The 121,896-nt window shown below is 44.2% G+C and overlaps 3 protein-coding genes and 1 long non-coding RNA gene across 5 annotated transcripts; 2 read left to right on the top strand and 2 right to left on the bottom strand.

The window, feature by feature from the left end:
- Positions 1-1,334: 1,334 nt before the first annotated feature.
- Positions 1,335-4,431, top strand: LOC148685133 (uncharacterized). The gene is made up of 3 exons (XR_015951144.1): positions 1,335-1,569; positions 1,904-2,024; positions 3,513-4,431. It is a non-coding gene; the product is annotated as an uncharacterized LOC148685133 (long non-coding RNA).
- Positions 4,432-13,435: 9,004 nt separating this feature from the next.
- MANBAL (mannosidase beta like) lies at positions 13,436-22,391 on the bottom strand. Its single transcript, XM_035122281.3, has 3 exons — positions 20,909-22,391; positions 19,638-19,835; positions 13,436-14,003 (listed from the first exon to the last, which is right to left on the bottom strand). The coding sequence occupies exons 2-3, from the start codon at positions 19,785-19,787 to the stop codon at positions 13,896-13,898; spliced, it is 258 nt and encodes an 85-aa protein (XP_034978172.1). The 5' UTR covers positions 19,788-19,835; positions 20,909-22,391; the 3' UTR covers positions 13,436-13,895.
- A 1,444-nt stretch (positions 22,392-23,835) lies between these two features.
- GHRH (growth hormone releasing hormone) lies at positions 23,836-34,311 on the top strand. The gene is made up of 7 exons (XM_035122284.3): positions 23,836-25,402; positions 25,765-26,674; positions 29,121-29,221; positions 29,803-29,934; positions 30,576-30,680; positions 33,540-33,671; positions 33,993-34,311. The coding sequence occupies exons 3-7, from the start codon at positions 29,142-29,144 to the stop codon at positions 34,060-34,062; spliced, it is 519 nt and encodes a 172-aa protein (XP_034978175.1). The 5' UTR covers positions 23,836-25,402; positions 25,765-26,674; positions 29,121-29,141; the 3' UTR covers positions 34,063-34,311.
- An 856-nt stretch (positions 34,312-35,167) lies between these two features.
- On the bottom strand, positions 35,168-65,610 carry RPN2 (ribophorin II). Of its 2 annotated transcripts, XM_035122282.3 has the most exons (18): positions 65,563-65,610; positions 64,241-64,434; positions 60,197-60,292; positions 59,426-59,601; positions 57,955-58,030; positions 56,933-57,067; positions 53,228-53,404; positions 51,753-51,871; positions 50,678-50,783; positions 46,489-46,580; positions 45,439-45,553; positions 44,492-44,686; positions 43,174-43,260; positions 42,342-42,437; positions 41,600-41,675; positions 39,618-39,747; positions 38,506-38,592; positions 35,168-35,477 (listed from the first exon to the last, which is right to left on the bottom strand). In XM_035122282.3, exons 1-17 carry the CDS (start codon positions 65,573-65,575, stop codon positions 38,541-38,543), a joined length of 1,935 nt encoding a protein of 644 aa, XP_034978173.3. In that variant the 5' UTR covers positions 65,576-65,610; the 3' UTR covers positions 35,168-35,477; positions 38,506-38,540. The 2 variants fall into 2 exon arrangements, with proteins under 2 accessions (XP_034978173.3, XP_034978174.3); XM_035122283.3 differs by lacking the exon at positions 38,506-38,592.
- Positions 65,611-121,896: the final 56,286 nt, after the last annotated feature.

Here is a 121,896-nt window from a genome sequence, read left to right as displayed (position 1 = left end):
ATGAGCGTGGGGAGACCACAGCAATCCCAGGACAGTGTGTGTGGCCAGGTGAAAATGAGGCCCTAATCCTTTAATTGTTTCAAAATAAAAAAATTCCTTCAGTTGCACCTTAAAGACCAACTAAGTTTATATTTTGGTATGAGCTTTCGTGTGCATGCACACTTCTTCAGATACACTAGAAACAGAAGTGTCAGACCCTATATATATACAGAGGGTGGTGGGGGTGGGTGGGAATGGGTGATGGGCTGATGGGCTGATGGGAGTGGTAAACCTGTAGTGGTAAACCTTTAATTGTTTATTTGCTTATAGCATTTTTATCCTACCCTTCAGGGGAGAAAATGAAAACGCTTTGCGAATAGAGTCATACTTTGGAAGCCGAATGCCTTGAGATAGGAGAGGTGAACAGGTTCACCTCTCCTACCAGCCCATCACCCATTCCCACCCACCCCCACCCCCTGAATATAAATAAGGGTCTGGTTGATTCTGTTTCAGTGTATCTGACGAAGTGTGCATGCACACGAAAGCTCATACCAAAATAAAAACTTAGTTGGTCTTTAAGGTGCTACTGAAGGAATTTTTTTATTTTGCCTTGAGAGTTGAATGTTTTGGCTCCTGAATGCTGCAAACCTGGAAGTGAGTATTCTGGTTTGCAAACGTTATTTGGAAGTTGAACATCCAGCGTGGCTTCCACGGCTTCCGATTGCAATGCAGGAAGCTCCTGCAGCTAACCAGAAGCCGTGCCTTGATTGCCGAACATTTTCAGAAGTTGAACCGACTTCTGGAATGGATTCCGTTCGACAACCAAGGTTACGACTGTATTGATGAACACATCCCTGCAACAATCTACAATGCACCACAGAAAAGGAAAAGGGATTTGGAGGGAGGAGGAGGAAGGAATAACCCAACTCAAGCTCTTGTTCTTAAATTCAGAGTTCTTAGAATGATCAGCCAGAACTGCAAGATTTCAAGGAGAAAAGGGAGCCAAAAGTTTCTGGCCTTTCATCAGAGCTGACCGAGAGTCCCTGCATTGCCACTTCTCTCTCCTAACAGCCTGGTGGAATAGTTGCTGGTAGATGATAGATGAGGGAGGAGCCTGATGGGTTTGCAGTTTGTTCCGCAAGCTCAGATTCACTCTTTGACACATTAAATTTGCAGAAACCCTGCCCTCGTTTTCAACTGGCCTCCCTAATTCTGATGGCTGCTTTGAGAACCCCTCCACCCTCAAAAAAAGAAAGAAAAAAGAAAGCGGTATGAAGGGAAGAGCATTTAGAAGTAGAAGCTACTAGATCAAGAACGAATGTCTGGTTTTAGCACACAAAGGACCAGACAGTGGTGCTTAAGCCAAGCACCATAATTGCATACACCCAGGTGGAATGTGCAGTCTCACGTGGCTGAGTGTGAGGCAGCTGTAATGAGAGAGTGGCCGGACTGGTTTGTACAAGTCAACAGAGCTGTTCATTTCCTGGTATGGGGGCAGCTCTGATTGACACAACGCAATAATGTGGGTCTTTTGATAAGGTTGGTTTCATGAAGATCAAAGGAGCAGAGTTCACAAAAGAGATGCAGTGGGTAAGATGCCATTTCTTATAGGTGCCAGGAGGACTGGGCTTTGTAAGGTGGAGGTAATAGTGTTGTTGTTTCTACCTTAAAACCAAAGTTGCAATATTTTGTGCTTTCCTGAACTATGCTTTATAAAATCTTCATTTAAGCTACTTTATACTTTTTTTTCCTGCCAGTGCAGAAAAAAAGTACAAAAGCACATGAGGATTGTCACATGTCACAATCACAGAAGTGTTTACTGTATGTTACAGCTTAGAGTTGTGTGGATTTTTGTTTTTACAACCAAGCAGGAAATAAGTTTTATGGAATAAATAAATGTCTACATGGCATGCATCTACAATAGATTTTGGGAAACGGTTAATCCATTTTCTATGCTTTCAAATGCCTCTTGTGACATCGTCACCAAACTCGGCACAGAGGTTTCCTGAGGTGGAGTGGCAGGTTTCATCCATGTTTGGATCCAGGTCAAAATCAGGTGGTGGACCAAAATGTGACTTCGGTAGGACTTCACCTGTCTTTTGGCATAGGTTTGGCTGCTTTTTGAGACATCAGTATCAAACTTGGCACAAGGGTTTCCAAGGTGGGGGGGGGTCTTCATTGATGTTTGGGTACCAAGCATGGTTTTGAATCAAGATGGTGGACCCAAATGTGTCTTTGGTGTGACTTTACCCAATTTTGGGTGTAACTGGTCCAAACTCACCAATTACAGTGGTACCGCTGCTTACAAACTTAATTTGTTCCGGAGGTCTGTTCTGAAGCTGAAACCGTTCTTATCCTGAGGTGCGCTTTCACTAATGGAGACTCCTGCTGCGCATGCACCTCTGGTGTGTGATTTCCATTCGCATCCTGGGGCAAAATTCACAACCAGGAGCAGCTACTTAGCGGATCTCGTAACCTGAAATGTTTGTAACCAGAAGCATTCGTAACCAGAGGTACCACTGTACACTATCTGTTTAAAAATCACATATATATTTTTTGCTTTCTAAACATTCCCAGGCCAAGTACTCCCCAATAATATGTTATAAAGCCACATTTCCCAATCTATGTACAGTACATGTAGGAAAATATCCACTGGTTCAATAACCATGGGTAGCAATCTGTGTGGGTTTATTTAATTATTCCTTACTTTATTATTACATTTATATTTCGCCTTTTCTTCCAGGAAGTCAAGTTGGCATACACAATTCTCTTTTCCCACCTCCATTTTATCCTCACACAAACCCTTTGATACTGGCAGACCCTGGGGTCTCAAATTTCAGCGGCACCCTGTGCAACACCAAAATCCAGCAACCCCGCCCCCCAACCTCTCATGCTCCATTCTAAATAGTAGTTGCAGCGACTCCTGCAGCGCCCCTCAGGCTCCGTGTCCCATGCGACTGAACTGGTTGCGCTCCCCTAAATCCACCTCTGTCTCTGAGGTAAGGTAAGGTAAAGGGACCCCTGACCATTAGGTCCAGTCGTGACCGACTCTGGGGTTGCGTGCTCATCTCGCATTATTGGCTGAGGGAGCCAGCGTATAGCTTCCAGGTCATGTGGCCAGCATGACAAAGCCACTTCTGGCGAACCAGAGCAGCACACGGAAACGCCATTTACCTTCCCGCTGTAGCGGTTCCTATTTATCTACTAGCATTTTGACATGCTTTCGAACTGCTAGGTTGGCAGGAGCTGGGACCGAGCAATGGGAGCTCACCCCATCACAGGGATTCGAACCGCTGACCTTCTGATCAGCAAGCCCTAGGCTCAGTGGTTTAACCCAGAGCGCCACCTGGGTCTCTGAGGTAGGTTAGGGCAAAAGACAATGACTGGCCAAGGTCACTCAGTTTCATGGCGGAATGGAAATTTGAGTGCTGGTCTCCAAGCTGGTAGTCCAATAACCTTCCCTTTATGACAGTGGTTTCCATGTAGGGAGAATGTGCTGTTATGATTGAGTCCGGCTTGCTGGTTCCCCACAGGCATCTGGTTGGCCATGGTGAGAACATTGGCTTGATCCAGCAAGCTCTTCTTGTGTTCTTAACTTAACTGAACTGGTACTGTAAGTTGCAGAGGGAATAATTCCGACACTGCAGGGAGCATCAGAAAGCCATTCCACACATTTTTTAAAAGAGGCAAACAGCCTCAACTAAACACTGCAAATCCAAGATGGACAATTGCTCTTTTTCACTCGCTCACATGAAGAGGCTCATTTCACTCTTGACAGTAGCTGTGTTCTCTGAGCATGTTACTAAGGGATGTGTGCTGGTGCATAAATCAAATGTAAAACTGTCTTGGACCAGCTAGGGGAGTGGATGACCTTAAGCCACCCCTGCTCATCAGGGCTATAAATCCACTCCAGGACGAGAGATGCTTCGCTTCAGGTGTTTTCGAGGTGAAGGTTCTCAAGGTGAGACGTTTCCTTCGGTCTCTTGGCAAAGAGTCTGGACATATTTCTGCCAGTTTGACTAATCCTTCATCTCACATGGATGTCTGCGGCCAAAATCAAGACAGGTGACACTCAGGATAAAGGAAGGTGAGCTGGGGGAGTGAGGAAACTTTGGTGGGTGAGAATGATTGCATGCTCCACAGCCTGTACACAAGTGGTGAACAGTGGAAGTTGGAATGTGATCTTGTAAACACTGCAAAGGCTGAACAAAGGAAGATAATAATCAACTCTCCCAGCACACCAGGTCTGAGACAACAAGGTTTATGAAGGAGTACAGACATGAAATGGATTTTATATTTATAAGAAATAACAAAGGTGCTGCTTGTGAGGAGGAAATAATGGCTTGCTGTAAAAATGGACAACAAGAAGTAAAGGATGAAATGCATATTAAAGAAGAGATGATGTGGCTACAGGATAAATTGATGGACATATGTTTGCAACAGGAGCAGGAAATCTATTTTTTTAAAAGAAATTGTATTAAAGTAATTTAGTTTGATTTGTAACAATTTGGAAAACTAATAAAAATAATTTGAAAAAAAGATAATGATTACATGCTAAAACAGTTACATTGATGATAATAATAATACTTTGCATTTATATAGCACGGGGGTTGCGAAGCCAGTGACCATCTAGAGATTGACTACAAATTCCATCATCCCCTGTCATTGGCCATTGATGGGAGATGTAGTCCAATAGCCAATAGCCTCTGATGAGCCAAAGATATAGCACCTGGGTCCAAGTGGTGGAATGACTTTTGTGTGAATGAGATCTTTCCCCCTGAAGTCTACATGCTGTGTCTGGAGGGGGATTTTTTTTAAAAAAAAAGTGACAGGGGAGGGGGTTTTTGAGAAGGGGGGTAGCATCCCCCAGTTTGCCAGTACTTGTGTTTCACTTGTTGTTTCACCTGTCTAGAAGTCTTTGACAACTCTGGCCCCCAATTCTCTAAGGGTGCAATGATTCAATGAGGGAGGAGGAACACATTTGGCATGCCAACCTTTCTCTTGTTCCTGCCAGGTTGGGCAAGAGGACAGGAAGCCTATTTAAGTTGGCCAGAAGCCTATAGGTGACGTGAAGGACACATGCCTCTCTCTTGCTGGGGCAAATGCCATGGAAAATGGTCGATTTTCAATTAGAAAAAGGACAGAGCAACAGCATCAGATTTTCATTCTTGCGATCTCTGGGCCATCTAGCCTGGCACAGAGTGTTGTGTAAAATGCCCAGCATGTCATTCTCAAGCGAGTGAACGAGATTTAGGACAGTTAAGGAGACATGGGCATAATTACTGGAAGGAATAGGAGTGGTGGCTTTCTAAAAAGAGCTTGGCACATATTGTCTCCCTCTGCCCCCAGGGTGCATGTGGCGTGCTGTACTGTCTTTCAGACTGGCTGGTTATGTGAAAGCTCCTATCCTGTGGATGGGATATTGGACAAGGGTTTAGATAAGATTCAGATTCCAGTGGTGCTTCAGATACTCTCTGCAGAAAACTCCATGGACTTAAGACCTGTAAGAGTGGCTAAGGATTTCTGTGAATTCTCAGCAAACGAGAATCCCCAGAATTATTTCGTGAAAGCTGTGTCAATTAAAATAGTATAGGAACCTCAAAGGCTGTAGTGTAGGTGTGTCCATAATGCCAAGAATTAGGTCAGGGATGGGGAACCTGTGGCTGGCTCTTCAGATGTTCTTTTGGATTTGAAAGTAGGCTTAAAAGAAAGAGTTACAGGTAGGTAGCCGTGTTGGTCTGGATCGAAGTAAAATAAAAAAATTCCTTCAGTAGCACCTTAAAGACCAACTAAGTTTTTATTTTGGTATGAGCTTTCGTGTGCATGCACACTTCTTCAGATACAGTGAAATGGAAGTTTCCAGGCACTTATGTAGAGAAGGGGTGGGGAGGGGTGGGGATGGGGAGGGGGGATCACTCAGAAGGGTGGTGGAAATGGGTGATTGACTGACTGATAGCTGTTGATGACCGCAAACGACTGCAAATGGTTTTGCATGAAAAAGCAAGGGTTGAGATGGCTGAAGATCGCTTATCATGTATAATGAGATAAGAGATATCGGGTTCTTATCTCATTATACATGATAAGCGATCTTCAGCCATCTCAACCCTTGCTTTTTCATGCAAAACCATTTGCAGTCGTTTGCGGTCATCAACAGCTATCAGTCAGTCAATCACCCATTTCCACCACCCTTCTGAGTGATCCCCCCTCCCCATCCCCACCCCTCCCCACCCCTTCTCTACATAAGTGCCTGGAAACTTCCATTTCACTGTATCTGAAGAAGTGTGCATGCACACGAAAGCTCATACCAAAATAAAAACTTAGTTGGTCTTTAAGGTGCTACTGAAGGAATTTTTTTATTTTAAAAGAAAGAGCTTAGCCTTGCCGCCACCTTCCCAAATCCCCCTCCTGACACAGCAAGCAAGCTTCAGAAAAAAGCTTCCAATCCTGCAAAGACCACTCAGCTACTTAGACCCAAGTGCTGCATCAAGGATGTGGAACTTTTAAACCTCCAGATATTCATAGAACCATAGAGTTGTAGGGTTGGATGGGTCTCCGGGGGTCATGGACTACATCTCCCATCAGCCCCAGGCAGTGTGGTCAGTAGTCAGGGATGAAGGCGATTACAGTCCAACATTATCTACAGGAGGTGTGAGGAACGATTGGGCCCTCCAGATGTTGATGTTGCTTAACTACAATTCCCATCAGCCCTGGCCCTTGACCCTGCTTGTTAGGACTGGTGGGAGTGGGAGTTCAGCAACATCTGGAGGGCCAAAGGTTTCCCAGGTCTGATCTAGGGGCCCCCAGGTTCCCTGAACCAGGTATTTTATGTAGAGATTATCACCAGATCTTAGATTTTAGAGATTATTAGATTAAGCAGCCAATTACTTTTGTTAAATATATAACTAAATTAAATAGGTGCAATCGCTTAGATTTCTCAGATTGGAGTTTATTTGTGGGCTTGAGACGTGCACTGCCTTCCTGATTGCTTAGGGCCACACATGTGACCAGTCCAGGAATCACCACCCTTGCTCTAGTTTGGTTTTGCTTTCCCTCAGCCATGTTGTCTTCCCAACAACATGGTCTAGTTGGGGATACCCAAGGAAGGAGAAATCACAGATTGTGTGTGTGTGAGAGAGAGTGACACAGAAGCAACAGCCCATGGAAACAACGGCTGTGAAAAGTGCCACTGTTTGAGGGACTATTCCCTTCTGCTCTCTTGAAAACAGAGGTTGCTAACCTGTGGCTTCTCAGACTCAGTCAACATGGCCAATGGTCAAGTATGATTGGCGAGTTGCAGTTGAGCAGCATCTGGAGGCAGTAGAGGCTGGCGTACTGGGGAAAATGGGGCAATGCCCCACCAACCTCCATCTCTCCTCAGCCCTCACCTCCCTGCCATCTAACTTACAACCAGTGGAAAAGGTGGGACTACCTGCCAGCTTCCTTCTCCTCCTTAGTCTCAAAGTTTGCCTGGGAAGAAGATGGGGACAAAACTATAATTCCTTGGCTCTGCCTATCGCTGGCTCTGGTCCCACCTACAGTTGCCTCTGGCACTGGCTTTCTACCCTACCAATCCCTATGGGCACCAGTGCCCAGTGTCTGGAGGGCCACCCCTGCCTTGAAATACACAGGCTAGGTGCAATTGGAATTGTTTTCCAGCTTAATGCTGACTCGTATATCCAACAGCAAGTCTTTGAACCTTGCCTCCCTGCTTACCCAAACCTGAAACGACACCTCTGGAAATAGACGTGTGGCCCTTTCAGGTCCCAGGGAAGGGCTGTAGTTTAGTGGTAGAGCATCTACTTTGCATGCAGAAGGTCCCAGGTTCAAGTCCCACCATCTCCAGGTTGGGCTTTGAGGGGACCCTGTCCGACACCCTGGAGAGCTGCTGCCAGTCAGAATATTGAGCTACATAGATCAGTGTTGTGGCTCATTATAAGGCAGCTTCTGTGTTCCAATGTTCCTAAGCGACTCGTTGGGGTTGTGTCCTGGTTTGCTTTTAGAAAGCATCCAGACAGCTGCTCAGGGACCTTGGGAAGGGGTGTGGTATATAAATCGAATGAATGAAATGACACACCCAATCTCTTGCATTTGAACGTATATATGCCTGTGCCAGCAGGGCATTCTCATTTCATGTACATCTTCAGCTTCAAAGCAACCTGCTGAGAGGCAGCTTGAAGCCATCCATTTCTGATACTGAGACAAGAAGAAATCAAAGCAGGCACCTGTCTGCTTCAAAGCAGCCCAGAGGCGTCTTCCGTTCCTCTTCCACACTGCATCCGAGTGAGTGCGTTGGAATGAAAGTAAATGAGGTCTGAATAAGATTAATAGGGATTTAAATGAACTGTGCCCACCAGGATTTTTTTGGTCATGAGCTACTTATTACTGGGCCTCAGGGGATTGTTCCACCAGCACAGGAGCCCCACAAAGGCACATTGTTAACATAATCACTTTCACTCGAAGGGACAATAAATGTAGCTAGGTCATCATGAAGAGCTGCTGATTTGCAGTGATGTGTTGCAAAGGGAGGGTGGGGAAGGAGGAAAAAGAAGGTGGAAATCCCACCCCCACGCTACAATATGCAAATATGTTTTCTGTTAACACAACACAACCTACCTGTATTACTGAGAGGGAGAAAACGGGAGTCCTGGAGAGAGAATTCGCTGCACGAATCTGGGGCATTATCCTCTGGGAACCTCCAAAGTAGGCCTGGCAAAAATGAGTCGGAAGGAAAGCAGCAGCACAACTAAGCTCAAGGAGCATTTTAATTATTGCTCCCTCCTCTTGGAGAAGAATCATCCCATGAGAAAGGATTTTAATTAGGCTGTAATCCCAGCATAGCTGCCAAGTTATCCCTTTTTTAAAGGGATTTTCCCTTATGCTGAATAGGCTTCCTCGCGAGAAAAGGGAAAACTTGGCAGCTATGAATCCCAGACCCACTTACCTGAGAGTGAGCCCCATTGAACTTAATGGGACTTACTTCTGAGTAGGCATGTATATACAGTGGTGCCTCGCTTAACGAATTCCCTGCTTAACAAAATTTCCGCTTAACAAAAGGATTTTTCGAGCGGAGGTTGCCTCGCTAGACGAATTCGTTTTATGAAAAATTTGTCTAGCGAATCGCGGTTTCCCATAGGAATGCATTGAAATTCAATTAATGCGTTCCTATGGGCAAAAAAAAATAAAAAAATTCAATGCATTTCTATGGGATTCGCTAGACGAATTTTTCATTCTAAGAAAAGACCCGTGGAACGAATTAAATCCGTCTAGCGAGGCACCACTGTAGTCTTAATAGTCTCTTCAAAGATGGGAGTTAGGTACAACATGAAGATGGTAAATTCCAGCCCTCCAGCGTATTAGTGTTGGGGATTAAACTGAACCTGAGGCCCTTACCCAATACATTTTATGACGGCTCATGTATAATCATCCCAAGGAGCAGCTTTTTTACACCTCTAATTAAAATTTTGTCTTACCAGAGTCCATTGGATGTGATTTTTTTTCTTCTTTGCTGATTTGTACATGACTACATGACCTGGTATGTAGCCCTCTGGGCTATTGCCATGAAGAAAATTAAGGAGAAGGTATTTTAACAAAGATTACCAAAGATTGCTGTTAACTACACAGGACATTAGCTGACAGAACTATTTTGTTCTGGGCAGGAGTGGTGGTAATGAATGCTGGTGACATAATTAAAAAAACCTTTTCTTTTTTAAAACATTTCTACTGCTTGTATCATACATTTTGCAAAGGCCTTTTGCTAAAAAGCAATAAATATGGCTGTGTGTGCTTTGTGTGGAGAACTGGATTCAACAGAGCCTATGGGAACCTTCTACTATTGTTTCCATTATTAACTGTAGGGAGACAGAACTCCTAAAAAAAAGAAATGAAAAGAAAGAAAAGCCAATTCTAATTTCTATATAGATTATGCTAATTTTCTCAACTGTCATAGAAACTTCCAAGGGTAATGAAATGAGGAGACAATGGGGGAAATCTGCCATTCACCTGAATATTTCTTATCAGTCTTGCAGTATTTAGGCTGCAGGAGAGCTTATTATTACTAGAACATCAAAAAATATGCTGTAGTACTTATAGGCTACCAGGCATGGCCAAACTTGGCCCTCCAGCTGTTTTGGGACTACAATTCCCATCATCCCTGACCGCTGGTCCTGTTAGCTAGGGATGATGGGAGTTGTAGTCCCAAAACAGCTGGAGGGCCAAGTTTGGCCATGCCTGGGTTATTCAAAGAGAGATGGCTTTAAGGATACGTGTGATATGACCTCATTTAATAATGAAGAATGGTAAAACAGGCCACCCGCACTCATTACCCAGGAACAGCAACAGTGAGTGTTATTCACGTGAAGCTGCTACACAGGAATACTAAAAATACCAGAAAGCTACTGACCCATAACAGAGAACTGTCTTTTATAGCACCCAGGAAGGAACCTTTGGCAACTTATCTTTATGACACCAGCAGATGATCCATTTCAGTGAGACTAAAATTCTGATATTCATTTGTTACAAGTAGTCTTAGTTGCAGAACAGGTAATACTGGTGGTTCTAATATTCACAAAAACAAAGTCTTTCTGGAGAAGTTCAAGCAGGTTGTCACCCAATTCAGAAAAGCCCATACAAAAGAAAACACAGGTAGAAGAAACCAACCTTAATCTCTTTGGATGGGTAGCCAACTGAATTCTTAGTAACTCCCTACAGTGGAAGATGGAAATGGTTGTCTCTTCCCAGAGGGACGATAACTACAGAAGGTTTGTAGCCATCAAGTACATTACTGGCGAGAGAACCAAAACGTGGTCAAAAATATGAGGACAACATCTAACTGGACTTGTATCAACTGCACTTCAGAATGTTCATACAGTGGAACCTCGGTTCACGAACGTCTCCATTGATGAACAATTCGGAACCCGAACGCCGAAAATCCGGAAGTAATTGCTTCCATTTTTGAACGCACCTTGGAAGTCGAATGGCTTCCGCTGCGTGTCTTTCCATTTTCCCCCAATGGATTTTGCCGACCACCCATTGATCCTCAGTTTTCAAACGTTTCGGAAGTCGAACGGGCTTCTGGAACGGATTAGGTTCAAAACCCAAGGTTCCACTGTATGTCAATTTTGCTCTTTCAGGCTTTTCTCAGTGCTGAATCCAGAATGGAATTGACAACCACCCACATGCTCCAAGGTAGTTAGATCAGTCCCCAAGAACTTTGGTTAATACAGGATGAAAATATAATCCATGAAATGTCAGCTAAAATAATGACATTTTTAAAAGGATAAAGCAGCCCACTAGGTCTGTGTGCTCATAGACAAAGGAGGTATACAACAGTGAAGAGTACAGGGCATATTTTCTTCCAGGAGCCTATTCCCCACCTTCCTGCTCCCCCCCCCCATTCTACAGGTTGTTTGGAGGTCTGAGTCCTTTCCCCTAGAGCAGGGGTGTCAAACTCAAATTCATCGGGGGCCGCATCAGCAGTTTGGTCACCCTCAAAGGGCCGGTTGTATCTGTAGGACTATGTGTCCACTCTTTATTATCATAAATTATTGTCACTGCATTCAATTATTACTGTTTTTTATAATAATGTAAGTAATAACTAGCTCTGAAAGCAGAAACATAGTCAGAATAATGGCAAGTAGATATTCAAATGTACAATTATTGTACAATTTATTGAAAAATGATTTTTGGTAACTGCACTGGGTGGTGGAGGCTCGCTAGGGTTTCATGCAGGACCTTTGCAGAGCTACTAGTACCTGGAGATGCTGGGGTCCTTCTGCATGCAGGACAGATGTTCTGCCAGTGAGCCACCACCCTTCACCAAAGGGACTGGCTGAGGTTGACTCACTGGAGCTGCTCTCCTGGTTCCAGGGTTTAAGGGCCAGAAGTATAAAGCAGCATCCTATGTTTCTGAGGAGAGGGAGAGGGAGGGGAGGGGAGGGAGGGAGGGAGGGAGGAAGAAAAGAGGGAGTGGGAGGGAGAGAGGAAGGAAGGAAAGAGGGGAGAGAAAGAAGAGTAGGAAATAAGGAAGGGAATAAAGAAGGAAAGAAAAAGAAAGAGGGAGAGAAGATGGAAAGGGAGAAAGAAGGAAGGAAGTAGAGAGGGAAAGAAAGAATAAGAATGAGGGAGAGGAAGAAAGATGGGAAGGACGGAAGGAAGGAAGGAAGGAAGGAAGGAAGAAAAGAGGGAGCAGGAGAGGAAGGAAAGAGGGGAGAGAAGGAAAGAAAAAGAAAGAGGGAGAGAAGACAGAAAGGGATAAAGAAGGAAGGAAGTAGAGAGGGAAAGAAAGAATAAGAATGAGGGAGAGGAAGAAAGATGGGAAGGACGGAAGGAAGGAAGGAAGAAAAGAGGGAGCAGGAGGGAGAGAGGAAGGAAAGAGGGGAGAGAAAGAAGAGTAGGAAATAAGGAAGGGAATAAAGAAGGAAAGAAAAAGAAAGAGGGAGAGAAGACGGAAAGGGAGAAAGAAGGAAGGAAGTAGAGAGGGGAAGAAAGAATAAGAATGAGGGAGAGGAAGAAAGTTGGGAAGGACGGAAGGAAGAAAGGAAGAAAGGAAGGAATGAAGAAAGAAAGAAAGAAAGAAAGAAAGAAAGAAAGAAAGAAAGAAAGAAAGAAAGAAAGAAAGAAAAGAGGGAGCAGGAGGGAGAGAGGAAGGAAAGAGGTGAGAGAAAGAAGAGTAGGAAAGAAAGAATAAAGAAGGAAAGAAAAAGAAAGAGGGAGAGAAGACAGAGATAAAGAAGGAAGGAAGGAGAGGGAAAGAAAGAATAAGAACGAGAGAGAGGAAGAAAGAAAGGGAGGGGGGGTCGCCGCCTTGATTCAGCGCCAGAAAAGAGCGCGAAGTGACCCAGGGGCAAAAAGCATTTCCCCGGCCCCAGCTGTTTGTCGGCGCTTTGTTGGTGCGGCGCTTCAGCAGCAAGGTCCCACTGCTGGGTCCCGCTGGCTGGGGCACTCGGCGGGCCACATGAAGAGGTCTAGCGGGCCGGATTTGGCCCCCGGGCCTTGTGTTTGACACCCGTGCCCTAGAGTTTTTTTCCTAGGTTTGCCCAAGCAATCTTTTGTTTCTCGGTGGCTCCATTTTGGCTACACTGTCATCACAACTTGGTACGGCTATCAAAGGGAGTGACGAAGGCCATGTTACTTAACAGAACTGAAACCTGCACAATAGAGGAAATTTTAGAACTGCCCTACAGTTACCTCTACTGCGAGATTTCACTACTACTCATCATTCGTGGCATATGAGTTATAGTTCCCATTCATTCAGCCCACCTGAACCTAAAAAAGAGAGTGCTCAAATACATCTCAAAGCAGGGACGAGAGAGGTGACTTACTCATGTAATTAGGCACGAACAGTAGAGGGAAGACAGTTAATCTGGCTGTGAACAAATTATCCAAGGGAAGCTATATTCACAGGGAGATAATAGCAGCAGTCTTTTTTTAAAAAAAAGATGACATGAAAACACAACCATTAGGATATAAAATCAGGTATATTAAGCACATTAATGGCATACAAAATAATAAGCTGTAGCAGCTGATCCCTTTCATCAATGACACACAAAATGAGCTGTAGTCTTTTAGAAGTATGGAGAAAAGCATTTTGTGGGGCCAAACCCCATTTCACGGGACCTGGATTTCACATCTTGAGCATCACAAAGGAGATGAACTGCTCCCTCCAGACCCCAATAATTGCTAAGATCTTCCATGCTACGTAGATATGTCCAGTAAACCATACATGTATTTACAACAGATCAGATGAAACAATAATCTTCAAGCCATTTTATGAAATACTTCCTCTTGACCAGAAACAAGAATATGCATAGCTTCCCCAAAACTGTGTTACATTTAAGTTGTACTTCATCATTGTAGTCTTGAAGAAAGCTCAATGGTCGATAGTAACCCTGTCTTGAAAGTTTCATCATTCAGCTGTTTTACCGCTTCTTCTTGGTTTCTTTCTTAGGTTTCTTGCTCAACGATGCTGTGGCAGCTTTGGGTTTCTTTACCACTTCTGAACTTTTTGTCTCATAGTTTTCGGTGTCCTATTAAAAGTTTGTTAAGGGAAAAAAAGTCAAGAGAGATTTTGTTCATAGGGTGACAGCATAATAAAAGCGCTATGAGCCCCTCTTGTATTATTTATTGGTATATCCCAAGGCTGTCATGGTGGGAAAGAAAGTGGGAGAGAGCCGTTTTAAAAAAATCTAATATGCATTCAGTTGCTAAATCACTAGATGCTTTACTTTTACATTACTTAAGTAAGAAATGCAAAAAATTGCTTATATAGACTGATGCTATGCATATTTTTTCGGAAGCAGAATCACATACTGAGCAATTATTTCCAAGAAAGCATATGTAGGGTTGCAGGCTCAGAGAATGCAGGGTGGCAACAAGAGGGACTTCTTGGTGGTGACTCTTCAATTTATAGAACACTCTCTCTGAACAGGGTCACTTGCCTCCTATTTTACTGTCCTTTCGACTCCAGTCAAATATTTTCTTGTTCTCCCAGGTCTTTTAAGATTTTAATGTTGTTTCTACGCCTCTAATTTTAGTCTCTGTTTAATCTGATCACAATTAGTTTTAACCTACATTTGGAGTTGTTAATGTGATTGTGCTGATGCTCATACCTGTTTTTTCTCTCTTGTTGAATGGCCGCATGCTTTTGAATGTTTTGCATTTTGTATGTTTTAATATTTTATATTGAATTGCATGTCCCTTGGAGGATCATCACATGAGGCAACAGAAATATCTAACAAGCAACTACTAAATAGAGCTGTATAGAGGGGGGGAACCCCCTTTATTTTCAGAATAGGAGTGCTTGCTCCTCAGCTGTTTAAATTGAGTGAGTAGGAAAAAGAAAGAGCTGGGAAGGGTGAACTGCCAGCAGCCAGCCAAGGATGCAGAAAAAGAGAAGATAAAGACCATGCTAGCACTATAGGTTTTGAGGAAACTGGAGGAGGTGCTGCAAAAGGATGGAAATGGATGCTGCCCAGAGACAAAAAGATACACAGACACGGAGATGGGGTGCAGGGAGGCAAAAGCTATGGAAAAAAGAGGACTGCTGGTAGGCAATCTCTGGTTAAAAGTAGTATCTCAGCTAGGTGGATTTTGTTTTTTTGCACATGCCTGTAATAAACCAAAGTATCTTTTCTTTGCTATTTTGTCAATACAAGCATAACGGCACATGCCTAAAGGGCTTTCAGGTATAAATACAGGAGGGACAGCTGTGTTAGTTTATTGTAGCAAAAACTGGACTCTAGTCCGCAAACATTCATGCCATTATAAATATGTTCATATTTAAGGTGCTGCTGGACTCCATGTTGTTTATGTAAAAAAGGATCATTCCTGTATATACTGTAGATAACAGAGGGCAATAAAACATGTAGATTTGGGCTTGGCAAGTTCTTTGGCATGGTAAGTGAGCACAGATGTCCATCCTTAGGACTGCTCAATTCCGTAAGTTTCAATGCACAGGAATTTCAAAACTTTAGTAGAAAATACAAAACCTGGCTGTTCAGGTCACCAAAGCAAATAGATGCAAATGAACATTTAAATTGGAAAGGCAACTGTAGAGAGTAATTTCAGATTTATTCATCTCAAATTAAAATAAAGAACTGGAAAATTTGTTAACAACACATTTCACCCATTGATCAACTGTCTTGGTCGACTGGGAGAGACGATTGCAGAAAACATTTCTGCTGTGGGAACCAACATCTCATCCTCTTGTTAAGAAAAGAAGAAGAAAAGAATAGAGAAGAATCTCACAAACGCATGGGAACAGAGCCAGGCTCCTGGAAGAAACCACACACAGACTGCTTCCCCTCATTAACCAAGCTTTGGTTTAAATATGTTTTAGGCTTCTAGAGTGTCTCAAAATCCATGTGTGCCAACTGGGGAAAGGCCATAGAGAAATGGCACGAGAGATCTGTGGTAGCTTCCAGTTTCTAAGAAAGTGGTCCAAACAAGACAGGGGGAGGAGAACAGCTTGACAGTATCTTTATCAATGAGCTTGGCTTGAATCTTTCTCAAGTTACAGGGTTATTGCAATTCACACTCATGAGCCATTCCAAGAAAGGAGACTTGGCTTGCTTCCTAAGGGATGTGATTCACCCACAGGAAGCTGGCCAAAGGAGTTCAACCCTCTAGGGAAATGGGGAAGGAGGCATTTATTATTCAGGGACTCCCAAGTTCATTGCAACTGCAAGAAGATGACTGCTGCCTTCTAATCTTCAATCCAAAGAGTATTTTCAAAAGCTGATTCTCCTACATACGTATATGGAGGTTGCCTGGAATAGGAAACAGACTGGAGCAGGCAGAGATGGTGTCCTAAATAAGGAGCACCCTGCCTATTAGCCTGCCTATTAGCTTATTGTTCAGAATCAATATAATTTGAATCAGAAATTAATACAACAGTGTATTGCAGAGGGTACTATGTCTGGTTTTCCCCATAATGTACATTGCAATACAACCCTCATTCAAGTGATCCGATTATTCAATTCTCCAGCCATTTTAGGGAGGTACAACTCATTTATTAAATAATTTACTAACCATATTTAGGGAACGCATTGAAAACAATTGTGCAGTAAAACCAATTTTTGGAAATAATTAGGAAAACCCATTCAGCACATTCCCACTGTATAACAATCACTATACCACATTCACAGGCAAAGCCTTATGTCCGAACCCTTGATTGCATCACTAAGGCTGCAATGCTCTGGGCACTTCTCCTAAGAATGCACTCCACTGAAAATAGGGTTTAGTTCCAACAAACACAGGGAAAACTCTCAACAAGGAACCATAGCCTGGTCTCTAATGAGTGCGCTTCATCAATCCTTCTTTTTCTTTATTAAATTTATACGCTGCCTTTCCTCCCAAAGGAACCCACCTTCAGCTTTACAAACATGCTCAATGTATGTGTCAGTCATCAGGTGGTGCTGAGATTTTGCAGAATGTAAACTTCTAAGCTCTCCAAAGTGAAGAGTTTCCTCCCACGAAAGCAAGACAGAACATCAGAGTCCCCCACATAAGCCATTTAAGAAGCACAAAGAGCATGGGAAAACCCCTGCTGAATCAGACCAAAGGGCTGTAGATCAACATTTGGCTCCATAGTGGCCAATTGGAAGCCCACAAGCTGGCCATTAGCACAACAGCACCCTCTCGTGTTCCCCAGAAAATGGTATTCAAAAGTGTACTGCCTCTGATACTGGAGATATTGACTGTTGTGACACTATACACACAACTGCAGAGTTGGAAGGGACCCTGTCCTGAGGATCACCTAGTCCAGCCCCCTGCAAAGCAGGAATATGCAGCTGGCCCATACGGGGATCGAACCTGCAACCTTGGCATTATCAGCACGACACTCTAACCAACTCAGCTACCCACTGCATCTAGAAGATGTAATAGCTGGTGATCCTCAAGGCTTCCTTGTGCACCACATAAGCTCTGTTAGATGCTCCAATAATCTCAGCTTTTGTTCTCAAATCATTCCAGCCTGCACAGTTTTAGAGACTAGTTTGAATACTTGATGGCAAAAGTGTCCTTTTTCATCCTAAAATGTGTAGTATAGGAAAAAACTGCTGAATCCTTTCAGGTCAACCCACAGATTTCTCCCAACTCCAGAACATTTTGTGATGCAGACCTACAGGAGCATGTATGAATCAGTCAGGTGTTCTGCTGATGCAGCAATATATACAGGTAGCTAAACTGGAGGTGCATCATTTGGGTGTGCATGGGGTAGGCCTGGATGACAGAAAAAAAGAGGTGATTCCTGTGTGAAAGCTGTGTGGCTCGGGGCACATATTTCAATCACTTTGTAGACACTTCTCTTGCCATTTTATATGTTGTTTTGCTGTGAGGAAAGCTCTCTAGGCCAAAGACAGAGAGGATAAATGTGGGCTGATGTGTCTGTGAAGTACTGGAATGTTGATTTTTAGGCTACCTACAGAAGATGAAACAGCTCCCATCCAAGCCCTCCCCTCAAAAATAGTCCAAATGCTGCCACACATAGGGTCTACAGCTGGTTTTCTGACATATTACCCTGCAAAGCAATACTATATCTACACTTATGAAACACCAGATGAAAGGCAGAAAAGATGAGTCATGCCAAAGAGGCACCATGGAAAAGGATGACCATCAGCAGACTGGAAAAAGAGGCATAAAATCTGTTTTGGGCAAAGGTTGCCAGTGGTAACAGATGCAGCTGTCACCAGACCCACAAACTTTACGTCCAATCTGGTTAGAATAACTATATTCAAAGCCAGAATCTTCCATTTGCAGTTTTATCTATTAATTGAGTAGATCAGAGAATGATCAAGTAGTCACAATTACAGGACACCTGTTGGAGCTGCTGCTGCTGGATATTGCCCAGCTAGCACTTACCCACAATAGAGCCTTCTTGGCGATGGTTCCGTTTATAGAATTCCTTCCCTGGTAAGGTGTCTCTCTCTCTCTCTCTCTCTCTCTCTCTCTCTCTCTCTCTCTCTCTCTCTCTCTCTCTCTCACACACACACACACACACACACACATTAACATTCAGGAGGAGTTTTAAAATGTTCCTATTTACCTAGGCATTTGGTGGCTGAAAGATACAGTTCCTGGCAACCTTGAAATTATCAGATGTGAGAGTATGTGGTTGTTTTAAAATGTTTTTGGATGGTCTTAATGTTTTAAACCTTTATAAAAAATTAATTGTACAGTACTGTTTTATTACTTTTCTGCTTGCTGTCCTGGGATCCTTTGGAAGAAAGTACAGCATAGAAATTTAGTAAATAATAATAACACTCCAGAATACCATCAACATCAGCTGTGGATTGGGTAATCATCAACCAACTCAGTCAGGAATTTGTATTAATCTTCAATCTAACCATAAACCTTGTGAGCCTTATTACTGTTACCGGTATATTAAACTAGTCTTTCAATAACCTTTTAAAATCTTTTTTTAAAACCTAAAGAAAAGACAAGAGGCAAAAGGTAGCCATTTTCAACTATTCGAAGGGATGTCACAAAGATGGTGGAGAAAATTCGTTTTCTATTGCTCAAGAGGGTGGGAACAGAACCAATGGCTTCAAATGAAAAGGAAACTGGATTTAAACTAAATGCTAGTCTGATTTGAGCTGCCTGACAGTGAGACAATGAGCCTCAGAAGGTACTGACAATCCTTAATCAGATATTTTTAATCAGAGACTGGATGGACAAATAACAGGAGGCGATCTCAAAGGCCATTTGTCCTACTCCTTGCTGGTGAAGAAAATATGTTGCTATAGCATTCCCAATAGGTGGACCTCCATCCTCTGCTTAAAAAAAAAATCTTCCAAGGTAGTCTGTTTCAGTTGAAGAGCTCACACCATCAGGAAGTTTTTCTTAATGCTAAGCAGAAATCCCGAATTGTGTAATTTTAAGGATTTTTTTGTGATCTCCTTTCCTCTGGAGCAACATAAAAACAAATTTGCTCTACCATCTTGTGCAATACCCTTTCAAATATCTGAAGATGGCTTTCCAATAGCCTTTTAAACATACCCAACTCCTTCAACCTTTCCACATATGACATGACCTCCAGGCCCTCACCATCTTTGTCACCCTCCTTTTCTGGACACCTTCCAGTTTGTCAATATCCTTCTTAAATTACCAGGCTGCAGAACGAGCAATTTCACTTTTTCGCTCTGCAGATAAGAATGCCTTACCATTTTGTGTGTCTTTGGAATGGGAAGGATAATGGCCAGTACGCAGATGAGTTGGAAAATGGCACCAAAGAAGAGGCCATAGTGCAGGATGTTCTCCATGAACGTAGGCTCTGGGATTTCAGGGGGTGAGAAGTCCAGCTCAGCAGCCATGACACAAGTCCCCAAGTCCACCCTCAACAATTTCCGTGGCTGATTTTGCTACGAAAAGAACAAACACCATTTATTGTTATTTATTGTTTGTAAGCGGCTTTTGAGATTCATTTGAATGAAAAGCAGCCTAGGAATAAAATCAATCAATTTGAGAAGCTGCCGCCAGTTGGAGTAGAATATACTAGGCATGATGGGCAAAAAGCCTGACCTGATGTAAGACAGGACCTCTATGTTCCTGCGCGTGTTTCTCTGCTAGCGGGATAGTTTCATTTCAAGTTAAGCTAGTCTCAATTTATTAGCCCCACCAAAAAGGATGATTTTCATGTTCTGAGTAGAAAAATCTGTGCAACTTCCTTCCCACCCACTTCAAACGCTACATTTGTTTGCTATCAAAACTCCCAAGCTGAAAACCCCATTTTGGAAAACGCTCCCACTGATCCCATGAAGGGCTCCAAGGGAAGTATTTCTGATGCCTTGCCTTTGCCTCCTGGTGCAGCAGCACGTTTGCTACCACTGTCCTAAGCCCATTCCCCATTTCCAGAGGGTACATTTTTAAAAAGAAAGAACCTTGAACCAATAAAATAACATTTCATGACCTAATTCCCCTCTTTCAGCCTCTGTGAAAGAGCCAAACTAATTGCTAGTTATTCTGTGGACAGGGAAAGCCGCACTTTAAAGACAGGAAAGAGATAGGGATGGAAATTAATTAATTAATTAATTAATTAATTAATAATAATAATAATAATAATAATATAGCTCAGTGGGTTAGAGCTTGGTGCTGATAACGCTAAGGGTGCAGGTTCGATCCCTGTCTGGAACAACTACAATTTCCTGCATTGCAGAGGGTTGCACTGACTAGATGATCCTCAGGGTCCCTTTCCAACTCTACAATGCTAAGACACCTGAGGGCGATTTAATGCAAACGTAGCTTTGGTCCACGGTTTGCACGGAGCGGCATGCATCGCCTAAAAAAGCTTTTTGTTTTCTCCACCATCCCCTTTCACCGCAGGCATGGAGCTGGAAACCTCCCCCGCCCCCCCAATTCCCGCACAGAATTCTCCTAGGCGCCCCCAAAGGCGCCTTGCCCCACTCCTTCTGCCCCACTAAAGCGTATCCCTCACCTGCAGCCGAGCCTCAGCCCCCGGAAGTACTTCTGATCTCGCTAGGAAGCGCTTCCTGTTCCAGCGACCCCAGCAACCGCCGCCGGCGAGGCGTTGCCAAGGAGGCCGCGCCTCCTGTTCCACGGCTCAGGCTCGCTTCTCGACTGCGGAAAATTCTAGCTCCTTAGGGCCAAGAGCTTCTGAGTGCAACTTTCGGGAACTGCAGCGCCTTGACGTAAAAATGTTTAGACGTCAAACCTTAAGGGCAGTGGTTGCCTTTACCCCGGGGGTGTACTGCCCCGAAATCTATCTAGCGATGTGGAAATGTTTTAAATCTACAAACCGATCAATTAGCGAACCTAGAAGTGCAAAGATTGGTTTTCTATTTTCTATATTTGTCAGGTGATGTTTTTGTACCTGCGACATGCCCCTATCCAGAGGTTCGAGGTTTATCACAGCTGCGTCAATGCACAAGCAGGCAGTGTGGCGTATAGACCATGTGCGAACACTTCCAAATATATATGTTTGTCGTATTGCAATATGTTAATGGTGGTGGAAGCTAGCAAGAAGTGCACCGGGCCATTTTGAAGATCGTTTGGGAGAGGGGCAGCAAGCATTGCTTGGCATCACCTTGCAGCCTGCTGCAAAAAAAACCTTCCCCGTCAGCAGCTGGAAGAAACAGGACGCCAAAGGGAAGAGGCTGGTGGCAGCAGGGATTGAAGTCTGCCGCTAGTGCTATGTGGTGTCTAATGCAAATTCCTGGGAAGGTTCAGCTATCCCACAGCCACTTTGAAATATTGCTAAAAAACAAGGTGACAACATTTGTCTCAGCCACATACGGTACTGTATTGGCAAAATGTAAAGTAATAGTGGCACAACTGGAATACTGTACCAACAAACTGTTAAACAGTGACATCTGCTGGGGAGAAGTGGTGGTCTTAATATTTCAGAAAATGCTCCCTGGGTTTTGTTTTTCCTCCCTTTTCATTTGAGAAACTGGTCTCTGGTCCATGAAGGCTTATGCTGCAACCACTTTGTTAGTCTTTAAAGTACAGTACTATAAACCTTTGTTGGTTTCGTTCAATTATATTTCCAATCCATGCCAGGAAAGAGATGTGTGGCAGGTGACAAGATTCATAACAACAATTTAATTACCCTACTAAATAAAATAGGGACGTGGGTGGTGCTGTGGTCTAAACCACAGAGCCTAGGGCTTGCTGATCGGAAGGTTGGTGGTTCGAATCCCTGCGACGGGGTGAGCTCCTTTTGTTTGGTCCCAGCTCCTGCCCACCTAGCAGTTCGAAAGCACGTCTATGTGCAAGTAGATAAATAGGTACCATTGCGACGGGAAGGTAAACGGCATTTCCATGCACTGCTCTCGTTCGCCAGAAGCAGCTTAGTCATGCTGGCCACATGACCCGGAAGCTGTCTGTGGACAAACGCCGGCTCCCTTGGCCTATAGAGCAAGATGAGCGCCGCAACGCCAGAATCGTCTGCGACTGGACCAACGGTCGGGGGTACCTTTACCCTTTACTAAATAAAATGCAAAATATTATAATGCTGAGTAAGAGTTGAGTGTGGCATCCTCATTCAGGCTAACCCAATCTGCTTCCATACTAGACATTTTATCCTGAATTGGTATCATTCGCTCTTAAAAACACCATGCAAGTGTAGCATACTAAGATACTGTATGTGTTCAAATAGTTTAAATGTGGGATTCACTGACAGTGTGTTTGAGGATCAGTGAATTCACAGCAAGCTGAAGTCTAGGATGGTTGTGATTAAGCCTAGTAATCTCTTAGACCTGTTCCATCCAGCTAATCCACTAGCCTCTTCCCTCTCCCACCTGTCAACTAGCACCATTTCCACCCCAACTGCCATTCTATGCTCACTTTAACCCACTTTGCTTCTCTTCACTTTCCATACCCCAGGCTCTCTCCACTCCACTCAAAACATAAACACCAAATTTTTTTTTTTGCAAAATGTCCTCAGCTGACCATGTTTGCATTTCCTTTTTTCCCAGCAGACCCCAATGAGCTTTGAAATGAGCAAGAGAAAGAGACTCTTAGATATTGTTTCGAACTAGAAAGCAGCTTAAGACCAGCTCTTTGTTCCACGAACCGTACTGAAATGACAACCCATATGCTGCTATTTTTTCATTAGGAGAGTCATTTTAAAATAAAAGTTCCAACTTTTTAATGCTCTACTGCACTTGTAGCTCCCCACTCCCCCACCCCCCGCCAAGAGGCAGGATGTGGGTGATGAACTTTTAAATGTTAATTGCAATTTCCTTTTGTGTGTGCAAAAGCACATGTTTACTAATGCATAGCTGCCAAGTTTTCCCTTTTCTCACGAGGAAGCCTATTCAGCATAAGGGAATTTCCCTTAAAAAAAGGGAGAACTTGGCAGCTATGACTAATGGGATTGAGAAAACTGAGGAAAAGGACAAACAGTGGAGTGTGTATAGCTATAGAGTATATAGGTTTGAGCCAAAAGCAGTTCAGGAAACATTAACGGGCCAGTTCCAGTAGTGCCAATGGCCAGGAGAAGCAGCCAGGAGCTGCTTTAAACAACATTGTTGCATGCCACCCCAGTCTCTGAGCGGTGCAAGATTCCAGGGCTTCCAGGCACTTACCCATGGTCCATGTTTCCTTTGGAATGAGGCACAGAAGAAACTTTGGTGTCTTTATGATATACAACCTGAATCTGTGATGGAGAGTTTTACAGCAATGACACCCCAAGAGGGTCTTGATTTTCCCATAGCCACAGCCTTGGATTTAAGCGGAAATCAGGCGTGTCTCTGACTACCTGGCTTTTATTAGTGCTGACAGAGGCTGGCTGCTATGACCACCAAAATTTGCAGATTATCTCCAGTGGAATCACAAGTGAAAATGGTCAGTGGGATACTCAATGACATAAGGCTAGGACAAAACACCAACAACAAAACTAAACACTCAACATTTATTGAATTTCATATCTTCAGAACAATTTCATAAACACACACAAAGAGCCAATCAGTTAGTTATTAGATGACCTAAGGATAGGAAATCAATCAAACAAACAAACAACCTTAATAACACATTCAACATTCAATGAATTTCCTATCTCATTATCATGCACAAAGGGTTGTAGAGGGTAAAATCAGGATTCAGAAATTGTTGTTGTTATATTAAATTTATATACTGCCCTTTTCCTGAAGATCTCAGAGTGGTTCACAAGATAAAAAGAAAAACAAATGCAAGTTTCTTCATTAAAATCTATTACAATAAATTGAATGTTTTGGATGCATCCTAATTCATTCTTGTAAAAATCACGAAGGTCTATATTTTAACCATGTGTACATTGTGGAGTATTTGATTTCCATTTTAATCTATTTGCCCATGCTAAGGAGGACCACAATAAATGATAAGAGTCTTTAATAGCATAAGCTAGGATACTAGACGATAATATGGAATAAATGCTGAAGATGGAGGAAACTCCAGCTGAAGAGTGATTTGGGGATTTCGTTGTAGCAGCTTCTTGGAGATAAGAAGTGAGGAGCTGAAAATATTTGCTACCCTTCTGGATTGAAGCACAGTATTATCAACCAGCATTTTATGTTCAGATTGGTTTACTGGAGTGTATAGGTGCAAAAGGAGCTCACATGAATTTTTTTTAAAAAAATATTTTTTAAAAACCCCCTCTTTAAAGCATTTTTAAAAAAAAAATGCAGGAGAATGAAGGCATAAAGTCTAAGATAAAATCAAGGTGTTTTCCTGGATTCTGTTGTGTGTTACTGGCTGGTTGATGTTTTGCTGTTTGCTTAGCCCCCTGGGTCAAATGCTGTTTGTGGTGTAAACTGAAGTAGCTCTAGCAACCAAGGTCTAACAGCCTCTCTCAATCTTGTGCATTCAGATGTTTTGGGCTACAATTCCCATCAACTCTACCCAGCATGGTCAATGGTCAAAGATGATGGGAGTTCTAGCCCAAAACATTTGGAGAGCACCAGGTTGGGGAAGGCTGGTCTAACGGGGGAGCCAGGTGCAGTTAGTAGTATAATGGAACAATTCACATGAGTTTAGGCTGCAACATAGGACAAAGAGTGAACACTGAAAGGCATGATCAGATTCTGATTGAATCACATGCTACCAACACTAAGCCATGGACTGGCTTGGGTTGATGTTAGCAGTTAGTATAAACCGAAAAAATCTCAGAGGCAGGGCTAATCTAGAGATCTGAACATCTTGCTGCAACTCAATAGTGTAAGCAATCTCATTTGTTACTATGGTGCTGCTGGGCACTGTCTGAACATGGCACAAACCAGCACATTTGATTGCAACCTCCTGAAGACACGGATTGGGTTGCCTGACAGTGTTGAAACCTTGCTGGTTCTTAAGTTTGACCTATTGAGCATGAGCTTTGTTTTGTCTGTGGGTTTGCCCCCAGTGAGGAACTTTAGATGCATTATTTGCCTGGCATACAGCTGCTGATGTTTGCAAAGGACCAAAGTGTAAAATACTCAGCTAATGCCAGCAGGTAAAGGTAAAGGTAAAGGTAAAGGGACCCCTGACCATTAGGTCCAGTCGTGACCGACTCTGGGGTTGCGCGCTCATCTCGCATTATTGGCCGAGGGAGCCGGCGTATAGCTTCCAGGTCATGTGGCCAGCATGACAAAGCTGCTTCTGGCAAACCAGGGCAGCACATGGAAACGCCGTTTACCTTCCCGCTGAAGCGGTTCCTATTTATCTACTTGCATTTTGACGTGCTTTCGAACTGCTAGGTTGGCAGGAGCTGGGACCAAGCAACGGGAGCTCACCCCGTCACAGGGATTCGAACCGCCGACCTTCTGATCAGCGAGCCCTAGGCTCAGTGGTTTAACCACAGCGCCATGCCAGCAGGTAGGAGTGACAAAAGCAACAGTAAAAATAAAATCAACAAATAAAGGAGAGCCAGTGTGGTGTAACAGGTTGAGTGTTGAACTATGACCTGGGAGACCAGGGTTCAAATTCCCACTCAGCAATTAAGCTCAGTGGGTGACCTTGGGCCAGTTACTCTCTCTCAGCCTGACCTACCTAACAGGGTTGTTGAGAGGAGAAAATGTGGAGGGGAGAACTCTGTACACCACCTTGAGATCCAGGGAGGGAAAGATGGTATATAAATGTGAAAAATGAATAAGAAGATAGCAATGCTGATAAAGAGAAGATAATAATAATATTTCATGAATCTTTTAACAAGAGAGACAGGAAGAAACATTAATGGTTACCCCTTGCTCGTTGTTGATCTTAAGGTGGCCATGTGTCCTACTTTAGAGAGGGCAGTCCTCTGTTAGAGGACAGTCCTGACAGCTCTTCAATTTGAAGTCTTTCCCACCACATTGTTTTTTCCTCTTTAAAGTACAGTAATTATTTCTGAATTTGTGCTTTTAATGCAAATCTGCACCCTCCTTTTTCCTTCTTTGGCATTCAGATTAAAATGTCAATTTTAAAGAAATGCAAAGCTTATCTAATGAAGCAAATTTGTCTTTTAGTAAGCCCAGTTATAGGATGCTAAACACAGCTTTTTGAGTGACTGGAAGGTAATTGATTCTCTGACGTTCAGGAGCTTGCAGGTTTGATGAGGGAGTGAATATATAAAAGAGAGTGTGGCAATACCCACAACAGCTAGAGATTCGCCACTCTGGTTAGAAAAAGCTGGATGGGATTTTCTCTATTTCCTGGGACACAGCAAGAATTGAAAGTATTGTCAGGCAAGCAAGAAGGCCAAGAAGAAGGTTGCAGACTTGAGAGGACCATTTTCCTGAAGCGAACTGTAAGTCAACACTTTGTTTGTTTGTTTGTTAATAAATAGATGCTTCATGGTGGAAAAGTGAATTAACTATTCCTGTCTGCAGGACGCTTTGTATATTGATTAAGATTGCAGACTTGCGCATGCATTCTTGGGAACAAATCTCACTGTACTCAACAGCATGTTTTTTTAAAGCAAACATGCATAGGATTGGGTTGTAAATTACAGAGTTAAATATTCATAACTGGACTCCAACTTAGCAAATAATTCTAGGATATTTCAGCAGATTTGCAAAAGCAATCTGGACGTATACCAGACAGGCACTTAATCTGGATATGAGTTGGAATTTATTAAGTGCTGGTAAAAAAAAGAAAAGAAACCTGCTGTTTAAAGCTGCCATTTACATTTTATTTGCAATTCTTTGTCTCTGGAAAGTAAGTAAGTGGGTAAGTAATATTGTTCTAGCTACCCATTTGCTTATGGACAAAAAGAAAAGTGAGTTGCAGAGATGTCTGGTTTATTAGAGAGAGAAGGCACAAGAGGAGATGGCATTTTACTGAAAAAAAACTGTCAATAGGGTAAACTTTTGAAATGTAGGCAAAAATCATAAAATTCAGGTGCAGCTAAACTTTTTTTTAAAAAAAATTAAACTATGCCTTTGGAATTTATTTCATTCTTAGGCAGCTATTTTGTGTATGAAGTGCTATGATGGTGTGTGCCAGGTCTTAGCCAAAGTTTACTCAGCAGCAAACACCACTGATTTCAAATAGATTTCCTGGCAAGAAAGTATGTCTAGGACTGCAGTCTTCATCTGACATGCACAGCATTTTTTTTTTAAACCCCGAAAATACTACAAGGCTTTAGCCTTACATATCTGAATCTCACAATTAAGATTTGGTAAGTTTGCATTGCTTACCAGACTGATTTAGTAAAATCCATGACATAGTCAACAGCAGTTTATCTGCTTGTCTGCCTCTGCTTACCATTTTGTCATTATCTCTACAACTAGATTCTGCTAGGGCTTACACCAATTCCAGAAGTGCTAACAAATGAACAGGAATAAATTTGTGTTTCGGGATTAAAGACTTTTGTTTTGAAAGAGGATTTAAGCAACCATAGCATCTCTCACTTAGGGAGAGAGAGATTGAAATCATTTATTTTACCTTCTGAAACATCAGGATGTTTAGACTCAAACCTTGCCCTCCAACAGATGAGTAATGGTGATGAATAAAAGTGTCGTTACTGTTTCTACTGCTATTTCTGAAAACGTAGCAGAGTTTTCATGGCACCTTATGCACAGATTGGGTCCTGCCATCTTAAGTTCACCGGTACAAAATTAGATGCTCCCAACCCATTCACAGGAAGATTAATGTGATCATAATCTCCGAACAGGGAATGTCGATGAAGGGAAATAACCGGGGCGGGAAGAAACAGAAGTCTATTAAGAGTTCAGCCGTACAGCCCTGAAAATCTAAATGCTACATCCCCTGAAATGCTCACAATGGTTTTATTGTGTGAGGCTGCTTCCCCCGAGTCACTTATCTATTGGAAGCATCTGAGCTGGATGTTTCCAGACTACACAGGGTAGTCTGGACTCTCTTGCCCTTTCTATTCCTCTCTACTATTGAAAGCTAGCTCAGTTGAAGCGATGGCTGTTCCAGAACAGTAGGCAGAGATCCAGCTTGATGCTGCACCTGTCTGCAGCTTTTCAGCTATACTGAGAAATAATAGCTTTGTATGCTTTTGTGTTTGTGTGGCAGCAACTTCCTCTATTTCTTATGTTCTGGCTGTAAGTGCTTATGTAGTCAAAACAACCACCACCACTTACAAGAAAAGAGAGGTACTGTATCAAGTTTGCAGAAGTATAAAACTTTTTTGGGGGTGGGGGGCAGTGAAACCTTGCAAAACAATTCAGGGGCACTGAGCATACTCGGTGCCCACACTGATTGTTGTAGGGTCACTCTATACAGCGGCATCCTGTTGCAGGTCCCATTTGTATCAACATATTTCTGAAAGAAGGCCTCCTTTTGGAACTTGTATCAGAGGCTACAAGAGGCTCCACAATAGGGCTTTGATTCTTCCCACTCCCTTCGTCACACAAGGGTTGGAAGACTGAATATCGGTGCTCAGCAACTGTCCTTTAGGTCATTTACTCCAAACTAAGGCTGCACACACACACACACGATAACTTTAGAGCACATTTTCCCTCTTCCCAGAATTTTGGCCACTGTCATTTGTTAAGGGCTGCTTGGAATAGTAACTCTGTGAGGGGAAAACTATGGTGCCCAGCATTCTTTGAGGGAAATAACACGCTTTAAAGATTTTGTGAGTACATAGCCTACTAATCCCACTTGATTTACCGGGGGGGGGGGGAACGACTTCATAGCGGCTATGACTAAACTTCTGCCATGAGGCTACTTATGCTACTCTAATGAAGCCATGTGTTCTCCCCCCCCCCATATCTTTGCAGATTGCCCCAGAAGAGTGAAGAATGCTGGACAGGGCTGTTCTCCTTCTCTTCCTCCATTTCATCATGTGTTCCCTCTCGTCTCCTCTCTACCCAGCACTCAGGTGCGCATCTTCTCTCTCACCTTCCTGCCTACCGAAAACACGAGGTTTGACTTGACCTTTGTCATTCACAGTTAGTGGCCCTAACTATCTAAAAGGGCAGGTGAAGAATAGTTGAAAAGCAGCTTGTAACAAATCTATTCTCCATCTTTCTCAACGATTACACGCCATCAGAATTTGGTGGTCACTGCATTTTCAGAAAAGGCATGAGTTTTCTCTCACACCACCAATATAATTCCTGAAACAGAGGTTTCAGCTGTGATTAGAGCTATACATAGGCCACCCTACAAACATTTAAGAACACAGGGAGCTAGCTGTCTTTGTTCATCTAGCTCAGCAGTCCACAATTTAACTGCTGCCTTCATTTGTATCACAAGCCTTACCAGCTTGTATATCAGGAGAAATGTTATCTGCCTGGTGCAACAAGGTGCATAGCTGTTTGTTTGTTTTTTGCTGCATGACCACCCCTCTTTTTCCACCATTGTCTGCCAATTCTCATCTCCATATACCATGCCATCAGAAACATGTGTATTGCAGTTTGGGTATTTTCGAAATTACTTCTGATTTCTCTTTATGTGTTTCAGATATAGTCCACTCCCTATTTCTGGCAAGGCAGTGAGCTTTCAACTGCAAGAAAGTGGTCCTGTGCAAAGCCACAACCTCTCAGTAGAAGAGCAGGAGGAGGAGAACTTCCTCACTGACCCTGCTGAGAAAAGGTGGGTATATCAGCACCCCACGTCCAGTAGTCAAAAGTGGCAAAATAGAATGTAAGACCCCTCCTGGAATGAAAAGGCCCATCTAGTCCAGCATCCCATTTCAGGCAGTGGCCACTCAGCTTCAGGCAAGCTCACAATACTGTTTCCGAACATGAATGCTCTACAAAATAAATTTGCCTAACCTCAGCACTCAGGAGGGTGATGTAGGTCAGCAGATGGACTGCTCAGTGAAAAGAACCTGCCCTGTGCCATGTCAAAGAATGGGTAAACTGTGTCCTCATTCATAACCTAAGGTTACCAGATTTTTTTCAATGAATCCAGGGACACTTTTCAACTTCAATGGATTTGTATGGGGACTGATTTGTAAATCTGGGGTCTGTCCTTGGGAAACAGGGACATCTGGTGCTGTTTCTCACTCTCACACACAGTACTTTGTGCTGCACCCCCAGTTCCTTCAAGCAATCTGCCAGTGCCAAGAAGCACATAGCTCCAACCGGAGTAGTTCTTAATCCACTTTAATAGTGTGGGAATCTTCCTGTTCTCAGGGAGACTGCTCTCTCCATCCAAGTAAAGGGAGGAAGCCATCATTTGCATGTTGTCCCAGGTAGGCAAGGATAAACCCAATGTCTGTGTTTTTTTAGGATGCAGCGCCATGCAGATGCAATATTTACTGATAGTTACCGCAAAGTTCGGGGTAAGATGTCAGCCCAGAAGTTATTGCAAGGCATCGTTGGGAAAAGACTTGGGTAAGTGGAACTTTATTACATATTACTTTAGTTGTAGCAGTCTGCTACATATAAGGCATAGAGTGCAAGCTCCGTGTGTTTCGATTAGGCACGGAAACTGTGACTTAAAAGCTCCTGCCTAGATATGTCCTGGGAACACAATTGGCAACAACAAGGCGGATTCATTCTTATAGTTATATGCCCATTATATTTTGAGCCACATTCAGCCCTGCACTGGAGGGAATCTCCTGTACATTTACAAAAATCTGGCAGTGTAGCCAATAGCATAAGTATAGAACTTAAGATGAAAGTCCGCCGAGTGATTTTTAACACACATAAACATTCATTGCCAATTGCTAACAGCTTTTATTCTTGATGTGCCTCCAGCAGAGATAGTAAATTCCCAATATGCCCCAAAGATATTAATTAGAAAGTACACATGGGTCCCACTAACTGAACACAATGTCTTCTCAGGAAATTGTTCATTGTGCAAGTACTTGTATAATGAGTTGGCAATTTTCATTGATTCCTATGGGAAAATTTCTAATGTGTTCTTGACAATGGAAATTTGGCCCCAAAATGATGAAAAAACCCAGGAAACCTCTCTGAAACATTCTAAAAGGCAAAGAAACAATGGGAAAAATGCTCTAATTTGTCCCATCTCTCTCCCTCCCACCCACCATGGTTTCTGTCAAAACAGCTGCTGACTACCGGTAGGTAGCAAAACACAAAAGCAAGGCTTGTTTGAGGCTGCTTATTTGTTTACAGTACTACACACAGGTCCAGCTGTTTGGATATCTTAATGTTCAGTGTGTATAGTGAGGTTTGGGTATAGAATCATAGAATCGTAGAGTTGGAAGAGACCACAAGGGCCATCCAGTCCAACCCCCTGCCAAGCAGGAAACACCATCAAAGCATTCTTGACATATGCCTGTCAAGCTTCTGCTTAAAGACCTCCAAAGAAGGAGACTCCACCCCACTCCTTGGCAGCAAATTCCACTGCCAAACAGCTCTTACTGTCAGGAAGTTCTTCCTAATGTTTAGGTGGAATCTTTTTTTCTTGTAGTTTGAATCCATTGCTCCGTGTCCGCTTCTTTGGAGCAGCAGAAAACAACCTTTCTCCCTCCTCTATATGGCATCCTTTTATATATTTGAACATGGCTATCATATCACCCCTTAACCTTCTCTTCTCCAGGCTAAACATACCCAGCTCCCTAAGCCGTTCCTCATAAGGCATCGTTTCCAGGCCTTTGACCATTTTGGTTGCCCTCTTCTGGACATGTTCCAGCTTGTCAGTATCCTTCTTGAACTGTGGTGCCCAGAACTGGACACAGTACTCCAGGTGAGGTCTGACCAGAGCAGAATACAGTGGTACTATTACTTCCCTTGATCTAGATGCTATACTCCTATTGATGCAGCCCAGAATTGCATTGGCTTTTTTAGCTGCTGCATCACACTGCTGACTCATGTCAAGTCTGTGGTCTACCAAGACTCTTAGATCCTTTTCACATGTACTGCTCTCAAACCAGGTGTCACCCATCCTGTATTCGTGCCTTTCATTTTTTCTGCCCAAGTGTAGTACTTTACATTTCTCCTTGTTAAAATTCATCTTGTTTGCTTTGGCCCAGTTGTCTAATCTGTTAAGATCATTTTGAAGTGTGATCCTGTCCTCTGGGGTATTAGCCACCCCTCCCAATTTGGTGTCATCTGCAAACTTGCTCAGGATGACCTCAAGCCCATCATCCAAGTCATTGATAAAGATGTTGAATAAGATTGGGCCCAAGACAGAACCCTGTGGCACCCCACTAGTCACTACTCTCCAGGATGAGAAGGAGCCATTGATGAGCACCCTTTGGGTTCGGTCAGTCAGCCAGTTACAAATCCACTGAATGGTAGCATTGTCTAGCCCACATTTTACCAGCTTCATTTCAAGAATATAATGGGGCACCTTGTCAAAGGCCTTGCTGAAATCAAGATAGGCTACATCCACAGGGTACTATTTCCTTTTCTTATAATGAGCATTGGCACAGTGGGACCTGAGTGTATTATTCCTTCACAAGCCAGTAGTGCAAGTGGCCTTTCAGCTGTTGCCAGAATCCAAGCCCCATCTATCCAAATAAGCAGAGCCAGCCCTAGACATTTTGGCACCTGAGGTGAACCACAAAATGGCACCCCCACCCCCACCAGGAAAGAAGGGTGGGAGGAAACCAGCAGCACCTCTGATTTACCAAGAGGCCACTGTAGAGGCAGCACTGAGATCCGGCCAAGAAGGGAGCATGCCACTGTTGTTGCTATTACAGCAGTGGCGGGCAATATATGCCTTGGAAGCTCCTGTGGATCCTGTCACCTGAGGCAGTCGCCTTTTCTTGCCTCATGGTTGGGCTGGCCCTGCAAATCAGCATGACCAGTGATCAGGGATGATGGAAGTTGCAGTTTAGCTACATCTGGAGGGCTACAAGATCCCCATTCCTGCATTCGAGGAAGATATTGCTACACTTAAAAGCAGGGGCAGAAAACCTGTGGCCTTCTAAATGTTGCTGCACTACACCTCCCATCAACCATGACCACTAGTCATGCTGACTGGAGTGGTGGGGGTTGGAATCCAACCACATGCAGATGGTCATGGGTTCCTCCTTTCTTGCTTAAAGCACTTTTAAATCATTCTAAATCACAGCCAATCTGTCAGCTGACTTTTCAGTTGTGTTCTCACCCTTTCTCTATGTCGGGTGGGTGTATACGATATGATGCAATCACATGTTACTGAAGACAGGTCAAACAACTTGTTCATGGTCCACCTGAAGTTCATAACTAAGCAGGGGCTTGAATATCACATCTCTCTGCTTCAAGTCCTTCCACTAATCTACATTGTGCTGATTACAGGGAAGGCAGCCTGGGGGATGAGGAACATGAATTCATGACCCGGAGGCAGTCGGACAGCATCCTGATGGGCAGCCGCTATCACCAGCAGATGGTACTGAGGAATTTCTTGGGAGCCATGTTGCAGAATCAAAGGTTAGTATACAGATTCCCTTGAGTTCACGAGGTTGTAGGGAGAGTTGGAGAACAAAAGCTTTGCATGCAGATCAGATAGCAAGTGATGGAAAAGACCTATGTCCAAAGACTGGAAAGACATGTCAATAATGGTCAAGATGGGCAGGGAGTCTGGGAGCTTCGTATGCTCCTATGGCGTAATCCTATAACTTGATCTTAAAGTCACTCACCAGTCTGTGCAATCAAATACCTACAGCTGGGTTATCTTTACTAATCTGTCCCACTGCAAACAAAACAGTTTACATCACACTAAGTTGCTTTATTTCTATTTTCCCACCTCAGGTCTCAAGATATCAATGATGACCACTTGGAGGATTTTGTCAGTGTCCTAACCAAGCTAATGGAACTGTAAATATGCTTTGTCCTGCTTCATTCTGGTCAGCGCCACTCTCGGAGCACCCAACTTTTCAAGAGTTCTTCCTGCTTCTGAAGCAGTATGAATAAACAGATATCTTACTATGTGCATCAATACTGTCCAGAATGCCATCAGGAAAACAAAGTGTGAGGGACTTCTGTTTCCTGTGCTTACTACAGTTCGACTGTTGAGTATGTAGCCTAACTTCAGTTTGAAAATAAATGCCTCTGATGTATAGCAATCATATATATATATCTCCAAACTCTTTTCCCCCTATACAGAATTACTGCATAAAGGCACAGAGTTTTGTAATATCAAATATTAGCCATGGGAGGGGGCAATGAATTAATTGGGAACTGACCTTGGGGTTCACTGGAAAGTAGATGAATGACTTTGGATTTCAGGACCATGGACAGCTTTTACCCTGCACTGTGTGCTGATGATGGAAATAAATGGAACATCAACCAACCAAATGACTACAGCCAAAACAATGTTGGAAGTGCAACAAAATAATTCTGAAAATGCAGAAAGCCAAACCTTGGAATATAAGGGAAATTCACTGCATCATCAGAAATGATCAGGGAGGAAAGGCTTAGGAGACCAAAGAGGAACACACATGCAAGGAAAGTAGTAAGAAGCGAAGGAGTAGAAAAAGCACTTTCATCTAGATTGCCATGACTACTGCAAAGGCCAGGGCTGCTATCCGGAGAATTCTTTCAAATATGCGCAAAAAGTGTGCCCAGGTATAATAGGGCAGGGACTGGGAAACCTTTTGAACCTGAGGGCTGTGCATCAGTGGTAGGTGGAGCAACAAATGTGTATTTTACCTTTGCGCAGAACTCTCTGTTCTCTATACTGGCAAGCAAAAGGCATTATCAGAGTTCAAAGGACACATTTCAGCCAGTGGCTTGGGGAGGGCGTGTGGGTAGGGAGAGTCCAAACAGCCAGAAAGGCTTGGAGGTCTTCTTCCTGCCCCTCACCCCCAGACTTCTGGTTCCTCAAACGGCATTGGAAACTGCTTTTGAAACACCAAGTGGCCTTTACAGACACAAGTCATAAGCCAGGCTGCACATCTGCAAACCCCTCACAAATTTACAGCTCATTTTGTCTCATCCTCTTTATTCAATAAAGGAGACAATAGGAAAACAAATTCTTGGAACCTGACAGTTTCTAAAATCCTTGGTGGCAGGCAGATGTTTATGCCATAACCCAAAGCACTTAAACAGTCAGTTAAATACAAAATGTGGGGAATTTTTCTTCTTAAAAAAACAAAAACAAAAAACCCCAACAAAATTATTTTCCTTATTACAGGCAATTCCTTTCCATATTTTAAATTCTTCTTTGGCTCCTTCCCTCTGGAGCTCAAACTGGATTTCTTTCAAGTTTTTCTTTTCTTCTTGCATCAGTGAGTTCTGGAAGGACACACAGAAAACTTGCAAAATTAAAAATGCAGATGCAGAATAACAATTCCATGTATTAATAAGTAGATGCCCTCCTTTTTTGGCACAGTGAATATATAAATTTAGCATCATAATGAAAATTATGGGATGGCCAAAAGCTTGAAGAATGCACAAAGCATGCACTAAAATGGTGCTTACGGTAAAACATGTAAATTGTTATAGCCCAGTCTATGAATGTTGATTCAGATGTCAGCTCCTACTGTATTTAATGGGTCTTCCAACTAAGTGTGCACAGAATGGCAGCCTATATTGAGTCATTAAAACTTATTAGGACAAAAAAGGCAAAAACTGGTTTTTAATGATCAATATGAACTGAACATTATCTTTCTGAGCCCCAAGCAGTATAGTATAAAGTACATAAAGAACACCTGCATCAAAAGGATGGGGGTGATGGGTTACTAAAATAACAAGGCTCTAAATCCTGAAATCCGACATGCAATGCCCCTGGACAACGGAAATAGGAATAACACACACATAGATGCATTTCTGATGCATTAAAATGTTGCTGGCAAGAAAAAATACCCATGCAAATATCTGCTTTTAGCTATAGCCCAGAGCAGGCTTCCTCAAACTCAGCCCTCCAGATGTTTTTGGCCTACAACTCCCATGATCCCTAGCTAGCAGGACCATTGGTCAGGGATGATGGGAATTGTAGTCTCAAAACATCTGGACGGCCCGAATTTGAGGAAGCCTGGCCCAGAGCATAATACTGAAAGCAACACAGTTTCTTAGATATTCAATAAGATTAGGATACTTCTCTCCTGGTAGCTTCATGTCTTTCCTTTGGCAAGTGAAGGGTGCTGCTTTCAGTATATTCAAAAGAATGGTAATAGTAACCCTAATTTTGTAATACAAGAGATTATCATCACCCCTCCCCAAAATATATACATGGAGGATTGTAGCTAGGCCACATAGCATATTTGGGCCCATAAGTGACTGCCTGTAAACTAATCTAGTGTAATACAGTACAGTGATTAAACCAGATAGTCAATCACCACTCATGTATGACGCAGACAGGTGTGCATGTTCTTGAAAATTTAAGAAGGGACAACTTCTGTGAAACAACTTCTTAAGCATCTGTGCTTTCACTATGTGGACTTAGGAGAAAAACCCAGAATTTACAAGAATGTTTGCTTACATTATAAAACAAAGGAGAATAAATGGCCTATACAGTCATACCTCGGTTTAAGTAAGCCTCGGTTTGAGTATTTTCAGTTTAAGTACTCCGCGGACCTGTCTGGAACGGATTAATCCACTTTCCATTACTTTCAATGGGAAAGTTCGCTTCAGGTTAAGTACGGACTTCTGGAACCAATTACACTCATACCTCGGGTTAAGTACGCTTCAGGCTAAGTACTCTGCGGACCCATCTGAAACAGATTAATCCACTTCCCATTACTTTCAATGGGAAAGTTCGCTTCAGGTTAAGTACAGACTTCCGGAACCAATTGTTTGTAAACTGAGGTACCACTGTACATTCCTGTGTTTTATATCCACAATCTAGACTGGCTTCAAAATATTTCATCCATGTTGGCACCCTGTGTCACCACAGAATCTGAGAAGCGGTGCTGAATTTGGCATCTTGAAAAAATCGTCTTTCATTCTCAAAGAAAAACCTTTCTAGCCCTCATTGCTATATTAAAAGAAAAACTTTGAAATATGTGGGCAGTGGGCTGGTCAAAACATGGAAACCTACAAGACAGCTTTCAGTGCTCGAAGTTTCACTGCCCTGTACAGTTCTCACACTCTGTTCTATTACCAAGTATCATTTCTATTTGATCTGCCTCCAGCCAACATACCATATTCTTTCAAAAACAAATCTGAGCAGCAAAATTATTACGGATACAACTTATTCTGATTACAGAACGAAGAGGGGTTTTTTAAAGCAAAGAGCGGGAGTATTTTGGCACCTAGCTTTCAGCTTCTAAGTGCTATTATATGCTTAGAAGGCTCTCCAAGTTCCTTTTCCCAGACCAAGCAGAGTGAATGGATAAAATATAAGAAATGAAGGTGTTACACACATGCAGAGGGGAAAAAAATCAAACAGTGTGCCAGGCAGCCCTATTTCCACATAGTATCTCAGGGCAGAGATGGGACATATCTGCCACATGAAAACAATATTGGATTTGTGAGACTTTGTGGTCAATCCTGACTCAAGCTTCCAAGTGTCTCTCAACTGTTCAAAGCCACAGGTGCGCAATCTAAATAAATATGAATATTATTTACTTCTGGCAGATGGAGCCACACCTATCCTGATGGGAGATTGCCTGGGAACCACATGTACATCCCCCTGGGCTCCAGGATGGAAGAAAATTGGAATATAAATACATGAAATTTAAATGAAATAATAAAATAAATCTGGTGCTGACTGGAAAAGTAGAAGGGGGAACAATATGTGGGATACTGGGCAGTTGTGCGGGGGGGGGGGAGTGGAATCAAGGATGACTGTTCTGCAGACCTTTGGGTGAAATCCTGTGCTTCTGGACCTAGTTACTGATGCAACACCCAGGTATGAAAATAAAAAGGGCAATTTAAACCAGATCTGCAATTCAGAAGTCCACACGAACCTCCTCAGTCCATTAATGCAAGGAAAGCAGGATATAAACAAAACATTGGATTTTGAGCAAGTATTTAATTTTTAACTGACTAATTAACAAGCAGAGGTTGAAATTAAAACTTTTAAAAAATTGGTAAAGAGCCTTACTAAGCAAGGATACTTGTGTAAGATGGCCATTAAGACATTTACGCAGGCTTGGAACATAACCAAGGTATCAAGGAGGAATCTAAATGGTGAGATGGTAACTTCAAAATGAACCTTAATTTTGTTAAAAATGTGCCCCTTGCCAGGTTTAAAGGTGTACAAGGTGGGTGCAAAGAGGTTTCAGGTGAGGTTATGTTGGCTCAGGGAGAGGCGGCTGACAAGCATGAAATGGAAGCAGCTAGTATGGCTGGGCAACAGGCAACATCCAAGGACCCTTACTTCTAGGAAGAGCTGGTCACTAGCACAACCCCCTTTTACCGCAGCGTTCTATACTTTGCCAACCTACTGCTCTGTTCTGCAGCGATCCTGCCAAAAGGAGAGATGGGGAAAAGGTTCAGAGAGGACAGTAAAGGCAAGGACAGCAACGTTGCTCAAGGAACAGACAACACAGAGAAAAGAGAAGCATGCAGGCAGCAAAACCAGGCCTTCCAGAAACTCTACTGAGATATGGGTGTGCATCTAGGATTGCCACCCTTTTGTGACATGTTCAAAGAGAATTCCTGTCACCAGACATGATGGATGGGGAGCAAATGGGCTCAGGTGACACTGGCCTGGGCAAAGCCGTGTAGATAGCAGTTTTACTACATGGACTTTTATTAGACGTTTGAGGATAAACTGATTTCTTTTATCTGTGTTGACAGCTAAATGAACTATTTTAAGTTTTTTAAAAAGAAAGGAATTGCAAACTTGATGCACCATCAATACATGCCTGAAGCATTTTGATTATCCTTTTGAGCTACTAGAAGCCCTGGAAGAAACAAAACAGAAACTTAGGCCTGCTTTTACTTTTTTACTACCTTCACCACCACAGGAAGCCAACTGAAACTACATTTGCAAGCTGTTTTGTCTGTGTCAGCTTTGCTGTGCTGATTGGACTCGACTGAATGGCTTCCCTCCGCACCATCCCTGACAACATTTGATGGCCACATGGAAGCCAAGACGGCATGTCGAAGTGGAAACACCCAAAATGGCTTACCAGGCTGAGAAGCAGTTTCTAGCCGACTCCACGCCTGCAGTGCAGAAAGGTCCCCTTCTGCATTTCTCTCAGTCTCCATAATAAATGCTTATAAGACAAGGTAGCAGTTCCTGGTTCATTTATGCAACATTACGATATCCTAAGTCAGAGGTGGCTACTCTGTGGCCCTCCAGAAGCCCTCCATTAATTACTGACATCACAAGCCAGTATGGCAAATAGGCATCTAAGAATGTCAGCTAGATGTTCAGCCCTGGACTTCTTCCTAAAACCCCACACTTAAATAATTGGTCTGCTACTCAGCCAAGCTCTCTTCAACGAGACAAGCTCTGTTGTAACCCCACCTTGGTCGCCTTACCTTTTAACTGCTTTATGAGCCAACATTCTGTTGCCTGCTAGGAAAGTGAGGCTTCCCAGGATAGCCAGATACTTCAGGGTCTGAAACATGTTGAGTTGAGTCCAGTACACGTACATGAGCCCCAACATTGCTAGGAAAAGGCAAGGCATAGTGGGCAAGATTGAATTTGAAAAGGAGGTGCATAATAAATCCATAGCAATGGGCAACATATGATAACTGCATATTAATTCCCAGTGACTGGGTATTCCTGCCAGGGTCTGGACCCTTGGAAAGGAAGACAATAATAAGCCTAAATACTGAGAAAACCAAACCAGCATCGCAAAGCTGTCTAAACAACCCTCTATGCTTCTCAGGGTAGACAGGTGACTAACATCCCTGTACAGATATGGAAGAACCCAGAACTCTAGACTAGAAAAAATGAGTCAGATGCTATAATGAAACTTGCTACAGCTGATGTGTAGACATATTGAAATTAATGGACCTAACTTAAGTCATCTTCATTAATTTCAATCAGTTTTTGTTGTTGTTTAGTCGTGTCCGACTCTTCGTGACCCCGTGGACCAGAGCACGCCAGGCACTCCTGTCTTCCACTGCCTCCCGTAGTTTGGTTAGACTCATGTTGGTGGCTTCGAGAACACTGTCCAACCATCTCATCCTCTGCCGTCCCCTTCTCCTTGTGCCCTCAATCTTTGCCAAAACCAGGGTCTTTTCCAGGGAGTCTTCTCTTCTCGTGAGGTGGCCAAAGTATCGGAGCCTCAGCTTCACGATCTGTCCTTCCAGTGAGCACTCAGGGCTGATTTCCTTCAGAATGGATCAGTTTTACTCTTGAGTAATAATTAGTTGACTAGCACTCACTGATTGACCAGGAGGAATTCAACACAGCACTATGGCAATTATTCCACGAGTGCATGTAGTTCAGCTTGCCAGACAGAACAACTCCTCTTGTGTCTTGTTCTGGAGGGTTCTTCTGACCCCACCCATGAGCCAATCGGGCGGGGGCTGGGGGAGCCCTGTTGCAGTAGCAGAAGTCCTAGCATGAGCTACCACTAACAGAATGAATCCAACCCACAATTTCTAAAATAGTGGCACTGCTTTTTCATTTCACCAGAAAAATATGAAGTGATGCAGAATGATAAAAGGAGTTTCCCCAGGATTTTAAAGGACAGTATGCCTCCCAGAAACACCAGGAATTACAAATACATATGTTTCTTTCTTTATTAATCACCCACCTTTCACCATAAGGTCTCAAGAGTGGGTTACAACAATTTTAAAATATAGTATTAAAACCAGTTTAAAACAAATTATAGTAAAGAGAAAAGGGTAGGTTCATATTTGTGTGTGTGTATATCAGGTGTCAAAGCCATGTCCTGTAAAGGCAAAGCAATATTCTCCGAAATAAGTTGCAAAGAGGCAACTGTCCTCTTTAGGCAAATGAGTGATGCTACAAATCTGCTGCAGAGAACCTAAGCCAGGCATCCCCAAACTTCGGCCCTCCATATGTTTTGGACTACAATTCCCATCATCCCTGACCACTGGTCCTCTTAGCTAGGGATCATGGGAGTTGTAGGCGAAAACATCTGGAGGGCCGCAGTTTGGGGATGCCTGACCTAAGCCTTGGCACTGAACAAGGAGCATAAAGACAACTTAATGTTTCCATTAAATAAAGGGATATAAGGAGGCATCCCTCAAGCTTCTCTTGCCAGAAGTGTGGGCGGACCAAAGGACAAACAACTGAAATGAAAACTCTGAACATGCTGTGCTATCAAATGCATCTAAATGGAAACAAGAGAAGCCCAGTCTAATGACAGCTGTTAAAAATGATGGGTGACATGTGTTTCTGAAAGATTGGAGTAAGGGGGGATGGATGCAGTGCTATTATGCCCATTATCGCTAATAGGTTGTGAGGCACTTTGTCATCAGGCTCCCACCTGCAAAGCCTACGTGGAAAAGGATAAATAGGGAGGAATTTCTCTGGCACTTACTTGCATGACCCAGGTGAAAGATAATGGTGCTTGGAGCAAAGCTGAAGTTGGAAATGTTGGCTCCGATCTTTATCCACTGAAAAGGTACAGAACATACATTAGACAAAAAGGCCTGAGGACAACCAAATCCAGATCATACTGACCTTTTCTGAAACAAAATTGACCTACAGAAATGCTTCAAATTATATAGTGTGTGTGCAAATGCTCACCCTCCAACACATGAGATTTTTCAATTTCATTCGAAAAGAGTATTTGTTTAAGATATGTGGCCCATCATTCAAATGTCTAATTGATCGCCACGTAAGTCTGGATACATCCCATATGGAGGCAGAAATTTGGGAATGTAGAGATTTAGCTAGATGATCCTCAGGGTCCCTTTCCAACACTGCAATTCTGTGATTCCAACAGAGCTATATAAGGGGGATAGATTTAGATATGTAAGGTGGGGATTTAGATATACAACCTGATGCTCTGCAGATCACTACACAGCCTGTCACTCCTGACTATTGGCCATGCTTGCTAAGTGTGATGGGAGTTGTAGCCCAAATATTCTGGAGGGCACCAGATTGGGCAAGGCTGGATTTGCATCTTTACTGGCAGCGAGCCCTAGAACACACTGCAAAAAATACTGGCACTGTCCCTTGAATATCTTGCCACAGAGTTGCACTACCTGTGTTAGAAGCTGAGAAGGTGGTATCAGTTGTCTGAAGACTATACATTGGTCTGGATATGAGAAACTTACCAGAATAAAGAGCAAAAGCAGTGGGGAGAGTATCATGGCTGTGAATGTGTTGGACACCACAGTGGGAGGCCTCTTCTCAGGTTCTCTGAACAGGTGCTATAAAGAGTTCATGGATAAAATGTGTAAGAAGGGTAACTCTGGAACCAGGATATCCACCCACATCAAAATGATACATCCTGGAATCTATACTGTTGCACATTAAAGGTGGGGCTTCTATAGTCTGCTGAGTGACACAAGAGCCTCTCTTCCTCTTGAGGTGGCTCCCTCCTCTGCGTGCCATCTTCTGACAAGGACCTACTAGACATCATCCTAAACCACTTCCCAGTGCTAATTTTGGAGGCTGTCCAGGAGATGAGTGTGCAAGACATTTTGGGCTAAAATCAGTTTTCTTTTGCCTCTGCATGGCAGAGAAGAGTGCAAGCTTAAAGAAGTGGGAAGTGCCTCAGTGGTTCAGACATGGGTTATATGGACATCTTGTTAACACCTGAGGCAGGAGGGAGGACAAGAAGACAGACAGCACAATTATGCTGACTCAGCATGTAAACCAAGTTCTATAAACACAACATTTAAAAGGGCAGATTCCTCTAAGGCCAGAGGACTTTTAAAACAACTGTTGGAATAGCTAAAAACAGAACATACAAGTAGATCAGTGATGGAGCACCTGAGACCCTCCAGATGTTGCTGGACTATAATTCCCATCATCCCTGCTCATTGGCCATACTGGCTGGGGGTGATGGGACTTGGGAGCCCAACAATATCTGAAGGGCAACAGGTTCCCCACCCTAGATAGAGAAATACAGGCAACTTATCACCTGGCTTCTAACAGCTGTACCTGTATCTCCGGCTTGGGAGTGAAAAGAGTCTTTGACTGGACTGTGGCTGGAGCATCTTCTTCTGGGAACTTGATGACAACATCAGCCTGAAGTGAATATTATATGCGCATATATAAGTGGAATTACTAGATAAAGATTTACACCGCGTGGAGAACATGTGATGCTAACGTAGCTCAATTTCCAAAAAAGAACTTTCCTTCACATTCTAAGTAGATTAAAAGAGTTCTTCCATAAACAATGAGATTGAATAATGAGTTCGCCAAACCCAACCAACCTGGTTACATTCACATACTTGTTAAAACCACACAAGTAAAAACATTCAATGTGTATTCCTTCTGTTAATAGGGAAGGGCAAATTTAAAGAGAGAAACTTCTCATACAGTCTTGGAAGTTATTCTATTTTGTGTATGCAGATAAAACCAAAGGAAACAGGAAGTTCTGTACTGTATAAAGTTAAAACATTACAGCTTTCCAGCTCACATTGAAGGTGGAAACCTCTCTCAATAGAATTTAACTTTAGAGTGTTGGATCTGGCCAGATGCAATTTCATGATGAGGATTTCCACCAGACCAACTTTCAAGACTGGAAGGAGTAACTCTTCAACAACTTCACAACAGGGTATATCATAACATTGTGATTTTAAAAAAGGGTCAGGACAGATGAGGTAACCAAGTGGTTACTGGGTACACCAGGCTTCCTCAACCTTGGCCCTCCAGATGTTTTGGGCATACAACTCTCATGATCCCTAGCTAGCAGGATGGTCAGGGATGATGGGAATTGCAGTCTCAAAACATCTGGAGGGCCGAGGTTGAGGAAGCCTGGGGTACACAGTCAAAATACATCAACATAAATAAAGTTACCTCATTGCAATATTTTTTTAAAAAAATTCTCTCTTTTGCATCCAAGCAAGGGAAAATACCTTTGTTTTTTGTGTGCAAAAGAAATAAAGTACGAGCTCAAGGCTTAGAATAGACCAGTAGTAACTTCCATTAGCAACTGTGAGCAGAGAACTGTGATTAGCTTTGGGGGACGAAATAAAACGATGCATATGGCAAAGACACCTCAAGTTTCAACACTACTATTTGGGGTAGCTCGTTCAGCACACTGCATCCCAAGAGGGGAATAATATCGATTTCTGTTTGCCCGCCCTTTATATGCAGAAAAAGCATGCAGCAATCCATTTTATTTGTGTCTGAGACAAGCTGGTTCCTTGAAATTACACCGGATATGGGGATTTATCTGCCAATCATTGCAGCTACTTCTCTCTGCATAACACTAAAACCAAAGGCAGGGCACTGTGCAAATGGAGCAACATACCACATTCCAGAGGATTGGGTTTTCCAAAGTAGCATCCCCAATGATCAAGTACAGGGTGTAGGTTCCAGAGGCTGAATCAAACTCTGTCTTTCTCTCTGAAGTGTCCAGTTCAAACTTGTAGATGTTTTTGCTGTCTGGTTCTGCAACAAACACCACCTCCTGCCCAGTCTTTTGATTGTGAAGGCGCACAAAGGTCTGAAGAGGAAGAGGCAATTTTAAACTCACGCTAGCATTCATCTCCTAACATCCATCATAAGCCTTTTGGCACCACCTCATTTCTTTCAGAGTTTGGAATGAACTTTCCCACCCCCGCAAACACCGCTAAAGAAGCCGTTGCAGATGATGCAGGGCTCAGGGAAGGAAAGTTGACCCTCTCATTCTGTTTTACATTCTGCACCTTTACTTTCATAATGTAATTAGAAGGCTGTATATTGTCACATGACACCCACTTTTCAGGAGAGGAATTTATGACCTGATTCTGGCTGGAAGCAAAGATCCTCACCACAGGATATTTCCCAGAATGTTTTTAGCGGATCTCCAGTTGTGCCACGTTTTCTACCACATGAAAGCACAGAATGACTTTCTGGAGAACTTCAATGCATTTTACTCTAGAATATGCATTTTTGCATGCAGGATATGCATTCTTTGTACACATGTTGGTACATTTTAAAGCTGAGAACTGTATCTCAAAGGATCTGGCTTGCTGACTGAATCCAACCCCCCTCTGCAGCTCTAGAATACTGCAATCTCCCCCTGACCCTAATAAATTGCATCCCCTACTTCAGAACTGTTTATGGTAAGTTTGCAGAATTCCACCTCAAACATTTCTGTCACTATCTAATTCAGAATGAACTAGCCTTGGAAAAACCCCTTCCAAAGGGCTCCCTTGCCAAAGTGATCTCTATGGGTAGCAAGCATGCACAAGATAATTGTATGGAGCAGCTAACCTGGTGGGGGATGAGTTCTGCTCCAGTGTTCACATCGACCAGCTGGAAGGACAATGCAAAATTCTGGTGGCTGTCAGCAGTGAAGGATCCTTTGGCTTTGGCTGGGTATGTGATCCTGAAAAGGAAAATAAAATAAAATAAAATAACAAAGTATCGCTGGGGAACTCTTACCAGTTGCAGCATACTGACAGGTGAGAGAGCCTGACAAGTCTCAGACCAGAACGTTGCCCTTTCAGTAAATGAGTGAGACATGACAAGAAAGCTGTTCGTTTGGAGCTGGTTATTCTGCCCCTCAATCTGCTAGAAAGGAAGATGGTGTGCCTATGTACAGGTTTCTAATTGCCCACCTCTAGACTAATAATACAGTGTCAATTTCAGGGGTATTTGCTTTTGCAAATCTTGGGAACTGACCAGATTCCAAAGAGACCAAAGAGACTCAAGCACACCGCTGAAAGATGACCATTTCCCCCAGCACATTCAGAAAGGCTGGGGTGAAGATAGATGGGTGGAGACGAATGGTTTGGGCTGGATCAGGACTGGAATGATGGAATGCAGATACGGCTTTAAATGTATCATGTGAATGTAGCTGAAGTCAGCAATGGCAATCTGACACCCCCAGATTTCAAACGACTTTCTTGGAATGTGATAAAATTCTAACCATTTTTAGTATACAGTACAGTGGTACCCCTACTTACGAATGTTTCTACTTACGAATGGAGCTCCGTCCGCCATCTTGGATGCGATTTAGATAGGATTTTTTCTACTTACGAATTTTTAGATAGGGTTGCTTCGACTTACGAATTTTTTCTCCCAATGCATTCCTATGGGATTCGACTTACAATTTTTTTCTACTTACGAATGTGCGTTCGGAACGCATTAAATTCATAAGTAGAGGTACCACTGTATAGGCATTTGTGCCTATCACAAACCCCAGCTACCTAAAAAACAAAAACAAAACAACCAACCAAAACAAACAACCCTTGCCATGACAAAAGGTTAACAAAGAGCCTGGATTCAAAGTGCTGCCCTTCTGAATTACTGATATTTTACCTGGTAGTTTTTGGTGCAATACTCTGATCTTTATCCACAGTGAAGAGATCCACATTTGAAATACCAACTTCTGTGGAGACCTTGACTTTCAGCTGCAAACGAGTAAATATAACTATAAGGTGCAGATAAAGCAAGGTGCCGAATGCTGACATTATTACCTACTTTTATCCCGCCCTTCCACCAAGGAACTCAGGGTGGTGTCCCTGCTTCCTGCATTCCCACCTCTTTTTATCTTTACAGCCACCATGCGATGTAGGTTAAGGATAGCAACCAGTCCCCCAGCAAGTTTTTTGGGGATTTGAACTGGGATTTCCTACTATCTAAAGCTCTCCAGCGCTTGAGCCACTATACCAAACTAGCTTTCTGATGACAAAATTCCATTCCAATCTGATAAAGCTGCCTGAAAAAAGTACTCTCATTTGCTGAGTCCTACCTGTACTCATTGTATACATATGACTGTATTTCATCTGATCCATCCACTGTAATTATTAAGTTTGCAGATGATACCACCATAATAGGTCTAATTACAGGTGGAGATGAATCAGCGTACGGGGGGAGGTTCAAAAAGTATCTACATGCACCTAAATATTAGCAAGACAAAGGAGATGGTGTTGGACTTTCGGAGGAAGAGAGGGGAACTAGCCCCGTTGTATATAGGTGTGTGTGTGTGTGTGTGTGTGTGTTGTGTGGAGAGTCTTGTTGTGTGGAGAGTGTGTGTGTTGTGTGGGAGTTTACCTTAGTGAAAACCTTACTTGGAAAAACAATATAACTCAGGTGGTTAGGAAGGCCCAACAGAGACTCCATTTTCTCAGTGTCTTGAGAAAGAACAATGTTAAACAACAATTGATGACCTCCTTCTACCGGTCCACAATAGAAAGTGTCCTCTTACATTGTATCACAGTGTGGTACGTTGGCGTGTGGACCAATGGAGACACCAAATCCCTCCAGGAAAAGGTACTTAATAACATTCATTGATGACTACTCCAGATACAACACCACATACTTCACAAAGCACAAGAATGAGGTGCTGGAGAAACTTGTAGTGTTGACCAGCAACAAGTTCCAGCAGAAACCAGACATAATTCGGACTGGCAATGGGGAAAGAGCACACGGGGAAAGAAATGGAAGAGTTCCTCAAGCAACAAATGGCACTGAACACCAGACCACAATACCATGTGCCCCCCCAAAGAGAACCAAGTGGCAGAAAGAAAGAGGACAACTCTGGTAGACATGGCGGGAGCCATGATGCTAGAGGACAACTTTCCCAACTCATTTTGGTGAGATACAATCATGGTGACTACTTACCTACAGGACCAACTGCCACCAAAGGCAATTGAGACGACCCCACGAGATGCGGCATGGGACAAAACCAAATTTAGGCCAAAGTGACATCAGAGCCCATGTGTATGTCCCAAGTGAAAACTGCTCAAAACAGGGAGCCTGAGTGACTGAAGATGTCTTGGTAGGGTACAGTAAAAAGCGCAAAGGGTACAGAACCCACCAGCCCAAGACGTGCAAGGTGCTAGTAAGCCAGTGTTTACTGTGATGAAAGATCCAGACCAGGCACCGTGGAACGAGCAAACACTGAATAAATCCTACCTGCAAGCAAGAGCCAACACAAGGACCCAGACCAACCAACCAACCAAGAGGCAGAAATCTCAATGAGCGGATCTGACACGAGTGTGTGTGCTGATCCTGTTCAGGAACAGGAACCAGAGTTCAGAAGGACAAGCAGAACTACGAAGAGAATACCTTCCCACACACTCTCCTATGCAGTAATAGCACATAAAGTCCTCACCTAAGAGACTTACAGGAGCAAGGGATTAGAGAGCTAATGGATGCAGGTGCATTAACCAAGTCGCAGCCAAGGGATAACTATTGCAATCTTCTTAAAGGACAGGAACTCATGGAATGACCCATCTGCTGTTGAGAAGGAGTGATGGAAGTTCGATGGCCAAGATCACCCAGTTTCTAACCTAAGGTTTAATTGTCCTGCTAATAAGACAGTTAACCAAAGTGATGGTGGACGTACTGCTTACTATTATCTTTGCAGAGGTAGGATTGGCCATGTAGTTCTGAGAGAGTTTTCATCTGTATGTTAGGTACGTCTCTCTGCTATGTACAAGGCCTGAACCTTGTAAGAAAGAAAAAACCTCTCGGTGTATTTCCCCCTCAAATTACCCTGACTCATGCTCAGGATTTCTTATCAACATCTTTCACAAGTGCAAGACACCCATTGGAGCCCGCTGGCATCCTTGTGTGTGTGTGGGGGGGTGGGGGGGTGGGGAGCGCAATCCATTTCAGAGAATAAGAAAAAAGGTGACGCTGAAAGCTCTTCTAAAACAGCTACCACCCACAACAATGAAAACGGACCAAATTGAGAGTACATAACTCCTCCAAACAACCAAAAAATGCAATCCCTCCCCAAACAAAAAAAGCACCCCCTAAACTTATTTAAATAAATAAATAAATAAATAAATAAATAAATAATAGGACATACTGGGAGCCTTGGCAAGCACCAAGGGGGAAACAGGGTTCAAGGGCGCCATAATACATGTGGACACTATTTTGGAAACTCCAGCACTAGGAGAATGGCTGTTGATACTAAGTGGGGTTGACTCATAAGAAACATAGGAAGGTAAACCTCTTCAAGCTTCAAGTGCAACGGTGTGTATGTGCACATGCATGTAGCTTCCTTTCTTCTTGTTCTGCTGTATGAACAAGTAAGAAGAGGACTCATCAGGATTCGGATTGCATAGCACCATTGGAAAAGCATGGCTGTTTGAAATGTTTGTGTGTGTGTGTGACTCATACTACACACACACACTAATGTCAGGAAATGCAGTCTCTTTCTGCTTAGCACGCTGGCCTCCAAGTTTAGATCATAATTGTCAAAAATTCTGGTGCACTAAGTAGAATTAATGCTAATGACAGCCTCTAAAAAGCAGCTCTCCCAACAGCTTTCTCCAGGAACAATGTGGCTTATTATGAGGCCGTGTTCGTACAAAGCCATCACCATTAATGCACGGTTGTTCATGCTTCCAGAGTGTTTAAGCAGCACCATCAATCCCCTTCTGATGCTTGAAGGGAGATTATTACTCCAATTACCACAGTGATTTTGATATGTATGGCAGAGGTCAGCACTTGTAAACAAGTGCTTTCTTCGAGCTGCTCCACGCTGAGTGAGCAGCAAGACTTAAATGCTAATTTTTCAATTAAACAGGCAATTGAGGGCAAAAGAGCCCCAAACCAAAACATGTAGTGTAAGCAGCATTTGAAAGAACCTACACAAACACCAGTTGCTTGCAGTTACTGTAACTGCTGTGACTTTGGAAATAACATCTTTTTAAAGGGAAAATGGAGAAAAATAAGATGCATAAAAGAGATATACATAATGCACCTCTAGTTCTTACATAAAGATAAGCAGATGCTTCTTGTTTCAACTTTATATTAAAAGCCAAATGTTAACAAGGAAAACACAGCTCCTCTCCACACCTATAGCATTAAACCTAAATGAGCAAATAGGCTCATGATTTTAAAACATGATCTTTCAGCAAATGCCACAAAAGTCAGGGGTTGAGAGGTCAGCAAGCAGTACAAAATACAGCAAGTCTTTTCAGAAGAGGGAGGTCGCTTCCTACATGAGAGAGATAGCTTGCTTGAGAGGTGCCTTTTTTTATGTTTGAACCCTTGCCTGCAGAGTTGCTGGGCAGTTTCTCTATTTGTGCCTCCAAAATAGACTCCTTAGTAGTTGGACTCCAAACTGACACCAGCATGGCTAATGGTTCCAGATGAAGAGAGTTGTCGCCCAGCAATATCTGGAAGGTCATAAGTTCCCTCCCCTCTGTACTATAATTTTGCATAGGAAGATGTGGAGTTAAGGTCAGGGGTATTGAAATAGGGTGCTAGGTGGGTCCTTCCCCCAAATGAATCATCTCAGGCTTTTAAATCCATGATGGAAATGATTGGTGTTTTTTTATTTAAAAAAATTGTCTCTGTTTATTTTTATCTTTTCCATCTTTCAATATTTTATTATTTTGATAAGTTACCCTGACAATGTTTTTAACATCGCGGGGTGTGTGTGTGTGTGTGTGTGTACAAATTAGGAAAATAAACATTTCCAGCTAATGTAAATCAACTTGGCTCCAATCAATGATTATGAATACTCCAAATGCACTCATATACCCACCTCAACTTTGTTTGCAATAAAGCGACTGTCCCCATCGACACTGATCACAAAATCATAATACCCACTGGCAGGCTTGGAACGCATGAAATTCAGCTCAAAGGCATTTCTGTTAACAGAAGAACAGTGGTAAAATTGCAGGATACTGGTAGCCACGTGTCCAACAAAAAGTCATCAGATGGTGAGATGATGCTCCTGGAACATATCGCTTCAAATAGCAAGCCAATGAAAAGAGAACCAGCTAGATAAAATTGACAGAGGAAAGCTACACCGATTCAAATATTGTTGTTGCTGGCATCTACCTGTCTCGCAAGACAATGGAGTCTCTGGGGGTGAAGCAGCACCAAAGTGACCGAAACAAACAAAGAAAGGTAGAGTCACCAACTAAGAACATAACAGCCACTGGATCAGGCCAATGGGCCATCTATTCCAGCATCCTGTTCTCATAGTGGTTGACTAGATGCCTGTGAGAAGCCTGCAAGCTGGATATGACCTCAACAGCACTCTAGCCCCTTGTGCTTCCCAGCAACTAGTATTCAGAGGTACAATGCCTCCAAAGGTGAAGGTAGAACATAGCCAACATGGCTGGCAGTCACTGACAGCCTTCTCCTCGATGCATCTGACCAATTCTCTTTTAAAGCCATCCAAGTAGGTGGCCATCACTGCCTCCTGTGGAAGTGAGCTCCATAATTTAAACTATGTGCTGCATGAAGAAATACTTTCTTTTATCGGTCCTGCATCTTCCAACATTCAGCTTCATTGGATGTTCTGGTGTTATGAGAAGGGAAAAAGAAATCACACACACAAAAAATATCACAAACCTGGTTGATGCTTTTGGAACATGGAACAAATAAACAAAGCACCTGATCATAGCCTACAGAGTTGTTCTACTCTGAATTTGGAACAAACCCCAAACAAAATACTAGTTAAGTAAGAATATGCTTGAGGAACGTGTGTATTTTCTATCTGCCCCAGTTTCTCTCATTTCTTCCTAGGGTACCAGAAATATAGACAATTCAGAACAGAGACTGTCTTCTGTACACTGAAGCCAAAATAAAACAAAAATATCTTTCCTTACCCAGACAGGGCAAAGGCAGACTGTTGAAGGACTGTGGCTTTGGTAGCAGCAGATTTTGCATGATCCAAGGTCACACTCGCCTGAGTCAGGGGCTGTGACATAACATTGGTCACTTGGAGCTAGAGAATGAGAAAGGTTTGCAAGATTAGATTATTTCCCACAACCACAGCAACTGAAGTTTATCCACTAGATAGCAGACCCATTTTGTGTGCACATCTGCCAAAGACTAACATCAACTTTTACCTAGCTTTTTTACTGAAAGCCCATTCATGCATCTAGAAGAAGGTGTGAGGATAAGGAAGCACAGTCACATCAGTTCCATGTCTAATATCCACTGGACGGAGCCGGAAGAGATGAAAGATGCTATTGAGTAGGTTTGGCTGAACAGGCCTCCTCGTGACTGGGAAGCCCACTAACTTAAGATTTCCTGATTGGGAGCAGGCTTGTTAAGTGCCCTCAGGTGATTCAAGCCTCCTCAGTCCTCCTGCTCAGTGCAGAATGGGCAACGGTGGAGCATGCATACAGACTTCCCTCCATAGCTACCATTTTGTTGTTGTTGTTGTTGTTGTTGTTGTTGTTGTTGTTGTTGTTTAGTCGTTTAGTCGTGTCCGACTCTTCGTGACCCCATGGACCATAGCACGCCAGGCACTCCTGTCTTGCACTGCCTCCCGCAGTTTGGTCAAACTCATGTTCGTAGCTTCGAGAACACTGTCCAACCATCTTGTCCTCTGACAAGATGGTTACCATTTATGTGATTTAAAACACACACACACACACAATGAGGGGCAATATTTTCATTTGCTCATTTGTAATTCTATAGTGGTACCTCGGTTTAAGGACGCAATTGGTTCCGCTCCCCGAGCAGTACTTAAACGGAGCGCCTCTTCCACGCAGGCACGAAGCGCCAATAGAGCGCTTCTGCACATCCGTGCGCTGTGGAACCCAGAAGTGCGTGGAGTACTCAAACTGCAGCGGACTTAAACCGAGGTATTTGTACAGTATGCCCCTTTTCCACAAAAAGAATCATGCTCAAGGCAGCTTGCAACAAAGAAAACAGGAATACTTCTCAAAGTGAACCATGGTAAGAACAATGTTGTAGCAACATAATAGCAAATACAACAACATACCGAAACATTTCAGTACTACAAATTAACAAGATTACATCAACAACATTACACCCTCTGGCAACTGGAAAAATAACAAGGAAGCTTTAGAGTTTCACCTGGATCCTAGAAACCCCCATTCCTATTTTTGCAAGTTCCAAATTTACACTCTGCTCTATCATGTAGGCCAGCCCTCTCTATCTGACCCCTGAAGCTCTTGAATACACTTTGGATAGCGCTTCATGACCCTGGGCATGTAGACTGCCCCTGATTTACAACACGGTTTCAGTGCTCTCTTCCCTAGGCAGCTGTTTTAGTTCTCCGACTCAGGGGAATTATAGGTCAAATTAACACAACTGATCAGAGTCTCACCTTAAAAATGGGTTGGTGGTGGGATACGGCAGCAGGCCCATCAGGGACTGCAATGACTGGCAAATGGTAACGATTCTGGGAAAGGGAAGCTGCAGCACAAGCCACACTAAAAGCTTCAGAAAGAATCTCGAAGTTCTTCTTGCTGAAAATTGCATTCACCAGCTGGATGATTTGATCCTGAAAAAGGAAAAATCATAAAACTATGATGCATGTGCAGACCAAAGGCCCTGGAAGCCATTGAGTTAGAGGAGAGGAAGAAAGAGGGAGAATCAATGTAATGTTCTCTTTTAATGGAGAGTAGGCAATAGGAATTAAGACAAGAAATGGTTTTATTATAGAAAGAAGTGCAGTACAATAGGTTATCTCTCCTTTAGCTAATTTCTCACTCTAGCCTTGCCTCCTGTTTGGGCCTAACTTCCTAAACTAGATATGGGTTGTTCCCTTAAAGTATAGTCACATTTATCCCTACAGACAACAAGGAAGAAAGTGTTTGGGGGGTGATGGGCAGAATTAGTGGGGGAAGGGCTGTAGCTCAGTGGTTGAGCACATGCCTTCTATGTACAGTACAAGGTCCCAGGTTCAATCTCCAGCTTCTCCGGGTAGGACTGAGACTCCTGCCTGAAAGGGCCACTGCCAGTAAACAATACTGAGCTAGATGGATCAATGGTGCGAATCAGTATAAGGCAGCTTCCTATGTTCCTATTACTGGTTTGTGCACCCCATTTCCTCATGTTCCTGCGGCTCAGTAAACAGTCTTCAAACCCCTAGGAAAGATCTTCTTTGGCCCAGATAATTCACCCCTGCCATCACTGTTTCAAACGGAATGGCAAATTGCCATACCCTACCATGGGTTCAAGGGACCCAGGTGGCGCTGTGGGTTAAACCACTGAGCCTAGGGCTTGCAGATCAGAAGGTCAGCGGTTCAAATCCCTGTGACGGGGTGAGCTCCCATTGCTTGGTCCCAGCTCCTGCCAACCTAGCAGTTCGAAAGCACGTCAAAAATGCAAGTAGATAAATAGGAACCGCTACAGCGGGAAGGTAAACGGCGTTTCCATGTGCTGCTCTGGTTCGCCAGAAGCGGCTTTGTCATGCTGGCCACATGACCTGGAAGCTGTACACCGGCTCCCTTGGCCAATAATGCGAGATGAGCGTGCAACCCCAGAGTCGGTCACGACTGGACCTAATGGTCAGGGGTCCCTTTACCATGGGTTCAAATATGGTAATTCCTGAAACTGGCTTGAAAACTAGCAAATCACCATGTACATGAATGGTGCAAAAGGCATTGCCTCATTCAGTTAAAATGAAGTTGTTTCCTTTTAACATTGGTTATTATTTGAAACAAAAGAAAATTTACATGCAAAACAACAACAACAACAAGCTTCTGACAACATAATTTTTAATCCATACTGAGTAATTATCTTTAATGGGGCCAATTTTGGAATTTGTTTTTTTTAATTGTTTGATGCCTAACAGGCTCTAATTTTCCACCTTAGATTTGCCTGAATGATGGTGTCAAGCACAATGGCAAAAGAGTGTTTCCACATCAAGTTTTTTTTTGCAGAAAAAAGGGTGACTGTTAGCTCCCCATTCATAACCTGGGGCATTTTCAGCCTATTATCATTTATACTATGAATTAGAGTTGCTAGACATTAATTGTATTTTCAGTTCAGAGAAAGAGCTTGATGATTAGGATCTTAACCTACCATGGGGAAAAACATGTCCCAGGGGAAAGCACATAAAAGCTCTACAAGTCTGTCTCTACTTTGTGAGGTCACCAGTTAAGGCCCTGATCAATCATATTTTTTAAAATCAGAAACTCATTACAGTACTTCCTGTTAAATTTATTAAAATGCACTATTTCCATCATGTCACTATGGCATGCCCAAGCACATGTGGCATTTTAAGAAACTATTATCTATTTGTTATTTTATGCTGTAAAAATAACTGTTTGCCACTAAAGTTCAGAAAATGGATTCGCTTTAGATTAGAAGTACTGGCTTTCTTTCTCCCTGCCCTCAAATAACCACAAAACGTTTCCTGCCCCAACTCACACGCAAACACACGTTAAAGTTAGCTTTGCATGCACTGGAATGTACAGGCGATCACATTTCCTTTGGAAAATTCTGAATATGCTCAGAGCAAATTTTTGATCTAGATTTTTCTTCTCTACTGTGTGTGTTACAGGGGTGAGGAAGGACTGAAAACAGGGACAGACACACCTAATCCAAAACTGTCATTTTTTAAAGCTCTGCATGATTGAACAGACACAACGGGTACAATCTAGGTATACCCCTGCACTGCTCAGTGGAGTCCCATCTCCTCTCCTTTCCCCTATCTCCATGCATAGGCATGAGAATATTGCACCAGGCAGAGAGAAGAGGTGGGAATGATTTTAGAAGGCAAAACTCCCTAACCTCCTATACATCATGATGCCTGTGGTAGAGGGTGGGGTGATGCATGCCACAGAGTTCTACTGAGTTACATCAGAATCTTCTGAATGTAGGAGCTGCACCCTGGTGGGAGTTGCTTGTGTCCACTGGATGCAGCCATTAGTGGGGACACTCTAACCACTCTGCTGTGCTCATCATCAGGAAAATTCATGGGTGGATATGTCATAACCTTTCCAGGCCCATCCATTAAAATACCAATGCCTTGTTTCCTTATTCCAATTATTTTTGGCCTGCGGACTGTTAAGAAGTCACTGGTACATGTGGACCAAAGCGTCATATGTGCTGCAAATGCACAGCCAATCCTTTTCAGTCAGATAAGCCCTACGCTGTTATTCTACCTCTGTGCTTTACACCCTTCCATTACTAAAGATCAATAGAGTGGTACCTTGGTTTAAGTACACAATTGGTTCAGGGGAGCCGTACGCTCCCCGAAAAGTACTTAAATGGAGCAGCGATAGCGTGTGTGCGCAAAGCGCTGATAGAGTGCTTCTGCGCTTGCGCGCACTGCGGAACCCGGAAGTAAACACTTCCAGGTCCGTGGAGTACTCAAACCGAGAGTACTCAACCACAGCAGATGTAAACCGGGGTATGGCTGTACAGCTACTCTTCTGCTACAAGGGAATATTAACATTTATTTTGATAAACCCAAGAAAAGCTGTTCTGAGGTCTAGCTAAGAGAGTGGTTAAACCAGGGGTCCCCAAACTTACCCGGCTTCGGGCTGGTTCCTCTGGTGCTGATCGCGCAGCGGGCTGGAGGGCGGGGGAACGCGCTCCCATATGCGCACGCAGTCGCTTTTTCTGGTGCGGCACGGCACCGGAAATGCCTTCTGCGCATGTGTAGGCGTCATTTCTGGTGCACTTCTGGGTCGGTGCGGCACCAGAAATAGCTTGTGCGCACGCATATGGGAGCACGTTTCTCCGCCCTCCAGCCTGCGCACAAGCTATTTCTGGCGCCTCGCCGACCCAGAGATGGCCAACCGCACTGCAGCGTGCCGATAAGAGTGGGCGGCGGGGGTTGTTGGGGCCACACAATTGGCTCACACGGGTCGCATCCGGCCCCCGGGCCTTAGTTCGGGAACCCCTGGGTTAAACGATGGCAGATATTACTTCACCCCTTCATGCAGCAGTCCAAATTCTTCTACTTCAGGTTTGCAGTTTACACCTGAATAAATAATTGTTCACACACATCCTATCCAAAACCACACACACATTACAGTACCGTAGATCAGGGAAAGCAGCAGCATCCAAAGAGTACCTCTTTCATTGCTGGCTCTGTCCCTACGTGGTCAGAGAGTTGGTATGTAGCAGCCAGAAACAATGCAGTTGCTTCAAGTCCTTCTTCAAACTGCAGATACACCCCTCCAAGGTCATCCAGTCGGGCAACAAGATCCTAGAACAAGATTATAACAAAGAACTTTGCAGCAGTTGAATGACAGCCAACAGGGCTGCATTCATACAACCATTTATTCAGTTTTCCTGACATTTCCCTGATTCTTATACATTGTATTTGAACTTTCACATGACGCAAAAGCCACTTCCAGAAATATAGCAGAATGTAGCACAAGTTTAGTGCTTATAGTGCTATGTTATTTGCAAACTGATTTTTTTCTGGAAGCAAATATGAAAACGAGCACCATGCAGTCTCTCTGCCACTACACAGGGTTGTTATTTATTGAGCAAGATTTATATACCATTTAATTACTGTCACGAGGATAAAGTTGCTTTTTAAAGGAAAGCTAGAGTGAAGTATGTGACAGTTAGGTCAAATGCACACAATATATTTAAAGCACATGGATTTTAAAGAATCCTGGGAGCTGTAGTTTCTTAATGGTGCTTGGAACTGTAGCTTTGAGGGACAAACTACAGCTCCCAGAATTTTTGGGGTGGGGGGGCAGGGAGCATGATTGTTACAGTGGTATACATGCACTTCAAATGTATGGTGTGGATGTGTCATTAACAAATTCCATCATTTGTGGAACCTTGGTTATCTTTTAACAGGAACAGGGGATTCTCTGTATTGGCCCCAAATTATAGAATACCGTTCCCTGACTGAGACGACTTGCCTGGCTGTGTTTTTGGAAAGCAGACTATTCCTTCCATCAAATATTTGAAATAGATGGAAGCTGAATCTGTTTGATCTTTCCTGTATCTTTGCATGGTTTTGTAATAAATTTAACTGTTTTACAGCATGGTTTTTAGTTGATTTTATATTTTGGGTCATGTTGGGGCTTTCTGAGCTAAAGGGTGGGTCATAAAAATAAATCCTGTAATAAATACCTCTATCTCTTCCACAATGCCTCTTAAGTCAGCCTGCTGGGACAAGTATGAAGCAGTCTGCAAAGCCTGAATTGTTCTGAAATAACAGAAACCAGAGTATGAGGAGGAGAGAAGACTAGATACAGATATAATTTTCACCAGTTTAAGAGCAGACTGCTGGCCTCATCAGAGGCGTCAAAGATATTCGCCAAGAACAGAAACATCAAATAAAAACCACGAACTATCACTGTCTGTTGAGTCAGGGAATGAAAGTGCCTTTGACAGAGGGGATGCATGGAATGGTACAGACCTTTAGCTGACATCTTATTGAATTAGAAGAAATTCAATATTATTACCTAGGCTAAAGATTTATTTATCTAACTAAGAAGATTTACACAACACTTAATAAAAAAAACTTTCCAAGCTGTTTACAATAAGTGATACAAAATAGTCATAAAAATACCAATAAAATCTGTGGACTTTAAAAACAAGTAGACATAATAAAACTACATGTCTGGATGGGATCACCTAAAGATAAGAGTTCTAATCAGGCATCAAAAACAGCACAATGAAGGAGCCTACCTAAAACTAGTATTTTTATTAATAAAAATAAAACCAAGTCAAATAATGTTCAGATTTCAATACTTTACATGTGGTCACTGAAGGAAGATTGATTTTAATTAGACACATAGCCTAAACTTCCTCTTATTGTCTCTCCCTGTACCCCACACTATTAAACCAGAGATTCTTAACATGGTGCAAATTGATGGTGGAAACCAGTCTATATGATGCAGGGCCATTCCTCTTTCTCTCCCCCACCCAATAGGCTTGCCAGAGATATGAACAGAGTGCTTTTGAAATTAGATCCTGTTTCAGTAGCCACTAAGAAAGCCAGCCCACTATTCTGAACTGGGCCATAGTCTCTACAATTAATGTGTCCTACATGTGCCCCCCTATCTATATACTACTATATTATTATTAATAAATAATTAATAAATAATTTTTATTTATACCCCGCCCACCCCAGTCAAAGCCAGGCTCAGGGTGGCTGACACCAATAAAATCACAACAGGGCGTAAAAGAAAGAAAAACAATTAAAATACGGGTTAAAATACCGTTTAAGTTTAAAATTTAAATTCTAAAAATAATAAATTACACACACACACACACACACACACACAGAGAGAGAGAGAGAGAGAGCTGAAATGTGTATAGCAAATCCTCCCTTCCTTGCTAAAGTCCAGGAACTGTTTCTTGCATTAATCCACAGTGCTGTTAAGAGCTTATGCTAAAAAAATAATGAAAACACGATAGCTGAGGCGTTCCTCCAACCCTAGTCTTTTAACCAGTGCACCAACTGGTTATTATTATATTGTACCTCCAAATATACAGATACATTTACAAATGAATTACAAATGCAAACATGCAAGTGGAATGACAGAAGGAACCCACAGGCAAGCAAGTTAACTATTTCATTTCCTAAAAGACTTACGCCAAGACGTTCTCTTCCTTGCTGAGACGAGAAGTCAGGGCAGTCAGGGCTTCTTGGGAGGCAAGAGGGAGCCCAAAGCCACTCAGGGCTCCAACAGCATGGTAGATCTGGGTGACGGAGGAATCTTCGCTGACAGCGGCAAGTAGCAGCTCCCTAGTTTCATTTGAAATGGCAATCTAAGAAAGATAAACATTGTCTCATTGTTAAACAGCCCTCTTTCCCACCGTTAGTTTTGCAGTATTCATAAGCCATGGTCAGAAATGCTCAGCAAGGGATGCAGGTGGCGCTGTGGTAAACCATTGAGCCTCTTGGGCTTGCCGATCAGAAGGTTGGCGGTTCAAATCCCCGTGACTGGGTGAGCTCCTGTGGCTCTGTCCCAGCTCCTGCCAACCTAGCAGTTCGAAAGTACGCCAGTGCAAGCAGATCAATTATTACCGCTGCAGCGGGAAGATAAACGCTCTGTGCGCTCTGGTTTCCATCACAGTGTTCCGTTGTGCCAGAAGCGGTTTAGTCATGCCGGCCATATGACTCTAAAAGCTGTCTGTGGACAAACGTCGGCTCTCTTGGCCTGAAAGTGAGATGAGTGCTGCAACCCTATAGTCACCTTAACCTGGACTTAACCATCCAGGGGTCCTTTGCCTTTACCTATTTACCTATGAATTGCAATTTGATGGTAAGGGCAAGGAGTCCTTCAGACTTGCCTGTCTCAGGAAGACAAACGTGCACAACAGGAGAATTAATACTATTTCCTCTACAAAGAATTAAACTCACCTCACATCCAGACAATGCCTGGCTGGCCTGTGCAGCATAGAAGAGGGAATCAACACTATTGGGGTCCACCTTTGATTTTATGAAGTTACAGGCAGCCTGCACATACACACAAACAAAGAAATATAAAATTAACCATCCTGACTTTACACATGCAGGTATTACATTCAATCTACAGATATCTACTGATTCAAAAGGGAACACAAGTGTCACTTAAGAATACAAAGAGAGAGAAAAAAATAGCAATGATTATTAGAAGCAATTACTGAGGAATATATTCAAGGTGACCAAATAACAAATGAAAGACTTTAGCACAGAAGAATTCACAAATACATTTCCCAAGACTATAAACACTTGTGCAAACCATCAGATGCAAACACACCATCTGATTTCCCAAAGCCACATTCAAAACACAATGGAACTTTCTACCATGCCAGTGTCCCCCGCCACCAGAGAGAGAGAGAGAGAGAGAGAGAGAGAGAGAGAGAGAGAGAGAGAGAGAGACAGACCTAAACTGGTTTGTTTTTTAAACAAATGTGGCTTCTCTAGTAAAAGCCTAGAGTGCACAGAGTGGAAGGCCAGGGGCTAAGTGGCAGAGCATCTACTTTGAAGGCAGAAGGTCCCAGTTTCAAGCACCTGGTGAGGCTGAGAACGCCCATGTCTGAAACCTTAGATAGCTACTGCTACTCATTGTAAATGTACTGAACTAGATGAGCCAATGATCTGATTCAATGTAAGGCAGCTCTCTATGTTCTTATGACAGTGTTCACAAATCTAAGTGCAAATCTAGGGCCCATCTGGTACATTTGCTGGCCTAGGGACCATACAGCTTATTAAAAGAGCACATGCTTTGTATGTGCAAGTTCCAGTTTCAGGTTTTTTTTGGTGTCTGTGGGGTGGGAGCTTGAAGAGCAGGTGATACCCCTGTTGCTTATTATCAGCTATTGCTCTTTTGCACCAGCACTGCCAAGGATGAGAATCAAGGGCCTCTACATGAGACGAGAATCCATCTTGCTCAGTGATGTCCTCACTGAGCTACCTCTCTTAGGAAGGCAGCATCATAGCAATTCCTCATGTGGCTGATGGGTCTCAAATGAAAGCAGGCATGAATATCAGGGGGTGGGCAGGTTCTCTTTTTCCTAGGATGAGGCTGCTCCCTCTTCAGGTTTGTTTGAATTTGGCAAGCAGAAAGCAACTGGGAGGAGGTATCAAATGGATGTATTTAAGTGGGGTAATTAAAGTAATTCCTATAATGTGCAAATCTGGCTACCCTACCCCCATTTGGGGAACACTAGACTACATACATAAAGACAGGACAAAAAGGAAGCAGGTTAAGCTTTGGCACCATCTACTGGTGGAACTCTGTTACAACACCCAAGAACTTCAGCACAAGATAAAATACTTTTTACAATGCAACAGAAAACAGCTACCTATTTGAAATAGCAAAAAGGAGGCAACAATTGGATTTTTAAAGTAGCCTGAAGAAGTGATAAACAAAAGTAATAAAAAAGCAGCAGGAAAGGACCTTAGTTTAGGGCACTTGCTCGGCATGCAGAAAAGTCCAGGTGCAAACCCACAGCTTAAAACCCTAAAGAGCCACTGTCAATGTACAGTGGCACCTCGGTTTACAAACACAATTGGTTCCGGAAGTCTGTACTTAACCTGAAGCGAACTTTCCCACCGAAAGTAATGGAAAGTGGTATTTTTTAAAAAAAGATTTTTATTAAAGTACAGGAGAATTTTTACATATATTATATTCTCTCCTTCCAATTTTTAATTTCCCGTACCACTTTTCCTTTCCCTTCCCACCCCAAGGGGGAGGGAAAGTGGATTAATCCGTTCCAAATGGACCGTGGAGTACTTAAACTGTAGCGTATTGTACTTAACTTGAAGCGAACTTTCCCATTGAAAGCAATGGAAAGTGGATTAATCTGTTCCAGACGGGTCCGCGGAGTACTCAACCTGAAGCGTATTTAACCCTAGGTATGAGGTGTAATTGGTTCCGGAAGTCCGTACTTAACCTGAAGCGAACTTTCCCATTGAAAGTAATGGAAAGGGGATTAATCCATTCCAGACAGGTCCGCGGAGTACTTAAACTGAAAATACAGTGGTGCCCCAACTTACGAATTTAATCTGTTCCGAAGGCACCTTCGTAAGTCGAAAAATTCGCAAGTCGAAAAACGCCATTGGAAACGCAATTTCCCATAGGAATGCATTGGAAACGGAAAAAATCGTAAGTCGAAGCAACCCCATCTAAAAATTCGTAAGTCAAAAAATCCCTATCTAAAGCCGCTGCGGGGTTTTTTTTGGATGTTGAGACATTCGTAAGTGCGCGGCCATTACCCCCATTCATAAGTCGAAAAATTCGGTTGAGTCGTTCGTAAGTCGAGGTACCTCTGTACTCAAACTGAGGCATACTTAAACCGAGGTATGACTGTCAATAGTACTTAGCTAAGTGGCTCAACAGTCTGATTCAATAAAAGGCAACTTCATTTGGAATGAATGACCAGCAGTGGGGTGAACAATGGGAGCTGCATTCTAACAACCTTGGTGGAGCCTGTCTTGGGCTCAGGATGCTGTCAAAAACAGCACATTTTCTTTCACTTATGTCCAAGGAGCTCAAGGCAGCAAACAAGACCCCAAGACAGTACACAAGATTATTCACCACATTATTCCCAAACAGATGAGACGACAGTGAGTGGCTCAAGGCCATCTGGTTATCTTCGTGACCAAGTAGGGATCTAATTTTGCATTTTCCTATTTCTAACCCAATACTCTGTTTAAAGCTGCTTCCAGTTCCTGCGTACTCTTGCCCTCGAAAGACTCATATTTAAGATCCTAGCAGTGCATATGAACAATGCTATCTCCTGATCTTTCTGTGTCATGTGGTAGTAGTATTAAAATTTCCAAGCCCTGTCCAAATATCATTAACATTTTTTGTATCGTTGAAAAAGGGATTTACAGTGAATGCATTTTATCTACTGCTGTTGGACACTGAATTACTCCCACAGACAGTATTGTTATGGCTACACTAGTAAAATTTAAACTGGTCACAAAAAAGTTACAGTATTCCTGATGAAATCTGGCTGCCTCTACAACATGTTGGCCATGTTTACTACAGTAAAATATTGTATATGCAATTCTCTCAGCATACAATACCTCCTCTGCATTTCTTGAATTATTTGCTTTTTCATCCTATGCTTTAGGCATGCACTGTGCCAATGATTTCAATAGGATTATGTGTATAAATAACCGATTGCAAGGTAGGGAAGACTTCTGAATTTTGGATGTCACTGCCTCCCATGCAACCTGTACCTAGCTCCAAAGGCTTGGATCCAAAGATCGGTAAGCAGGAGGAGAAAATGCTTATGTGCTTTTTATGAACTATTGCAGAAGCTAGCTAGCGAAAGTTTCCTCACAGTGCAGCACGACGATTGAGGGCAATGCCAGAATTTGGGAAACATGGTGAAGGCTGCAGCATACATACTTTCAAAGGCTATAGAGAGATCGTGAGAATGTTTGTTCAAAAGCTTATTCAAATGGAACAAGTTGGTGCTGCTTTTGTCAGAGAGAACTCCTCCCTCAATCTGTCTCTTTTGTGGTTATCTGCCAATCTCTGCTCTCTTCATGTCACACAAAGAGAGAGAAAATCACAACCATAGACCTGTGCTACATTTCCCATCCTTGCTTTACAAAACAGGATATGCTGCTGATATAACCACATAGCACTGTGATTCAGGAGCTGTGCAAATGCACAGGCAGCAGAGAATGCCTTTAAAAAACCAAACAACTATTACCTGCCAGAGTTAAACAACAGATTCTATCTGAAGAAGTGTGCGTGCACACGAAAGCTCATACCAATGACAAACTTAGTAGGTCTCTAAGGTGCTACTGGAAGGAATTTTTTTATTTTGTTTCGACTACGTCAGACCAACACAGCTACCTACCTGTAAACTGATTCTATGCTGGTTTACCGATGTACAGATACTTACAGCTCATTCTTCATAGCCTGATAACTTTCTGAACTCCACAATGACACATTCTTACCTTTTCATCAGGCACTTGCGCTCCTAATTTGTTCAGTCCTACAATGGAGTAATAACTTCCTTCCAGATCAGTAAAGGGACGCTCCAAGGAAGCTCGTAGCCTCTGAAGATCATGTTTTGTGAGATAATGGCTAGGAGTCAGAGCCTGTAAGCTGGCCACAAATATTAAGGCCAAGATGAAAATGGTGAGATACCCTGGAAATAAAGAAAAAAGAGGTAGGACCCTTAATAGGTGTTTCATTAATGTCTCCATGGAGAATATAGCCTTCCAAATAGCTTTCTTTACTGAAGCAGGTGATTATGCTATCTACCTAGCTATAATCAGACACCTTAGATAGAAGGTCCCACCACATGACCAGCAAACTGTGCAATCAACAAAACAATTTGATGCACATATCATGATTGCGCCTTACATTCCTTTTTATCAACTGTGACCTTTTTAATGTATAAGGGTTTATGTGTTCTCTATAACTGTATATTTGCGTATGTGTTCATGTAATGCCAGTTTCATCCTGCCATTGTTTTCTACCAGTCTGTGGCGAGGGAGGTTAAGAGAAGCAGGGTCCCTTGGTCAGCTGACCGAAATATCAGTGCCGCCACACTAAAGCCACCCAGATGCGGTGCAGTATAATGTGGCACCTGTAATAAAAGCGCCAGTTCATCTGTTTGAAGCTATTGTGAAGTGGGTGAGAGTGATCCGGTAGGCAAACTGGCCCCAAGTTGTAAAGGGCTTCATATACCCATAGCTAACACCTTGGGCTCGTCCAAGTGGCAAATGAGCCACCAGTGCAGACCTCGGAGAGCATGCATTCTATATACTGTAGTGTCAAGGCCTCACTCCTACCAGCGATCGTGCTGCAGCATAGAAATTATTCAGGGTTGGGGGAGAGGAGAGAGAGCCCCTCGCTTGCATTTCAACACGAGCTGTCTGCTTCCCTGCAAGGCTCCTTTCGTCTTGGACAGGCAGAAATCCGGCAGGGGAATATCTTATATCCTACCACCCAACCGACGCGCTGGGCGAAGACTTCACCGGCTGCATTTCTACCTGCTTACAGGAAGGCAAGGGAGCGCTGCAGTCTCCTCACCGGCCTTGCCCCCCCCCCATGTGTATGTGGGGTTGGGGGCAATGAGAGGGTCGCAAGCCTAACGGCAAAGCGCCATAGCGGCCCTTCCGACCGTGCCAAGGCCACTCCGGAGGCCTCCCTGAGAACTCTGCGCCCCTCGGTGTCCAGCCTCTCCACAAGCGAAAAGAGAAGCTGCTCTTTCGACAAGGCCGCAGCCCCTTCCCCACGCCGACGCCGCCACCTCAGCGCCGCTCCTTACCCGGGGCCGCCATTATTCCGCCGCTGCCGCCGCCGCCTTCCACACGCCAGGGTCCAAGGAGAGCCCCACTTCCGCCCGGAGCTCTGGAACGTACCATTCATCACGACAGCCGGGTGCCAGCCGTTCATGGAGCAGCCCCTGCGCCCGATTACCTCTCCCCCTCCGTGCCTAAGAAACGGTACGGCAAACCGCGGAGATGCGAACTTCGGGGGAAATAAGTGGAGCGAAAGCTCAGCTACTTTCCTCTCCTTTTTTTCTCCCCCCTTCCCATTCCATTCATGGTACGGCCCCTGCTACATTGCTTCTAACAAAAGGGAGGAGCGGCTGGGAGGATGTGTACTCCGCTGATTGGCTGATGGTTCCGTCGTTCACACCGGAGGAGGCAGATTCAAAGAGAGCAGGAGGGAGGCTTTGGAATGGCATGAGCTGGAGGGGCGGGGTTCGGGTGTAGGGGGCGGGGCGGAGAAATAGCGCGCGGTTGAGGGGAGCGGGCAGGAGAGCGCGTGTTTGTCCCGTTTTCCCGTCCCCAAAAGTTGGACGGTGGTATGTAAATATATGTAATGGAGGCAACAGGCGAGCCTCACTGGAGAGAGCATTCCACAAGCAAGGAGCCATTGCAGAAAAGGCATGTGCTCGTGTTGCCACCCTCCCCTCGGGCTTCTCCTACAAGGAATAATCAACATTAGTGCAAAATTATTTCTGCACGTGTAGGTATAAGCTCCAAGGCTCCTCCTGTTTGGCTGTGTACACACCACATATTTAAAGCACATGACTCCCTCCACAAAAAGAACAATGAGAACCGTGGTTTGTTAAAGGTGTTGGGAATTGTAGCTCTGCGAGAGGGGTCAACTACAGTTCCCAGGACTTTTGGGGGGGAGCCATGTTTGCAATGGACTTGAAATGTCTGGTGTGTACACCGCTGCAATAATGAACACAAATGCCTAAAAAAAACAAGGCCAAAAAAAGGCTTTTGGCTTGATTTTCTTTTTAAAGGCTTTCAGCATACTTGGAACTGGGAATTCAAACTGAAATTCTGGACTGAGCCGCTGATTGCTTTAATTCCTTCAGATGCAATTTCTTGGCCTTAGTTTCACTCCCCACCACAGGGGGTTGTTAAGCCTGGAACATCATGTTAGATCATCAGCCGGAATTCCAGAATTCCTTGGGAGTTACTCCATTTGTCAGTCAGTTACTGTTAGCCAAACGTTCACTGCTTGCACTTGTATCCAGTTACAATTTTATAAAGAGTTATTTTCTTTTCTTTCTTTAAAAAGCAAAGCAATAATATTGTTTGTGGCCCGTGTAACAGATTTATATGTGCCTGGGCTAGAAAAATAAATACCACACAGGCTGTGTGCCTTGGGGTGGGGTGGGGGGGCGGGGAGTTTCCTGTAACGCCAACAAACTGGGGAACATTTTCAGGACACCTGCTATTAACATCCTAACTTTATGTAAATATTCGGTGACTAATGGCAAAACTTTCTGGTTCATTCATGAGATATCATTCCTCAAGACAGCCGTAGAATCTGCTTTCCAATGTTTAATGCTCTGTAGATGGAAAGGCCAATTTCCCCCTAAAATATGGAAGAAACAACTGAATGTGATATACAGGAGGAAGGAAACTTTGGGAGCAGATTTCTGAGGCAGACAAAATCCGCTTGGTTTCCAGAAGATTCTGAAAGGTAGCAAGAACGCCTCCATTTTTAGCCAACTCTGCCTAAAAACTGTGTCTGGAGACCCCAGAGTGCAATTCTGGGGGTGAAGTCAAACCACTACATTAGCTACTGAAGTGACAGACATGGGGCGCAAGGCTGGTAAGTGAGCATGGAGGTCCCGGGCTGCCTAGATGACAAGACCCCCTTCTCAGCCTTGCTAATGTGGTTCAAAGGAAAGCAGAACAATATGTTTGGCGCCAGATTGGCCACAGGAGCTGCCAGAAGGAGGCGTACAAGGCGCCATTCAACCGTTTTAGGGACTCCAGATTTGTGTAGGGTTTACTCCTTAACCTTTCCTTCTCCAAAAGATATCCCACAAGGCAGCAGGGGTTTGGGATCAGAGTTTTCCTTCTCCTACATGGGATATCTTCCCAGGTAGATGAGCCCCACTTCCCTCTAAAGCAGGGGTCCACAACCTTTTTCAATTGTGGGCCGGTCCACCATCCCTCAGACCATGTGGTTTGCCAGACTATATTTTTTGGGGGGAAATGAACAAATTCCTATGCCTACAAATAACCCAGAGATGCATTTTAAATAACAGCATACATTCTACAGTACTCATGTGAAAACACCAGGCAGGCCCCACAAATAACCCAGAGATGCATTTTAAATAAAAGGACACATTCTACTCATGTAAAAACACGCCGATTCCCGGACCGTCTGTGGGCCAGATTGAGAAGGTGAATGGGCCGCATCCTGCCCACAGACCTTAGGTTGCCTACCCCTGCTCTAAAGCACATGCAGAAACTGCCTTCTTGACAGTTGGACCCACTGTTGGTCTTGTCTGCTCAATATTCCAGAGCCTGTCTTTGCCTGTAGGGGAACTCTCTCACTTAGGGTTTTGAACCCATTGGCTTCCATTGGCTTCCCTCAGTCTGATAAATTCAGCACCCTCCTCTAGTAGATTCTAAGAATCTAACCCCCAACTTGGCACAGGATCCCAAGAATTGGAAGGGGCTCAGGGCGCCATCCAGATTGACACCCCACCAACCCACAACAGTGTTGTTGTTGTTTAGTCGTTTAGTCGTGTCCGACTCTTCGTGACCCCATGGACCATAGCACGCCAGGCACTCCTGTCTTGCACTGCCTCCCGCAGTTTGGTCAAACTCATGTTCGTAGCTTCGAGAACACTGTCCAACCATCTTGTCCTCTGTCGTCCCCTTCTCCTAGTGCCCTCAATCTTTCCCAACATCAGGGTCTTTTCCAAGGATTCTTCTCTTCTCATGAGGTGGCCAAAGTATTGGAGCCTCAGCTTCACGATCTGTCCTTCCAGGGAGCACTCAGGGCTGATTTCCTTAAGAATGGATAGGTTTGATCTTCTTGCAGTCCATGGGACTCTCAAGAGTCTCCTCCAGCACCATAATTCAAAAGCATCAATTCTTCGGCGATCAGCCTTCTTTATGGTCCAGCTCTCACTTCCATACATCACTACTGGGAAAACCATAGCTTTAACTATACGGACCTTTGTCGGCAAGGTGATGTCTCTGCTTTTTAAGATGCTGTCTAGGTTTGTCACTGCTTTTCTCCCAAGAAGCAGGCGTCTGTCCCACAACAGTATAGATGTAAAAAATAAATATGTATCATGTTTCTCCTGTTCAGTTTTTTCTGAGTTACTGTAGTTAGGCTAGCAGGCTTAGATTTTTAGCTCAGCACATTTCGACATCTTAGGATATCTTACATCTTACATCTTACAGCTACAATCCTATGCATTCACTCAGATGTTTACTCCATTATGTTCAATGCAGTTTACTCCATAGTAATTGTGTTTAGGATTGCAGCTTTAAAAATGGATAATATTATCATATATAACTATATAAGACATTCCAGCAATAAACAAAGTTTTGAAATTCTCATCTGCCCTGCCAAACTTTAAACACTCATGCCCCACAAATCAGCAGGGGAATGAAATTCTTGATCTGTCCTGAAGAGGGTGCTGCAATTACATGCTCCTTGTTTTACCTGCAACAATTTAAAAGAAGAGGAAAGTACCAGCTCTGTAAATATGTTTAGAAGGGCTGCTACCACAGCAGCCATCTACAACAAATATACCGTAGGTCACACTTGGCATATTTTCTTATCTGCAAAATAAAAAAACTACTTGCAATTGGTTTTAGAGTATGCAAATAATGCAATCCCTAAGAAGAAGAAGAAGAAGAAGAAGAAGAAGAAGAAGAAGAAGAAGAAGAAGAAGAAGAAGAAGAGGAAGAAGAAGAGGAAGAAGAAGAAGGGCAAAGAGGAACACCAGGAAATTATTTTTAAAGGAAGATCTTAGTGTTGGAAGGGACCCTGAGGACCATCTAGTCCAACCCCCTGCAATGCAGGAATGGGGATTGAACCTGCAACCTTGGCATTATCATCACCCTTGGGGTTCTAGTGAAAAACAAAGTTGATCTTGCAATACTAAAGTTTGCTGATAGTACACAAACGTGGTACCGTCTGGGAAGAAAAAAATGTCACCCTATAATGCACATACACTTATCAGTTACTGAAACCCAAATGCCAAATGAGTGAGTACCATGCACACATGCTTCCTTTCCTGGCCTTAAATGCCAGGAGATGCAGCACATGTGTGTATGGTAGTGCTGCTTTTCTCTTCCCGCAGGTTGAAAAGAAAGTTGTGTAGGACGTTCCAGCAGCCTGTCATGGATTTACAGAATCAAGAACTGCAAGGCCCTTACCCCATGGTACCCATTCTGATGCAGGGAGGGAGGGAAAGGTTGCAGTGAGAAGACAGAATGACAGCTGCCACCACTCATCTGCTCACCTGGAAGACAATGTCCATTCATCCCAGATGTGCTGAGGAGGCTGCTGGTCAATCAATCACCCTTTTCCCAATGCACCCAGCCCAAGCTGGCTGAGGGAGTCTCTGGTGTTGTGTTGGAGGATCTCAAGGTGAAACGGCTGGGTGACTTCCATATCCACTCGCAAGATGCCATTGACATCAGGCAGGCTCCTTTGCTGTATTCGTTTTGGTGCCTGCTTAAAACATTTTTCTTGGTTTGTTTATTGTATTTGTTAGTTACTTTTGTTTAGGCGAGCCGTGGGGCTGTGGTCTAAACCACAGAGCCTAGGGCTTGCTGATCAGAAGGTCAGCGGTTCAAATCCCCACAACGGGGTGAGCTCCTGTTGTTCAGTCCCAGCTCCTGCCCCCCTAGGTACCACTCTGGCAGGAAGGTAAACAGCGTTTCCGTGCGCTGCTCTGGTTCGCCAGAAGCGGCTTATTCATGCTGGCCACATGACCCAGAAGCTGTCTGCGGACAAACGCCGGCTCCCTTGGCCTATACAGCGAGATGAGCGCCGCAACCCCAGAGTTGTCCGTGACTGGACCTAACGGTCAGGGTTACCCTTACCTTTACCTATCCAGACGTTGCATGGGTTTTTATCTCTCTTTGGTTACTATTGATTTAAATAATCTTTTGAGCGTTTTCAAACAGTTGTTTGTAACTTTTTAAAATCAATAATGATAATGTTTTGTTTTTGTTTTTGTCATCCACTTAGAAGTGTGTATGTGTTATTTTTTATTTAAAAATATCAAGTGGTATATAAATTTGTTAAATAAAAACAAACAAACAGCACGACAGAGTTGTGAGCTTGGTTTTTCTTCTCCCTCTGGAAATGAGGAGCTATGATTGTTCTTCCAGTAAGGCATGGCTTGGAGTCAACTAACCCTACTGCTTCAGAGCCCAAAAGAATGCCAAAGATGGATGTTGAGGGGGAAAATATATTGGCAGACATCCAGCACAGGCATCTTACTGCATGCTGTGCTCAGTTGCCATGGTAACATGTGGCTGACAGATGTTTTGTGAGTAAATACGGAATGCCATCCTCAGGGGATGGTGGAGAATTTCAGTTCAGTTCACAGTTTAATGCAGGCCTACCTAATTCACACTTTCTGGAAGTATACAGTGGAACCTCAATTTACGCCTACCTCCATTTACGAAAACCTCCGTTTATGAACGTCGTGGACCTGGAAGTGTTTACATCCGGGTTCCGCAGCATTGGATGCGCAGATGCGATTTGCGCAGCTCGCGCATGCGCAGAAGTGTGCCTTCGGCGAACGAAAACCTCGGCGAATGAACGCCTCCGTGGAACGGATTGCGTTCGCAAACCAAGGTACCACTGTATACAAACCAAAAGGAAGTTATCCTTCAAAACTTTTTGTGTACAACAAAAGGTGTATATTAGAGGGTAGTGCATATGAATTGCAAGCATCAATGAAAATAGCACACACAAGGCATTGTATCGAGGGGAAATGCATGCAAAGATGTGTATTTAAGGAAAATGCACCGTAAAATGCTGACAAAGTTTCATGAGCACTTTGAAAACAATAACTCACAAACTCCTGTGGAAATGTGGCGATCCGAATTTAAGATTGGAAAAATGAGAAAGTGAGAGAAACCTGAAATGGATAGATTTGCCCATCTCAAGCCTTCAGCATCATTTTGGCCCTACCGTAAGGAGATGCAGAAGTATCCTTGATGGTTAGTCGGTTGGATAACAACAACATGGTAGAGAGAGCAGAGGAAAGATAAGCAGCAGTGTAGGCTGATAAGAGAGCATCAATAGCCAGATGTGGTCTATGAGCTGCCTACTGGGGAACAGGGAGAGACCAATACCGGTAGTTTTGGAGCCAAAACTATAGGTAGAGAGGGTAGCATCTCACGGCCCCTCTTTTGAAGTGCTAGTGTACATTTTAGGTAACGAAACACTGTCATACCAGATGCAAGATGGAGCATCTAACATACGGACATCTGCCTAGAAATGAAAAAATAAATAAATCCACAAACATTAGCCCTCCCTCAGCTGATAATCAGAATCCATCATTTTCCCTCAAGTTGAGCTTAGCTCTTTTTGATGACACATGCAGGGGGTAGGGAGCAGCAGAGGAAGGTTAACCCCAGGGTTGTTGTTTTTTGAGCTGGAACTCAAAAAAACTTTAATAAAAACTAACAAAAACAAACAAGGGAGACTTTCATGGTGAGTTCCGGCATCTCTTTTTCTAGAAAAGTAGCACTGATTAACCCTGTGGTTCTGCCCTTGACTTCTGGACTTTGGGACGAAGACAAACCCTTCCATCAGCTTTCTGTGTGTGACCAATCTTGTGGGTTGTAGGGCTCCCTGTGGCAAGGAAAGAGATTATGTACAGTACTGTATATGCGTCTGGCATGTGCATTGGTTTTTATTCATAACTTTGCCTGAACGCATGGATGTCAGATGAGAAGAGGACAAGATGGCGCTGGTCTTTTTCCTTTCCATCCTTAAAGCTTCTAAGGCTTCTGCTTTTGGCCATAAATTTAAAAAGTGATCCAATTTCCCTCACCCCTACTCCCTACAACACGAAACTCTGTTTTTTCCTGCCCATTGTGACTGAAGCATATTTATTTATTTCCTTTATTATTATCAGATGAGAGAGAGCCAAAGCCAGAAAGCTGCCGGTGCCATTAAATACCCTGACTCTCGAATTTTAATTTCTTTTTAAAGGACGGCTATAGCATATAAAATAAGTGCCAGATGACTACTAAAATCTTATTTACTACACTTTGATAACTGAGTGTGCTTGATCTGTATCCTATTACCTAGCTGCTAAAACACCTTGTGAAATAGCAGGAGACGTCAAGAGCAGAGAAATTGAGTTTTTCCATTGGTTTCTAATGATGTCATATTCCTGTCAGTAACATTCAGTAAACACAAGGGGCTGGGAGGTTTAGTGTGTGTGTTGTTGTTGTTGTTTTATTAAAAAATGCTCCTAATGGCACCAACTTTTCTCCATGCAGCAGGCATGACGGGAAAGATTTGGAGTAGAGAGAGAGAGATAAAAAGCCATTTTACTTCTCACCTTTAAACTCATGCTCTCATTCTTCTAGCCAAGATGAGAGGTGGTCTAGCAGCCTGGAACTGAACTGATTAATATCCATTCCACAGTTTCATGTGATTAGGGGTAGGTACCTCTTGAAGCCTGCTTTCCATATGTAAATCAGAACTTGCAGGGGATGCCTGTGAAATCAGCCTAGATGGCCAAATCAGCTCTTAATAGGCCGTGTAACCGTGATTTGGCTGATTTGCTTACCATTAACGGGCCTATCATCTGGAAGCTAAAAGGAAGCCAGAGGCTTTAAGAAAATAACACTGCTACGGTTGCTGGCAGTTGGGAATCTCTCTCCCTTGCCTTTGGAATGTGACAGACTTCCACTAATTTGTCAGACCACAACTGATGGGAGCTAAAGTCAAAGAACATATTGGAGGGTCACATCTCTGGACCAAACAGAACCATGAGCTGGTTCAGCAAGATGTTCTTAGCTTGCTATTGTGCAGTGGTTTTTCATCTGTGGTAATATCAATGGGTAAGCTACGGTAGCTTGCCATTTAACCCACTGGGTGGTCCCATGGAGCCTCTTTCATTCCCTCTCCCCTCCCTCTCCCCCATCCCAGTTCCTCTCCCCCCATCCTCACCCTGCCAGGTGTTGCTTCTCCAGATATATCTATCCTTTATATACATATATTGTTCTAGCACCAGTGGAATACCTAACCCTAGCCCACAGTCTGGCCTCTGAGAAAGAACAGCAGGATTCATCGGAGGGACATTTTGCATCTGGTTGGTTTTTAAGACTCCCCCTCCTCGCAGTTTCTCCCCTCCTTGTTTGTGTGCGTGGTGGGTCGCACGGCTTTCCTTGTTTGGTAAAAATTCTCTTAACAATGCCCTTTTTAGGATCAATATCTCTAGTTCTACCAGGAATGTCGGCTTGCTTCCCCCTCCTCACTTGATGCCCTTCCAAGCACTAATGGGACTATGAAAACTGCAGAACACACACAGCAGGCAAACGTTCCTTGACACGGCTCCTGCAACAGCAGCAGTTAATGGGTTTCCACAAGCTGCTCTCTCTTAAACAGGCTAAAAGTACATTCTCAGGCTGTTTTGCAAATGAGTTTTCAAGATCGCCTTCTCCCCCTTCCTTCTTCCTCTATCCACTCCAACCCAACCTCCTTTTCCAGGGTGCTATCTCTTGTGGAGTTTGTAGCAACAACTATTCGCCAGCCTTCCTCGGCGTATTTTCGGTCTCCTAAGCAGCTGCCCGGAAAGCAGGGAGTGGGGTGGGGGAAGTGAAGGAAAACACACACAAAATGGTTTTCCCTGTACTGTAATGCAAGGGGTTATGAAAGACACCTTTTGTTCCAAGAGGTCTGAAGCAGTTTGTTGTTAACCCTGCCTGCCTGCTTGCCTGAGTAAGGCAATGGACCTTTTTGGCTGCCAACAGAAATGTTGTTGTTGTTGTTGTTTGTTTGTTTGTTTGTTTCTGCTTCCCTTATTATATGGGGGGGGGAGCTTGCAGTGATGAATTGCAGCTGGACTACTTTTTGTGTGTTAAATTATGTATGTGTGTGTGTGTGTACAAACACGCGCGCACACACACACACACACACACACACACACACTGTTCCTTCCCTTCCAGTTGAAAGGGGCGATTGGACTGGTGCCTGCAGAAGGCTTTGCTTGGAAAATGCTTGTACTAAGAAGGGATTACCTTACAGCCATTTCTTGGATGTTGTTTTGCATGGGTATCTGCTCACAGAAGCCACCGACCCATTGAAAGTGCTACTTTCTGCTGTAAAATATGCAGAAGTGGGGAATGGGAAAGGAACAGGGACCCTTGTCTCTGTGTATTTTGTCCTGGCACACACACACTGCCTTAAATGTGCAAGCAAGTCGTGCATAAGCTTTGTACTTGGCTATCCGTATCTGCGTGAGAAGAGGCCTTTATCAACTTGACACATTAAAGGAGAAAATGAGCCTGCCACATCTGCTACAATAACCGCTGCTGGAAAATACACAACGAGCAGTGTCTTGAGTACTGTACATGGGTTGCTGTTCATACCACAAAAGACTCACAAGTAGTAAAACAACCAAGCAAGCAAGCAAGCAAGATTTGAGTCAAGGTTTCCCAGAGCTGAAAGGAAGTGACACAAGACCCATAACTCTGCTTTTTCTGAACCGAAGCACCTCTTTTATATGTGAGTAACCATTAAGGACAGCACAACTGCCATGTTGTGAACAAAGCTCACACTAGCTTTTTGCAAGTGGACATGGCCAGGAAAATAGCTTAGCACCTAATCAATAGACTATGAGCCAGGAAGAGAAGTCCATTTATATGTTCCACATGACAGGCCAGGAAGGCCTTAGCAATGAATCAACCCACCAGCCTGGCACTGCTGTTGCTCCACTGACCATTAATGATGTATAAAGCACCCACTCTTTCAGGTTCTGCAATGCAGAACAATAGAATCATTTGCTGTATATTTTAGAAAGTTATTTGTTGGGTTGCAGTGCCAGTTTGGACACCTCTTAAGATATCGTAGCCAACTTTCCATGATGGTTCCTGAGATGAAGCTGCAGGATTTTGTCTATGTTTGGATGCAATTGGATGCCATTTTGAACCAAGATGCTGTCCGAAGCCTAGGGAGGTTAGGGCCTAAGGCATGACCCCTGTTGGTGACCCCCAGGGGAGCTCCTAGTTGATGTGCATCAGTAAGATGGTTAACTCTTCCTGGACTCCCTGCAGACGGGCTGGAGTCAGATATAGTTGGTTAGATCCAATCATTGCTGCCAAGTCTCCCGTATTCCCCGGGAAACCCCCGTTTTTCCGTTCCCAGCTGGAAAAACAGATTATTTTGTTTTCCCCCAGGTTACTAACCGGCCGGGGGAGGCTCCTTCTGCGCATGTCTGCAGTCTCCAGATTGAACACAGATTGAAGTGAAGACTGTACCTATCAACTCAGAAACAGAACAGAATTTACTAACGTCTCCTGCATCAGAGGTGTTTTAGCACGCAACAGTCAGAGGTGATTTTGATGCCTGAATTTGTTTAAAATGCAAGTAGGGAACGGTTAATTTTTTTCATATTCATGGAAATGGAGCGATGATCTTGCATGAGTTCTCTTTTCTGATGTTTCACTGCTTATGCACGTAATCCACTTGGGTGAGCGCTTCCTCGCAAGGGGAAGCCAGAGATGTCTGAACTGGCTCTTTCTTTGAGAGCTTTATATATTTTGGGCCAAAGCCTCTGCTTTGAACTTGCAGTTTGAAAGGGGAAATTTGTGCACAACAGCAAGAATTTGCCTCCTCTGTTCACATTAAATTTCTCTCCCTTCCCATTTCTTCAAAGGATTTCCCTGCTAAGAACCATCACCCCATTTATTGCACATCCCCACCGACTCTCTGATAACCTGGGAACATCTGCTGCACATCTGTATCACTGACAAATGAAATGTGGCAGAGATGAAAGTGGGGAAGGTTGGGGTTCATTGCCCTATTACATGATAATTGCATACAAGTTTCTTTTAAGCTTCTTTCCCGCAGCAGTAGGTGCTTCATGTGGCCAAATGTGCCTGGCATGCCATGTCTGCCTTAAGAGATGAAAGGGACCCTGCAAACAGGTAGAGCATCTTCGGCTAGGCTTCCTTTCTGAAGGGCTCCTGTTTTTATCCTCTTTGCCAAGACAGAGGCCCTTTGGCATCCTCTCCCCCGCATGCTTTGTGAAAGAATTTGCAAGGGGGGTGGTGGAGCGGGCAAATGGCTGGCTAGAAATAGAATTATTTATTGAATTTAGTTATTATTTATTGAATTTATAGCCCACCATTCCTCTCCAAAGAGCCCAGGGTGGCTAGCATCTATCTATCTATCTATCTATCTATCTATCTATCTATCTATCTATCTATCTATCATCTATCTATCTATCTATCTATCTATCTATCTATCTATCTATCTATCATCTATCTATCTATCTATCATCTATCTATCATCTATATCTAAGCAAAAACATTATAAAACAGATTTATACAATTTCTTTTAAAAAATCACAATTAAAGACTTCTAAAACCAGCTACTGGGAAAAAAACATTCTATTTTTTTTAACATACTTTTTATTAATTTTACAAAATACAAAAAAACAAAAAAAACGGTACATACATAAACACCTTTTCCACCTCCTTCCTACCCACCCACATGGGTCCTCCCCTGCCACAGAAGTATCCCATGTATGTGAACAGTCAGAGATGGTCCATTTTATGCTTGGATTTCTGTCCTCCCCCCCTCCCCTGACCCCAAAGCCCCCCCCCCTGCCACCAGGGAGCTCCAGCAAACCAGGGCAGTACGCAGGAGGCCATCCATCCAACCATCTATTGTCATACCAAAAAAAGAGAAAAATAGAAATAGGAAAAAAGAGAAAAAAGAAAGGGCAAAAAAAGAGAAAAAAACCATACAAAACAGAAAATTTTTTCTTACATTCATAATTGTAAAACCATATTTTGTGGGCTTCCCCTCCCCCCCCTCCCCGGTTTTCATCCCTTTTTTATCATCTGCAACAGTTTCTTACTTTATAAAAATACACCTTTGTATCTTATACAACTTATAAATCAATTGTTAACATTTTCATCTAATATTCAAATCACTGAAAAATCAAACTCCCATTTTATCTTCCCGTGCCTAATTTTTTCTCCCTCTATAAGCCTCCATATTTTCACATTTTCCAAAATCCATTCACTTTTAAAACTATAACTATTCTCAATTTAACCTTACATCCCCGATTACCGGCTCCACCCCCCCAATCCAGCAAATTCCATAATCAGCAGACCAGTTATAAACCTGTTAATCCATCCTTATAATCACAACATCACTTTCCCTTCACCCCACCCCCTGTTTACAGTCTTTTGCCATCCACGCCACCATACAGGACCCCTGAATTTCTTCTCTTCTCTGCATATTTTTTCCTTCTTCCCTGTGGGCGTTCTGGAGTTCCAATAATACCAATCGTGCCCCCCTCAAAGGCAGGGCACTCCATCCAACTTTTTGTAGAGTAAAGTCATCATTTTTTTCGTGGTGTGCTTCATTTTGTGTTGAATCATCACAGTCCTCATCTTCATCTTTTCCTTCCAAATCACAGTCACCATCATTGTCATTCTCACATTCATCTTTTTCAGTGTCAAAAGCTTCATCTTCTAAAAAATCATATTCTGCCATCACCATCTGAAATTTTTGCTGTAACTCTTGCCGTCGTGTCTCCTCTTGACATAGCTCTATTCTTGTTTCCCACATTAAGGTCAAAACAGACCGCTGGAACTCAGGGGAACACTTTTTTGTTGACATAATTCAATCCTGCCAAGGTCGAAACTTGTCACGTGGGGTGGAATATGATCACAGTTTATTTTCTCGACTCCATTTTAACAAGCTGGCTGCATTCTTCAAGTCTTATTAACAATAAAGTTCGAACTCACATTTCACAAACATTTAAACCAAAAAAGAAATTCCACAAAGTCCAGAAATACAAAGTGAAATAAAAATTGACTTATAAATCCTGATCAACTCACTGGGTTGTCTGGGCTGCCGGCTCCCGAGGAAAAGAAAGGTTTTTCTTAGTCTTTACCTCTTGCTGCAGGGCAGTCATAAACCACAATCTCTCTCCCCTTTCACCCTGCATCAAAGGGGAGATTCTCTTTGATGCCTTTGAGGGATCCTTTTAAATTGCAAATCTTCTATTTACGGCTTCGGGTTTCTATTTACTGTCTCTTTTGTTGCCGTGGGGGGGGGGTGGCTTCCTCTTTTCTCCCCTCTCTCCCAGATCCAAATTGTTTTATAATCCAAATCGTGAGGTTACTTACAGTCTTTTCCAATCGTTTTATTTTCGGAAGAATCCAGCGCTCTCCGCCTTCGGCTTGAAGCTTCTCCCTGCTAGAATAACGTTGCCGCTCAAAATGGCCCCCGCGACTTCTACCCTCCTCGCTCCGGAGCTCTTATTAGAGCTAGCCGAAGAGTTGGGGAGTCCGGATTGGGGCTGTGCCGAGCAAATTTGCCCCCGGGACGCCCTTCCCGAGGTTCTAAGGGGCGCAGCGTCGCTCTCGCTGCCCTCCCCACTCCTAGCAGGGACAGGCCGTCTCGGAGACGAGACGAAACCCCGCCGATCGGCGCTGGCGCTGAACCCGGAAGCCGGAAAAAAACATTCTAAAAGCAATTACAATTAAAACCACTCTTTCATTAACAGTATTCTTTAGCCACCAAATGACTTGGAAAGTTTTTGCTTATACTTTGTCAAACCAGTAGTCCATCTAGCTCAATTTTGTTTACACTGACTGGCAGCAGCTCCCCAGTGTTTCAGGCAGGAGTTTCTTCCAGCTCTAGCTGGAACCTGGGACCTTCTGCAAGCAAAGCAGATGCTGTGCCACTAAGTTACAGCCCTTTCTCACACAAACGTGCTTGTGGTGTCAGTTTGTGAACAAGTGGTGTCAGTTTGTGAACAAGTGATATGGATGAAAAGTGAGAATGAAGGCAAATTTACAGCAGTGTAGGGCAGTTAAAAGGTAAAGGTAAAGGGACCCCTGACCATTAGGTCCAGTCGTGACCGACTCTGGGGTTGCACACTCATCTCGCATTATTGGCCGAGGGAGCCGGCGTACAGCTTCCAGTTCATGTGGCCAGCATGACAAAGCCACTTCTGGCAAACCAGAGCAGCACATGGAAACACCATTTAGCTTCCTGCTGTAGCGGTTTCTATTTATCTACTTGCATTTTGACGTGCTTTCGAACTGCTAGGTTGGCAGGAGCTGGGACCAAGCAACGGGAGCTCATCCCGTCACAGGGATTCGAACCGCCGACCTTCTGATCAGCAAGCCCTAGGCTCAGTGGTTTAACCCACAGCGCCACCTGGGTCCCAATGTAGGGAAGTTACATCAACCTATATAACAGAGGGTGGGGAAACCTGTATAAGGTCAGATCTCCCTCCCTCCATCACCCGTGGGCAACTTTGTCAGTTGGGCAGGGTCAACTACCTGCCAGTCACCTGACATCATAATGATGCTGGGTGACTGATAGGAAGGCATTCCCACCAGGAACATACTGGCAAATTCTCTACTCATTAGCTGCTAGTTGTAGATCTCCCTGTAGGGATCTGAGCACGATGTAATTCCCTGCCCACCAGCTAACTGGTAGCAAAACAATTGATTGAAAAACTGAATAAACAGTTAACAATGGAAAAAGTCCAGTGTCACTGGCTTATTTCCACATTATTGTTCCCACTGTCATAAAAGAAACCTCCTCGAAGTAACTGAGCACATGCAGCTTAAGAGAGGAGAGATATGCATTTCATACAAGTCAGGCTTTCACAATAGACTTGTCATCAATTTCTATTTTCAGAAGGCCTTCCAGATCTCTGTCTCCAAGCCCCATGGTTTTTTCCAGTATGGATGCCAACAAACAACAACAACAACAACATAGGAAGCTGCCCTATTATACTGAGTCAAACCACTGGTCTATCTAGCACAGTACTGTCTAAATTGAATGGCAATGACTCTCTGTGGTTTCAGATAGAGATCTTTCCCAACCCAACTGAAGATACCGAGGATTAAACCTGAGACTTTCTGCATGCTGAGCAGATGCTGTACCACTAAGCTGATTTTGATCATCCAAGCATATGTTACAGTTGGAGCAAGGTATATGGGACATGTGCATTGACAGTGACCAAAAATAGATTCATAGAATTGTAGGGTTCTCTCATCTAGCCCCCACAATGCAGGAATCACAGCTGAAGATAAATTCCTATCCAACACCTGTTTTAAAAAACTCCAATGATGGAGAGTCCACAACCTTCTGGTTAGTCTGTTCCACTGGTGAACTACTCTTACTGTCAGGGATGCTCTTCATATTATTTAGTGGGAATATCCTTTCTTGTAACTCGAATCCATTTGTTCTGGTCCCTCCAGAGCAGGAGAAAACTAGCTCGGTCAATCTTCCATATGGCAGCCCTTCAGATATTTGAAGATGGCTATTATATCACCTCTCAGTCTTCCCTTCTCCAAGTTTGTGTTTAACTGACATTGCTGGATGAAAGCTATCACAATTATGAGCCTGGGCAAACATCTCCCCATCCCAGCCTAATTCAAAGCCTTTTGGGAATTATGTTTTGCCAACCCACATTTCTCTGCTCTTCTGCCAAGCACTGGGCATGCACCTCATAGCTGTCTACCTACTGGGGAAGAAAACTCCTCTGTTAGACATGATTTATCTGCATTCATCTCTGTGATCTCCAACATTTGTTCTCACAAACCATATTTTAGTTAGGCAATTTTTCAGGTGTGGGGTAAGCCAGAAGGAGATAGTGAAAGTCTGTGAAGTGGAAAGGGTGGCAGATAAAGAAGCAAAGGTAGCAAAGAAAACACCTTCAACATACAAAGTGTTCTTCTGGATCAGGCCAAGGGCCCTGCTACTCCAACGTCCTCTTGCCATGGTGGCCAATCAAATGCCTGCTGCAAATCCATAAGCAGTGGTGAAGTTGCATGCTCCGGCACCGGGGGCGGAGAGCAGGCGGGGGCGTGGCTGGCGCGCGTTCCATGGGCATGATGCACATCCTGGGGGCACGGCATGCTGCCCCATGGGGTGTGGCGTGCGTCCTGGGGGCATGACACATTGCCCGTGGGCATGGAATGCCGCCCATGGGAGAGTGGTGTGCCGCCTGCGGGGGTGTGCTCACAGGAAGGACAGATCGTGAAGCTGAGGCTCCAATACTTTGGCCACCTCATGAGAAGAGAAGAATCCTTGGAATTTATACTGAATCTTCAAATTCATTCTCTTACATGTTGTTTTTTTTAAACAAACAAACAAAGTGACAAATAATACATGCTTTAAAAACAAACAAACAAACAAAAACTTTGGCTTTTTCTCATGAAGTCTTTCTCACGAATGAGTATAACCACAAGGCAGCAGAGGTTTAGAATCACTTTTCCTTCTCTCAGATGGGCTACCTTCTTGAATGTCGGACCCACTGTTAGTTTCATCTGCTTAATCCACCAGAGCCTGTCTTTGTATGCAGGGGAAGTCCCTAACTCCCTGGGGGTTTGAGATCCATCAGCTACCCTCACCTGGCTTAGCCAGACAGTCAAAACCATTTCCTGGGCTCTGGTGCTGCTGTTGCATGCTGACGGCCTCTAGGGGCCACAGGTGATTGCTGAGTGCATGGTGGGGACCAAAGGTGGACAAACTACCCCAGAAGGAGCACAACGTGTCCCCCACCAGAGGTACTACCCCTCCCCTGTCCACCCCTTTCTTCATCTTCTTAAGTATATTTTATACTTCAGCACAGCAGCATGTAATGTTCTGAATGCTAGGTGGAGGGTAGGGAGGAAGATGAGCGATCATTTGGATGAACTTGAATTGAACAGTGGACTGAATGTAAAGAAATATGTTTGTTTTCTAAAGGGACAGATGTGAACTGGAACTAGTTCCTTTTTCGACATGTTGAACTAGTTCATTTTGAAAATGAACATTTCAAGCTCTGGTAGAATGTAGATTTGGGGATACAGTATTACTGATGGATTGATGGCTGAGGATAAGAGTACAAAACAGGTAGGAAGCTGTTACCTTTTATAGAATGTATTTGCCATTCCAGGAAGTCATGCATGTGATACAACTTGGGCTGTACACACACACACACACACACACACACACACACACACACACACACACACACACATACAGCTCCTGATCTGATCTGGGGCCTGATTCGGCAGTTCGGATTGGCTCTGACCACTTGACATTTTCAAGTGTAAACAGTTAAAACATTGATGTATATACCTAACAACTCCTTGCAGTATATGAGTCAGGTTTGTAAGATCCGGACAATAAGAGCCCGAAGGCTAGACATTGCAGTAGTCGTTAATGAAGTGTAGCTGTCCACGGACAGAGCTTTCAGCATTCCTGTAGTAGCAAAACAACCCTGAGAGCTGTAGCCAAAGGGGAATCTGTCATAAATTACTCTAGTTCTGTTTCTCTCTCAAAAAACTGTTTATTACATTTGAGCTTCTTGAGTCATTAGGGGATAGGAGGGGATTCTGATCTAGCTCAAGGTCAAAATATGCCTAGTGGCTGGTTTTCCTACTTGGGATCCCCAGGGTTTTTGGCAGGTCTGCTTAGCATTTTGTTAAAGGTGGTTCTTGACAGCCTCAGGGATGCTCGGAATTATTCTGTTGACGTTAATCAGCGTGCTGAAGGTGCTTCACTTCCCCCAACATTAACAAATTAGCAAAACAGCAGTGGCACGTCTTTACCAGATGGAAAACGGCACACAGTAGGAGCACGTTTCCATTGCCAAATGTCACGGTTCCAACCACTTTGCAGGTTCTCCTCCTTAGTCTACTCAAAACTGAGCATGGGCCAGAAGAATGAGAAGGGTCACACATGAAGCAGATCTCGCATGTGCAAAGCAAAGCTGTGGCCAAGGCCAGCTTGAGAACACAGGGTGTTGCTATTGAGCTCAGCGCCATCTACACAGGCTGGCAGAGGTTTTCCAGCTTTTCAGGCTGGAGTCTTGTTTTCCTGCTCTCCCAGAAAATGCAAAGAATTAAGCCCAGGGTAGCCAGCAAGCCAGGGCCGGCCCTACGGCCAGGCTGGGTGGCGCAGGGCACCGGCCCACCAGGAGGGCGCCGCGAGCTGCGCCCGCCCGCTGGCCAGCCGGTCCGCCGTGCAGCTGTGCCCACGGCAACCGTGCTGTGCCTGCCCGCCCACCTGCCCGCCGCACAGCAGTGCCTGTGGCAGCTGCGCTGTGTGCTGTGCCCACCCGCCCACCGCACTGGGAAACGGGGCGGGAGGGCGCCAGACAGATCCGGCGCACCACGGCGCCAGGGGAGCTTAAGACGGCCCTGCAGCAAGCTGATCATGTGATCAAAAACTGCTACGCCAAATTACATGCAACATCAAATGCACCTTTTACACTTGGCAGGCAGGTTTCCAAAAATGCAAAGAGCATCAGTGGCAGTAGGAGGGCCAAGCTTTGGAGCCACCCTCCCAACACCAGCATTGGCTATAGCAGGGCTGGACTTTGGTAATCTTTTGTAACATGGCACGCTGTGTGAGGCCAAAATTGGGTGCCCCCAAATGGACCCTCTTAATTATGGATCTTCTCAATTTTGCACCCCCTGTGCAGGGGAACTGCCTGCACCGCCCAAAATCTGGCACTGGCTGTAGCTATTTCCATTTAAAAAACAAGCAAATATGGATGTCTAGTTGTCACCCTGAGCTACAGCCCTTTCATTTTAGGCACAGTGAGATATCCAGTACAAACCTGTATACCTGAAGGAGCTTCTCCACCCCCACTGTTTAGCCCGGACACTGAGGTTCAGCTTCGAGGGCCTTCTGGCAGTTCCATCACTGCAAGAAGTGAGGTTATAGGGAACCAGGCAGAGGGCCTTCTCGGTAGTGGTGCCTGCCCTGTGGAACGTCCTCCCATCAGATGTCCAGGAAATAAATAACTATCCGACTTTTAGAAGACACCTGAAGGCAACCCTGTTTAGGGAAGTTGTTAATATTTGATGTTTCATCGTGTTTTTAATATTCTGTTGGGAGCCACCCAGAGAGGCTGGGGAAACCCAGCCAGATGGGTGGGGTATAAATTATTATTATTATTATTATTATTATTATTAAATTTACTCATAAGTAAATGACTTCAATAAGGCTTATTGCCTTCAAATTGTATACAGGTTTGCAGCCCCAGTAAGTTACAGGATTTTATTAACAATGAATTAACAAGAGCAACTCTGCCCGTAATTTTAAAAGACAATACCATAAGGAAATACATCATCATAACCCCCCCCCACCAAAACAGCCCAATAAGGACAGAGCATGCTGAGTGGCTGCAGAATTCTGAATGTCTTTTGGGCAGATGGCAATAGAAACCCAGTGCAAGGAAAGCATGGAGTGTCCTGAAAGAAGGCAGGGCTTCCTGGCTAGAACAGGACTGTTCCACTCTGCATTATTTCGTTAACAGGTGCCATTTGTGTTTATTGTAATCTCCAATCTATGCAAGGCATTTCTGGGAATAACTAGGCTAAATGAAGGTGAGCTGTGAGGATGTGAGAGACTCATATCTAAAATGGAAAGGGTGACATCATGGCGGCATTCCTCCTCCTACGAGCTTCTTAATCTGTATAATGAGCTGACATTCCTCTCTGTAGAGACAGCGGTGACCCAGTGTCCTGGCATGGAGGGAGAGAATTTTGGGTTAAGGTGCAAGGAACTGGGTTCCAGCGGCATGAGGTCACCCAAATCCCAGGCACTCGTTCCAAGAGAAGCTGCTGAGGGCCAAAGGAATGTGCAATTTCCCACTATTATAATATTAATAAAAATACGTAAGTTGGATTCTATTTTTCATTCCTGATTAATACCTCCAAGCATTTGTGAGCTCCCCTGCCTCTTCCATGTATCCAGCAGAAGGCTGAAGATAGGACAAATCTCAGAGAGTTATCAGGAAGGGACAACAAGAGAGGGTGGGATATCATGATATTTCAGTTAAGATTCAGCAACCCACAGCTGTAGAACTCCCCAAACTCCTCATAATTCAGCCCCATCAGACACAGCTCATTGCTACAGCTGTGTTGTACTTTTTGCAAGCCTAAATTAACCCTCTGTTTCCCAAAGATGCAAAATGGGAGCCAAACCAAACAGAAAAGCATGTGCAATTAGGATCTGTGATTTCTGCATTGCAGGGGGTCGGACAAGATGACCTCTTGGTTCACTTCCCACTCTACACTTCTATGATCCCCAACACGCTTCTTTCAATCTAGATAAATTTTAGAGCCTGCTGTCCACAAGGGTGGATGTGGTCACAGGATATGTGTTTGAAAACTCACCCCTCGATTAGGTTACCCACACCTTTCCCTCCCTGTACACCATATGCTCCAAACCCTTTGAAGTCAAAATCTGGGACGCCATCTTCCTGGATGCCATTCTGGTTGTCGTGATCTCATGTGATTTTGCATCGTGGTTCACCTTTCCAAAAAAGCACTTTTGGGGGCATGGCGCCCTAAAGCATGAGTTCCAGGGCACTGCACAAGATTGCGGCCATGAAAAAGCGATGGCACCATGAAATTGCGCAAGATCATGGCAACCAAAATGGCCACCGTTATCTCGCGATAAGGAACAGGGATGTCCCAGTTTTTACAGGACACCTGCAGGATATGTGTACATGCCCCATATGAATGAAGGACCAAGTGGTGATTGGGCAGGTGTGGATATCTCCACCTATATATCTTTTCAGGACCACCTACAGGTATACAGTATCTGTTTCCAAATGGCAGGCCCGGCTCTAGGGGTAGTCTCGGTGGCGCGGGGCGACAGGGTGCGGGGCCGGCAGGGGGGCGCTGGCCCCGCCCACCAGGGCGAGGGCGCCGGAGTGATCTCCGTGCCACGGCACCAGGGCGCCCGACCTGCTTGAGACGGCCCTGCCAAATGGACACATTGCGGGGTTGTGCAGAAACCATCTGCAATGAGCTTTAATTTATGGGATGAAATCAGTTTCTCAAGAAGTGCTTTTCAAGGGCAAAAAAATATGTGGAATAGATCTAGATAAAGTGTGGGCTATGCAGGCAAAACAAGTACTCAGTCTCCATTCTAGAATAAAATGTCATATGTATGCACAGTGGGTGGTGCTGTGGGTGAAACCACAGAGCCTAGGGCTTGCCGATCAGAAGGTCGGCAGTTCGAATCCCCGCAACGGGGTGAGCTCCCGTTGCTTGGTCATTGCTCCTGCCGACCTAGCAGTTCGAAAGCACGTCAAAGTGCAAGTAGATAAATAGGGAAGGTACAGTGGGAAGGTAAACAGTGTTTCCGTGCGCTGCTCTGGTTCACCAGAAGGGGTTTAGTCATGCTGGCCACATGACCTGGAAGCTGTACGCTGGCTCCCTCGGCCAATAACGCAAGATGAGCGCCACAACCCCAGAGTCGGTCAAGACTGGACCTAATGGTCAGGGGTCCCTTTACCTTTACTATGCACCTAAAATGCTGCAATTTCTTCTTGCAAGTCCTTAAGCTTTGGGCCCACAAGACACAAGGTCTTCTGTGATTGCAGGTCATTGGCTGAACATGTCCTGACCCTTCTCTCCGCCGGATTCTACGGCCCAGAGGACCTCTAAAGAGGAACATCATTGTTCCTTGGCAAAAGAATCAGCCTTAGTACCACGGCACCACAGGGGATGTAGACTTGTTAATGTGTGAAAGTTTGTTTAAAAGTTCACCAAAGAGAGATGGGAGAGTTCATCAAAGTCGCTCCCTTGGTGAGGCGCCTATGCCAATAAATCCAGCTCCTTTCTGTAAAGGGCTAAATCACATCAAATCATCTTTAAATGTTTATTGTTTCTGGTTGTGCTCCAGGCCCACTGCTTTTTCAAATGAGATAGAAACCAGACCCCCAGACCCACTCAACTGAAAGCATTTTTCACACTCCCAACGGCTAACCATAAGAATAAAAAAAAGCAACCGCCTAGCCTTGAGCAAGCAAAGGAACAACATGGGGAAGGAATGCCAGTGGCAGTTTGTTGGTCCGGCATTGTCCTTTTTGGTAAACAGGATAGGGCTGAGGTGATGTATCAGCCATCAGAAAAAAATCAGGGCATGATTTGAGGGGTGCAAAATCAATTCCTCTACAGATGTTTGCAACCTCATTGACCAATCCCCACTCCACCCCTGTGCTGCGCCAGGAGAGGCATCCCGTTACTTAGTCAAGATGGAGACAATTTCATGGGAATCTGCCTTATACCAAGCTTATACCATCTAGCTCATGCTAACTGGCATAAGTATGTGATAACAGCTCTGCTGGATCAGGCCAGTGGCCCATCTAGTCCAGCATCCTGTTCACACCGTGGGCAATCAGAAGCAGTTGCTTGCCAGGCAGAAGCCTTTTGCAACCAGACCTGGAGACACTGAGAATCGAATCTGGGATGTTCGGCAAGCAAAGTACCTGCTCTAGCACTTGACTCTAGCCCTTCCTGTTTTCTCTCAGCAGCTTGAAAGAACTGCCTGCTGCCAAGGAAAGGAGGCAACTCTCCTTATCTTCTCAAGGTAGGGATGCAGCACCGTGCGAGGACACAAGGAAGTGCCTCTGAATTGCTTGCATTGGTCCCCATGCTTAGATTTTTGTTAGGGTCTGGTGCCTGTTGGTGGTATGGTCACATCAGATGAATGAACCTTGAAAGCACCATCAGTTGTGAACAGGCTTTATCTTTATAGTTTGTGCTTTCCAACTGGATGGGGGACTGCGTGTTGCAATTCCTGCATTGCAGGGAGTTGGACCCTGCAATTATATGATTCTATAATTCTGTTATTCTTCTCCAAAGTTTTTGTTGCTGCTGCTGGCAGTGATACTTTTCAGCTTTGATAATACCGATGGATGCATTCCCCCACATTGCCTGTAGTTTGCACTTATAATGCCTCTTTTTGGGGTCCTCTTGGTAGTTCCACCACCTTCAGAAATTTGGGGGAAGGCAGCTTGGGAGAGGGCATCTTTATGGCAGCCCCTCACAGAGGCGCACCTGGCACTTTCCTTGTATAGTTTTTGTCAAATGCAGAAGTCCTGACTAACCCTTGACCCCCCCGATACATATATCTTAAGGACCAGCCCTGCAATTAAGAGAGCCAGCACACACAATATGCTCATGTCACAGGCACATGCTGCACAATATGCTGCTGTGCCATGTGCATGCCATGCCATGTGCTAATGTGTTGCATGCATGTTGTGCAGCATGTGTGAGTGACTTGAACACGGTGCAACGCAATTGTGTAATATGCACATGCAAGCTGTGGAATATTGAGGAGGCCTGGGCCCTTCCTTGAAAATTTGGGGGACCCTCAGCTCCCCCCCCACAATGAATCCCCTGACCAGTTAAGAACATAAGAATAGCCTGCTGGATCAGGCCAATGACCCATCTGGGACAGGCCTGTGGGAAGCCTGCCAGCAGGACCTGAGAAGTACAATTTTCTCCCCCCTGTGATTTTCAAGAACTGGCATTCAGAAGCCTTACTGCTTAGAACCATGTTTTAACTTATTTTAATATTCTATTTTTACATTGTTTTAACCTGTCCAGGAACTGTAGCGGTTAGGTCAGATAAGAAATAAATAATACTGATAAAATAAGAAATAAATAATATTTATAAAATTTCTGTGCATATTGGATCCCTAATTCACATTCTCATATCCAGGAAGTATGCGTGGTCCACTCTCTGTACATCACAAGATAACCAAAGGCCCATCTAATTCTGCATTTGGTTTTCAGCCCCAGCCAGCTGGGCACTCTAGAAATTCACAAGCAAGGCAAGAGTCTTATTCCTTCCCTGTGTATCCACTAATCAGAGATATACTGCTCTTGAATACAGAGGCTCCATTTAGTGATTCTGCCTCATGGACACTGACAGACCTGTCTCTTATCTTGATGCATATTTCTGTATTTTACTTTCTGGGTAACTCTTAACCTTCATAAAGAAGCTGACTACTTTAACACAAACCAGGTTGGAACAGTTACAATCCACCCCTGGATTAAAAAAACACACACAAAAAAACACAATCCTACCACAGGTGCTTCAGAGAAACATGAAAGAGAATTTTCCAGTGGGTTTCTGAGGAACAGCAGCAATGAAAGAGCAACATTCCTCCCTGCTAATCGCTGTCCTTACAAAATAAAAACAGGACCGTGTGTTACACAGATGCACACGCATGCGCACTCACACCTGGACATGCTGGTTTTAGAGGGAAGTTCAAGAATTTCTTCGCAAAGGCCAGCACTGGTTTCTGGCTTTCATCAAACATGCTCTGATCTTCAGCCAATGAAATAATGGGAGACATAGTTAAACATCAAGATACTACCAGCTTGCAAAAATGTGTAGGAATGTTCCATTTGATCCTCAGGGTACATGTACTCTTGCACTGATGCCTAAGTCCAGAAGAGACATATTCTGGAAGGCAGAGGAAATGGCTCCATCTTATCTTCTGGAAACACAATGACCACCGGTGGACTATTAAGGATGTGTCTGTGGAAAAGACAGATGTTGTTGTAATAGATAATGTTGTTGCGTGTGGAGGTCCCCAAAACCACCCCTCAAGAAATAATTCACAACAGAGACAGAATTTTAGTTTTGGGGTTTTGGGCATGAATTTGGCAACAACTTTATTATAATGCAAAATATGTGAGTGGTTGCGTAGGCACTGGTTCTCCAACTGTCCCCTAAGGACAGAATTAAACTAGCTTTGTCAACAGGGGTAATCCTACAGGGAGAGACAGGGGGTCCGGTTGCGTCATCCCTCCCCTCTCCCCTCAGGTTCACAGGGGCTCTCCAGTGGCCCTGGCCCCCGACCTGGGGTTACGGACATCACATAGAGCCCCTGCCGTCCTGACTGGAATTACCCCATCACTCAAGCATTGATACTCCAACTGTCCCCTAAGGACAGAACTAAACCAGCTTTGTCAACAGGGGAAACCTTACAGGGAGAGACAGGGGGTCGGGTTGCGTCATCCCTCCCCTCTCCCCTCAGGCTCCCAGGGGCTCTCGTGTGGCCCTGGCCCCCGCCAGGGGTTACGGACTATGCATCGAGCCCAGGGCCGGCGTGTCCATATAGGCGGCCAGAATGCAGGGGGCGCTGGGCAGCCTGCCCGCCGCCCGCCACCGCCACCCGCCGCTGCCCTGTGCTGCCTGGGGCCCCCTCCCGCATCTGCAGGGGGGCGTAGTCGGTTTGTAAAGAGAGGTTGGATTGCCATCTGTCAAGGATTCTTCAGGTGTGGTTCCCGTGTTGCTTGTGGGATATTTCTGGCGTATCAGAATTATTTACTTTATGCATATTTACTTTATGCATGAGATTTCAGAATAATGATTGTCAAGCATGTGCTCAACTCCTGCTGTAGTATGCTTATTCTAAGGTGCGTATGCTCATGTAATTTTTGACGGCTACATTCATAATTTGGTTTTTCATAGGTAAAAACAAATCTGCTGAAGGCAAATGAAGCCAATCCTGTTGAAATTTAATTGTAGGGTAAACAAGTGTGTTTCAGTGTGGTGTCACTGGTCTGTGTGGATTTTTGAAAGAAACACTTCAGGGTTATATTAATTGAGCTATTTTGTTTAGCCAGCCTACCAGAATTTGAGACTTGTTTTGGAGCAGCGGGCTGCGCAGGAGACACTTAGCTCCCCACCCTGCGCTATTATTCTGTGGTAGCAGGGTTGCCACTGCTTTGGAACATGTAGCAGAGATCATGGTTACAAGGAACAGGTTGGATGTGAAATACATCTGTGTTTGAAATATGATGGGGGGGGGGCGCCAGAAGGTGATCTCGCCTAGGGCGCAAGAAACCCTAGCACCGGCCCTGATCGAGCCCCTGCATTCCTGACCGGAATTTCCCCAACTCAGGCATTAACTTTTGGGGCAACACAAACAACAAGACCCCTAATACAACCACAATAACCAATGCCTAACCGCCAACCTTACAAGTTGTGACTATTTGCTATGCAGTAGGCAAAAACCAGATGGCACCAGCCAATCAGCCAAATGGGAAAAATTCCTACCAGGCCCCTGAATACAGGCGACCCCATGAGAGGCACAGCAAGGCCAACACGGAGGCCTAGAAACAGGGAGGGAGAGAGGGTGGGTGATCCTGAAAACGCAGCCAAAGAGAAACAGAAACCTTGTGCTTGCCCTTTTATACCCCAATGGCTGAACAGCAAAATTGCAACATGCATTTTCCCCCAACTACAGCCCGGGGTCAATCAGAACAGTGGTCAACTCATTAGCCCCCACCCAACAATTCAGGGTGGTTTGTTCTGGCCCCCACCGCAACACGTGCTCTCCATGATGGAGAACCCACTTTGTTTGAATCTGGAACAGTGAACTTCAGATCCAGGAACCCCAGAGGTAGCAATGGATGTCACCACCGCTTTGCGGTGAGGACAAAATGGGAGAACTCCATATTTATTGGCCTTGCTTTTTTGGAAGAAGGTTGGGATATGTTCATGCTCATCACTTGATGACTGAAACAGCCATTGCAGATGGAAAACCCACAATTAGTGTTTTCCCATCACCTGTCAGTTCCTCAAAACACAATAAATTCCCATGGAGAGATTCAAACCATGTTCTGGGGCTGGCCCCTGAGTTAAATCCAGCTCTGGCAAGGATGTGTTATGCTTAAGCAGGGCTGGGATATTCTGTCACATCCATTGAAAATTTCTCAGCCAACAGGGGCATCTTTTAAGGCCAGATGTTGGCAGCGTGTTACACATAGGCTTGCCAAGTAAAACCATAGAATTTTAAGACCACATTGTACAGTTGTAAGCTGCTTTGTACACCAGCAATGCTGATGTGTAGCTGTGAGATCCAGCATGTCTAACGTCCTGGTTGAAGTGTGCCCCAATCTGGCTTGGGACTATCTGATTTGCTATAAAGAAAAGTCAGCCACAGAAGGGTGAAATATAGGATGTATCCCATGCTAGTCCTACCCAGAGTAAAGCCATTCAAGTTAATAGGCACCAGTAATTTAGGCTCATTAATTTCAATGAGTCTACTTGGAATAGCACTTAGCTGAAGACTACCCTGTGTGACAAATGCCACTTCTAAAGGTAAAGGTAAAGGTACCCCTGACCGTTAGGTCAAGTTGCAAATGACTCTGGGGTTGCGGCGCTTATCTCGCTCTATACAGTAGGCTGAGGGAGCCAGCGTTTGTCTGCAAACAGCTTCCGAGTCATGTGGCCAGCATAACTAAGCTGCTCCTGGTGAACCAGAGCAGCACACAGAAATGCCATTTACCTTCCCGCCAGAGTGGTATCTATTTATCTACTTGCACTTGATGTGTTTTCAAACTGCTAGGTTGGCAGGAGCTGGGACTGAGCAACGGGAGCTCACCCTGTCACGGGGATTCGAACCGCCAACCTTCTGATTGGCAAGCCGTAGGCTCTGTGGTTTAGACCACAGCGCCACCCGCGTCCCTTATGTCACTTCTAGTTTCACCTTTATTCTGGCATTCTAACTCCTCGACCTGGTGTCCTCCAGATGTTCTGACCCATCAGCCTCCTATCTACGAAAAAATCCCAAGCACTGGATTCCCTGCATCAGCAGGGGGTTGGACTAGATAACTTTTGAGATCTCTCAGAACTCTTAGCTATTAGAAGATCTTAGAAACTAGATTATATCCAATATATTTCTAGCAAAAACGCCTTTTAGGATTTCTTCCCAATCTGGCAGCCCTTTCATGCAACATGTCCCTGTTCTTGTCCTTCTGATGAGGCTGTTGGCTAATCCACAGAAGCTTGATCCGACATCATTGCCTCATTGCACTGGATATTGTACAAACACAAAGTGACCTAAGGAGTCTGCAGCCTGCAAGAGGAGACAGATGAGGAGTGGAAAAGCAGGAAGACAGGGAGAGATGTGCAGCAGGCCAGTAGTAATCTAGAAACATTTGTACCGAAACAGAATTTGAAACAGATGGATTCACTGAATATATATATATATATATATATATATATATCAGAATAGTTATGGATTAGTCAGAACTGGGATTCACAGTTAACCCTTCTGTTAAATTACCAATTCACATTTTTGAAATCTGGAATCACAAATATGCTGCACTTTACTACTCTGAAAAGTTAATTTTTGACAAGGCCAACCAGGTGCGCAGCCTGGGAGTCATTTTGTCCATGGAGGCCAGGTTAATTCTGTGTTCAGGACGGCTGTCTACCAGCTCCATCTGGTACACAGGCTGAGACCCTACCTGCCTTTGGACTGTCTCGCCAGAGTGGTGCATGCTCTAGTTATCTCCCGCTTGGACTACTGCAATGCACTCTACGTGGGGCTACCTTTGAAGGTGACTCGGAAACTACAACTTATCCAGAATGCGGCAGCTAGACTGGTGACTGAGAGCGGCTGCCAAGACCACATAACACCGGTCTTGTAAGATCTACATTGGCTCCCAGTACGTTTCCGAGCACAATTCAAAGTGTTGGTGTTGACCTTTAAAGCCCTAAACGGCCTCGGTCCTGTATACCTGAAGGAGTGTATCCACCCCCATCATTCAGCCCGGACACTGAGGTCCCGCGCCGAGGGCCTTCTGGCGGTTCCCTCATTGCGAGAAGTGATGTTACAGGGAACCAGACAGAGGGCCTTCTCGGTAGTGGCACCTGCCCTGTGGAACGCCCTCCCAGCAGATGTCAAGGAAATAAGCAGCTATCCTATTTTTAAAAGACATCTTCCCTGTTTAGGGAAGTTTTTAATATTTAATGCTGTATTGTTTTAATATTCGATTGGAAGCCACCCAGAGTGGCTGGGGAGACGCAGCCAGATGGACGGGGTACAAATAATAATTATTATTATTATTATTATTATTATTATTATTATTATTATTATTATTATTATGGATATGCACCCCACCTTTCATTCAATGAACTCAAGTTGACATATATGGGTTTGCCCCATTCTATATTTACAACCAGCCTGTAAGGTAGGTTTGACGGAGAGGGAACTAGGAGCTGCCAGTGGGGTGGTTCTGTGGCACTGGTCTCCTGGTAACATTGTTGCTGCTGCTTACTGGGATAGGGTGGGCATCATTAAATTCAATGGGTCTGCTCTGAGAAAAAAACTTAGTTGAATACCACCCTATGTAACTTTAAGAACTTGTGTCCAAGTTCGCTTGCTTTCCTCTCCCCTCCACAACCCCTTTTCCTTTTGTGTTTTATATTGCAAGCCTGAGGCCTAGGATTGCCTTGTTTCTTACAGATCTTATATAAGGGGGCATTTTTGGCTGAAGAGTGTTGAAAAACACATTAAGCAGAAAACGGCAACCCTTATGCGATGTGAGAAACATAACCCCTCTATGAACCTCCTTCACCCCTCTGTCCTACAATATGGGAGTAAGGAGCAGAGACAGATTGGGGAGCAGATTCCATGAAAGCTACCATGTGTGAAAGTGAATATTCCTACAGATATTCAGGCTGTACACGCAAACATCATGAGTTGGCTTGGATGGGATGCAGGGCTGGGGGTAGAGCTGCTCAGTGCAGCCCATCTTGAACACGGGAGCAAAGAACACCAGAACAAGGGTGACCATCTCAACATTTTCTGCATGTCATTTAAAAGCAGGGATTCAAAGCCCTTGGCTCTCCAGATGTTGCTGACCTACAACTCTCACCATCTCTAATGGAGTCCAGCAGTACCTGGAAGGCCAAAGGTCCCTCATCCCCGTTTTGAAGCTATGAAGAAATAGCCAGGTGCCTTGTGCGACTACCACCAGATGGCGGTGCGGACAAGTACCGGTAACCTGCTTTCAAATTACCTTCGTAATTTAAAAGGACATTGCCAGGTACTTTGCATCCTTTCTGTTTACACTCTTCATTGTTTTAAGTGCTCTTTTTGAAAGTTTGTTTGCTTTGAAAGAAAGTTTGCTTATTGTTGCTTTCCTTGCAGGCCTAAGAATGATTTTACTTGGACATTTTGGGGCTTCCCTGCCCCCTTTCCCAGACAAAGATATGGAAGATTAGGGTCGCCACAATTTTTTTCAGGCATGCTCCCATGTCTTTAATGTATTTTAATCTTTGTTGGAAGCCGCCCAGAGTGGTGGGGGAAACCCAGCCAGATGGGCGGGGTATAAATAAATAAATAAATAAATAAATAAATAAATAAATATAATTTAATGTGTGGTAAGCCGCAATTTAGGGACCCAGGTGGCGCTGTTGGTTAAACCACAGAGTCTAGGGCTTGCTGATCAGAAGGTTGGCGGTTTGAATCCCTGCAACGGGGTGAGCTCCTGTTGCTCGGTCCCAGCTCCTGCCCACCTAGCAGTTCGAAAGCACATCAAAGTGCAAGTAGATAAATAGGGACCGCTCCGGCGGGAAGGTAAACGGCATTTCTGTGCGCTGCTTTGGTTTGCCAGAAGCAGCTTTGTCATGCTGGCCCCATGTCCCGGAAACTGTCTGCGGACAAACGCTGGCTCCCTCGGCCTATAGAGCGAGATGAGCGCCGCAACCCCAGAGTCAGACACGACTGGACCTGATGGTCAGGGGCCCCTTTACCTTTACCTTTACTAAGCAGCAATTTATAGAGCTGGACCATAAAGAAGGCTGATCGCTGAAGAATTGATGCTTTTGAATTATGGTGCTGGAGGAGACTCTTGAGAGTCCCTGGAAAAGACCCTGATGTTGGGAAAGATGGAGGGCACAAGGAGAAGGGGACGACAGAGGATGAGATGGTTGGACAGTGTTCTCGAAGCTACGAGCATGAGTTTGACCAAACTGTGGGAGGCAGTGGAAGACAGGAGTGCCTGGCGTGCTATGGTCCATGGAGTCTCGAAGAGTTGGACACGACTAAACAACAACAACAACAATCAGCAATTACATAGGTGAAAGCTTCTCCCTGCATTGCATCTCCCCAGCTTTTTATTATTATTTATATCTATCCCAACCTTCTTCTAAGGAATTCAAGACCGCATGCATGGTTCCCCCCATTTATCTTCACAACAACCTTGTGATGCAGGCTAAACCATGGATTTTTCAGCCTGAGGGCCACTTTCCTTTCTGGGAAACCTTCCAAGGGCCATGTGCAAGTGGTAGGCAGGCCCAGAGGCAAAAGAAGGTGGAGGAATAAAAGCAGCTACAGATCCTTTCAGGGTTAGTTTTGCTTTCTGCATGTTGAAGTGGGCGGAGCAGTCATTCATTCATTCATTCACTCTCTCTCCTGTTTGAAGTTCAACTGTTTTATTTTATTTTTAAGCAATGTGCCTGAAATATACTCAGAGTCGAGAGTGAATTTCATGCTCTTTATTCAGCTTGTAGTAGCAATAGAGGAAGAAGAGAAGAATGGTTCTTTCCCCCAAAACGTCTGTTTATATACATTATTTACACAATGGGCCTTGCATGACTGGCTACTTCAGGGCTGCACCTGTGGGCCAATCAGGTTGCGGATTGACTTCTGCCAAGCAGCCTGATTGGCTGCTCCTGCAGGCCAATCTGGTTGCGGATTGACTTCTACCTGGAGCTGGATTGGGTGGCTCCTGCGGACCAATCAGACTGCTGCATTCTGGATCCTATTGTTCTAGGATTCAGCTCAGTACATAACACCACCATACTGCAAAACCTTTGTTTGGATTTTCAGAAATTTACCATTTTTTGTAGGATGTCTGTTTCCCTTCTGCAATCATTTAGCCAGGAGTATTTGTTTATTTTTATTTTTTATTTATAAAGAAGGGAAACTTCAGCATAGTTATCCTCTGTATCAAAACAACTCACCCCACTTATTTAGGATGAAGCCTATTCATTGGCGTTCCCTTGTCCTTAAAAAGGGTCTCACAAGACTATAATCACACTTGGAAAATGCCTTAGATTGTGAGTCGTTTTGATGTAGGGACCTTCTCTTTTGAATGTGAATGCCCACAGCGAAACCTATAGTTGGTATTTTGTGAAGAATTTTGTAAAGGAGGGTGACAATGGCCGCTGCTGCAGACTCACTAACAAGGGTAGCCCAGCATTGCTGGCCTTGTGAACAACAGAAGTCCAGTTTGAACAAAGACACCATCAGCGATGCTTCCTTCTTAAGCCTTCCAGCTGGGCCTGTCAGATAAACAGGAAACAGAGAGGGCCGCATTCTCTGATGTGTTGTCTTTGGGAATGTTTTACAACGAGGGCCAGACAAAATAAAAGAAAGGGCGAGCAGTAAACAAGCTAATTTGAGTGTCTCCCTGGGGTCTTGTCAGCGGGCGCTAGATACAGTCAACACTTCTCATATCATCCAGAGAGCTGCCAAACTATTTTGCCTGAGAAAGAGAAAGAGAAAGAGAGATGCTCTTTGCATGTGGAGACCTTTTAACCAGCCTCAGAAATAAATTCAGACAAATTTTGGTTTTGATTTTGGCAGAATTTAAGCCATGACTTTATTGATCACAAATTAAGTGAGTGGTTGCATAGGGTCTGGTTTGACTAGCTACCTGCAGCCCTACAGGCAGCGCTGACTCTGGGCACCAACCGTAAGTCAGCCTTGGGTGAACACCTGGGACAGTGGCAAGCAGGAACCCTGCTAGGCCTCCACCCAGATGAGCTCAGGGCACAACCCTGCATGGGGCGACCAACCATAAGTCCGTGGATTCCCTCTTAAAGGAATACCCAATGCATAGGGATGGCTAGGCATCCTGCCACCCCTATCAACTTGAACCAGAGCCTATCCGCGACCTTACAAGTTGTGACCATTTGCTACGCGGCAGGTGAAACCCAAATGGCACCAGCCAATCAGCCAAGTGGGGAAAATACCTGCTGTGCCCCTGTCCCAATGACAGGCAACACAAGGTCAAGCACAAGCCCTAAAACAGGGAGAGGTGGGCGGGTGTTCTGATGCACTAAGCCCAAAAGAGAGAAGCTCAGGGACACATGCAGCGGTTAAATAGTGGTCCTTCGATTGCTTTGACTGGCGTCCCGTTAGCCCAATTGCACCCAAGATCGAGGAACCACCAATAGGGTGTTGTGGCCGCTCCAAAGTTCCCACCCACAACACAGGGCCTGATTGCCAGGTCCCACTGCAACATGTGCCCTCTTGTTAGGGAGGACCCGATTTTTTTTTTAAAAAAATAAAAAATTCCTTCCAGTATTCCAGCCTGGTGACTTCTGTTTCAGTGTATCTGAAGAAGTGGGCATGCACACAAAAGCTCATACCAATGACAAACTTAGTTGGTCTCTAAGGTGCTACTGGAAGGAATTTATTTATCTTTTATTTCATAGAATAATAATAATAATAATAATAATAATAATAATAATAATAATTTATTTATACCCCGCCCATCTGGCCGGGTTCCCCCAGCCACTCTGGGCGGCTTCCAACAAAACACTAAAATACAGAAATCCATCAAACATTAAAAGCTTCCCTAAACAGGGCTGCCTTGAGATGCCTTCTAAAGGTCTGGTAATTGTTGTTCTCTTTGACCTCTAGTGGGAGGGCATTCCACAGGGTGGGTGCCACTACCGAGAAGGCCCTCTGCTGGGTTCCCTGTATTCCCTGTAACTTGGCTTCTCGTAGCGAGGAAACCGCCAGAAGGCCCTCGGCGCTGGACCTCAGTGTCCGGGCAGAACGATGGGGGTGGAGACGCTCCTTCAGGTATACTGGACCAAGGCCGTTTAGGGCTTTAAAGGTCAACACCAACACTTTGAATTGTGCTCGGAAACGTACTGGGAGCCAATGTAGGTCTTTCAGGACCGGTGTTATGTGGTCTCGGCGGCCGCTCCCAGTCACCAGTCTAGCTGCCGCATTCTGGGTTAGTTGTAGTTTCCAGGTCACCTTCAGAGGTAGCCCCACGTAGAGCGCAGTGCAGTAGTCCAAGCGAGAGATAACTAGAGCCTCATAGAGCTTGTCAGTATCCTTCTTGAACAGTGGTGCCCAGAATTGGACACAGTACTCCAGATGAGGTCTGATCAGAGCAGAATACAGTGGTACTATTACTTCCCTTGATCTAGATGCTATACTCCTATTGATGCAGCCCAGAATTGCATTGGCTTTTTTAGCTGATGCATCACACTGTTGACTCATGTCAAGTTTGTGGTCTACCAAGACTCCTAGATCCTTTTCACATGTACTGCTCTCAAGCCAGGTGTCACCCATCCTGTATTTGTGCCTTTCATTTTTTTTGCCCAAGTGTAGTACTTTACATTTCTCCTTGTTAAAATTCATCTTGTTTGCTTTGGCCCAGTTGTCTAATCTGTTAAGGTCATTTTGAAGTGTGATCCTGTCCTCTGGGATATTAGCCACCCCTCCCAATTTGGTGTCATCTGCAAACTTGCTCAGGATGCCCTCAAGCCCATCATCCAAGTCATTGATAAAGATGTTGAATAAGACTGGGCCCAAGACAGAACCCTGTGGCACCCCACTAGTCACTTCTCTCCAGGATGAGAAAGAGGAGCCATTGATGAGCACCCTTTGTTTTGGCTATGTCAGACCAACACGGCTACTAATTTATAAAGGCAGTTTCGGTGGCATCCTTGCCTGATCCGCTTCAGAACCTTTAAGTGCACCTCACTTAGGGGAAAACAAGCAGGAGCCTGCTCATCTATTCCTTCCGTCTTAGGAATCAGCAACATGGTGCTCACGGGCATTGGTGTGCCCACCAGTACCTCCCATGGTGTCTGTGAAAGGTCTCAGTAAATACCCCTCGAAAAAATCTTATGAGAGTCTACAGTATTTGCTCTTCCTTGCCCTCTGCTATATCGACCCCTCCATTAAACATGTCCACATTTCATTGGATGCCAGGAGTGGACACCTGTCCTCCCAATGGGTACATTAGTCAAAACAGCATGTTTATTAGGAAAAATACAGTATGTAGTATAATGCTGGAGAATTTCGATGTGGATTTTTTTATTTTTAAATGCAGATTGCTGGAACTGAATTTAAGACAGGTAAAATGGGAAATGGAGAGAACCAAAATCCTTCCACCCGTAGCAGCCACTAGGATGTGTTACGGGTGTTTTTAAGTTCTGCCTCCTGCCACAGTTAAAAGGGGTGTGGGGTTGATTTAGAAAAATGGCGTGGCACACCTGCCGATCCTCTAGGATTAGGAAGTGTAATACAGGCAAGCAAGTACAATGACAGGTCAGGAGGTAAAGGCATAGGTCAGTTGCACTGGATGGGGCTTGGTGGATCTGGAAAGATTGGGATAGATCTGGCTGAAGCAGGTTTGACAGGAGAAGACCAGGATGGGTCAAACTTGGGTCAGGGAGAATCAATGGGAAACAGGTAGAGTCATGGAAAAGTACTGAGGGTCACAAGATTGAGAGGAGGGGGATGTTTAAAGAGCCAGCATGTGACAGGTACATGATGTGTGGCGTGTACAGTTCACCACTTCCTTCATGGCGAAAATTTTGGGGTGTTGGCAGGAAGTGACATATACCAAAACATTACTAGTATGCATGAGGCTACACTCTCTAATTGGTCGGAAGCTGCATTACAAGTTAATCATTAGCTGTCAAAGTTGCTGTCAATAAATACAGGCTCCTGAGCTATGCCCAGGGTTGGCCTTTGGGGAACTCAGCCTTGTCACCCATCTCGTTATTGGATTATCCATTACTACAGGGGGGGGGAGCAGGAAAAACAAACAAAACAAAAGCCTCACAGCAGTTTTTCAAAACTATTCTAAGATGAATTTGAGCACCAAAATGGAAGCAAAAGCCGAAATAGAATGGGATCTCACCAATTAAAGGGAACATGTTTTTCTTTCTTGGAACATGTTTTTCTTTCTTTCTGGCGCATACTTACTAGCTATGGTGTTGCAGCTTGTTGTGGGGTTGGTGCTGCTGGTGCGACAGGGGTACTAACTGGTACTGTAGTTGCAAAACACCATTTTAAGGCAAATGTCGTATCTGCTCAGTGAATGGAAAAGCCCCGCCAGAGCTGTTTGGCTTTAAATCTGGTGGAGGCGAATTTCCCCCTAGCTTCCTTAATGAAAACACCTCCTGCAGTTCCAGGGTCCTTTTGATGGCACAGTGAAACCCTCAAGGTCAGAGGAGCCCAGAAGAGGAGAAGGCAGAGGCAAAACAGATTTGCGGTTGCGTTGCTGGGCTTTCAGCAATGTGCACTGAGAATAATACAAAATCCGAGGCTCAGTTAGGCTTTTATTTCCAGGTCAGGATTAAAGATGGGCTGGGAAATGCTTCTCAAATGAAGGCAAGGTAAAGAACCTGCCCTTCCCCCTTTACCTGAATGGGTGCATCCCTGAATAAAAAGATCACAAGCACAGCCCTCATTTACAGCAATATAATTTTTTGGCTAACCCAGATGATTACGTAATGTTGTGTTATAGGGGAAAAGGCATTTTGGGGGTGGGAATCTAAGTATTGGCCCAAAACAAAGGAGCATAAGGGAGCCAATGCAAAAAAATAAATTGGGATTATTATTAGATTTCTAGCAGTACTTTTCTGCCAGGATTCCCTAATCTCCTTTCCAGTGCCTGCTTTTAGGCCTAGCAGAGAGCTACCATCACCACCTGTTTCTAAACCTGAAATGCTTTTGCCTTAGCTCCCAGTGGAATAATTGGAAGGGGGGTGGGGATAAAGGTCAGGAAAGAACTGTGCCAGGGCTTAAGAAACTGAGCTACAACTTGGAAGAGGTTTCCAGAAATAGGTTCATCCTTTCCAGCAAGAAAGCTTTTCTCTCCCAGAGGTAATGTTCTGCTCTTAGCGTGCCAGCAAGTAAGAAAATTACTTTTGCTCGATAGGTTGAACTTATCAGCTGCTGAGAGATTGATGTTCCCAAATGGGCTATTTGAGAGCAAAGCAAGGAAGGAGACCAAGAAACAGAAATGAATGACCTGCAATGAAAGGGAGAACAGCAAACACATATTGTGTATAAATGGAGTAGAGGGAGGGGGTGGAAGGGTGTCATCAATCTTAGTAGGTTGGCTACTGGACAGAAGCAGAGAGCAGTGCTAACTTTCTGGAACAGCATCAAACTGGTTGTTGTAGCAATGCAGCAATGGGGAACCTGTGACACTCCAGATGTTCCAGAACTCCAGGTGTCCAGATGTTCCAGGACATCAGTCATGACCATTGAGCCATGCTGGTTCAGGCTGATAGGAGTTGCAGTCCAACAAAATCATCTGGAGAGCAACAGGTTTCCCATCCCTGTAGAAAACATACACATACACATATATCTGTCTATCTGTCTATCTGTCTATCTGTCTATCTATCTATCTATCTATCTATCTATCTATCTATCTATCTATCTATCTATCTATCATCTCTTATTTAATTAAAAACATAGAATTCAATAACATTAAAATAAAGAAATAAAGAGGAAACAATGCAACAAAATTAAAATTAAGTACTGCCACACAAAAGGTTTGGGTTGTCACATTTGCAGTGGGGAAAGCCCAATGGGGTAGCATGGGGGGGGCACAGGGGCAGTTGCCCCGGGTGCAAAATTGTTAATGGGTGCATAATTTCAACACCCGTTGCTGCCTCCGTACAACTGTTCATGGCTCCGTTGAAAACTGCTTCTCCATGCAAACCAGGAAATGACCTCTCCAGACAACGGAACGACTCTTCTGAGGCTCATCTCTGAGGCTGCTCATCTCCTGGGTGACATGAATGCTGTTAGACAGTTGAATGTGCATGTGTACTCCTTCCGTTTCCCTCCTTCCCACCCACCCAACTTCGTGTGGCCTCGGATGCTGGCAACCCATGCTATACCACTGGGGTGAATGAATGAATGAATGAATAAATAAATAAATAAATAAATAAAACCTTGATCATTATAAGTCACAGAGCAACCTAATGATATGCTGGCATCCATCTGTCTTGGGAGACAACAGAGGAGTACGCCTTCAGGGGTGAATTCAAACTGTTGGGAGGTTACAGTACCTGCTGTGGGTGTAGAGACTAATACAGGAGAGACATGTTTTGTTGCAGCTGGGGCAGATGAAGGTGTCTGGTTTTGCTGCTGCAGATCCTTCATGGTGTTTCTTCTTTCTGCGCTCCTCCCAGCGGCCATTCCTTGCCTGGTCACTGCTGTGGATGCATGGTCTGTCTGTCTCCAGACATAGCAGTCATTTACAAGGGATTCCCACAAGGTGGGGGTTGATGTGAGCCTTCATGTAACGTTTTGCAGATGTCTTTGTAATGTAGAGTTTGTCTGCCAACAGGCCTGGTGCCTGAAGTGTGGAACCAGTTTTGCAGCGACGAATGTACTCCCACCAGTATCTGGTAGTGATACTACAATGCCCAGGCACATGAGATCAGCAGCAAAATGCAGTAATTCCAAAAAAATTGGCAACATAATGCTAGTCTAAAAAGTCTCTGCATAAAGAGCCAGAATGAGCAGTATCAACAAAGCAGTGTGTCCTGTGTATCACAAAGCAGCAAGAAGTGATACTACCAGTAAAAAAATTAGCAACCAAATGTGGATCAGCCCCAAACTATGAATGGAAAGGTCCTTTTTTCAACTTTTGCCTCTGCTGTGAATTCTCTCAGTGACCTTAGGCAAGTTGTTCTTTCTTAGCAACCCTTCCCATCTGTAGCATGCGGGTTATACTATTGTCCAACATTACAGGGTTGTTGTAAGGATTAAAGGGAATGAAGACTGCAAAGTGCTATGTAAATATATTTCTTCCCCCCTCCACCCCCCTGGAGCATGAATTGTGTTTCAGTTTTGGCTTCCTCTGCTCATTTTGCTCTTGATTCATCCTGGTTTTCTGGCCTTGACTTTTGCATGACCTTGGCCCTAGCTTATGATCTTGCTTGCCTTGGGTAACCTGAAACCATACAGCCAAGGGATCAAGACAAAAGGACACTGATGGACAGGAAAGCTATGAAACAGCTTGCTGGCAGATGCTTTCAATTAGCTTAACAGGCAATAGCCAACCAAACTTCAAATTAGTCATCATGAAAACGACAATAGATTACTTGTTCTATCAAACAGCTGAGCTAATAATAAAAATGTGCATCAAATGATCAGCCATAGCAGGGGGAGAGGGAGATGCTTCATAAGACAATTAACTGGAGATTTGCAGATGATGACCAACCATATCATTAGAGTTGAAGGGATACATCAAAACTTATTACTATTATTATTATTAAAAAATAAGAATCATCAGGCAATCATAGCCATATGCCCAAGCTTCCAGTCCACCAACAAGTTACAGTTCCCTATAATCAATTTTCAATTAAAGTCTCAGGAGTTTTCCGCTCTTTAAAAAGCAATGGGAATAATTGCTCTTTGCTTTCTAAACACACTGGCTTCAAAGTTAATTTCACAAATGTTACCAAATTCCTGCAAGGGAGAAAGACAAGTTAATAGGACAATTCTGTACACTCTACCTAGAAGGAAGTCCCACTGAAGTCAATGGGGCTCACTCCCAGGTAAATAGGATTGCACACTTATAACGGCCTGTGTGGGTGTTTAATTCTGTGTCTGCACAATGATATGCTACAATTTTACTCAGGCTCCCCACAGCATGGAAGCCAGGTGCGGGGGGCAGGAGATCAACACAAACGTCATGTATATGACCCACATGCAGCTTTAATGTTTGTGAATCACATCAAGGCCACATGTCCTTTTGCTCAGAGAGCTCCTATGCCCTTGATCCAGCAGAAGTGGCTCACAAGGAGGCAAGGTCTAGTGCTGGCAACACAAACCCACAGAGCTTCATGTGGGCATACAGGGGGTGGTAGTGTAAATGGTGCCCCATTGCTTGAGCTCCTTTTTGCTGAGAGAGCAAAATTTACACCACACTTTAAGACCCCCTGGCTGGACTGTAACCTTTTAATGCCATCCCCAAATACAGGCCCAGAATTAAACATACAATCAAAGAGCACATGCCATTTTGAGGACCACCAGCTTTGGCTTAACATGGTTGTTATTTGCCCATTGCACACTGCAAAGCTAAAAGGAAATTAAATTTTCCAAATAGACAAGTGTACAAAGCTACAACCGACTGTGGTTAGAAACACCCCCACCCAGCTTGTCTGTGACCTGCAATTCTGTGACCAGCACGGTCGCAAAGCTAAATGTTTACCATTGGATGTTCAGCACATGAAAAGAAACTGTGGCTCATAGACTTTGCCATCCTCATAAACATCTAGCAGGTAGCTCTTGGAGCCAAAGTTGACAAGATATTGGATACCTGTGCCCAGATCTCTTGCCTCTTTTAATTTTTTAAAAAGCAGCACTTGTGGCCCCACATTGGATCAGGAGAATTGTTGGGGTGCTATGCTTTCCCTAATGGGGTACATTACAGCTTGGAGAACTACATGCTTGGGAAGGGTTAACCTCCTCTCTCCAGCTTTGTAGTCCCAATCCAATTGCCCTCATCAACAGCTGTTTTTAGCAGAGATAGGAGCTCCAGTGAAGGATCTCCAACCTCTCATCTGGTTTGGCTCCATGTTCAACATTTTAATGCAAAAAGAAAGAAAAGCTTCAGGATTGGGGGAAGGTTGATTTCCCTAAACCTCCTGTGATATGTGCACTCCAGCTGAAGCTTTGCAAGTCAAGATTATTGCCGGAGGAGGAGCTTGTGAAAAGCCAGGCTCTTTGGAGGCATGAGGACAGGCTTCCAATCTCCCTGACAGAGAGAGTTCGTTTTCCATTCATAAGCAGGAAATCCACACCACACCTTACCTGGAGAACCAACACAATTCATAAGACTCTTGAGTGCTTATAGCACAATTAGCCAGATGGTGAATGAGAGGAGCACTGAAGGTCTGCTTCAAAACAAGAAAAGGTGGTTGTCATTCACTGAGAAAGGAGTGAAAAAGGAGTACTTTCAGACTATTGCTGTTTTGGGGTGGGATTCAATCACATCCCAGCAAATTCAGGTTGTGCAATTGCAGTTGACTGGAAGTTCTCTCTTAACAAACCTGCTTCCTCAAAAGAGCCAGCTTTTTGCAATAAGGAAAGTGTGGGGGAAATGTGCTGGAAAGAGCTGAATAACACATGCAATGTCATCTAACCTCCCCACAAACAAATCAGAATGAATATTCATTAGCTAGTCAATGTCCTCTAATCTCTCCATAAACAGATCAGAATGAATGCTCAACAGATCATGATTAAGTGGGAGAGAGCTTAACCATGATCCTGGGTTTGGATGACATGCCAAGCCAGGTGTGGGGAACCTTTTTGGCTCCAGGATTTGGCTCCGTCCTTTTATCAGGATTAACTTTGCAGGCCAGTTTTGGAAGGTGGACCACTCTTGTATTACATACTCCTGGGTTTGGCCAACGTTGTCAAAACATGGCAAGCCAGAATAAATAGATCATGCCTCCAAAGGAAGGCCTTCTATTCAGTCCCCATAACTGCCTAAAGATCAGGTCATTGTATCTTTCCGTCTTTCTTTTGTGAATCATTGCCGAACTACTAATCTTCCTTGCTGACACCCCAAAGGGCACGCTCCTGCAATCATCTACAAATTTGTAATTGCTTCTGAATGTTGTGGGATTTATGAGCTTCTAAGTCGCACGGGGCGAAAAAACAGGCCATTAATTATTTCTTTAATTGAATACTCTCCCCCCCCCCACATTTTCCCCTGCATATAATATGTACAACCACCACGGCCAGCCAACAGAAAATGAATGCATCATTCTGTCTTCCCTAATGGATCAGCAAATCCAATCATCAGTCATCAGTCATTTGCCAAATCACCAGCCAACTATTATTATGAAGAGTGTGCTGCAATTTGTCATGGTGGCAGATGTGCTGCTGTCCTCCTCCAAAGTGCCTCTGGGAAAGAATACCGACCCACTTCCTACTTCTGCTGTGGAGACATTACAGTAGCAAAGGAGTGGTAGGATGAATGCTTCTTCCCTCCATCATATGCTGAAAAGAAAATGGGACCGAAGCAGCTAAATGGGACCATCCATGGCTCTGCCTCCTCTTGAATTCTGTCGGTGCTTTACAACTTCCTTTGTGTTTGGTTCCAGGTTTGAGGGGTTCCTTGTCAAAGGGCCTATGGACAGGAGCTCTCCTAAGTAAGTAAGCTTGCCTGGCAGTGGCAGGTAGGCCTGCAGAGCCTCATTCATGTAGCCTCAATTCATGGCATTGTGGGAAATTTAAATGGTGGCTTCCAGACCTAGCCACTTTTTAAAAGGGGGCACGGGGTAGCAGTTGGCCCAACTGGGGCCCTGGCAACTGCTTCTTGGTGTTGTTTACTAATGATGTCCCTAGGTGCCATTGTAGGAAAACTGTTCACCTAGGACATGGTCGAACAGCAAATATCAGCACAGTGATGCTAATTTCTAAATGCTGAAGCTGGGTATTTAGCACTGAATGGTCCATTCTTATGTGGGTCCATTTTGGACAGGACTCCAGGTCATTTGGGGTCCAAATCTTATCCAAAAAGAGATCCATATTTGGTCCTATATTGTGTCATGCCACATGCCAGGAGCTGGAGGCCTCATGCTTAGCTGTGGCCCTCACTGTTACCCTCCACATTATGTAACTGAGCCAAGATGGTGTGTGGCTGCAGAAGCTGCACTCACAATTCTGAAGTGCAATTGTTGAAGGGGAAAGGCCACAGCTCAGTGGTAAAGTATCTGCTTGGCACAAAGAAGGTCCCATGTTCAATCCTCAGCATCTTCAGGTAGGACTAGGAAACAACCCAGTTTGAACCCCTGCAGAGCTGTTCCCAGTCAGTGTAGGCAATCCTGAGCTAGTTGGATCAGTGTTTGACTTGGTATAGGGCTGCTTCCTTGCTATGTAAGTCCATCCAATACACTTCTTGCCAAGGGTGGTGCATCCGGGAAAGCTGGGAACTACAGGAGTCTCTCTCTCTCTATATATATATATTCCTGGCACTTAGAGCACATTTGGGAAATTATTAGCTTGTTTTGAAATATTTCCAGACTCAATTGGTTTTGTTGGTGTCCCTGCCCCCAGGTGAAAAATAATCATTGGATTCCCTGGGTTACTTTCAAAGTACAGTCAAACCTCAGTTGTCAAACGTAATCCATTCCAGAAGCCCATTCGGCTTCCGAAATATCCGGCAACTGAGGGGTGTCTTCTGATTGGTTGCAAGAGCCACATTGGACGTTAAGGTTCCAAAAAACGTTTGAAAACCAGAGCATTTACTTCTGGGTTTTCAGAGTTCAGGAGCTGAAACGTTCGAGAACGGAGCTGTTGGGGAACCGAGGTTTGACTGAACCAGATAAATCGTGGTCCTATCAGCGCAAGGATTTCCACTTGCATGACAGGACTTGTTAACTGTTTTTATATATGTAACTGTTCTACATGTCCTTATATTGTAAATTGCATTGTAGAGCCTCATGAAAACAGTAGTAGTAGTAGTAGGAAGAAGAAGAAGAAGAAGAAGAAGAAGAAGAAGAAGAAGAAGAAGAAGAAGAAGAAGAAGAAGAAGAAGAAGAAGAAGTTTTGAATGTTTGAAACCAATGGAATCTGGTTTGGCTTTTTCCTGTACTTTTGGGACTTCATAATTTTCTATGGGGATACATCACAATTTTTCAAATGGTTTTATAATACTAATGTAAAAAGGTAAAGGTAAAGGGACCCCTGACCGTTAGGTCCAGTCGTGACCAACTCTGGGGTTGTGGTGCTCATCTCGCGTTATTGGCCAAGGGAGCTGGCATATAGCTTCCAGGTCATGTGGCCAGCATGACAAAGCCACTTCTGGCGAACCAGAGCAGCACACAGAAACACCGTTTACCTTCCCGCTGGAGCGGTACCTATTTACGGTATCTACTTGCACTTTGACATGCTTTCGAACTGCTAGGTTGGCAGGAGTTGGGACCAAGCAACAGGAGCTCACCCCGTCGCGGGGATTTGAACTGCCGACCTTCTGATCGGCAAGCCCTAGGCTCTGTGGTTTAACCCACAGTGCCACCCACATCCCTACACTAATGTATCTTCACACATTTCAACATCTAGCAGATACAACTGATTCTAAGTGCTTCTTTGGCCAAGGAAGCTGTAGTTGAACTCTTGCCCACTTTCCCAGTATGGATTGGATAGACCTTGGGCCAATGTTCACATAAAGATGTGGTTTGAGTCTCTTTGATTTTGGTTCTTGGTGGGGGTCATAGTCTACAATGCTGTACTCAGCATTCAATCTTCTCACCATTCAACTTTTTGTGCATCTGTTTTATTTAGTTTTAATCTGCACAGTTTCTCATGCCACCCTATCTACGAATTTGGTTTTGAGTTTCGGGTTAACCCTCTGGGCCCTCTCAATCTCAAAGTTAAACACAGCTGAGAATGACAAGTTTTGCATCGCAATGAGCCAAAGCCATGAGCGGCACATTATTCCAATGCAAAACTGTAAATCAGAGCAGGGCTAGCTTGAAACCAGGCCAAGATTTGACTGAAAGGTTCATGAACCTGAAAGAATCTTTTGATGAGGCTTGATCTGAGAGCTGGAGTTGAAATGAAACCCAAAACCAATTGAGTTTTGTGGGTTTTATGTCATTTTAGATTTGGCTGCAAATATTTCACGTGGCCCTAGGGACTCCGCTACATCGGCAAAACTTCAGAATTATTCCTTGATGTCAATGGAACTGTTTTAAGATTTACAGTGGTGTAATGGGGATCAGCACTTGAATAGCAAAAAGTTTGTTTGTATACTTTGGCTTCCGTCTTGCTAGATCTAAGAAATGAATGTTTCCTCTGTCTCATTCAGACTGTAGACTCCTTTCACATGACTCAGGCACTGCAGAGCCTCTCTTACACCATTGCAAGTTTATGTGGATGTCATAAAACTACAGAGAAAACTATAACAGTCTTTATATTCTAAGTCTAATGCAGTTTTTGCATTTGCAAATTGATGTAAAGGGGGGTGGGAGAGAGAAAGACTGAAGCACCTTTGGTTGGGTTGGGTCTACTCTTTCCAGAGATTATACCTTTTGGTTTATAGAATGGAATGAATCCCACCAACTCAGCTCACTAGGGGGCACTGTTGGTTTACTCTGTGCCACTTGTACATACTTGATCCTAAAGGAGACCTGGAGGATGTTAAGGGTGAATTTGGTTTGCATGCCACTGGGATTTCTGGTGCACCCCCCCCCCAAACCTTCCAACATCAAGACCTAGTTCACAGGTGCTGTTTTTACAGTGCAGTGACCATTGGGTGTCTTTCTCAGTAGACCCGGGCATGTGGCTCAAGTACCTTAATGCTCTGTTTCCAGATTTCATCTATTTTGTTTATTTAATAAAACTTTTAAGGACTGCCTTACAGGATAATGTCCTTCCTAGGCAGCTTATAAACATATAAGAGAATAAAAACAGCATTTGAATTTCTTCCAACTTTTCTTTAACAAATTTTAAAATGGAAGGTTAAGATAAACTTTAAAAACATTAAAAAAGAGAGAGAAGAATTTCTAGTGGCTTTGGCAAAGCAGCAGCGACACAGGCACTCTCTGGGCCACCTTACCCAGATTGTGAGTCCTCCTTTTCCTCATGAAAATCCGCCAGTGTTTTAGTGTGAATTTCTCCTAACAAGCATGTTTTTGTATGTAGTGTTGCCTAATACACACATCTTTTGCAAAGCAATTTTCAATAATATTGAATATTATTATTATAATGCACACTTTACCTAGTATATGCATTTTTGAACACATTGCTTGGATGGGGAAGTGCCTTGCAAGACCTGGAGAAGTGCAAATTGTGGAAGATGGCTGTGTTTCAGTTGGCTGATTGTTTTAGGAAGTGTCAGCCAGCCAGCCAGCCAGTCAGTCAAGTTTATCAATCACTTTCCTCTCAGCCTGGTTCGGATAACACAAAGTGAGTCAGCTTTGGGAGAAAAGTGCCTAAAAGTGATAGAAAGCAGCAAGCAAGAGGCAGGAGGCAGGAGGATACAACTACACCACACATCTGTGTACATTTCATTGCAAAAACGAGGCCCCTCCTCACACTTCACCCATTCATGTTTTTGCCCTGTTTACAGGACAGAAATTCATGAATGAACAAACATGGCTGTATAGTTAACTTTGGTTCATGGTTTCAGGACTGAATATGGGACGTTATCAACCAAAAGTTGCGGTCTTGATCATAAGGTCAAAGGTGTGGACGGCTGTTGTTCTCATGCTTCATCTGTGCTAAGATCATGTAAGTATGGTAGCAGGAGGCGGAGCTGAACTCCCAAAGGAAATGAAAGTGGTTAGGGGATCATAGGTCATGCCACCCGCTATCGCCTATGAGGGAGGAATGTAAAGCCAGATGTTAGCGTGACAGACATTCGTGCAGCCAAATAGTTGTGGCTAAAGCCAAGCGCAGAGGGGATGTAGATAATTTAAAACAAAGTAGCAACTATCTTTTTTTAAAAAAAGTCAGAGGGGAGGGATGTCTATGTGTACAGTTTGGCCCAATGTCAGTGAAAGAATTATGGCTGTTACTGTATTCAGAAGAGTCTTTTGTGGAGGAAAAAGCACAGCCTACACAACACTTACCTACTGCAAAGATCATTACTTGCTTGGAAACATCTGGTGCTGGTTGATAACAGATGAAGAATGGGTCAAATCCAAGATAGAAGCTCCCATGCTATTTCTCCGTGAGCTGTTGCCCTTCACTGCTCTCAGATGAAATATTGTCTTGAACCTGATGGAGAATTACAGGTCCCACTCATGCACTGATCTGCCATTTATTTTTATATAGAGTTCCATAACCACAGTGAACTCTGGGGTTGGGATACACTTTATAGGTTTGCCATGTCAGGATGTACATTAAAGGTTCAGTTCAGGAGATCCTTTGTCAGCCTAAGCGCTGCATTCCATCATTTGACAACCTTTGGGGAAGGGCACGTGTCCATGGTGGATGGATGAGGTAGAGAGGCCAAAGTGGGTGGAGCAACAGGCGTGACTCTTACCTTTGCACAGTAAAAGACAGAAGTTCCCATGCATACAGCCACACACACTGCACCGCACACATTCCAGCCAGGCAAAAGCACCTGAGGAAAGTGCAGAGCAGGGCCATGGAAAGGTCATGACTGGGAATAGAGGGTGTGGCCTGGGGGGAGTCTCAAGGGCCAGGTAGAGGGACCTGGTAGACTGCATTTGGCCTGAGGTTCACCATCATTCTGTTGGATTCCAATCTCCATCAGCCCCAGTCAGCATGGCCAATGGGCAGTGTTTATGGGAGTTATGCAAAATATCTGCAGGTCAAAGGTTTTCCATTGCCAGTTTAGGAGATGGCCATTGTATGCATTCAGAAAAAGAACAGGAGAACCCTCTTGGTACCTCATCATTTCACAATGTAGGGTGTTTCAATATTTTCATGTGTGTGTGGGCGGAGAGAGAGAGAGAGAGAGAGAGAGAGAGAGAGAGAGAGAGAGAGAGAGAGAGAGATGGGTACCTCTGGATGCCCACAAGTATAAATTAATGCATTTAAAATGTTTGTTAGTCACCCTTCACTGTTATGAACAATCCCAGAGCAGGGTACATAACAGTTAAAAGAAACATTAAAAAAAACATATAAAATAAGTAATACAGTGATACCTCTACTTACGAATAACTCTACTTACGAATGTTTCTACTTACGAACGGAGCTCCGTCCGCCATCTTGGATGCGGTTTAGATAGGATTTTCTCTACTTACGAATTTTTAGATAGGGTTGCTTCGACTTACGATTTTTTTCTCCCAATGCATTCCTATGGGATTCGACTTACAATTTTTTTTTGACTTACAAATGTGCGTTCGGAACGCATTAAATTCGTAAGTAGAGGTACCACTCTAATCATTATTCACAATCTCAGCAGTCTCCAGCATTAATGCCCAGCAAATTCCTGAGTAAACAAGAGCACCTTCACTTTGATGACCACCCCCATTTGTCTGTCCCCAAGAACTGGAGCACAAGTCTGTGTCCTCAAGGGCAGTACTGGAGTACTGTGTCCAGTTCTGGGCACCACAGTTCAAGAAGGATACTGACAAACTGGAACGTGTCCAGAGGAGGGCAACCAAAATGGTCAAAGGCCTGGAAACAATGCGTTATGAGGAATGGCTTAGGGAGCTGGGTATGTTTAGCCTGGAGAAGAGAAGGTTAAGGGGTGATATGATAGCCATGTTCAAATATATGAAAGGATGTCATATGGAGGAGGGAGAAAGATTGTTTTCTGCTGCTCCAGAGAAGCGGACACGGAGCAATGGATTCAAACTACAAGAAAGAAGATTCCACCTAAACATTAGGAAGAACTTCCTGACAGTAAGAGCTGTTCGGCAGTGGAATTTGCTACCAAGGAGTGTGGTGGAGTCTCCTTCTTTGGAGGTCTTTAAGAAGAGGCTTGACAGGCATATGTCAAGAATGCTTTGATGGTGTTTCCTGCTTGGCAGGGGGTTGGACTGGATGACCCTTGTGGTCTCTTCCAACTCTATGATTCTATGATTCTAAGTCATCTTCTTCTTTGGCAATCACTCGTAGCCGAGTAAGGTTGTCTTCCATAAACACGATTTTAACAATGGATCCGTAAGTGACTGTGGAGGCCAATTCTGCATCCACATGTCCTTCCACAGTGGGGACATTGGTTTCCGGGCGGGAGTTGATCACGGTGTGGATTTGCCAAGCGTGCCTTCTTCTTAGCATGTCCTGAGATTGAGTTTCTTCGAAGCCCATGACACCTTTGGTAAAGGCTGTTCTCCAACTGGAGCGTTGGGAAACATTTATACACAGGGAGCTGCCTTATAGCTCAGGGTTACTGACACTGCTTGGCAGAGGGTCTTCAAAATTTCAGGCAGGAGTCTCTCTAATCCCTACCTGGAGATGCTGAGAACTGCAGCTGGGACCTTCTACGTGCATTGCAGTTGATCTGCCACTGAACTACATAGCTGCCAAGTTTTCCCTTTTCTCGCGAGGAAGCCTATTCAGCATAAGGGAAAATCCCTGTAAAAAAGGGATAACTTGGCAGCTATGCTGAACTACAACATGTGTGCTACACTACAACCCTTCCTTGTCTGCTGAAATGTTGCTGGTGTGATGGGCCTTTGTACCCCAGCAACGGTTCTGAGTCCCATCCTGGACTGGGACTCCATAGCATAAGGTATTGCTCCTCAACCTGCACAGCTCTCCCCACCCCCACCTGTACACAGAAAAACTGGCTAGTGTGGACCTGCTCATTGTACGCATGAGAGAGTGGGCTTGAAGAAGACCAAGCTCAGTGTGGCTGGTTACTGGAGAGGGGAACACAATCCTGTTAACTAGTTTGGACACTAAGAATTCCTAACTCACCTCCACTTCATTTTCAAGCCCTAATTACCTCAGGGCCGCAGGGACTAGGTTGGCATGGCTGGATTCAGGGGTCAGCCTGAGTGCTGAGGGCCAGCAGAGTTCCAAATACACTTCTGATGTGTTTTGACAGGTCTTAAGGACACCTGCTACTTTTGGAGACTTTTCTCTTTCACCAGCAGACTTTAGAACAAGTGTGTGTGTTGACAAGGAGTGAGGGGGAGATATCACTAGAGGGTGTTGAGGTGGGAGCAAGGGAGAGGTTTCCAGAGAATATGTCAGAAAGATTTTTCTTGGCCTCTGTTCCATAATGAGAGATGAACAACTTAGCTAAAGGTGCTAAGTCTTGCACTACTGAGTGCCAGGTCTTGGACTGTGACTCTTGTCCAGGTTATTTATTTCTTCTTTTATTCTTTTAATAGCAGTTTAACGCCAATTAATAAGCCTCCCTTGTGAAGCCCACACATACACACTGTATCCTCGGATGAAGGGCAGTATCATAGCCTCCAACATTTCTCTGATGAAAATAGGGACATCCCATTCCATAATGATAATTTTATTCTTTATACCCCACACATCTTGCTGGGTTGCCCCAGCAAAAAATTTTCCTATACAGGATTGCCTTCAGAGGGTCAGATAACTCCATACCCTTCAACATTTCTCCAATGAAAATAGGGACATCCTAAGGAAAAGTGGGACATTCTGGGATCAAATCAGAAACCAGGACAACTTTTTTAAATCAGGGATGTCCCTGGAAAATAGGGACACTTGGAGGGTCTGCAGTATAGAAAGTCTTCTACATGAAACCACTGAGTGGAGCTATTCAGAATTTTGGAGCACATTGTTAGCAATATTCTTATTACACACAACTCTATTTCTCCTTTACACCTGCAGGTGAGGCAGTGAATTTGCTGGAGTCCAGGGGTCAGCAACCTTTTTCAGCCATGGGCTGGTCCACCGTCCCTCAGACCATGTGGTGGGCTGGACTATATTTTGGGGGAATACTAACAAGGAACCAAATCTGGATATTTTGCAAAAGAAATTATTACAAAAAGAAACATATTGGATACACAGGTTTGCATCCCTGACACCTACAGGCCTTAATACGAATATGGATTTTAGTCCCTTCTTGTAATGACCCATTTTCATTAATTCCAAGAACGTTAAAAATAAGGCCACAAACATCATTTTCTTTAAGAGGTTAGTCTGGATTTATGTTTCAGATCAGGAGCGTTTCCAGTGTTTTACTGCGATTATAAACAAGGATAGTTCCTCTTCATTTTACGATTATATCCACTACTATTATTGCTCTATAATTCTCTCTATGTTAAAAGCATTTTGGAACCAGCATTATGTAAGTTTGTTGTATTTTACTATTGTAAGTGTCCTTTGACACGCCCTAAGACCATTAATTGTTCCTAGCCCTTTAAGAAATGGAGCTCCATTTGGTATATAAGCCAAGAACCAGCAACACCCTTTAGCAGTCTGAACAATGGTGTCATGCCATCACAGTCAGGAGAGTTTTTGTAGCCCTGTATTTAAGCTTTTCAAAGAGCAATGATATTTCTCAGTCCTCTAACATTAACAATTTCCTTCTGAGGAAACAGATATTTTCCAGTGAAATGAGTAACTTAGCCAGCACCTCATCAAGGTTTTTTTTATTTAGAGGTTATTTTGGGATATTTATTTCTTCTCTATACCTAGTTTCTTTTGGAATATTTAAATCTATTATTTGTCTTTGAGGAATTATTAGTTGAGTTTTTTCACCTTACCTATACCTTGTTTCAGGGAGTTATCACGGCACAGTTTTGTTTTTACGCTGGAGTCCAGGGGTCAGCAACCTTTTTCAGCCATGAGCTGGTCCACTGTCCCTCAGACCATGTGGTGGGCTGTACTATATATTTTTTTTTTTGGGGGGAGAACGAATTCCTATGCCCTACAAATAACCCAGAGATGCATTTTAAATAAAAGCACACATTCTACTCATGTAAAAACACGCTGATTCCCGGACCGTCTGCAGGCCAGATTGAGAAGGCAATTGGGCCACACCCGGCCCATGGGCCTTAGGTTGCCTACCCCTGTGCTGGACTGTTGTTTAGCCTAAGTAACGGACTGGATTAGAGCCAACAAGATGGAGTTCAAAAAAGATAAGACTGAGGCACTGTTAGCTGATGGTTCCCTAGACCAGGTGGATGGGAGATGGCCTACTCTTGATGGGGTTACACTTCCTTTGAAGGTGTGGGTTCGTAGCTTGGGGGTAATTCTGGATCCTTTGCCATAGGTGCCAACTCCCAGATTGAAAAATCCAGGATCAGCAGCAGCGCGGCACCGGAAGTCGCGCTGCGGCCATTTTGGAACTGGGCAGAGCAGCACCGGAAGTCGCTTCTACGCATGCTCTGCCCGTTTCCAAAATGGCCGCAGAACCAGAAATTACTTCTGTGCATGTCCAGAGACTCCAGACATGCGCAGAAGGAGCCTCCCCGAGCCGGTAAGAATCCGGGGGATTTACGGGTTTTTTTAAAATCCGGGCTGCCAGCGGGAAACAGCTGGAAAAACAGGGGTTTCCCGGGGAATACGGGAGACTTGGCAGCTATGTCCTATGTCAGGTGGCCTCAGTGGCCCAGAGTGCCTTTCATCAGCTTCAGCTGGTGGCCCAGCTGTGCTGATATATGGACAGGAATCAGCTGTGCTGATATATGGACAGGTAAGCCTATCAACTAGCCAATATAATTCTGTTCTGCCTCCATAGTCAGAGGCAGCATGTTTCTGACTACTCATTGCAGGAGACTATTGGGCAATGGAGAATGCTCTTGTGTGTGGGTCTTGCTTGCAGGTTTCCTACAGACATCTGGCTGGCTACTGTGAGAACAGGATGCTGGACTAGATGAGCCATTGGCCTGTTACGGCAGGCTCTTCTTATCCCCTTATGTTCTTAAGCTGTGGAGTTAACAAGACCTCTTTCTGCTGGCGAGGTTATTATGCATCCCGACAGATTTGTAGTTGACCCAGTCCTTCAGTGATGGATGTGTGTAGGTTTGAATTGACCATGAAATATTAGTAATGTGATTTGGGTTAGGCTGACATCCTCAAGTAATAGACTACCCCCCTAGGGCTCAGAAACGTGCCTCAGTCTATGAGCTATCATTTTCCTTCAATATGATGTTTACACTACAGAGTTCTACTATATAATGTATGTGGAGGAACAGCTGGCTAAGGGAAAAGAAAAAGGGGGATAGAGGCCCTCAGGACCCACAATGCCAGTTGTCATTCATTCATACACTATTTAACTTTACAGAAAAACTTTGGGGGGAAATGTTGAGAAACTTTGAAAAAGAAGAAGTTATGTTTCTACTATATATTTTGGAAAGTTGTTCATTTGCCATGCATTTGGATACCTCTTAATTTATGGTAATCAAATTTTGCACAATAGTTCCTGAGATCAAGGAGGTGGCTTTTGACTACTTTCAGACACAATTGGTTGCCATTTTGAATCAAGATGGCGGAAAGAACTTTTCAAAACAGTACTGATTTGGGGTTTTTGTAGAATCCATGAGCAATGTTGGGTATGAACCTACTATCCCCAAATTAAAATGTTTCCCAGTGACTTTCAGAATTGGCAGAACTTGAGAAATTCTTGAGAATTTGCAAAAGACAGTTGTTACAGTTGTGGCAGGATTGGAGGAAGAAACGATAGATGCGCTTCTCTGTTGTCCTCCAGGAAACAGGAGCATCTTGAGGAGTCAAGTACTGCAATAGCTTCTGTGGAGGAGAAGTCATAGGTTGCTTGCACACACCCCACCAAACAAGAGTACAGTACATAAGTGGTTGCTCCACCAGTCCAGGTCTGAGCAGAAGCCTGGGGAGGGGAAACCATTTACTTAGTTTCCAGAAGTGTGTGTGTTTGTTCTGTGCATCTTAGAACCTGTGTAGGTCTGTGCTTTGCCAATAAAGAATTAAACTACTGGTCATTTGTCCTCATTGTGCTCTGGACACTTCATCCCTTCATGGCTCTCAGCCAGACTCTGATCTTAGCAGCTACTTCCATGTGCTTCTGCCTCCTGCAGAGTAGCTTCACTGGCTAGTAGCTGAGCACTATGGTGGCAGCTCTGAAGTTCCTGCCTGGCTCACCATCTACTTTGCTCCTGTGATCCCAAGGGAGATGAGACATGGCCAGGAACCCAGGCAGCAGGGGCAGGGATGTCCAGCTTCATTGGCTCTTCAGGGTGACTGGCAGTGTGGCCCCTTTCAGGTTCAAGGTCTAGGCAATCTTGATTGTTCTGCCCAGTATTTCTTTTATCATCTCCAATGGTTTCCAGCATTTGAGTTTCATATTTTGGGGGAGAACCTCCTTCTTTGCATCTCATTCAATCTCATACAATACTCTGGTGCAAAATGTGAGTTTCATTTAATTCATCTTTAATCTTACTTTTCTTCTGGTGCTTGCCCAGTCCTATGTCACTCATGATGTAAGTGCAATTGCAGGCAAGGCAAAAAGTTGATGCAGTGTTTTGAGAAATTCCATTCAGTAATATCTTTGCCTGGAACAATGTTGGCATTAGGTTTTAGCCCTTTGAAAATCAGTATCTTGAATGCAATAGGTCCTTCACTATAAACACATCTAGCTATCCAAATTCACTGGTCTTATAAAAACAGCACTTCAGTCTATCTAAATATTTTGGATGTCCTCTTGGTTATTGGGACTGGTGATGAGGGTGTACTGTAATTCATTTAAACAATCCTGATTTTGAAACATTCACTTCAACAATTCCCACATACTGTAATTCATTTTGACAGCTTTGGCTTTTTAAAAAACCGACATGGACACTATGAAATGACATCGACCCAGATATGATATTTTAAGTGTGATGACACCTGCAGCGCAGTTAACCAGTGAAAATGGAAGACATTAGGTTGTGCCAAAATGCGTGAATGCCAAGTGTCACTCACAGTTATGAACCCATCAATAGCAGACTGAGAAGCTTCTCTTCGGCCTCCACAAAAAAAGTTTGCAGGTGTAAGAATGTCTATGGAATATGGGGAGACAGACTACATATATTCAAATTCTGGTTTGATTACTTAGTTCTCATAACTTAATATTTCTAAATGTCCACTATACAGCTTTTTAAAATCAAGGCCCGTAGCAGCAATGAAACTAATTGATCATGTGTTTTTCTTGATGCGGATAAAGCAGCAGAAAAGAACCTGTCAATAGTTGCCCTGATCTAACTAAAGCAAGACTAGGTAACCTCAGGCCTGGGGGCCAATTGTGGGCCTCCAGGACTTTATACCTGGCCCTTATAACTCTCCTCAGGCCACACTCCCTCACCAGTTTTGCTTTGCACCCTCCTTGAGTATTTTTGCCTGGCTAGAATGCACCTTTGAACTCTAATAATGCCTCTTGCCTGCCTGGATGGAGGACAGGGAGGGATGTGTCTATGAATTAACATTGATTCCCTCAATCACTTTTGCTTCTGGCCTTGCACACCAGTTCCATCTGGGCCTCAGAGGATTGCCTAGAAGGGAACATGACCCTCTGGCTGAAAAAGATAAAGCACCCATGTTTACAGTGCTGAGTTCTGTTGTGCTACCACACAATTTCTCCTCAAAGGTTGATTTGGAATTGGTAGCCTTCTAGATTCTTCCACAGAACGACTATGGGATGGTATGCACTCAATAGGCACCCATGGCTCTGACATACCATCTTCAAAAAAAAAGATGGTATGGGGAAAGGAGAGAGACACAAAGGAGGGCCATTCAGTCTTGTTGGAAGTGTTCCTAGAAGCATCATCCCTTGGCACAATAATTTGGAAGACTAACTTATAAAGGTCTAATTGACTACAGAGCTGTCAACTTGTCCCTAAAGCCAAGTAACAGCAGTGTGTGTGATACCAGATCGTAAACAGGAACTCGTAGAATATAAACCCTCAAGGGCATAGAAAACGGGCCAGGAGGTGATACCAAAATCAGCCTAGCGCCCCTGTTCCCAATGCCATTTCAAAAGCCGCTCCTGAGTTTCCTTTCATCCCTCTGCTTTGCATCCAGAAGATTATATGTGAATTCCTAGATATTCCGGGGACAGTTCTAGACAGTTGGCAACGGAGGCTCATTGTTTCTCTTCACAGACGTGGCAGTCACTTCGTACTCATCAGCCTCGACTCCTGGCAGGAGCAGCTCAGCCTGTTTTTATGTTTCCTGCTTCTGCACAGAGGCAGCTCCAAGCCGAGCAAATACCAGACTTCAGTGACATGTGACCTAAGGCGCATCTCAGCCTTACTCTCCAGCCAGGAGAGGTCAGGAGCAGTGCCTAGACCTTGGTATTTCAGCCCCCTGAGGCACTGTACATTTTTCTGACATGAACGGGGCATCTGTAAGTCCATAGTGATAGCACAGGGGAGTGCAAAGTGGGGGTTGAAAAACAACAACATACCCCTAAGAATCTGATTCTAACAACATCCAGAGGGCTCAACATCCATATGCTGTTTCAGACACTGGTCCAGTAGCACAAAACTCCCTCCTTGCCTCCCTCCTCTTCCTCTCCTCCTCAAAAAGGCTGGGGGGTGGGAGAGAAAGAAATAATGGTGATACCCTCAACTGAGAAAGTTCTTAGCATAGTGACATTGCTCATTAAATTCACATAGTTTGTGTCAGTCTCGTGGCTGGTTGGTTTCACTCATGGCTCAATTTCATGCAGGGAACACACACACACACACACAAACGGTTGTATAAAAATTATATGCACATTCAGTCCTTTTTTGGGGGTACCTTTTTGGAGGTGCTAGTACTCATATCTTGATAACAATGCTGTGGGTGTCAGCACAAAAAGGCTGCCAATGGCATCAAAAAGAGGAGGTGCTAGCCAGTAGTGTAGCAAGGGGGGCAGTGGGGGCGGGCCGACCTGGGGTCCACTCTGGGGGGGCTCCACTCTGGGGCCCCCCTTCCCGCCCCACGCCCCCGCCCCCATGTGCCGTACGGACATACGCGGTCCGTGCCGGCTGCCCTGCGAGCGGCACCCCATTACGGGCTGCTGTGTGCAAGCAGCGGCCCGTGGGGCCATCGTGCGCCAGCAGCAGCGCGTACTGACTGCACATGTTCAGCTTCTCACGTATGCGCACAACACATGTGTTACGACGCCCCGACACCAGAGGGCGCCTCCGCGTTTGCCGCCCTGGG

This window comes from Zootoca vivipara, chromosome 7 (genome assembly GCF_965207765.1).
Source record: "Zootoca vivipara chromosome 7, rZooViv2.hap1.1, whole genome shotgun sequence".
Classification (NCBI taxonomy): Eukaryota; Metazoa; Chordata; class Lepidosauria; order Squamata; family Lacertidae; genus Zootoca; species Zootoca vivipara.
This window is presented reverse-complemented; position numbering and strand designations above follow the sequence as displayed.

Bases quoted from the DNA above. Each gene is read 5' to 3' on its own strand.
- MANBAL (XM_035122281.3), bottom strand. From the start codon at position 19,787: ATGGCTGCTGAGCTGGACTTCTCACCCCCTGAAATCCCAGAGCCTACG. The intron at 14,004-19,637 runs GTAAGGCATTCT...AACTTTTAATAG, and splicing joins TTCCAAAGACACACAAAATG to GACACCGAAAACTATGAGAC.
- GHRH (XM_035122284.3), top strand. From the start codon at position 29,142: ATGCTGGACAGGGCTGTTCTCCTTCTCTTCCTCCATTTCATCATGTGT. The intron at 29,935-30,575 runs GTGGGTATATCA...GTGTTTTTTTAG, and splicing joins ACTGACCCTGCTGAGAAAAG to GATGCAGCGCCATGCAGATG. The intron at 33,672-33,992 runs GTTAGTATACAG...TTCCCACCTCAG, and splicing joins GCCATGTTGCAGAATCAAAG to GTCTCAAGATATCAATGATG.
- RPN2 (XM_035122282.3), bottom strand. The intron at 59,602-60,196 runs GTGAGTTTAATT...TATCTTTCTTAG, and splicing joins AGGCATTGTCTGGATGTGAG to ATTGCCATTTCAAATGAAAC. The intron at 53,405-56,932 runs GTACTCTTTGGA...TTCCTTTTTCAG, and splicing joins CAGAGCCAGCAATGAAAGAG to GATCAAATCATCCAGCTGGT.